The sequence below is a fragment of the Nelumbo lutea genome, chromosome 6 (genome assembly GCF_056320005.1).
Source record: "Nelumbo lutea isolate HS-2025 chromosome 6, American lotus-T2T, whole genome shotgun sequence".
NCBI lineage: Eukaryota > Viridiplantae > Streptophyta > Magnoliopsida > Proteales > Nelumbonaceae > Nelumbo > Nelumbo lutea.
In genome coordinates this window covers 16,226,924-16,354,784 of record NC_142689.1, presented here as the reverse complement: position 1 = coordinate 16,354,784, position 127,861 = coordinate 16,226,924, and the positions used below count along the sequence as shown (strand labels likewise).

At 35.9% G+C, this 127,861-nt stretch overlaps 5 protein-coding genes and 2 pseudogenes across 14 annotated transcripts; 2 read left to right on the top strand and 5 right to left on the bottom strand.

The window, feature by feature from the left end:
* Nucleotides 1–5,214: 5,214 nt before the first annotated feature.
* Nucleotides 5,215–9,514, top strand: LOC148847597 (receptor protein kinase TMK1-like). 3 transcript variants are annotated; one of them, XM_088948899.1, is made up of 3 exons: nt 5,215–5,404; nt 5,793–8,183; nt 8,695–9,514. In XM_088948899.1, exons 1-3 carry the CDS (start codon nt 5,377–5,379, stop codon nt 9,201–9,203), a joined length of 2,928 nt encoding a protein of 975 aa, XP_088805025.1. In that variant the 5' UTR covers nt 5,215–5,376; the 3' UTR covers nt 9,204–9,514. The 3 variants fall into 3 exon arrangements, with proteins under 3 accessions (XP_088805025.1, XP_088805023.1, XP_088805026.1); XM_088948897.1 differs by having other exon boundaries at nt 5,219–5,473; XM_088948900.1 differs by lacking the exon at nt 5,215–5,404 and adding an exon at nt 5,417–5,677.
* A 32,052-nt stretch (nt 9,515–41,566) lies between these two features.
* On the bottom strand, nt 41,567–46,883 carry LOC148847596 (cytidine deaminase 1 pseudogene; annotated as a pseudogene).
* Nucleotides 46,884–52,548: 5,665 nt separating this feature from the next.
* LOC148847595 (receptor protein kinase TMK1-like) lies at nt 52,549–57,410 on the top strand. Of its 5 annotated transcripts, none has more exons than XM_088948892.1 (3): nt 52,549–52,677; nt 52,927–55,276; nt 56,602–57,410. In XM_088948892.1, the coding sequence occupies exons 2-3, from the start codon at nt 52,978–52,980 to the stop codon at nt 57,108–57,110; spliced, it is 2,808 nt and encodes a 935-aa protein (XP_088805018.1). In that variant the 5' UTR covers nt 52,549–52,677; nt 52,927–52,977; the 3' UTR covers nt 57,111–57,410. The 5 variants fall into 5 exon arrangements, with proteins under 5 accessions (XP_088805018.1, XP_088805020.1, XP_088805019.1 ...); XM_088948894.1 differs by having other exon boundaries at nt 52,555–52,677; nt 52,930–55,276; XM_088948893.1 differs by having other exon boundaries at nt 52,556–52,749.
* Nucleotides 57,411–63,886: 6,476 nt separating this feature from the next.
* Nucleotides 63,887–88,713, bottom strand: LOC148847593 (vacuolar protein sorting-associated protein 60.2-like). 2 transcript variants are annotated; one of them, XM_088949448.1, is made up of 8 exons: nt 87,127–87,937; nt 74,576–74,727; nt 69,195–69,257; nt 68,763–68,856; nt 68,276–68,347; nt 68,068–68,179; nt 67,743–67,897; nt 63,887–64,205 (listed from the first exon to the last, which is right to left on the bottom strand). In XM_088949448.1, exons 1-8 carry the CDS (start codon nt 87,193–87,195, stop codon nt 64,152–64,154), a joined length of 771 nt encoding a protein of 256 aa, XP_088805574.1. In that variant the 5' UTR covers nt 87,196–87,937; the 3' UTR covers nt 63,887–64,151. The 2 variants fall into 2 exon arrangements, with proteins under 2 accessions (XP_088805574.1, XP_088805575.1); XM_088949449.1 differs by lacking the exon at nt 69,195–69,257 and having other exon boundaries at nt 87,127–88,713.
* Nucleotides 87,163–88,665, bottom strand: LOC148847594 (pentatricopeptide repeat-containing protein CRR2, chloroplastic pseudogene; annotated as a pseudogene). The gene has a single exon (XR_016100702.1). The product of XR_016100702.1 is annotated as a pentatricopeptide repeat-containing protein CRR2, chloroplastic pseudogene (transcript).
* A 485-nt stretch (nt 88,714–89,198) lies between the features above and the next one.
* On the bottom strand, nt 89,199–90,195 carry LOC148847592 (uncharacterized). Its single transcript, XM_088948406.1, has 3 exons — nt 89,803–90,195; nt 89,644–89,708; nt 89,199–89,544 (listed from the first exon to the last, which is right to left on the bottom strand). Exons 1-3 carry the CDS (start codon nt 90,071–90,073, stop codon nt 89,386–89,388), a joined length of 495 nt encoding a protein of 164 aa, XP_088804532.1. The 5' UTR covers nt 90,074–90,195; the 3' UTR covers nt 89,199–89,385.
* Nucleotides 90,196–96,734: 6,539 nt separating this feature from the next.
* On the bottom strand, nt 96,735–116,338 carry LOC148847591 (uncharacterized). 2 transcript variants are annotated; one of them, XM_088947967.1, is made up of 6 exons: nt 116,119–116,338; nt 101,654–101,736; nt 101,480–101,542; nt 99,862–100,313; nt 97,192–97,456; nt 96,735–97,027 (listed from the first exon to the last, which is right to left on the bottom strand). In XM_088947967.1, the coding sequence occupies exons 1-6, from the start codon at nt 116,244–116,246 to the stop codon at nt 96,990–96,992; spliced, it is 1,029 nt and encodes a 342-aa protein (XP_088804093.1). In that variant the 5' UTR covers nt 116,247–116,338; the 3' UTR covers nt 96,735–96,989. The 2 variants fall into 2 exon arrangements, with proteins under 2 accessions (XP_088804093.1, XP_088804092.1); XM_088947966.1 differs by having other exon boundaries at nt 101,480–101,736; nt 116,119–116,335.
* Nucleotides 116,339–127,861: the final 11,523 nt, after the last annotated feature.

Genomic DNA, 127,861 nt, shown 5'->3' with positions numbered 1-127,861 from the left:
TATCCAAATTCGAATTCAAATTTTATCCACCACTAAGGGTAGGGGTGGCAATTTTGACCCCAACCCATCTGACCCACCCATACCCACCCACTTTAGTAAATGGTCATTATGGGTCGAGTGACCCATTTGGGTCAAGAAAAAAGGGTCAGGGTGGGGTTGGGCTGAGGGTACACATGGGTCGAAGTTAACACTAATTATCTACCTAATTAGTTTTTAGGGTTTGATGAAAGTGTTAAAAAAGAAGCTAGAAAATTTTGAGGAACTTTCAGTAGCTGCAGCAACCGGTACCACCAATTTTGCCGTTGCCTGTATGCCCATCCCGATTTTGTTCTTCTTCCTCTTCTCATCACCGCCGCCGGCCAATACTACCGATCTAGATTTCAGGTCTGGCTCCTCTTCCCCTCTTCTTATTATTCTTATCACCACCGCGGGCCAATACTACTGATATAGATTATAGATCTACTTCCTCCTCTCCCCCTCTTCATCTTATTATTCTTATCACCGCCACCGGCCAATACTACTGATATAGATTTCAGATCTACTTCCTCCTCTTCCCCTCTTCTTATTATTCTTATTGCCGCCACCAATCTTAATTTCAGATCTACTTCCTCTTCCTCCCATCTTCTTCTTAGTCTTTTTATCACTGCCACTGGTACCACCAATTAAGTCTTCTAACTCTTCCTTCTCCCCTCTTCTTATTCTAGCATTGGGCCAGATATAGGATGGCATGGCCGCCAGTTTTAGGAACTAGAGGAGAGGCGATTTTTTTTTTTGCAATTTTTACTTTTTTTATTATATATATTAATATTGCATCATTTTCTGTATTTTTTGGCATTAGCTGAAGTTTATGATCGTTTTGATTTTTTATATTTTAATTATTTTTCTGTAATTTATGATTTTTTGTTGAAATATGTAAATTTTGAAAATTTTATGCAATTCTTATTTTTTTATCTTTTTTGTTTTTTTTATAATTTCTCAGTTGAAATAAATATATTTATTTTGAATTTTTATCAATTTTTGTATTTTATTCAATTTCTATTTTTTTGAAATATATGTTTTAAAATTTTCGTGTTTTCTGCAATTTTCTCTTTTTTTTCTGTATTTTTTAATATTTATAGATTTATTTGGTATAATATTTATATTTTCTTAATATTTGCATTGCATTAATGGGTCATATGAGTGGATCAGGGTCAAAGTGGGTTGTGATCCATTAATACCCAATAAATATGGGTGGCAATGGGTCAATGGGTCAATATGAGTGGGTTGGTACTCAACCCACACTCAACCCAACCCTACCCACCCCTTTGCCACCCCTAACTAAAGGTGATCCAATTTCCATATGCATATAATTAGATCAAATATGCATCCACCCCTATCTAATTTGATCCCACTTAAACATATTAAAGTTTATATTGTATTTGTTAGTGGGGCTGGACCGAATGTTGTGTTTTTTCTAAATTTTCATAAGTTCAAGTTTATACAAGTAATTTTCAATTCATTTTGTTTATGAAATATAATATCAAAGTTATTTTTTAGTTCATTTTATTAATAATACATAGTATTTTGAACATTTTTAGTTTAATTTATTTGTACTGTTGAATATCTGATTACAATAAAAGATTCAAATTTGAATTTATGTATATATGATTTAATTTGATCCGTTTACAGCCCTATCATGGACACAGAAAAGAAGCTTACCTATGCTAATATAACAAGTTGTCCTGTTCGGTGGAGGGAATATTTTGCTTTCAATGGGCCACCTTGTCTCAACCTCTACAAACAGCTTATAAATCCTGTAAAGTAGTAATTTTAAATCGATTAAATAGAATTAATTCTAGCAACATTAATGATAATTAAATAGAATTTATGGAGGGAATATTTTCTATTAATGGATGGAATTAATTATTTAATATAATGGTAAATGGAATTACTTGGAAATTGGAATTAATATGGTAAATGGAAAGTTGAATGTTAGTTACAGACTTGATTGAAGAAGTTAAGTCTTCTTTCTAGAAACAAGGTTCAAAGTGTCAAAAACTTCCTACTTTTCAAACAAAAGAAGAAGTTAATAAGGTAAGAAGAATTAATTGATGGAGTTAGGCCATGTTTAGGAGTGTTTATGTTAAAAATAAGTACTTACTCGAATTAGCACTTATTTGCATTTGACACCCAATTTTTTTAAGTGTTTATTTTTAAGCACTTATTTCATATTGGGTGTTTGATAGTCTTTTTCTCTAATAAGTACTTAAATAAGCATTTGTGACTATTTTGTCTTTCATTTTCTTTCAAATTTTCTGAAAGTATTTTTATGAAAGTAATTTTATAAAAGTATTTTTATGAAAGCACTTTTGCGAAAGTACTTTTGTAAAAGCACTTTTTTAAAAATTTTTATGAAAGCATTTTTATAAAAGTACTTTTACGAAACACTTTTACGAAAATACTTTTATGAAATTACTTTGATAAAAACACTTTTATGAAATTACCTTTATAAAAGTACAAAGTATTTTTTATAAAATTCGACTAGGGATAATTTTATAAGTGATATTTTAAAATTCAACTAGGGATAATTTTATAAGTGGCATTTTAAAATTCAATTAGGGATAATTTTGGAAGAAAAAATTCATCAAGTACTTATTGTATAAACACTTAAAAAAAACTGAAATTTTGAGCTAAAAAAATAAACACTTATTTCAGACTTATTAATATAATCTCGACTCCAATAAACACTTATTTCAAATAAATACTTATTTTTAAATACATCCAAACATGGCCTGATAAAATTATGGCTTCTAGATAGAAAAATTTTTGGGGTCTAATGCGCCACCGTTTCATGGCCTGGTAAAATTTATGGATGTGTTTTGTTCCATTGCCTTTCGTGAGAAACAGCTGACAGCGTCACATCGGAGCCACATCAACAATTCAACTTCAATAGTTGAATCTGATGTTTGGTTATGCAACATTTCAACTCAATTGAATATGCTGTTTGGTTATGTGAAACAAACACTGTTGCTTCCGAGAGAAAACAGCAATGCATATGAATGGCAACGGGGCGGGCGGGGTCGGGAAGCATCTCTTCATCCCCGTCCTGACGAAAATCCCCATTCCCCGTCATTTTTTATAATACTAATCATTTTATTTAAAAAAATAAAAATAAAATAATTAATATTTATAATCATATTAGAAAATATTTAAATATATTTAACTATATTTTAAAAAATATTAATATATAAATACATGTTTATATATTTATATATATAATGTATGCATATATATATATATATATTAGTGGGATCCCACGAAGTGGAGATCGAGGTCCCCATGGGCCGGGGAGTGCCCTCCTTGTCCTCGCCCTACCAAACAAACAGGTAATCGTCATCTTGATCAGCTACACTAGGCTACCTGTCAATGATCTGGACCGTTAAATCTGGAACCATATCATTAAGAAGAGATGGCTTCCAACGGAACAAATCTGTTCTCATACTGTTCTAATAGGCCTTTCGTAACTTTGCATTTAGAATATTTCTTTATGAAATAAAACGTATAAATAATGAGATATTTTTAATACAAGACGGTAAAAATTGCTCGAACGGGATTTGCCCTTATTGAAGCCGAACCCTATAAATAGACAAGCCATGATAAAATTCCAAATAGAAATTCAAAAAGAAGACTCGAAGGCTCCAACAGTCCTACCTAATAGTCAAAATTTGTTTGCTATATAGTAGAGTTTAGATACAGAGTTTTATAATTTTATTTTAGGGACATTTAGTTGGACACCCCATATAATTTCATGGATTCTAATTAAATATGTTTTATGTATTTTATTTTACTAAAATACTACTGTAGTTTTACAACTTATTTATTTAATTAAACTTTTGTTAAGACCTTGAACTTTTTGACCTATATCAGAAATGGTACGAGTATTGAATCGGTTGGTCTATTTAATAAACCAACATTATTTTAGACCAATCAATGCGAATAAACCAACAGTATTTAATTCTTTTACACTCAATCATAGCCGAGCATTATATTTTTTGACTTCGGAATTGGGGGAAGTGTTTGGGTAATTGTTGAGTTGGTCAAAGATGCCACATGGCAATCTTTGTGGTCGCCCCCTCTCCTAGGCCATATCGATGCCACACGTAATGGAAGAGCACGACTAAGGAGTATCTTACACAGACAAAGAAGTGGACTTTGTCGGGAAGAGGAAACCTTCCTAAGACCTCAATAGACACCCTCATCTCGACAATTTTGGAAGCCCAATTCATGTAGGACACGGACACTCAACTATAAATAGGTATTCCCCACTCGGACACTCAAACCAAAGATATTTCAATCTGCTTGTCTCAGCCACATCTTTCTTTACCCTATTGACTTGAGCGTCGGAGTACCTATCTAGAGAACAACTTCTCGAGCCTCTGACCTTTCTCCTAATTATAGAACTTAGTCTGTGGTTTCGTCCTTCCACCTCAGCTTCAGCCAGTTAGCAGGACTATTTGATTGTGTCCTCGATTCAAAATACCTCAGATCGGATAGCATCAATTTGTATTTGTATTCTTTTTTATTTCTACTTTGAGTCTAAATGAAAAGCATTCAACGAAAACAAATGATATTTTTCATTTTTTTTTATTTTCTTTTGATTAAGTTTATTCAAATAGATGTTTAGGTCAAAATTGTTATTTTCACCACTTTTTTCAAAACCGGACCTAACTAGAAAAACCGGGAACCGGTCACATGACCGGTTCCGTTTTCCTCCTAAACCGCTGATTTTGGTCAGTAAACCACTGAATCGGCTGGTTAACCATTCAATCCGTTCAAACTGTTCGGTCTATTTGAACGATTTTGATCGCTTTCCAATTTTTTAATTTTTTAATTTTTTATCAGAACGGGCCAATCATTTGGGTCGAGCGATCGAACCATTTGAACCGGAAACCGGACCCCTGGCCGGTTCGGTCACTGGTTCGTTTTTAAAAACCATGTTTTCCACTTTTATGAGCGTAGATTAAATAAATCATTGCAAACTATAGGGGGTTTTTAGTAAAATACGAACTACAAAGTAGGTTTTAGAAATGCATGAAGTATTTGACTGTTTTAGTAAATGACATATATTATATTTTAATTAGTTTATTAATTTTTGTTTTCCTATGATTTTTTTTTTTTTTGTTAATTTTCCAAGAGAATTTGATTAAGAGTTTATCAGGTTCCATGAAACAAGACCTGACACGGATTCCCAGATAGAACGATTAGACAGCAGACAGTGGGACCCAGATTTTGCATTTTCGTACTTTTTAGTATTTTACGGTAAAAAAAGAATACAAATGAACCGGGAGAGGGAAAGTAAGTAATGGTGGGCACGGACGGAAGGATTTGTTCTTGTTGATGGAGGATAAGAATAAGAACCCTAAAGGTACAAATTGGCGAATAGTACAGTGTTTGCTGTTCTCTTCTCAGTCTGCAACTCTGATTTTCCATTTGGGTACTAAACTTTTCTCCCGTTGATCCGATATTTTCTCCGCAAAACTTGTTTTCAGTATTGAAGAATATTTAAAGGAAAATTTGCCAAATTTTGTCAATAGCCGTCAGTACTTGGCTATGTTTGTTTTACTTTTTTTAGGATCTGGATTCTCTGCTTAGCGTCTGGGACAAGATTTTAGATGGGTTTTAGATTTAGTAGCCATAGGTAGTGATCACTTGATACTTCTCATTTGTGGTTCTCGGCGTTTCTACTTTCTAGTTTACGGTCGTCTTTTTGAATTTCAATTCAGGATTTTTAATTATTATTTGTTTGATTGCAGATGGGTTATCAAGATTCGATGAAGAAGTAGTGCGGGTTCTCCGAGGGAGAGCCATGGAAGAAGATCAGAGGAAGCTGGTTTTGGCTGTTTTTCTGTGCTTTATTCCAGTGGTTTCTTGTGCCACTGATCCCAACGACCTCAAAATTCTCAATGACTTCAGAGACGGCTTGGACAACCCAGAACTACTAAAATGGCCTTCTAACGGAGATGATCCATGTGGCCCTCCTTTATGGCCGCATGTGTTCTGTTCTGGAAACAGGGTTTCGCAGATTCAGGTTCAAGGCTTGGGCTTGAAGGGGCCTCTCCCTCAGAACTTCAACCAGCTCGAAATGCTCTCAAATTTGGGGCTTCAGAGGAACAGCTTCAGAGGGAAGCTACCGACGTTCAGTGGATTGTCTCAATTAGAGTATGCTTACTTGGGTAATAATGGATTTGACACGATTCCTTCCGACTTTGTCAATGGCCTTACTAGTTTGCGGGTCTTATCTTTGGATAACAATCCATTGAACGCGAGCACTGGATGGTCTATTCCTAGTGTGTTGCAGAGTTCAGCTCAGTTAACCAATCTGTCATTAATGGGGTGTAATTTGGTTGGTTCTGTGCCGGATTTCCTAGGTTCAATGCCGTCGCTGACAGTCCTAAAACTTTCATACAACAATCTCACCGGAGAAATTCCGGCGAGATTTAACCAGTCGCAGTTGCAGATTCTGTGGATAAATAATCAGGTTGGTGACAAGATGACTGGCCCAATTGATGTAATTGTGAACATTCCCTCGCTGACACAGCTATGGTTACATGGAAATAAATTCAGTGGAACAATTCCTGAGGGCATTGGACAATTGTCTTCTTTAACAGATCTCGACCTCAACAGTAACCAACTTGTGGGTCTAATTCCCAAGAGCATGGCAGGTATGCAACTTCAGAAATTAGATTTGAGTAATAACATGTTGATGGGTCCGATACCAGACTTCAAATTTGACAATTTCAGTTATGATGGAAATTCATTTTGTCAAAGTATTGGGCTTCCTTGTGCTCCCGAAGTTACAGCCCTTCTTGATTTTCTTGGTGGTGTGCAATTTCCATCAAACCTTGCTTCTGCTTGGAGGGGTAATGACCCATGTGTTGACCCATGGTTAGGACTTAGTTGCCAAAGTAACAAGGTTTCTGTTATTAATTTGCCTGGAAGAAACCTTGGTGGTATTCTGAGTTCTTCATTAGGGGAGCTAGATTCTCTGTCTGAAATCCGACTTGCAGAAAACCATCTAACAGGTCCAATCCCAACGAATTTGACTGTCTTGAAATCTTTGAAATTGTTGGATCTAAGTGGGAACAATATTGAACCTCCACTGCCAAAATTTAGTGAAAGTGTTAAGGTTGTTATAGATGGGAATCCTCTGTTTAATGGTAACCAGTCTGCTACACCTTCATCGTCACCAGGGACTTCGAATTCTCCATCCAGCTCTTCACCAACCAAGGGCTCAGAGTCTAACTCAGGTGCTCCAAGTGAAGGTAACTCGAAATCAAAAGGTTCAAAAGGATTGAAGCTAGTTTTTATTGTAGCCCCGCTTGCATGTTTTGCCTTCTTGGTTGTTCTGCTTGTTCCTCTATCCATATGCTACTGCAAGAAGAGGAAACATGCCTTCCAAGCACCAAGTTCCTTTGTCGTGCACCCCAGAGACCCATCTGATCCAGAAAACATGGTTAAGATTGTAGTCTCTAATAACACCAATGGAAGATTATCTAATCTAACAGAGAGTAGTTCTCAGAGTTTATATAGTGGAATGGGAGAATCTCATGTGATTGAAACTGGGAATTTGATCATATCAGTTCAGGTTCTACGTAATGTGACCAGGAATTTTGCTTCAGAAAATGAGCTAGGACGTGGTGGTTTTGGGGTAGTTTATAAGGGGGAACTGGATGATGGGACAAAAATAGCAGTCAAGAGAATGGAGGCTGGTGTGATTAGCAACAAGGCTTTGGATGAATTTCAAGCTGAAATTGGAGTTCTTTCAAAAGTCAGACACCGACATTTGGTATCTCTGTTAGGATATTCCATAGAAGGTATTGAGAGGCTTCTAGTTTATGAGTATATGTCTCAGGGAGCTTTAAGCAAGCATCTTTTCCATTGGAAGAGTCTGAATTTGGAGCCTCTATCTTGGAAAAGGAGGCTCAACATTGCCTTGGATGTTGCTAGGGGAGTGGAGTATCTGCATACTCTCGCTCACCAGAGCTTTATACATAGGGATCTTAAATCTTCAAACATACTCCTTGGTGATGATTTTCGAGCAAAGGTTTCGGATTTCGGTTTGGTAAAACTTGCTCCTGATGGTGAGAAATCCGTAGTGACCAGGCTTGCTGGGACTTTTGGGTATTTGGCACCAGAATATGCTGGTAAGTAGTCTCTTTTATAACTACTATCCACCTATTAGTTTCCATTTCTGGTACACTTAGAAGTGACTTGCTTAATATTTGAAGGATTATGAGATGCTGGATCATAAAAATTTTGAACAACTTCCACAAGTTGCACTGTTATCCAATTATCTTAAACAATCTGCTTCAGTTTTGATGAATTAGTCCTTGTACTATTCAGATGAATAAGACGATATATCATGGTACTTTGTCTTGTATTAAAGGTATAATAGGATATGTTATATTACTTAATGTTGTATTATGGTAAGATGTAACACAACAGAGCCTGATTAAAAACTTGGAAAATTTGATGTATTTGTTTTTATTTTTTAGGGGTAGCTTATGACCACATATAAATTTTGTGTTGTGCTGATTTCTGGGCTGAAGAGATTCCCAAGTTAATATTAGTGAGATGCATATTGCAGTATCATCACAGTTTGTGGTGTATCTAATTGGCTACTAATTTTTATTTCCATGGGTCAAATATGTTCAGTCACAGGGAAAATTACAACCAAAGCTGATGTCTTCAGCTTCGGAGTTGTGTTGATGGAGCTTTTGACTGGACTGATGGCACTTGATGAAGAGCGACCTGAGGAGAGCCGATATTTGGTTGCATGGTTCTGGCACATCAAGTCAAGTAAGGAGAAGCTAATGGCTGCAATTGATCCAGCTCTTGGTGTTAATGAAGAGACCTTTGACAGCATATCCATCATAGCTGAACTGGCTGGGCATTGCACGGCAAGGGAGCCCAGCCAACGGCCTGATATGGGCCATGCAGTGAATGTACTAGCACCACTGGTTGAAAAGTGGAAACCATATTATGATGAAACTGAGGAATACTCAGGCATCGATTACAGTCTGCCCCTCACTCAGATGGTGAAGGGCTGGCAGGAAGCTGAAGGTAAGGATTACAGCTGCACCAGCCTTGATGACAGCAAGGGAAGCATCCCGGCAAGGCCCATTGGATTTGCTGAATCGTTCACTTCTGCTGATGGTCGCTAAATCATCGTTTGGAATGCCATTCAGTAATTTATGATTTGCCAATCTTTTTGCATTTTATTTATTAAAATCTTCATCTAGTCAATCTAGTCGGTCCAGGTTTAGTGGGTTTGTTTATAATATGAAGGATACAACTATAGATTCTCATTTTTAGGATTTCAAATGTATTTTCATCTTTTCCCTTCCCTTGTTCTTTTGTTTTCTTTTTGAAAGTGAGATTTGTGTGGAAGTGATGCTGTTGATAGAAGAAAAGCATAAAAAGAGAGCTTTATTCAGTTCTCCCTTGATTTATATTAATTTGTTCCTTGTTTTCACAGGTGTGCTCGCTGAAAGATTTGTGTCAGTTTTGTATCGTTGTTAAAAATCCTTTTGAACTGATACTCCATTCTTTGCATTCTGTTCTCCAGTTCATTGTTCTAAGTGGGAACCTTTTTGGATGGGGCTTAGCTCCAGCAACCAGATTGACTGCACCACTTATACCCCTTATTCTTTTATCTTATTCTTTTAGTTTGAACTAGAAAGATCTATGCTTATTCATAAACTCTGCCATCCCTGGAAGCCATAGATGGATTGCACTAGGTTTATTCTATCCAACACAGAGCAATACTTGCAACCAGACACCATTAGTCTTTAGGCTGCATTTGGCATTCCTTATTTTAAGGTTTCCAATCTCCTTTTTGCTGTTAAAAAGTCGGTGTTCATAGGGGAATTTTAACCGAAAAAGGAGATAAATTCTTAAAATAAGAAATGCCAAATGCAGCCTTAACCCCTTTCAAATTATTATGCAATGGTGGAGATCCTCACTGCCTAATCTGAATCTTAACTACTCTCAGCTGTGTGCTGTAGAGATAAAACTCCATTCAAGTTTAACCATTCTAGAGTCGGTGAAGTTTAAATATACCAAAGAAATTGAAACCAACTCTATAGCACTTCAATAGCTAGATAATATATATGCTGAAAGAGACACCATGACAATTTAATACGACTTCTTAGTATTGTGTATGGGCTTTAGCTGTATTGCCAGCTATTTTTGATTGAAGAAAGCCAATTATGTATGTGTTTCAATTTTCAAAACAAAGTAGAAGATTGGATTCTTTTCAACCTCACTGCCATAAGTGGCTTGTGTAGTGTATAAGTACGTGAAGCACTCAGCCTCCTGTCCCTTGCCCTTTGTTTGATATATAAAAATCTATAAGAAAAATAAATATTAAAAAACGAATTATTTTTGTTCCAATCTCAAAATCTTTGTCTCAGTTGTTGACAAGGTTTGAAATAAGAAAATAAATGAGTTTACGTGGCATGGTCCTAACAGTTACTTACCCATATGGAGCTAATAGCTGTCTGATGTGGACTTCTTGAATCTTACATCTTGTTTGTATTTATTTTTATATTATTGAGACCATTTTGTAGGACCAGTTTTTTTTAAACATTCTCTCTCTAAAAGAATGAATTATATCTGTACATTGAACAACAGATTGGTCGACAATGGTCTTCATTGTCAGGGGGTCGGGTTTGGTATGTATTCACCTCAACAGCTCAACTCGAACCCGACCCGCTAAGTAAACAGGAGATACCAAATCCGATATGCCCCATATCCCATATACAGTACACCTGTACTCAACCAAGCTTACATTCATTTGTAACGTTATAAAAAATTAATTCAGAAATGGAACCGTTCTAGTCACCGGTTTTTAGGTTGACTGTCCAATCGTCTGGTTCGAATGGGCGATCAGTTTTTACCAATAAATTAATAAAAATAAAAAATAATTAAAAAATAGTCAAAAACCATTAAACAGGTCGATGGTTCGACCGTCTGAATCAACATGTTGTTGACTTTTTCAATGGTCTTTGACCACAAACCGGATTTGAATAAAATAAAATCGGTTGCTTATATGATTCCCGGGCCAAACGGTCCAACCATCTAGGTCAACCACGATTCGAAAACCTTGTTTACAAATGTTTCAATACTTCAATATCAATGGGGCGGGTTCAGTACAGACCCACTTCAAACTGAACATAGCCCACTCACATTTAGCAATTAGCATTTTCTTTTATTTCAGAGCCAACAAATGACAAATAACAGTGAGTTTAGCATAGAGAGCGTTTTCATCAAATGAAGGCCATTAGGGTGGAATAGGCTGATACACCTTTTATTAAGCTTCCTATTGAAGTGAAAAAAGTCTCTTCTGATTTCAAGAAAGCTAAAAGAATAAACGGGTTTAGTAATGTCACATGGCAAATATTGCTGATGTGGCAAATACGTTAACCACTTTTGGGTTGACTGTCAAAGCTTAGCTCGCCCATCAAAGATTAACACGCCACAAAGATCATTTTGCCCGAAAAGAAAATTATTTTTGCTGGATGCCTAGCTGATCGGTCGTATTTTTTATAATAAGAAGAAAATTCCCGATCATACTAACTTTAATTGGTTGGAATAACAATTTGGTCCCCGAAATTTTAAAATGCATGTAAAATGACATTCATCTAATTTTTATTATCAGTTATAAAATCAGAACCAACCATCAAAATTTTCATTCTCTCGCAAGCTAATGGTCATGGCTGTGCCTGCCACCGTTTTCTCCAAAGCCGAACGTGTGAACCGGGATCTCGAGGTGGGCAGATTACGTCGACGACATGTTCAAGGAGGTCGGGCACCGTCAAATGGCCGAGTTATTCGAAATTCGTTTGTCCTGGCCGTCCAATAGCAGCATTATGCTTGCCACGGGGTTCCTCTCCCGGTGTTCTTCAAGGACCTTGTGGCCTTCCTCAAGGCGTCGCTATCACTGGTGCCCGCAGACTAGCCGATCAATGATGCACCACGCGGAGCGCTGCCCGCTAGCCGTCATTCTCCTCAGCGGCATAAGCCTCTTGAGACTTGCGGAGAAAGTCAGAATGTTCAGCCGATCGGAGGAGGCCAGTGACGATAGATATAACTAGGCGCATGGCGTGTTTCAACATCTGCAACTTGGCACCGGTCATGCTTCCACTAACGTTGACCAAATCGATTGGCACACGGCGCCTAGGGTTCAGCAGCGGCGGCATCGTATTGCTAATGCACACCGAGGATGGAGGAGCCTTCATCTTTAGTGCCACCACGTAAGTCTCGTGGCTTCGGTCGATAGAGACCACGACAGCCTCTGGCAGCATTCGAACCTCGACAGAGTCGGATTCGCGAAGAATCCCTAAAACTCACCGATCTCATCATCCACCTCATTTTCTTCTCCGTCCTCGTTCTCGTCTGCTTCCCGTATCGGAACGAACCTCGCACCGGCCGTTGGAGAGAGCAGTGGCTTGTCATCGTCTAAACTCTTGAATCAGACGATTTGGATTGCTGATTATACTTGGTTTGCACGTCACGAGGAGTGGTGGATTGTTGCCTCTTCTCCTGCAGCTTATTCACTGCACCGGTCTTGTTTATTATCTTCCTGTGGACGGCCAACAAAGTAGTTCCAGTTGGCATTGCAGACGGCCAACAAAGTGTTCTGTGAGAACACTCCGCCGTAAAAAGTAAAAATTAAAAAAGGGTTTTGTTGTATTCATTCTGTAGCCATATAAGGCAAAAGTGTAAAATGGATCAAAAGTAGGGAGATAAGAAAAGATGAACGGTGTATTTTATTTTAAGAGTAATTTTGACATTTTCAACTGATGGTCCATTAACGATAGATATTAGATTGTTGGAGTAGTAGATTATTTTGTCACTCAACCCAAAATACAGGATATTATTATTTTTTTTCAAATTTATTACATAAAAGAGGTTTTGCCATAATCGATGATGTTGAGCTAGGCCAAATTTGGAAGAAATATAAATATAAATATATAGAGTATAAAACCTTAAATTTTGTATGTATTTGTATTATATATATTTACATTTATCTGAGACTTAAGAATTAGGGGTGTAAGTGGTTTAGAGCTTGAACAAATAAAGGTCATAAAAATATTTATGGGCACCAAAATTTCCCTGTAATGTAATTCTGTTGCAAAAAGGAGGATCTCTCGCATTAGCTTGGCATCTTATCACGTGGATAACTATCTAAAAGATGATGGTAATGTTTCTGGTCTCACCCTTTATCTACATGGGGATGTTTCTGGATAATGGTTTGTTGTCATCTGGCCAAAACCAGTCTTTTTTTATTGCTTATTTATTTATTTTGTTGTTTTGCCCAATTTGGACAACTAGAGAAAAGAAAAATGTATCCTTCAAATTATGCAATGAAACTTTGAATCTATAGAGAAGGAATTTAAAGGGAATTTTAGAAATTAATATGGTTATGTATTAAGGAATTATAAGCAAGTGTTTTTTTTTTTTTTTTTTAATAAGCTTACATGAATCAGGCAAATAATAAGTAAATAATGAAATAAAGAATATATAAAACTATCATCCTTAAAACCGATTTCACCCTCTTTGGGTTTGTGCTAAGGTCGCATTTGGGATGGCTAATGAAGCTTTGAGTGAGATGCTTTGATTGAGCTGATTTAGAGAAGCCACTAAAATCAGCGAAAAGCCGTAATATAGCTAATTTTCGACTCTCCCAGATTTTCACCATGATTATAGGTTGTTTATGTGTAGGGCCCATCTTATGTGAAAGCTCTCCAAACGGGTTCACAATTAATAGAACGAATTCCATATTTCCACCAAACACTTTTGACTGACATTAAAGTACACCTCCTCCAGCTATACCGGCCTTGAATTCAAGGATGATCTACTCTTGATTTTCAGAGAAAAGACAAAACCAAGAGTTAGTAGTTAGTCCACAGAAATGTGAACAAAATATCATTATCAGTGCTGAACGCACCGCGTGAACTAACTTGTACGCAGGGGAAAGTTCTTTCTTGTAGCAAATTGCAAAGATTAAAATTGCCTAACGAACTGGAACCAAATTAAAATTACTGTTGACAGCCTGTGGATTAATGGAATGTGCGGTCAGAAGCACAGTTTACACAGGCTTGGATAGGACGAAAAATCAGAATGTTGGGCCCGGTTTTTACTGGTTTAACCTGTGTTTAGGCCCCCATTTTGTTCGCGGGAATAGGGTTTTAAGTGATTTCAATTTCCATTTTCATTTTATTCCTTTCTAAACCAAACACATTATAAGAATAGGCCATTCTGATTTTAATTCCGACTGTGAACACTTTTCATTTGCATTTGGTTGTAGTTATTTATGGAGAGAGATGTTGCAGCATGTAGTTGTTGTTTTTTTTTTTAATTATTAAGGGTCTGTTTGGTTCATGATCAGAATTGAAATCGGAATCAGAATGGGAATCCCTTGGAATTGGAATTGGAATGGTCTATTTCCCCTATCTGTTTGGTTCAAACAGGAATAGGAATCGGATTCCGATTGATGCTGTTTGGTTCATCAAGAGGCTGGAATCGGAATCAGCCATGATTTCCAATTTTTCCCCTACTAAAAATAAAAAAGCAGAAAATGTAGAATTTATAATAATTTTGTAGCAAATTCAAAAAAATAAATGCATGAAAATTTTGTAGCAAATTTAGAAATTTTGCTTGTAGCTATCCAGCTATCCACCGCTTCTTCAAACGTCTCCTCCGTCTCATTGTTAATCCACCCACACTCGCTCATGAAAGGACTGACTAAGGTTTTTGGAGGGTAATTATCAATAAAATCCTTCCACACGTTATCACCCTCCAAATCCCTAACAACCTCAAGGCAGCTGTTGTACTTGAAACCTCCCCCGGAAGCTGATCATCATCACCTTGTCACCTCTTTTCAACCTCTTCTTGGCCTCCTTGCTGGCTCCAAGCCGTATTCCGTCAGTCCCAAACTCTTTTCCACACTGTTGATAACCGTCTTTTTGCCGATGTGAAGGCAAAAATGGTTGATCCCAACCTTGAAATTCACCCCTGCTTTGACACCGCTGCTCTTGCCGATGGACGCGCTGTTCTTCTTAGGCCAAGTAAGGAGGCATGTTATTATAACATATTGAAGCAGTACCCTTAGCGATAGCACCTTGGGTGCTAATACTCTAAGGTTCTGGACAAAAGCATGAGTGGTAGATTTGGGGAGGTTCTTGCCAAGGCGAAACTTTGGTCTATCCACGACATCTTCCTTCTGAATTGCACATCCAAAAAGAAAAAAAAAAAAGGAAACTAATAGCAGAATGGGAACCACATTTTGGGGGAGGGGGTCGGGAATGGCCATGTTCCACCTACTCATTCCCATTCCAATCAATCAAACATCCAGAGAGACAGAATAACCTATTCCGATTTCGATTCTAGGATTCTATTCCCTCAAACCAAACAGATCCTAAATTCCAAAAGAGAGCTTTAATTCGTTCATACCACGATTGGACCAAATTAAATAATTCGTTCATTATTTATATATAAACTTTAAATCCTGAATCCTAAAACTAAAAAAAAGTAATTTTTCAGATGCATGCCTCCAAGCAGATAGATCCAAATATCATTTTTTTTTCTCAGAAGAATATATCTTGCTGGGTTAGATTTTAGTGTGAAACTGCTATGAAATCTATTTAATTTTCTTACCAAATCACATGCTTCCACAGTATTTTGACAAGGAACATGTCTTTATTTTATAGACAGTAGTCGTAGAAATCACGTGCTTTGCACACGGGTGACATGAAGGAAGCTGAAAGATATATTTGATTGGGAGTGTTTTATATACTTCAAAGAAGTATTATCATTGATGTGAAGACTCATGACAAAAGCAACTCTTATTCATTAGCACTATGGAGTGAAGAATTTGATGGGTTATTATTAGGTATGTGTTTGGAATCGTAGACGTTTATTCACTAAATATTTATATTTAATTTGTTTGTAAAACCAATAAAAATAATAATAAATTTATTTATTGACACTTGGGTACCACTTAATATCATTAGGTACTACATCAACAAAACAGTGAATAAATGCCTACCTATTGGGGGAAGCATTAAAATGAAGCTTCCCCCAATAATAGGCTCACACATAAATGAATACTTGTTTTTGCAAGTCTCTATGCATATGGATTTGTATATATAATGAGGGAAATGATGAAATGGTGCTTATGTATCAGAGATTATTCAATAAATGCCTGCAATTCTAAATACCACTAGGAATATATATTTACTTTGGATGCAAATATTATTATTCTATTTTTATCTATACTGTACATAAATGGGAGTAATAAAAAAATTTAATCAAAATTCAGAAAAAAATTACTGAAGTACCCTCTACTTTAGGGGTAGCAGCAATTAAGGTCTCACCTTTGAAGTACCTTGTACTCCCTACATTTCCAAATTCCAATGCAGTAATTTCGTTTTTACTAAAAGGAATACTTTCACGAATCAACACATATTAGCACTGTTAGCTATTTCGAGCACTTTATGTTTACGCACATTTGCACGAAGGGGTGTTAATTGGACTGGATTTGGTTGAATCCGATCCGTCTAATCTGTTTAAAATCATTTTAATTTAGATTAGTTTCAACCCAAACCCGATTTATTGACACCTATATTCTTATCTTATATTAATGGATTCAATATCGGTTTAATCCAACCGAATCCCATATAAATTTATTACGAATAGACCAGGTCCACTCCAATTTAATAAATATTTTAGACTGGATTGGTCCAATCCAATATGTTCTGTTGGTCTGTCCAATCTGTCCAAATTGATTTTGGACTGGATGGGGGTGTAGTCCCAAATCAGTGTATTGACATCCTTATTTGTACGTGACAGTATATCTAAGCCAATTATTTATAATTTATGGGCAATTTCTAAATTATAAATGGACTGTTTCTAAACTGTTATAAATGAGCAATTTGTGAAATGAGTAAAGGACATGCATATCCTCTTTATGCCCACTGCAGTCTTAGACAAGAGGGTAAAAATGCCTAATAAAAATTATAAAAAAAGGCATACTTATTCTTTTATAAATAGTATAGATATAAATATAGACATGTATCTAAAAACATTTAAAAATACTATCCTTGACATATTTTATGAGACCATTTTTTCTTTGTTAAATTTCTAAAATCCTAATTACTATCCCTTTCTTCCCCAATTTCTTTGTACAAGTAATACCAAATTTAGCCAATTTATGTGCAGCCATGTTAGCTCTTCTAGGAATGTGATAAACCGAGTAGCTTGAGAAGCAATGCAGCAGTTGTTTGCAGTCAGCGACTAAGACACTAATACACCACGGTGGATCCAATGAATCCACCAACAAACATCTGATTAAAGTGAGGGCATCGCTTTCAATTAGAAAACGGGAAATACGGACCTCTAAAGCCAGTTTCAAACCCTCCACCAAAGCCAGGGTTTCAGCGACCAACGGACTTTCCTTTTGAAAGGGAGTTGCTCTAGCAAAAAGAAGTTCTCCAGCACTGTTGCGAAGAATTATACCGCCACCAAAAGAGATGGTACCTACAGCACCATCGTTGTTGAGTTTCACAGCTCCTATGGTGGTTTTGACCACCTAGTTGAGTTGACAATGAAAGGAGAGTGAGGCAAGTTGTGAGCATTGGATTCATTGAGTGTATTTTGGAATTTGGATAATCATATTTGCAAATATCTGAGCCCGATTGATGATTGAAGGTGGGTGGAAAGTTGAACCCTTGAAAACCAACTCATTGCATGCTGTCCAAATGAACCATAATAGGCTTGCGCTTCTCAGGAAAACATAATTTACGCGACTTTGTTCCTTGTCCATCTCCATCCATCGTTCTATCCAGTTAATGAGGTGGCCTGCATCATTGTTTATATGAATATTCAAATTGGAGCCAAACCAGATACAACAAACCATCTCAAAACCAAAGAATAAGTGCTGAACTGTTTATTGCATATGGGGCATGATTCATCTGATATGCGGTGGAGCCTGAAGAGATTAACTTTAGTGGGTAGGAGATTAGAAACACTCTTCCAAATGAAAAATAGGATATTTGGTAGTAGTTACTTGGTCCTCCAAAATGAATTCCAACTTATGTTTTGAGTCAACAAGTCACTGTTAGAAGATGAAGGAAGTTCATTTAGTAAGGATTTCATACCAGATGAGGTGGAGTTATTACCTTGGGGCGTAGGGAGCCAAACTAATTTATCACCAAAATGAGCTTCCGGAGCAGGCAATTGAATTGAGAGAATTGATTGGATTGTGTTATGGTCAAAGTGATGGTCCAATTTGTCGTGATCCCATGTTCCCCTGTCATGATTGATGAATTCAGATACTTTGATCTTGGAGAGGTTTTCACTTTGGTCCAATTAGCTTGGATGCCTGGGATCCAGTTATCCACAAAAGCATTTACAGCCCATCCTGATGATCAAAAAGTAGAATTTTTTGAAATAATGCGTCAAAGAAAATAAATCAAAGATATTGTGCGAATTTTGATTAATGGAAGACAAAAAGATAATACTATTAAGAATTTTAAATGTTGCAGTTGTATGTATGTGCATATATTTGTGTTTTGCCACTTCTATCTTAAGATAACCATCTAAAAACAGTTGGATTATGATTGACCTCAACCCGACCTGACCCGCTCAACATGCACCCCAGCTACTTCCCTCCATGTTTTTAATTTAAGAAGAGGGATGTTACATTGTTGTCTAAATGTGGTTAAAAGCAAGGTTTTTAAAAATATTTAAAAACAGTCTGATCGTTGGGTTTGAATGAATGGCCCATTTTAACAAAAAGATAAAAATTTTTAAAAATCAAATTAACGTATGGTTTTTGGCTAAACAATGATTTTGAGGTAAAACAGAACTGATAAGATGACCGATTCCTGATTTTTCTGGTCCGACCATCTGGTCAGGAAAATATTGATTAAAATGAATTGTTTTATGGGTTTTGGATCTTAATACATTCTCCCAGCTCTAATCCCCAAACGGGAAGCTAATACTGATATATTTGGTTGTTATCATGTGCACTAATAAAGTTCAAATCAATCCCCCACAACGTCCCACAGCACATCTCATATCCGGAATGATGATGTCATCATCGAAAGATATTCGCAATACACGGAGGGAATGTGCTGTGAAACATTGTGAGGGTGGGTGGGGGCAATAGGGTACCTGATCCACTGCTTGATACGAATTGAAAATTGAAACCTAAATTCAAATCATGTTAAGGATTGTCGCAGTTGGGTAGGGTCTACAGCTAGCGTCAGAGACAGCTAGGTCATGTCCAATGGAAACTTGAAACCAAGTCTAAGTAGACAATGAGGAGAGACGAAGGAATGGAGAGGAACATGCATATGAAATTTGATTGGATGGACATGCTTTGATGAATTAGCCCCCTCATAACGTTGTCACGTGGCGATATTTTTGAAGGACAGCTGGCCAGCCTCTGCAAAGCTCAGAAAGTTAAGTTGGCGGAGATGAAGCACAATAGTATAATTAATCATATATGCATGACAGACGGGAATTTGATTGTCCTTATTGTTAGCTTACAGGTGGGTTCCAGTGTATAACCTTTTATCTATATTGACCAGAGGCTTATCCGTAGAATGCCTGTAGATGGGGTTAATTAAGTGGTAAATCCGCATTGACTTGCCCAATCCAATTGGCTATAACCTATGAAAAAAAAAAAGCCAAATACGTAGGGTTCCCAAGGCTTGCTTAGTTGATTTTCCAAACCCAATTAATTGGCCCAATCCAATGGCTATGGACCTATTTTGCCAGTTGGCAAGAATCACCAATTAATACTGCCTTTGGCTTCACTTTAGTGCGTGGTAGGGAAGTGCCATTATGAGTTCCTGCATTCAGAGTGCCCCTAGATGGCTAGAACAACACAAGAGACAGGATGACAGGAGTCAAGGATAGGGGCAACGTCGGAAAAAAATAAATAAATACAAAGGAGATAGCTGGATCCACCAAGGCATGTCTAATGCATGGTGGGGTCTGTTGCCATTGTTTAAACAAAGAGATTCAACGCCTATTGAGACTTGAAAGGGAAGAGATGAGCCACCTTAATTATTTCCCAAACGTCGGGTGTGAATAATCTTAATTAGCATGTTCAAAATGATGGAGTGCCCTACTGCAATTGGCAATTATGATTCTAATTCGCCACGGAGGTGTTGAAGAAACCTGTAACCTGTAACGAATCTCCTTCAAGAATAATTAATCCTTTGTAATTAACTGAAATCGAGGTGGGCTAACTGAAGTCCAAGCTACCCAGAATGCCATCGATCGCCTCTGCTTCCAAAGCGGAGCTAACACTTACCTGGGAAGCCCCAGCAACCAGCCAACCACAAATTCTCCATTTGAATCTCTTGTGATCGATGATCCCGACACCACCCTTAATGATGTTAAATTAAAGCTCTGTGTCCACATTTACCTTAGAAAGTACTCCCAGTGGAGCCGGGGTCGTCTCCATGAAGATGATGATGGCCATTGGGTGTGAGGTCTCACCTCCTCATCAGTATTTCCATCATGCAAAGAGCCACTGCAATTGAGGCTTGCATCCAAACTCGCCTAGGATATCCAATTGGAGCGCATCTTGCCTTCCAAAAGCACCACAAAATAATTAACATTTCAGCTATCACACATAGTAAGGTTCTTATCAGCAACTGCTTGCCTAAACCACACGTACAGCGGGCAACTGGGATTCACTTTCTTGCATCTCTGGAACTGCATCCCCGATTAATATTATATATATATTATATAAGCATAATAATTATTAATTTATTTATAAAACAGTAAAAACTAAAAGTCTAAAACATAATTCAAAGAAATCAAGAAAACTTGAAAAGTTGGAAAACCCTTAACCCTCGACTAAACCAGTTACCAGTGTTCATTCTTTTGTCTTCAATAGAGAAGACTCAAGAGAGGCAACTGAACCACAAAACTAATAAACCCCAACTTCGTTTTCGTCGCCGATTCACCAACTGCCAACCACTGTCGCTGACTATTGCCACTGCCCACTTGCTCGTCAGACATCGAACAGAAGAGAGGCCAAAGAACTGAGGAAGAGACTTTGTCTTTGTCGCCGATTCGTAGACTGCCGACCCTCATCATCGTCGCTGTCACCCTTCAGACTCTCTCCCATCAATCATCATCGACATAAACGCTCCCAAGTCCCAATGGTCCTCTCTCTCTCTCTCTCTTAATTTCGGGGTTCGAGTCTCCAACGAGGTCAGGGATGGGGGGATTCCTTTCCCGTCAAGAATCGGGGACAGGGATGGGGGTGTTTTGGGGGTTGGGGTCGGGGATGGGAATGTACTCCCCGCCCTGAACCCGCCCCGTTGCTATTAGGCTAATAAGATAGCTTCAATAAGTAAACTTAAGTAAATTCGGAAAAGTAAAAAGAAGCCTAATTATTAGTTTATTACTGACAATAAGTAACTTATCTATCATCAACTTACTAATGATATACTAACCAATTCTGTATTTTTTTTTGGGGGGGTACTAAACCAATTCTGTATTTTTTTTTGGGGGGGTACTAAACCAATTCTGTTTGTGATACAACTTTCGCACCCGGTTCAGTTTTGCATATATTTAATTATAACTATAATTTGCATCTTTATCTAATGCAAAATTTGCCCCATCTTTCTCATACAGTTATACCTTAATTCTCTCTCATATAAAGTGGGGATAGCATCATTTTGCTTCTTACCACCCTTACATAATACAAATATCGCAATACCCCTCTCAACACCCCCCTCCCCCCCTCCAAAAAAGAAAGAAAAAAAAAAAAAAAAACTCATTTGCACTCATTGACAGTGCAAATTTTGTATCTGAATAAACTGATGCAAAATTTGCACCACTCTCCTATCTTTATTGTCTCTCATATAAGGTGGGGGCCATATCATTTTACTTCCTTCCTTATTGTTCCTAATGCTGTATTTGATTGCAATTCAAATAAATCTGTACTGATGTAAAATCATGGCAGTGCAAATTATTTAAGTGTAAATTCTGATATATTTTGTTTTAAATTTTAGCTTATTTTGTTTGATTGTAGTACACCAACTTATAGCGGCAGTCAATTCTTCCCTTTACTGGGTCTGAGACTACTGCTAAAGATAAAATTGTCACTTGGAAATTGGTCTTTAGTGGAAGCTTACGACTACCGCTAAATGCCCTAATTTTAGCGGCAGCCTTTTTTTTTTTTTTTTACCGACAATCAATCGCAAAAATTGATGTTAGAACTACTAGGGACGCCCGTTTTAACGGCATTTTGTTGACTACCAATAAAGCTTCTAGCGGCAGTTTTGGAGACCTTTTGCCGCAATCTTGACTGTGCTAAAAGTCATTTTTCCTGTAGCGCCCATGCAAGTGGCCTTTTGACAAGTTTTAAAGTATTGAACTACTTAGTTAATTAATGATAACATAATTAAGCCATTAATTACATAATTCTTCAATTAGTTAATTTCTAAAATAAATAAGTTTTAATTCAACTTATTGCATTGACTTACTAAAAGTCATTACGTTAATCGAATTAAATTAAATTAATTAACTAATATTAATTAATTTGTTAACTTTATATATGCCTAACATGCACAGGGTTATTTAATCAATTACTTTTATTTAGTTAACTTAGAAAATGATTATATAATTAAAAATATTAAGTAAATAATTTGATAATTATATAATTAATTAGCTAATTATAACTTAATTACTAAATCATATTTAATTAGTTAACTAATTAATTAACAACATAATAAATTAGTTAACTAATTAAGTTAATAATGTAATAAAAATTATAGATTAAAAATAATATGAATTAATAAAAAATATTTTAATAATTTGTTTATTAATGCAAGTTTTTGTTTAAAAATAATGTTACTACAAATTAATGCATGTTTATTAACAAAACCACAAAAAAGTAAGAAAATTTTAGTTTCAAAATTAAATCTTGTAATTTGATATCCATTTAAAATTCATTAAAAATAAAACAATACTAAAAATTTGTTGATAAAATTAAAGAGTTAACATTATTATTAGTTTTAAACTTAATTATTATAAATTTAAAATCCCCTAATAAAAATTAAAACAATTTATAAAAAATAAAAACTAATACAATTAAGAATGTTACAATGCTCCTTAGGGTCTTGGGTGGGTTGGGTCAGGTTAAAGGTTAACCCAAACCCAACCCTAAGTTTCAAACCTCAAGTTCAGGCTTGGCCCAACTCAAGGTTAACCCTAAATTTACCAACTTAGGCCTAACCTGAGCTTAATCCAACATCTCAGGCTAGGCTTTGGCTTGGGCGTGTTGACCTGTATAGCCCAATTTCTAGGTAGAATAGATTAATAACATGTAGATATGTATATCATAAAATGTTGGACAGGCTCAATCGAAACCCAACCTTTGTTTAAATTAGGATTATTTGTTTGGCCTAAACCCAACTTAAATTTCAAAAGCTCAAGTCCAACCTGTGTAAAAACTTTGGTTGACCTAGATTGTGATCGGGTTAGGCCCACCCAAGTATTTGGATACTTTTGCCTAGAGATGTAAAACGGGCCATCCTAGGCAGTGCCTCCTTCCCTTGGTATATTTTAGGGGGTCAGCCTAGCACGACCCATGGCCTAAGCCCACATGGGCCCGTGCCACAGGCCAAATTGGTTCGTGGGTCGAGCCTTGAGTTAGGCTTGGCCATGAATCGGGCCAAAGTTATGTATAGAATTATTTATATATACAATAATTAAATAAAATAATATATATAATAAAATTAAAAATAATAATTTATTTTATATATATCCCAAATTTCTGCATACTGACTGGCATTTGCTGAAATTCGAAAACCTTGCAACATTTTTTTTTTGACGGTCATGGCCAATCCCATCTCTCTTCCCCTCCAACACAGAATCCCTCGCAAGAACATTCTGCAGAGAGTCAAAGATGTCATCATCTTCTTCCCCTTGCTTTCCCTCCTCCTATATCGGTTTCTAACGCTCAGAAACCATGGAGTCCCTTGGCTTCTTGCTTTCCTCTGTGAGTCTTGGTTTACCTTCATCTGGGTCCTTATTATGAACATCAAATGGAATCAATTAGAATACAGAACTTATCCTGAGCGCCTCTTACAAAGGTACTAATTAATATTTCAATAATTTCATTTATATTTATCATTTCATCATTACTAAAGTGTGCAGGCAAGAGCAGGTTAGTACTTAGAACTTAGTAGTATGTTATGTTTTTGCTTTGGCTGATACCAGCTGAGAGCTAAAGATAAGCCACTCTTCTTGCTGCAACGAACTAATATCTATGTCATGCCTCAATAGGGGCGTTGAGCTTCTTCCTCCGGTAGATTTTTTGTTACAACAGCAGATCCTGTGCTTGAACCGCCTATCATCACTGTAAACACTGTACTCTCATTGTTGGCTCTCGATTACCCAGCTAACAAGCTTGCTTGCTATGTCTCGGATGATGGTGCGTCTCCTCTCACCTTCTTTGCTCTTGTTGAAGCATCTAAATTTGCCAAGCTCTGGGTTCCTTCCTGTAAGAAGTATGACATTCGAGTACGAGCCCCTTCTGTATATTTTTCCGGCAAGCCTGAGGCATCACCGGTTGATCTTTCATCTGATTTCGGGGTCAACTGAAAGAGGACCAAGGTATGTGTGTATCACCATTTCACACAGCAGCACCATGAATGTTTCGATTAAGTTTTTTTTTTGGATTCTGTTTTTATTTGATTTTTTGATTCTAAAGGATGATTATCATCCTTTTGAGTCGACTAAGGTTACGTGCTCTGCATGGATAGTGCTAAGTGCAAACAGTAATTGATGTAACGGTTTCTGGTTATCAATTTTTTGGCTAAGTCCCTCGTCATCTCGTCTGCTCCCAAGTGGCCTGTGACTCAGGGGCTGAAGTGAAGCTCCCTAGTGTAATGCAACCCAGCTGCTCCCTAAAGGAGATGATCTGCTCCTCTTTGTAGACAGGAGGAACTGAGGAACCCATCCTCCCTGCAGGAGATGATTTGCTCATCTTTATAGACGGCGGGAACTAAGGAACTCATCCTCCCTGCAGGAGATGATATGCTCATCTTTGTAGACGGCTGGAGCTGAAGGAACTGCGATAACTGAATCAGAAAACTCGGGGGTGTTTACCCAGCGAGGTCACTCCGATGGCTAAGTCAGCACTTAGTAGTATAGCTGAAAATGATATAATAGAATGAGAGAGCTAGAGAGCAGGGATTACCTCCTCTTTTGCTCCTAGGGGTGAGGCCTTTATATACTGGAGTCCTTGCGAGTTTGATGGAGTAGTTCCTAGATTCCTGCTATGATGGGACCTACTTTCGTGTTAGATGGGGATAAAGCCACCAACCAGTAACGTTGCCCATTTCTGCCTGACTCGGGGAGTGGGTGAGCTAATATAGCCGTTACAAGTTACAATCTTGTAAAATGCAGGGTACGGTAGTGAGCTTCTTGGGGTTGTCACATAGTGGCGAGCTGCCTAATGGCGAGCTACCTGTGGCGAGCTGCCTGTGCAGTGCCGAGTTGTCTAAGTTGCCAGGCTATATGAGGGTGAGCTGCCTGTGGTGAGATGCTTAGTGGCGAGCTGCCTGCGCAGTGCCGAGTTGTCTAAGTTGCCAGGCTATATGAGGGTGAGCTTCCTGTGGCAAGTTGTCTGTGGCAAGTTGCCTGTGGCGAGCTGCCTGTAAGTGGTGACCTCGAGCTGTCTAGTTGTCAAGAAGCTGCACTTAGTTGTCATGAGGTGCCAGGTGTCATAATGTCATTCGAGGGCCAAGTCCGCCTTCATCATTTGCCCCCCACTCCCGAGCTGAAAGTAACTCAGCGAAGAGAGTAGATTTCTCCTTTTGGCCCGTAATTCAATGAGCTCGTAAGCGCTGATTCAGTTTCTTAGGCTCTGGGAGCTGCTTGAAAGCGAGTTGCCCGTAAGGTGCGGAGGTCTCTGCCAGTTCAGTACTGTAGCCCTTAGGCTCTGGGGGCAACTTATAGTCCACTTTTGTTGATTTTGTCCATGCTGAAGAGGCAATTGTTTTAAGTGCCCATGCTAAGGAGGCGACTGGGACTAGCTCGCCCATGTCGAAGAGGTGACTGGGTCTTAAGTGTCCATGCCAATGAGGCGACTGGGATTTGCTTGCCCATGCCGAAGAGGCGACTGGGATTTGCTTGCCCATGCCGAAGAGGCGACTGGGCGTTAAGTGCCCATGCCAATGAGGCGACTGGGACTTGCTTGCCCATGCCAAAGAGGCAACTAGGTCTTAAGTGCCCATGCCAAGGAGGCGACTGGGACTTGCTTGCCCATGCCGAAGAGGCGACTAGGTCTTAAGTGTCCATGCCAAGGAGGTGATTGGGACTTGCTTGTCCATGCCGAAGAGGCGACTGTATCTTACGTGCCCATGCCAAGGAGGCGATTGGGACTTGCTTGCCCATGCCGAAGAGGCGCTGGATCTTAAGTGCGCATACCGAGGGGGCGACTGTGACTAGCTCGCCCATGCCGATGCGACTTGTATAAAATTCAACTAGGGATAATTTTATAAGTGGTATTTTAAAATTCAATTAGGGATAATTTTAAGTGTTTATTGTATAAGCACTTAAAAAAAGCTGAAAATTTGGGCTTAAAAATTAAACCCTTATTTTTAAAATAAACACTTATTTCCCAAATACCAAAAGTGCTATTGCCCAAATAAGCACTTAGTTTTAAACACTACCTGACATGGTTTTATACAAGTATCTTTTTTTCTAATTAATTATATACATCTATATGTGTATTTGTAAATGAAATTTGAGCATGTTTTCAATTAATTTTATACTTAAATTGGGCCATAAAGTCCAATAAAAGATAGCTATATAAAATTATATTCATAAATTCTTTAAAACCCAACGAACCCATCCAAGCCTGACTATGTCTTGCCTGACCCAACCTGAGTCCAAGCCCAGCCAAGTTGTATTGGGTTAAGCTCAAGTTAGGCCTGAATTGATAAACCTGACCCAACCTGACCCAACCTGACTAGGTCTGAAACTCTGGATTAACCTTCCACCCAACCCAACTGCCTGAGTTGCACATAGGGGTTCCAGAGCTGATTGAGGTATGCAACAGGAACTTGGTATTAGGCTTTAGGCAGCCTCTTTCACCCCCGAGGGGTTTTCTCCTCATCGTTTCACACTACATAGAACTCCCACCCACTATTAACAGTACATAGAACCAGAGAACTAGCCTTCGACAGACTAGAGAAGAATAAGGCGAGATCATTATTTTTGGTTCAAAAGTGTGAAGATCTCTCTTCATTGAAACTGTTCGTTCTTCAGAAAGCTCTGGGAATCTTGAAATAAAAATTAAAAGGGGAGTATATTTAGCATACAAAATCAGGGTCGACCAAATTAAAGAGAAACATTCTCATTTTTAGGGCACTTGTGCAAGTAAAGATAATGGGTAAAAACAAAAATCATGAAAAGACATTTCATGAGTTTGATTTTCTTTTACTCATATAATTTTTTAAATGTCTTAACATATTGATTGAATTTAAAGATTAAAACATTCGGACAATTTCTTTTTAGAAATATTAATCTTATATAATATGATACTAGTAAAATATTCTGATTTAATTCTTATATGGCCTACACAAAAACAAAATTTAAAATGCTTTACACCGTTGAAAATTATACCTATAATTCTGATTAATTTGAAATATTATATATATATATAATTTTCAAATTGGCCAGAATTATTAATTAGTCAATAATCCCTTGCATGTGTCCTCCTATGTGGGTTCCTGAATTTAACTCCAGAAATCTAGTACATAGCACTTGTCAAGGCTAGCAGAATACCAGAGGACAGCCAAAAGTCATCTGTCCAATATGGAAAGCAAATGGGCATGTTGGAGAGATTGATATCTGGTGTGGGCAATGCTTAGTTATTATTGTCGAATCTTGAATTCTTCATTCTTGACACATCCCACCCACCCACCCCTATTCATTTATTTTAATTTTTTTATTTATTTTTACTAATAAAAATACAAATTAAGCTCCATTCTTCATGGTTTGAGACACTGAGGTATCGTATGACTGTTTCTAGACATACACACATGGTATTATTGATAATATATTTAATCTAGCAGACAAAATGGGGCTCTTGCTACATCTATGGTCTGGTTCTGTTTTGTCTGGGTCATGTTGGTGAATATAGAGTCAACAACCTACTTATATCCATCCATTGGCCAAGATTCATGTGCATGCACTACTAATATGACAAAACATCATACCTAATCTCAATTATTATTGGCCCCAATTAATTAAGCCAATGATCTAACAGTTATGTGGCATCAGGAGTACTAAATAATTGGCTTTAAAGTTGGATTAATAATAGACATAATTATTGTGTCATATATGATTGATAGGGTTTGGAGCCACTAATTATTTATGCCATTTTTGCTTTTCAGTAAGTTATTTATCTGGGTAAATACAATTATTTGGGTAAATTTTTTTTTTGGAAACACTTATTCGGGTAAGTGTATTTATTTATGTTTGTTTATTTCTTATGTAAATAAGGCAATGACCATTTTAACTATAAAAATTCATTATCAAAAGGGGCATTTTTGTCCCATTCAAGTTTTGGCAACTTCCCCCTAGGTGGCAAAGTTATTTACCCACCTAGGGGATGAGTATCACTTACCCGATACCTAGGAAAAAAATTTCCCTGATCCCCACATAAATCTGAAAAAAGAATATGGGATTCTTGGTCAATGTGAACCAAAACCCCATTGATCAACATTCCCCCCTCTCAAAATCCAAAAAAAGAATGCCCCCTTAGTGTAACGTAAAGTATCAGGCTACAGTCGAGTGTAAAAACACAGGTTTGAATCTAAGTGTTATTTTGTGAAAAAAAAAGTACCAAAGTTTAGGTCTGTTTCTAGTATACCCCTCCCAAGACCCTAGAGAAATGGGATCAGTATTGGGTAATGGCATTTTACTGTACAACTTCCATGTTCATCAGAATGTAAGTATGGAGACATAGTATTGATGATGAAATAATCCAATAGAAAAAACTTTTACTAAAATGGTGATTTTGTATCGTTTCAATTTCTAAATATACAATATTGGAATAAGATGACATCTCTTTTGAAATCGCACAGATAATTAGAGTAGGCTAGAACTCATAATTTAGGCTATGTTTGGTTTGAAGGAAAAAGTAGGGAAAGGAATAAAAAGGTAAGGAAACCTTTACAAATCACCTTTTCCCTTCCTTACCTTTCCCTTCCTTTCCCTACCTTTTCCTTCAAACAAAACATAGCTTTAGTTTCCCTTTTCTCTTGTATTAATGTTGTGGATGTGGTTTGGCATCATGCTTCCCTTGAGCTTGGATCTGTTGATTGGTTGTTTACTTTGTGTATGTGTAAGGATGTTTCTTCCTCTGAGCTTGGATCTGTTGCTTGCACTGCTGTATATAATGGTTTATATAACCAATCACGAATGAGCATGCTAATGTTTTGAACACATGGATGTATATGTTCATGTGTATGGATCAGAACCAAACGGGGAATTTGGTTCCAATCCCCACCCTATAAAGTAGCAGATCCCAATTGTCTTCTGCCACCCCCACCTCACATCACAAAGGGGTAAATTTGACTGTTTGAAAATAAAAAGAAAAAAGAAACAGCTTGGGTTGTTTTGAAGTTTCATGTGCATGAAACATTAGAATGGGTATGGGGGTAAAAGAGTAATTGCAATCAATGTTCATTTTATTAAAAATACAAATAAACAACTAAAAGGGTAATATGTCATATGCAAGGATCTTCAAAACATCTCACTTGTCCCTAATAAGAGAGAGTAAGCCAAAATCCCTTCTATACTGGTGTTTTTTAAGGTGTTGTTTGGTAAGTTTTTTTTTAAGATCTTCTGGAAGATCTAACAATTAAAAGACGTAGTGGGCTTTTACATAAAGATTTTGGCAGTCCACAGACCGTTTGATTGGAGGTGCATCTTTCAACACAAACATGAGATGAAAAAAAGTGAGAAACTTAACTTCTACTTCCCAAAATAAGTTCAAATTGAGCTTCTCGTGTCTTTTTGGGGCATAGTCTTCCGATAGCTAAATCTTCCTCCAACCAAACAGGAAAAGATGAAGATATAGGCTACCGAGCTTCTAAACAGCCAACAACCCATACGGAAAGATGTGCTAAACATGGCCTAAATAAGCCCATGAGAAACACAAAGAAAGAGTACTAACAAGGAAAAAAAAAACACATGGTTTTGAAAATGGAGGGGGTCATATTTAATGTGGTTCCATCCCATTAAATATGGGTTACGTATGTACTTGATACATCATAAGTATACTAATCTTTTTCTAAGTATACACTTATCTCTTGAGTTTCACATGCCACATATGTTTCACTAAGTACAAGCTTTATAGTTCCTATCGTCCCACTCACTCCTTCCACATATAAATAAGGGTGCCAAAAAATGTTGATAGACTTTTCTCAAATTTCTTTGATTGTATATATTAACCCACATGAAATATCATTTCCTTGTCAGATTGGGTTATATGGTGGCCAATAGCCAAGACATGAATATATAATTTTCCAACTCTTACTTGTCATGAGCTGCCCTAGCTTCTTTAGAGTCTGCCACACTTCCACTTAAAAACCCTAGCTTCCCTCTTCCACCAACAAACAATTTAATCCATTTAGACCACTCCAAACAAGAGTAGAAAATTCCCACTTTTTAATGCCTGAGTGTAACACATTTTGACCTCTAGCCATACTAAACCTTGGATGAGTGAACTACCACACACAAACAAGAGACAACACCCACCTGTCAAGGATTGCACCTAATACCAACTGACAACCCAAAAAATACTAGCAAATAGAGCCTTTTTTTCAACTACGACCACCACCATGGAACAGTTCAAATAGTCCAAAACAATATCCTATGCAGCCTAGAGAAGAAATAAACACTATTCTTGCTTATGCTAAAGAGAGCAGAACTGTAGACAACTCCAAGCAGAGAAAGAATAAGCACAATCCGACTATTACCATAAATAATAGATTAACCAATGTTGATAAGCAGAAATGAAAACCCTCTAAAAACACTTCTAGTAGTAACTTATTTTCACTCCAAAAAAAAAAAAAAGCTCTTCATGTAGGCCTAAAAAAAGGAAAATTAAGTCTTTGTGTGTAAACGGTATTCGAGTATCCGTTTCAAATTAAGTCTTATTTTCACCCCACATCACAAAGGCCTAAAAAAAAGCACAATCCTAAAAAAAGCTCTAAAAACACTTCTAGCAAACCAAGCACCAACAAAACCAAAAATACAGGCTAAAACAAGGTCTTGGATATGAGTTTGGATCCCCTGACCATGACACATTGTTAGCCACATGCATCCAGTCATAGGTGTGTAAACGATATTCGAGTATCCGATGTAAACGAATCAAATTCGGGTTATTCAATTAATTTAATGGTCGAATTTGAATTAAATTTTAATACCAATTAATTTATCAAATCGAAATCGAATATAGGTTGATTCAATTCGATAAATATCCAAATCCAATTAAATATAAATATAATATAAAATATATATAAATATATTGTAATATAAGATTACATGTCTTATACTCTTAATACTCTTACACCTTTTTTTGAAAAAGTGTAAGAGTATTGTCGAGACAATTAAAGATACATAGTCCTCTTCAGAAAACTAACAAAAAAAAATTAATGACACATTAGTCAATTGATTATTATATTATTTCATCAAGACATAACCCTCTGTCTTCATTGAGACATTGGCCCTCTCCCCACTTCACTTTGACATGACTTTTCTTTTCCCCATCTCCTAACCCACAACTCTTTCACTTTGACGGGCTTTTCTTCTCCCCATCTCCCAACCTGCAACTCTCAGTGTTTCCAACCCAGTCGTCTTATGTCCATCTCATTTCCCTCTCCCTTGGTCGTGTTATCATTCTTCAATTTCACTGCTTTTAAACTTGCAATCAGAGGTAGGAGAAAAAAAAGGAGAGAGCACCGGGTTTTGTTGAAGACAAATGAGCTTCATGGCATTCTAATTTCTTTCATTCAAATCTTAGCTTTCTCTGCTACTTCTTTATATCTCTTTTTTATTTTTTAGATTTTTCATGTTTTTTTTGCTATTATTTTCTTCTTATTTTAGTCTTTTGAGATTTTTTCTTTTTTTCTTGCATGCCACAACAAAGGGGTTTCCTCTTGTGTAATTTGATTTCTAGATTTAGGATTTTTAATATTTATAGAATCATTTGAATTCGAATCGATTCGAATATTTGATATTTTAATCGAAATCAAATTCGGTTGGAATTTTTGAATATCTTACAGATTTTTAATCGAATTCGAATCACTTATTTTGTAATCAGAATCGAATTCGAACATGACCTGATTCGATTCGAATTTGCTCCATTTGCATGCCTATCCAACTATGCATTGGGAATACCGGTGTTTTAAAGTACAATCAATGTTCCTGATGTGCGGCAGGATGAACGTGGCTAGCAATGTGTCATGGTCAGCAGATCCGAACTCCTTGGATACACCAACCACCATTACTTTACTGTTTTTCAAAGATACTCTTGTGGAAGATCTAAAAAGACAAGGCACAACACTAAGCAAGTGATCTCAGAACATTAAGAAGGCAAGAGAAAAACTCCTTCAAACCCTTATCCCCCCCACCCACCCCATACGATGAACGGACATGTAAAAGAACAACCCTTTTAGTACTACAATGAAAAGAAAAGGAAGAAAAAAGAGAGATTTGCCTTCCTGATCAGCGCTAGCCAATATTTAATTTGTTCTAACCTTTTTCAAAGAAAACAAAAGAGGAGAAATAAGGTTGTGTTTGGTTTAAAGGAAAAAAGTAGGGAAAAGAAAGGAAAGATAGGGAAACCTTTACAAACCTTGTATGGGTTTCCCTACCTTTTCCTTCAAACCAAACATAGCCTAAAGGAGAGTCAAGAGCATCAGATCACTACCAATTCCTATTTTGTACTTAGTAGAAGAAAAATTATAAGTATACCCTTGGTTACACTAAGAGTACATTTAATAACTTAAAACCACTCTTATAAAAAAAAATATATTTATCTTACATAATTCCACTTTAACAATCCCACTCAACTGAAAAACAAATATTTATATCTTGCACCATTCAAATACTTTTTACCTAATTGGACCTAGGGGTGCATTAAAAACCAAAAAAAATGAATTGAGCTGATGAAATCAAACCAAAATTTTTAATTATTGAACCAATTAGTTTGGTTTTGGTTAACCAATATAAAAAATGGCAGTTAATGGAACTAACTGGTATAGTATTTTTTATTATATATTTATATATTTATTTATAATATATATTATAAATATCATTTTGGGGGCTCAAAAAACTATTATAAATATAAAAAAAACCGAAAAAACTGATCGAGAACTAAACTAATCAACCAATTAATCGATTGGCTTTTATTTTGTTTCAATTCATGGTTTTTCAAAAACTAGTGGTACCGGTTTGGTTTGGAAAATAGTTAATGGTTATCCAAACCGTGAGCACCCCTAATTAGACCCAAGGATTAAAGTATCGGTATCGAGTATCGTATCGGACAATTTGGATACGGATATAGATATGGATACGCTTTGAAAATACATGGATACGGACGAAAAATATGGATACGCTAGCAAAACACATAAAAATTTCATAATGCATTAATGATATTAAATTTAAGGTCAAATAACCATAAACAATGTCTAAATACATAAAAAGTGTATATTTTAATGGTGTATATGAAAAAAATATATTACAATTAATATTTTTACTTTTTTACATTAACAAAGAGGTTAACTAAATATTAAATTATCTATGTAAATTAAAATATCCATTAATAATTTATAAAATGTATATTCTTAACTTAAAATATATCAAATTTATTAAAAATTTTAAGATACATATCATATGCAAATCTATCCATGTCATATACCAAATCTATTCCATTATTATATTTTTATTCTTATAATTTTTTAATTAAAAATATTTTTTTGGTATAAATGTAGATTAATAGATTTTATATATTCAATTTAAGATTACATTCTTCAATATTTTGTAAACAATGTTTTTATTTTCTAAATAATAAATATGATTTTATGTAATGTAAATTAATATATATTTATCATGTGCAAATTTATAAATTTTAAGTACTAAAATAATTATTTTGTTATTAATATTATATTTTTATATTTTTCTTGAGATTCAAATAATATTTTGATATAAATGCGGATTTGATATATTATTTATTTATATTACTTTATAAAATACTGATTTTAAGTATTACTTTTTTATAAAATACTGATTTTAAGTATTACTTTTATAAAATAAAGAAATATGTTCTGTAATCATTTACTTATAAGCACAAAAGATGGAGTGGCATAATGACTTGTAGGTGTGGATGTTAAGCTCTCTTTTAGTTTTGGATGCGGGTTTAAGTCTTGCAATTTTTTTTTTTTAGTAGACAAGTATGTTCATACACATTCGCGTTTTGCAGGTTGCGTACCGATCTGTATCGATATATATCGGTTGATACAATGCGGACTGATACACACCTGTATCGATCTAATACGCATGACTGACAGGATACATCTCTAGTCATACTGTATTCCATACCAGACATTAACAATACCGGTACAATACGCCCTGATTAGACCTTTATATCAAGTCCAAAAAATTAAAAAATATCCTTTTTAACTCCTACCTTAAAACTTTACAAATTAACTATCCACCCCACATGATACCTTATTTATGTTCCAAGGGAATAGAACCATCAAAATTGAATGATGAGTTATTCATGCTTTTAGGATTAGATGAAACCCCTTCATTGTACTCAAATGATCAAGATTTTATTTTTATATGGAGCTTCACACTTGAACCCTAGTATTGAAGCATCAAATTAGACTTTGTTCTTTTGTAAGTTGTAAACCTTCTTGAAGCCTATATAATTCAATTTTCTTCTTATTGCTTATATTTCTCCTTTTCTTCTTTCACTTCTTCCTTCTCTTGCCTTTTGCTCATGATGAGCTTGGGTCTAATATCCAATGCTAAGGCAATAGCTTCTAGTCTCTTTTTGGGCCTAAAGTATTTCATCCTTATATAAGTGTAGACACTCCATTTTATCCCTATCTTTGTAGGCATTGTCCATCAAGGACTTTTCAACTAATTTCCCAGTAGAGCAAATACTTTCATGACTTGTTTCCAACATTTTGTAGGTGGGTAGGGGTGCGCATGTAATAGGTCATAGACGTGGACTAGGCGTAGGGGACCGTGGTTGGATTGGTGCGTGGACAGGAGTCCTACACAGGTGGACGTAACTACAACTAGGGGTGAGCATGGTTGGTTTAGTTCGGCTCCATGGAAAAACTTAGAACCTACCCTATAGGGGTCGGTTTCCAGGTTTTTTGAACCAGAACTTATCCTATGAAGGTTGGTTCTAGGGTCAATTATGGCCTTGGTAGTTCCAAGGCCGGTTCTAGGGTCTACTTGTGGAACTTATTCTTTCTTTACTCTCCCCCATAAAAAAATGAAACATATCCTTTAAAAACTTGATTTTCAATGATGATAATATATAGTTTAAAACTTATATTATCTTTATTGATTAAATTGAGTAATTTAATATATGTAGATTATCATAATATATTAATATAAGATTCAAAATTTGTCATTTATAATTTAAATTTTATAAATATTATCATTTTACATTATTTATTATATACATTTAAATATTAAAATGAAAACAAACAATTAAATCACCTAAGTAACTCAATGATCAAGTGAGACCATGGCTTTTGTAACCACGAGTACTTGGGTTCAAATATTCACATCCTTAAAAATATTTTGAGGTTTATTTTAAAGCAAGTTCGATTTTAGGGTTGGTTCCACCAAGGCCAATTCATTGGATTGGTTTGAATAAGGTAAACCCCTAAACCCTAAAATTGACCTAAGTGAGAGTCAGTTTCAAGAATTTGGAACTAGACCCTACCCTATAACAAATTGGATAGGGTCGGTTCAAGGCTAGTTCGAGATTGATCTCATTTGGTTCTAGGTAGAATCTATCTGTTTGCTCACCCTTAACTACAACAATAGGTGGGCGAGTGAATTATGGAGGACCATGGTTTGTAGCTGCAAATTATCGATTTATTAATAAATATATTTTTTCTCTTATATATATATTATTTATTTATTTACTTGGACACATAGGTTGCAAACATAATCGCTACAACTTTAAGAGTGTTTTGTTCTGTGGACAAGAAATTTATGTGGATTGGTCCAAACTACACCACTGTGGCAATGGTCAATCTACATCACACCACAATCCACAACTATTCTAAACTATAAACAGATTGTATGGATTGAATCAATCCACGCCCACAATTGTGTTTTGTATAAATCTTATATATATTTTGTGAAATAGATACACAATTGATTATAAATAAGTAATTATACCCAATAACCCAAATTAATTTGGAAATATCATTAATAAATTCATATTAACCAATAAAAATTATTTTAACAAAAAATAAGTGAGAAGTAATTAAAAATAATAAAATTATTTTTTATTATCAAAATTTTAAATAATTTAGTAAATAATTATTAAATTATTTAAAACTTCAATTAAATAGTATAACCTATGGTAAAAAATTAAAAGGAATATCATCAAATTATAATTTTCATTGGTCAGTAGTGGGTCTTTACTTTGTTAGCCACAAAAGGATGAGGAGAAATATGGCTTCAGGTGTGTAAATAGTAAAAAATACAACAAATACTACTATCACATGCCCTTTTTTGTTATCAGTGGATGGGGATCATCCACAAAAAATAAGCATTATCGAGAAGCTGATTTGGGATGGTTCTTAAGTTATTAGGGACAAAGACCATCCCAAATAAATCAAACACCACCTACTATCGTAAATAAGACAAAAATGAACATATTCACAATATAAAGACAATACCAAAAAACCCCTTAATCAAATCATCGTATCGAGCATTACATTTATTATAATAAAAAAGAGTTATTACCATTGATAATAGGGAAAGTTAGAAAATAATAGTTATGAAAATTATTAATCGCAAATTCCTAAATTCTACTATCACAAACATAAAAACTAGCAAATAACATTTAAATTGTTGAGACTTTAATCAATTCAACACTAAGCAACATTCATTGGGATTAACAAGTGCAAAGAAATAAAGCATATTTTAATATTTTTTTAGGAGACATTAAGTCAAACACCATAGTTTAACTTATTTTATATAAAAAAAGTTAAAATTATTATTAATTTTAAAAACTGTGATAAAGATTTAGTTATAGAAAATGGAGTATTGTTTAAAAGAAAATGAAGAGAAATCCAATTAAAAGTACTATTAGTCAAAATCACTTTGCTCTCAAGACTATTTTAAACATGTTTGAAACAGGCGCCAAGCCCTTTACTGAAGATCACAAATACTTGGATTATCTTCCAGAATGAACTCGATTAAAATGATAAGGGATGGAAAAAAAAATCTACGAATGAATAAATGAATCCTATTGCTAATACGATAATACCCTATTTTGTGTTTTCATTAAAAAAATTTAATTTACACGATATTAGACAGTATGAGTGAAAAATAATAATTCAACTTATGAGTTATACAAAATTAATATGAACACATTTTTAATGGAAGCCCAATTTAGAAACAAATACAACTTATAATATATAGATATTCATGTTATCCCCATTTTCCTTTATCAAATATAAGATATGCAAGTGACTGTTAACAATGAATTCACTAAGGTGTTACACAATGAAAAAAAAAAGAAAATTGATTAGATACAAATGTATGCCCAATAGGAATTGTGACACATAATTTATTTCAATGATAATACATAATATATTGTAATTGAAAAAGTAAAGTTAACAATTTCTATTCAAATGTTACAAAACACATATTTGTTTATTATATTATAGTGAATATGTATATTACACACATTTGCATTTTAAAGCAAAATATATATGATTTAAGAATTTTAAAGCTATAACTTTATATGTTCACAAAAAGACTATTAAGGCTATACATTTTTTTTATCTTGCCTTAAATGTTTTTTAATAACCATGATTATAATTTTATTATTTTTTACTTTATTATACTTTTTATCTCTAGAATAATATAATATATTGATAAAGTAAGATCTCATATTTTATATTTTTAACATTTTTAAAATCTTTAACGTAATTGAAAAGTACATCTTATGAAACAAGAACTAATAAAAAGGCAAATTAATTATGTAATTTCTTTAACATAATTAATTAATATCAAAATCTTTAGGTCACAAATATCAAATTCTTTAACATAATTAATTAATCTTCAATGTTATTGATATTTATACATTATGGAATATAACTAATAAAAAATAAATTAACTATGTGACATCTTTAATATGATTAATTGATATTAAAATTTAGCATGTCATTAATATTAATTTTTAACTATGTAACATCTTTAATATATAAATAACATCAATAAAAGTTAAAGATGAATAATGGTAACTATTAATATGCGTATATTAATGCATCAAAAGTAAATTTGCTTTAAATTATTCTTTCTCTCACTATCATATAATATATTGCAAAAAGAGTTTCAATAAAACAAAAAATATGAAGTAATACTAACGTGAAGCACCATAATTGACATTTTTAATGTTATTGAAGAATGTATTTGGTATCATTATTATTTTATTAAATAATGGGTAATGTCTTACAATTTGATAAAGTAATTCTGGGTTTTGTATATATTTTATATTGTTATTTGGTGTTAAATAAATACCATTAGATGCCACATATTCAAAAACAAGAAAACATCATATTCATTGTAAGAAATATCAAAATAATGTTTTTTTCAAAAGTTATTCTCATAAAATTTTAAGCATCCAATGTTACTTGAAAAAACTTAAAAATGTTCAGCTAAATAAGTAAAAGTGAGAAAAATTACAAAACACCTACATGACACTGAAATGGAAAAAATATTTAATAAAATAATTTTGGTACCAAATACTTTAAACTCTTTAATGTGATTGACAATTACACCTTATTAAATGTACAATAATTAAAAGATAAATAATACATATAATACGTTTAACGTGATTTGTTGATATCAAGATTTAACTTATCACAAATACTCATTTCTATATCATATTAGAACTCGATCATTTTAGCAAATATTATGTATAAAAACTATATAATACAAATATTATGTGAAACTGTAAAAGTGAAATGTTATAATTAATTGACAATACCTTTAATATTAATTAAAATTTTAATATAATTGACAAATTAATACATCTTATGAAATATGAAAGAATTATAAAATAAACACACCATTTAACATTTTTAATGTGGTTGATTGATATTAAGATTTAACTTATCACAATATTCATTTTGTATTATATTAAAACTTTAAGTATAAGATTATAAAGTGGAATTTATATTTTGATAATTTGAATAGAATGACAATAATGATGAGATCAGTGGTTATAAAGGAAATTTACTTATATACTTAAAGCATGTGGGGAGTGTACGGTCATCCTATGCTCGACACGTTTACTATTTAGGGGACCCCTATGCTTGACACGTGTACCCCTTGTTTATCCCCTGTACACCAATAGATCCAAAGGGTCGAATCTCTCTTCCAGTCTGAAGGATAATCTCGTATCTTTGTCCCCTCTGCTTCAATGGATAGAAATGGCTGAATCTCTTTCCCAGTCTAACTAATCTCACGTGTAACAGAGGATAATCTCTCTCCCAAATGAGAGAGCCTATCAGAGACTCTCTCCCAATCTGACAGTCATAGGTAGGGTCATTGACACATGAACCATTTTGAAGACCCTCTAGAGTTTTTCTTACAACAGACATAAGATGAGCATTTTCTTGAGCTCACATCCTCTGCATCTTAAATGTAGAAAAGCCACGTCATTTCCCTTATTACAGGAAGTCGGGAGTTAAAAAATTATTTTTTTTAATTATGCCTATATTCTCTCATTTCTACAACCACGAATGACAAAAAAGCCACGTCGTTCCCCTTATCTCATCATCAGAGTCACTATTATAAATGCTAGATAGGATTTATTGTTTCTTTTACCCATTGCCTTTCAATTCTTAACAATCAAGCATCTATTTTCTTTGCTCATGTAATTATCTTGTCAGGATTAAGTGGTTAACCATACATCTTTTATTGAGTTTATATTTTTCATCATTCTTGTCTTAAGACACAACAAGAGGGAAAATAAGAAAAATAAAATAAAATTTTATGTCTACCCATCTCCCTATTCTTTTTTTTTTTCATTCATAGTTTAGTTTGAAAAAGTAAGAGATTTTTTTTCTGTTTTTTTATTTGTTCTATCTTTTTTTTTTTTTTTTGTGTTTGCATATGACGAATTAAAATTTTGGCTTGATTTTTTTTTCTGTTGGTCCTAAATTTGAAGAGACTTTGCGTTGGAATAACCTTTATGTCTACCAAAATTTTATGAATTTTTTCTCCAGTTTAAAAAATAATCACAAAAAAACAACATATTTTAACATCAACAAAGCATTTTTTTTTTATTTTTTGTCCTCTTGGATAGGGGTGCTCATGATTCGGTTAACCAAACCGTGGGGCTTTTTCTTGGACTGAACCAGTACTACCAATTTTTGAAAAATTGGTAACAGAAACCAGCCAGTTGATCAGTTCCATTCGTCAGTTTTTTGGTTTTTTAATTTTTATAATATATTATAAAAAAATATATACTAAAAATTTATAACTATATATAAAATATTATATTTTAGTTAATAAATAATATATTATATATTATAAATATATATAATGCATTAATAAACTTTCGGTTTTTATTAACCAATTTTTCAATTCGGTTTTCATCGATTTTTTCAGTCAATTCAATTTTTTTGCTCACCCCTACTTTTGGCCAGTGGAGGATGTTTGTTTTTGTGAATGTTAGGGCGGTGACGGTGATAGGTGAAGGGGAATGGAGAAGGAAGGAGAGAGAGAACGATAAAGAAGGGGAAAGAGAATATTGAGAGAAACAATAGTGTTGTAATGATTCACGCGGTGATGACCATAATTGAAGGAGAATGGAGAAGGGGAAGAGAAATGAGCAAGGGAGAGAGAGAAACACCAGTGTTCTTAAAGCCAACGATGGTTCTGGTAGCAACGGATCTGGCTTGGGCGATGAGTGTTGGGTTGAAGACTTGAGGAGAAAGAGAAACAAGGAAAGAAAACAAGGTAGAGGGAATAAAGACGGGATTAAAAATTTAAAAGTTTTGGAGTTCTAGACTCCCGTAACAGTGGTAAACTCTGTTAACTTGTGATTAATAAGGGGAGCAACGTGGAATTTTGTCATTGGTGGTTGTAAAAAATTTTCTGCACCTAGGATGCAGAGGGTGTGAGCACCCTTTTCTTACCCATTTTCTCTAAGCTTACCGTGGAAGAGCTTACAGTGGAGAAGTCAAATGTTTGAGAACAATAGCCAAGCCCTGCCTTCTTCGCCCACCACCGCTTCTTCCTTCTCCACCAACGCCTCCGCCATGATCTTATCTTACCCGCCTCCGTTGCCGGCCGCCACGTACGCCACCAACACCGCCTGAACCGGCCCCAAGCTCGGATTATATGCGGCAGACTCTATGTACGAATCCTTATAAACCTTCCCTTCTATGTCTCCATGAGTTCAACGCTCGATGGGCATCCACTATAAGGCGCGTGCAACTTGTTGGTTGCTTCAAGTGCTACCCACTTTAACTTGTCGTCGTTGGAGTATACAACATCGGGGTTAAAGGATTGATTGCCATCACCATTGGCCTTGATAGTGTCATGGTGGGTGTCTTCATTGAAAGTCAAGCCATTATGATGAGACTCTAAAAGCAAAGCAAAGGTAGGTCCTTGTGGAGGAGTTCCTCCGAACCGAAACGCTAGGACAGGAATTCAAATAATGGTTAAAATGCAGTTTCTGAGTCTTAGTTGTCACTTGGGTTATCAGTGGATGTGATCAAAATCTTAACATCGGGGGCATTGCGCATCTCTTGCATGAGTTGGCGGCAATGGCCACAGGGCACAAAGGATCCGACCATGTAACAGAGTTGGGTCTTACTGTTGATGATCACGAATTGCTCGACATGGACGAAGTGGTGGAGGGGGAGGCCAAGGAACTCGAGGTTGATGCCAAGGAAGATTTGACCATTAGATCCTAATCCAATGACTCCAACAAAGTAATTCAAAATGGTAGTCTATGGAGAGAGAGAGGGAGGGATTGCTCTATAGTCCTTGTTGTGGTGTTCCAAGGATGGAGACAAGGAATAGTTTCATTGAAATTTGGGTTGGTGTGCAAAAATTTAAGAAAGGGTAATTTGGTCCCTAAAAAGAAACTTTTTGTTGTTACCACTGTTTTGTAATATATTTGTAAACGTATCTGATTTTTTTTTTGTGTTTTTTGTAAAAAAGCCCAATAAATTAAACATTTTTTAATGCAAATGTCCAAGTTGAAGATCAAAATCAGCCTTAATAGGAAAACAATATTCCTTGGACAATACAATAAACTTTTACTTATTTATTTATTTATTTATCAAAATCAGCCTTAAAATATTATCTAAACATTTATTTATTTAATAAAATTAAAATATATTATTTATTTTTATATTACTTTTATTGGGAGAATGGTGGTTCAGCCAAGGGTCAAAATTTTTAGGCCCAAAGTACAGTTGGGGTGGGTGCCAGCTCAGGAGGCGGGCATTGGTGCATAGAGTGGGGGTTTTTGACATTTTGAATATTTATAACTCTGCAGTGGAAATCATAAATCTACATTGGGCATGTCCGTACTTTTCTGCTTTTTTATTTTATTTTTAAATTATTTATTTAGTTAGCAAGGAATAATTTACTAACAAACTATAATTACTAGCAAAAAGGTAACTATATTAAGGTTATCAATGGGTTAGGTCTATCTAGACCTGTTCATGGGCCAAATAGCCCAACAGGCTGGCCCGATCCGACCTATTATTAAGTCGAACTTGTTCATAATTTTAGGCCCATAGGCTCGGGCTTGGGGCTAAAGCATCGGGCCCAACTTCTGGGAGATGGTTGTGTAATGCAATTTATAAGGGGGGATAGGCAAGAGGAGAGAGATGAGAAGAGAGGGGGACTAATGGAGGGAGAGAGGGAGGGAGAGGTGGAGAAAGGTATATGGAGATGACAAACAAAAATAAACAATTTTTAAATCTCCAAAAATTTCATAATTTGATCAATTTTTATATGACCACATTTTAAATAAACAACCACTCCTTTATTTCTCCTGCTCATATTCAACATGAATTTTGTACCATAAATTCAGCACCCAACATTTAGGCCAAGGTTGTGGTCTAATTAATTATGTTAGTTTTGGCCTATTTACTCGCCATGCATGTTTGGGTGAAGGTGGGTGGGGAAGGGATACTTATCAAGCCTTAGTTGAAATTAGCAGCATTTTAGGTTTACAATTTTTACTACTTTAGTATGTTGGGTGAAGGAATTTGGTACCATAACTTCAGCACCCAACATTTAGGCCAAGGTTGTGGCCTAATTAATTATGTTAGTTTTGGCCTATTTACTCGCCATGTTGGGTGGGGGTGGGGGAAGGGATATTCATTTTCATCATTCTTGTCATGTTTATCCTCCTCCAACTAAGTAATCATATTCTCCAAAACTCGAAAGACACTGTTTGATGTTGGTGGTGTACAGTGATTAAAGGAGTTTGGTGAGATCCTGAAATAGAAAAACTACTCGGTATATAGAATTTTGAGTATTTGCATATCTAAAAGACAAAAAAAAAAAAAAAATTGTGTTGTACTTTGGTGGATTAGCCATTCATGCAAACTAACAATAAGTGCAAATTATTACAATGCACATCTTGTAATCGAATGACATTGGATCATGGTGCACATTAATTTGTGCTTTTTAACTTATTTTTAGTCTTTGTTGTCTTGTGCTGAGCATCAAACTTTCACCTACATGAAAAAGGTAGTACCCTTGTTTTTTGTTTAATTTTCTATTTATTTTCTTTGCCCGTGCTTAGCACGGGCCTCTCTGCTAGTTAGATTAATAAAATAAAAAAAAATGAAAAAATATATTTAAAAGTATTAATAAATAAAAGTCTATAAATTTGGGTATTAAGCCTCTTTTTATAACAAATTCAAAAATTACTGTAGAATGTTAGAGTATTCTAGTCTTAAGATTTTAATTAAATATATGATCTAATAATGATTTGACCTGATTTAAGTTTATGTCAAATTAATATACTTATGTAATGTTATTATCTTATATTATATTTTAAAAATTATTAAGATGTAAAAACTGTACGATAAAATTAAAACTGTGAAATAGTGACTAAATATCACAATTGGTCTTTTGTATTACTAATATAAATATAAATTCTAATAAATTTTGAAATATAATGGGTTCAAAACTCTCTTAAGTTTATGTGGCTCTACTTCTTCAAATACATCTTATAAGATATGAATTAATGAAAAGACAAACAGATTTTTTTTCGTTGTCTTTAATGTGATTAATTGATGTTAAGATTTAATATTTTTTTATATATTCATTGCCACATTATAATAGAACTTTAATTTTGTCAAATAATACGACAAAAAAATGACATAATGAAATAAAATATATTAATCAATGTTAACATAAGATGTCAAAATTGATATGTTTAATATTGTTAATCTTTAATATGATTAATAATTACATCCTATAAAATGGAATTTTTGGGCTCTTCTCTGTTCATTTTCACATGTCCAACGCGTGTGGATATTTAAATGTAAAACCCAATGTTAAATGTAAAAACCAATGGGAGATGCATGTGTAAAATCCAATCTCACCTTATTGAACCACCATTTTTCTTTTAACTCTTCTGTAAAAACCAATGTGTGATATTCATAAGCATTTGCTAATTACAAAAGGGCCATTATTTTTTTCTTAATTTTTTATTAATTACAAAAGGGTCATTATTTATCTCCTTGAATTTTTTATTAATTACAAAAGTACCATTGATAGCAATGGTTGCCTCTTTTTTAGTTATACATATGGCATTAAACTTTCATGTAATTGCAAGAGTGTCATCAACATGTAATTACAATATTGCCACAAAGTTGTTATTACTCTCTTTATATTTTTCATTTATTACCTCTTTCTCTCTAGGGCTATCAATGGTTCGGGTTGGATCTAATGGACCCAAACCAATTGGGTCAATTTGGATTCAGTTCGTAATATATTGTCTCGATTCTTATCGGTTCAAAACTTGTTCTACCCAGTCACGAATTACAAATATATTATTTATATTACATTTTTGTAAATTTGTTATATTATTTATTTTTTATAAAAAGCATGTATATATGATGAAAATAGTTGAAAAGATACTTATAGTTTTATATTAATTTAAATTGTTATATTTTAATGATTTATTAATTTTTTAAAAATCAAATTTAAAATTTTGACTTCCTCATCGGATTCGAATTCAGATCCATGTTTTATCATATCCGATTGGATCTTCGAGTTTGATCTACAATTAATAGTGTCGGGTTGGACTCGGATTCGGATATACCTCTTATTTGAATCCAATCCAATCCATTTGCATCCCTAATCAATGGGTCGGGTTGAACCTAATGGGCCCAAACCAATTGGGCCAATTCAATTTTTAGTTCATGACCGGTTCCACCCAGTCATGAATTAATTTGGAGTTGGGTCTAAAATTATATACATTGGATTGAAAATTTGTGAGTCTAATATGAGCTTGGGCTAGGTTACGGTATTGGGCCAAAGGTTGGGCTAAAAATTTGTAGGGCCAAGCAGACCAAGTGTAAAGACAAAACTTAGGACCAAGCCTAGAATTTTTGTTCCAAGCTAGGCCTTTCCATTTACACCTCTTTAACATCTCAATTGAAATCCACAGAATGAAAGCAGACTAATATTTTAAAACATTTCCTCTTCTCTCAATCTCTCTCTCCAAGAATTCAACCACTTCCTCCCATCCCTCCCCCAATTTCCCCAGCTCCTATAATATATACTTGTTAAAATATCTTAGTTAAATGTATTTTTAAAGATTTTATTAATTATTTTAAAGTTACTATTTGTAATTGTAAAATTATTTGTTTTAAAAATTGAGTAATTAATGTAACTTAAGTGTTTAATTATATTAACTAAATTAATAATTAATTGATTTGTCATAGTTAATTAATTAAGTTAAATTAACTAAATTTACTAATTAAATAACACTAAATTAATAACTAATATTAAATCTACCTATATGAATAAAATTATTAAATGCGTTGTTGTATTCTTATCAGCCCCCGCTAGTAGTAATTAAAAAAATATGCACTAATTAAGTGCTAATAACATTCTAAAATAATAATTAAAAAGTGATCAGGTTTTATGGTATATAATGTTCATTCCAATCTTAATCTTGTATAAATCTAAAGGCATGTTTTCTCTAACCGTCAAATGGAATCCTATAGCTTCATGTACCCGGGCTCTCAAATGTGTGATAGATTTTAAACAGTTCAATCTCTCTCTCATTCTCTCTCTCTCTCTCTCTATTTATTTATTATGCTTCGAATTTGGTGCCCCTCTCTCCTTCCCTTCACTTGCTCGCTCTCTCTTTCTCTTTGTTCTCTGCCTCCTCTTTAATTTTCTTCGTCTCCTTCGATTTCGTATTTCGGAATCTAAGAGTAACCTCTTTGTACATTTGCTTCCAGACCTGAATGATTTACAATCATGTCACATTCTTCACGCCTCTCCATGTTGACATCGAGAATTCAAATCAAACGACACAAGAATTAAATAAATAATCGGCATGTGAAAATTAAATACACTATATTTCATCTCTGTCAAAGAAAAGATTGTCCACTAAGCCACTCCGCATCTCAAAGTTTCTCATGTTCTATCTCTTCTCCTGTCAACGACACTATATCACATCTCTTATTCACAATCTTCTTCATTGAAATTTTGTTCTTTAGACTCTCCTTATTCTGTTTAGCAAGCAAGTAAAACCTTATTTTTATTTTCAAGATTTTTTATTTGTTAGTTCTTTAGGGTTCAATTGAATGAGCTCAATTTATCTTATTTTTGTCATTTTTGTTTTATATTTTTTAAAGCACTTATTCTATTTTGCAGGTTATGTTCATTCTATATCTACTTGATTGTTGGTTTTGGTTGGTGTTTTGTTTTAGTTGTTTGTTTTTTAAAATACTCCAATTATTTATCATCTGATTAATATCTTCTCTCTAGCATTGAAGATGAGTGAATAGGTGAGTTCAAATTGAATTGCATGTTGTTGGTGGCAGTGTTTTTTATTATTTAAATGGATGTCATTAAAGGTTGCATTAAAGGGGCGGTCTTTTTTCGGATTTTGAGAGGGGAGAAAGTTGGTCGATGAGATTTTGGTTACTATTCATCAAGAATCTCATATTCTTTTTTTTCAGATTTATGTGAGGACGAGGGAAAGTTTATTTAACATACCCATCTCTTAAGTGGGTAAATAACTTTCCCACCTAGGGGAAAAGTTGCCAATACTTGAATGGGACAAAAATACCTTTTTTAATAATGGATTTTTATGGATAAAATGGTCATTGCCTTATTTATATGAGAAATAAAAAGAACATGGGTAAATACACTTACCCGGATAAGTGTATCCTAGGAAAAACTTACCCATGTAATTACATTTACCCGGATAAGTAACTTGCCGAAAAACAAACAGGGCCTAAGTGTTGTTTTCTTGGGTTATAGGTTGATCAGGTGTTGTTTCCAACCTTGAAAATGGGCTCTCCATCATTCGGTTATGACATAACCATTGCTACAATAGCCCCTATCAGCCCTGTGTTAGACCAATATTGTCTTGGGGACAATGCCTTGTGGGTATATCCAAATCCAATCCGATAATAAAAAAATTATATCCAATCTAATATAATCTAATGATCCAACAAATCTTACAACTATGAATTTGAATTCAAATTTTGTAAGGATATTAGATATTCAAATCTAATCTGATCCAATTTAATTATTACCCATAGGTTTGTAACATTTAACAGATTATTATTAGAAAAAAAAATAAGCATTTTTAACCATTTTGTCATGTATATATATATATATATATATATATATATATATATATATATATATATATTAACAAAATGGTGGTATATATGTCTTTATAAATCAACCTAAATAATATAAAAAATAAAATTACACAAATGCAATATAAATATATTTATGATATTGGAATAGATTCGTTTGGATTAGATAGGGACAATCCAAATTCAAATTGATTTTTAAACAAATCATATTTTTCAATATAATCCTATTTGAAAATTTGATAGAGGGATGTCTAAATTCGACAAATTAGGATTGGATTTGAATTTGAATCAAATCATGATCCAGTCCATTTGCACCACTACCCAACGGCCAACACGGAAGATAGTGTGCACATCTCTCTCTTAAAAATTTATGGCTTAAACCTAGGTCAGTTAGCACCTTATCTTAAATGTAGCTTTAAGCTATTAAACCACCATTAAGTGTAGCCAAACCGTGAGGCACACAGTTAACATCTGACCGTGCACCACATGGTTTATCTACATCGTGCAGCCGCAGTCCAACCCAAGCCGTGAACCACATGGTTTTCCCATAACGTTTGATGCGCGGTACAATAAAAATTACTGAAATAAATAAAAAAGTAATTAAAATTGCTTTTGACTGAAAATTATTATACTATTTATTTAATTATTTAATTTATTTTGACTGAAAATAATTAACGCACATTAATGAAAAATCACTGATATGCAAAAAATGCTGAAAATATTGAAAATTATTGCAAAATACGCTAAAAATGTGGAAATTTCTGAAACATCTAAAACTTAATTAAAATACTGAAAATAATTAAAAAAGAAAAATTAACAGTATTATATTGCAATTTTTTATACTTATTGAAAAAATGTTGAAAATTAACAGTATTTTTTATCAACTATGGCATTTAATTAATTCACATTATTTATTAATATAATGTATTTTAATAAATACAGTATTTTGAGTAATTATAGGATTATTAATTAATTAACAGTATTTACTAAAAAATAGTATTCTTTTAATTAACCATATTTTTAATAATTACTGTATTTTAATAATTATAGTATTATTAATTAATTAATAGTATTTATTAAAATAATGTATTTATTCATTACCAATATTTTATTAAGTAAAAATTTAACTGTATTTATTAATAAAATCAATAGTACTTTAATAATATTGACAATTAATTTTAATATAGAAGTATTTATTAATTAAATTAATTATAGTATTTGTTAATTAGTAGTATTATTCATTAATTAATAGATTTTACTAAAACAACAGTATTTTATTAATTAATAGTAGTTGTTAATTATAAAAATAAATAAGTTAAATTAATTACTGTATTTATTAATAAATAATAGTAATAATAATAATAATAATATTTAGGTTGTCATTTGACGTATATTGTTTGTGTTTTTAGTGTTTCCAGCTATACTATTAAATTAGAATAAATTAATTTTCACAAAAAACCTAACTAGAGAAAATTAGTTTTTAGGAAATTATATTGTAAATTTAGTGTACTTTTCAAAATTTATTATTTATTAGTGTACGTTTGGAAAATTACCAAAAAAATGTTGTAAAATATGTTAGCAACATGTTATTACACCACTTAAACCATATAGGGCCAAATCGTGTACTACATGGGCTTCTAAATATGCTACCAACCCATGTACTACATGAGTTGATTTTTGGGAGAAAGATGGTTCAGCCTAGGTCAGAATTTATAGGCACTACAAAGTACTGTTGGGCTAGGTGCCATCTCGAAATTGATACCAATTCATGGGCGTTGGTGCATAGATGTGTGTTGTGTGTTGTTGCCATTTTGAATGTTTATAGCTCTGTAGTGGAAATCAGAAATCTACATTGGGCATGTCCATATTTTTCCGTTGATTTTTATTCAATAATAATAATAATAATAATAATAATAATAATAACAATAATGATGATGATGATAGCAATAATGAAAATTTGTATATATTTCATTATAAAATTATTGAGCATCATAATTAAATTAGAGTAAATTAAATTTTGATTTCTTTGAATATGTTATTAAATTAGAATAAATTAATATTTAAAAATTAAACAAAATCCAACTTCAGAAAATTAATTTTTAGGAAATTAATTTATAAATTTAGTGTACTTTTCAAAATTTATTATTTATTAGTGACTTAGTGTACTTTTGGAAAATTTCCTCAAAATGTTGTAAATAATTGTTGATATTTATTTTTGTATTTTCAATAATTACTGAAAATTATTGCATTTTCAAAAGTTTTCTGATTTTTTTTTTCAATAAATTATTACATTTCTGAAATTTTTTAGAAAAGCATATTTTGGAAGATAAAATATAAATTGGTATACTTTTCAAAAATTTGGAAAATTTAATAAAATTTATTAGATTTGTGCAATTCTGAAAAATAAAATTTCATAGTAAATAATTATTGCCATTGTAAATTATTCGATATGGGTAATCCATAACCCAATATGAGCCTACTCAATAAAATAAAGCATTTGCATTCCATACAAAATTATAAAAATTAGTTAAAATAGTGGTTCAATTAGAAATGTCATAAAACTCCTACTTAGGGATGATCATTTTTAGGCTCAAGCAATTGCTATTTTCTAAGCAAGGTCTAACTTAGATCTGCACCAATTCCATACATAGCGGACTATAGGGTTGTAAATGAATCGGATTAGGTTGCATTTGCATCCATATTTGATTATGAAGTATCTAGATCTACATCTGCATCCAATTATTATGTCATGTCTTGGATTGGGTTTGCATTTAATCCGCGACCATCTTATTGTGTTTAAAAAATACCAAAAAATAAAAAAGTTTTGAAAAAGTTAATTATTTTTAAAGTATATATGTATAATAAATGTATATAATATAAAATATTAAAATAATATTTTTAATGGACTCAAATTTTAGATGGATCAAATGGGATTAAATTCGCATATAATCTGATTATTAATTAGTTGCAAGTTCTAATATCCAAATCCATGATAATCGAATTCAAAGTTGAATCGGGTATCAGACTTTCAAAGTCTATTGATAAACCTAGCAGGCAAGGCCCAAGTTAAGCATCCCTAAGCTCGGCTTGAAAGTTATATACATATATAAATTTGGAGAACAAATTTTTATTAATATATCAATAAAAATTATTATATATTTTTTATAATAGATTAAAATTAAATAAAAATTTTAACTTCTGAAAAAATCATAATTTTATAATTAACCAGGGTAAGCCTATCCCTGTCCATTCCATTACTTCCTAAACTGAAAGCTGGGCTCTCATACATTTGGTGGACAGGTTGCCACCAGATGGACAGTTTAGTTTTACACGTGAGAATCAGGTGTAATGGAGATCAGATTAGCGCCCCACAATTTAGATCAAATCTGCTCGCATGCCTTATACTAACCTTACAGCACATTTATTCATGGGAGATGGTATCAATGCACAGGTACAGCTAAGGCGTGATGTGAAGTCAGTGTGAGATGGACTCTCTAAGGAGAAGATTGAAACTCCCCACAGCACCTTCCATCCATATATTAGGAATATCTTCTCATAATAAGTATCAGAGATATTTCTAATGCACACTGAAATGTGTATGCGGAGGGAATTGGGATTTGTTCCTCACGGAATGCATCTCACACCGATTTCATAGCCCTCTCCCACTGTGTATTGAGAACATTTCCGATTAATAACAATACAAAATACGAGAAATGTTTCCCATTTGCGAGGAGGAATTGTGAGGTTAGTATGAGGACTGATCAAGAGTGATTTGTAAGGAGTTGATCTGGAGTCTGTGGGGCGTCAATGTGATTTTGGTGTGACATGGGGATAGAACATGAATTCGCCCCACAGCACCTCCCAGCCATGTATTGGGGACATCTCCCGATGATAATATCAGAATAGATGATATATCATAAAAATATTCTCAATACACGATAGGGATGTACTATTGGGCGGCCGCCTATGGGGCAGAGATGTAAACTCATAAAACATAGAAGTGGGTAGCAGATTCGAAGCCCAGTTATTGACCAATTGTTGGAACGTTTTGGGATGGCTTTTTTTATTGGGATGAAAACAAATACAGTTTGACAGAAAAAGTACAAATAGGACTAATACAGATTTCTAATTTTTAGTGAAAAGTTATAAACATTAAAATATCAACAATCCACACCCTATGCACTAATCCCCGCCACTAAATTGGCATCAATTTCGAACTGTCAACAATACGAATACGAACTGTAATTTGTGCCTACAACGCTGGGCTGAACCGTCATTCACCCATGATTCTGGTTTGTCTGAAAGTGGTTATCAGTCATCACTTATCACTTATCACTTTTGTGCCTTTACGGTATTATAGACAGAGTAAGTAAAGATAAGAATAAGAAAAGGGAGGGAAAGTAATGGTGGACGCTGGCACAATGCTTTGTTCATGGAAGATAAGAATCAAAACCCTAGAAAGGTACATTTTGGTAAAATGTACAGTGTTTTATTGTTCTGGTTTCCATATGGGTGTTGAACGTTTCTCCCGTAGGTCTGATCTTTTTCTCCTCAAAACTTGCTTCTCAAACATGAAGATTTTTTGAACGCATATTTGCTTACCTTTGTCAAAAACTGTCTGTTCTCATTTGTGGTTCTCTTCATTTCTAGTTTACACTCTTCTTTTTGAATATCAAATTCTGGGGTTTAATTATTTTTGGTTTGATTGCAGAAGGTTTATCAAGTCTTCGATGAAGTAATGTGGGTTCTCTGAGAGGGAGCCATGGAGGATCATTGGAAGCTAGTTTTCGCAGTTTTTCTGTGCTTTGTTTCAGTGGTTTCTTGTGCCACTGACCCTAACGACCTCAAAATTCTGAATGACCTCAGAGACGGCTTGGACAACCCAGAACTGCTAAATTGGCCTTCTAACGGGGATGATCCATGTGGCCCTCCTTCATGGCCGCATTTGTTCTGTTCTGGCAGCAGGGTTTCGCAGATTCAAGTTCAAGGCTTGGGATTGAAGGGATCTCTCCCTCAGAACTTCAATCAGCTCAAAATGCTCTCAAATTTGGGACTTCAGAGGAACAACTTCAGTGGGAAGCTACCGACGTTCAGGGGATTGTCTGAATTACACTACGCTTATTTGGGTAATAATCAATTTGACACGATCCCTTCCGATTTTTCCAATGGACTTACTAGTTTACAGGTACTGTCCTTGGATAACAATCCATTGAACGCGAGCACTGGTTGGTCTATTCCTAGCGAGTTGCAGAATTCGGCTCAGTTAACCAATCTGTCCTTAATGGGATGCAATTTGGTTGGTTCTGTACCGGATTTCCTAGGCTCAATGCCGTCGCTGACAGTCCTAAAACTTTCCTACAACAATCTCACCGGAGAAATTCCGGCGAGTTTTAACCAGTCGCAGTTGCAGATTCTGTGGTTGGATAATCAGAATGGTGTCAAGATGATTGGTCCAATAGATGTAATTGTGAACATTCCCTCGCTGACGCAGCTATGGTTACATGGAAATAAATTCAGTGGGACGATTCCTGAGGGCATTGGACAATTGTCTTCTTTGACAGATCTCAACCTCGATACTAACCAACTTGTGGGTCTCATTCCCAAGAGCCTAGCAGGTATGCAACTTCAGAAATTAGATTTGAGCAATAACATGTTGATGGGTCCTGTACCAGAATTCAAATTTCCGAATTTCAGTTATGATGGAAATTCATTTTGTCAAGGTATTGGGCTTCCTTGTACTCAGGAAGTTATAGCCCTCCTTGATTTTCTTGGTGGTGTGCAATTCCCATCAAATCTTGCTTCTGCTTGGAAGGGTAATGACCCATGTGCGGGCCCATGGTTAGGAGTGAGTTGTGAAAGTAATAAGGTTTCTGTTATTAATTTGCCTCGAAGAAACCTTAGTGGTATTCTGAGTTCTTCACTAGGGAAGCTAGAATCTCTGTCTGAAATCCGACTTGAAGAAAACCATCTAACAGGTTCAATCCCAATGAATTTGATTGGTTTGAAATCTTTGAAGTTGTTGGATCTAAGTGGGAATAATATTGAACCTCCACTGCCAAAATTTAGTGAAAGCGTGAAGGTTGTTATAGATGGGAATCCTCTATTCAACACTAATCAGTCTGCTACACCTTCCTCAGGAAATAATTCATCCTCATCAGGGACTTCAAGGTCTCCACCCAGCAACCCTTCTTCTCCACCCAAAGGCTTGAAACTTGTTGGTATTGTAGCCCCACTTGCATGTTTTGCCTCCTTGGTTCTTCTGGTTGTTCCTCTGTCTATATGGTACTGCAAGAAGAGAAAATGCACCTTCCAGGCACCAAGGTCAATTGTGGTTCACCCCAGAGACCCATATGATCCAGAAAACATGGTTAAGATTGCAGTTTCTAATAACGGTAATGGAAGCTTATCTAATCTAACAGAGAGTAGTTCTCAGAGTATACATAGTAGCAGAATGGGAGAATGTCATGCGGTTGAGGCTGGGAATTTGATTGTATCAGTTCAAGTTCTACGTAATGTGACCAAGAATTTTTCTCCAGAAAATGAACTAGGACGTGGTGGTTTTGGGACAGTTTATAAGGGGGAACTGGATGATGGTACAAAAATAGCAGTCAAGAGAATGGAGGCTGGTGTGATTAGCAATAAGGCTTTGGATGAATTTCAGGCTGAAATTGCAGTTCTTTCAAAGGTCAGACACCGGCATCTGGTATCTCTGTTGGGATACTCCATAGAAGGTAATGAGAGGCTTCTAGTGTATGAGTATGTGCCTCAGGGGGCTCTAAGCAAGCATCTTTTCCACTGGAGGAGTCTCAATTTGGAACCTCTATCTTGGAAAAGAAGGCTCAACATTGCCTTGGATGTTGCTCGGGGAATGGAGTATCTTCATTCTCTAGCTCATCAGATCTTTATACATAGAGATCTTAAATCTTCAAATATACTCCTTGGTGATGACTATCGAGCAAAGGTTTCAGATTTTGGGTTGGTAAAACTTGCCCCTAATGGAGAGAAATCTGTGGTGACCAGGCTTGCTGGGACTTTTGGATATTTAGCACCAGAATATGCTGGTAAGTAATCTCTTCTATAACTACTGTCCATCTATTAGTTTCCATTTCTGATACACATAGAAGTGAGCTTTCTTAATATTTGGAGAAATATGAAAAGTCATATCATAAAAAATTTGAAGAAGTTCCACAATTTGTGCAAAATCTGCTTCAGTTTTGAGCAACCAGTTCATATAAATTTAGATGAATAGGAGGATATATCATCTTACTTAGTGTTGTATTAAAGGAATAATAGCATACATTGTATTACATTAACTCTTGTATAATGATCAAGATGTAACACAAAAGAGCCTGATTTAATTCTTGACAACTCTGTTCTGGAGACAAAAAGATCAATGAGTTAGCTCCAACTAGAAGATCACCTAAGCGAAGTCGATTAGATCCTATGTTTTGAAATGTGGAAGCATGATGCAAGGTGTTCTACCATCCTAAGGCGTGAGGCACAAGCTAGAATACAAGAGGCATAAGCTTCCTGAGAATGGATTTTTTAATTAACAAATAATTAAAATATCCCATAGAAATAGGAAAATTTATTAGAAATTAGAAACTTCATATTTTCAATTTCTATCAATAATAAAACCATCATATTCAAATATAGAATTGAAGTATCCCCGCATTAAGGATCATTATCCATAATTATACAAGTATCATTAGCCATGAATGTGTCACTTAATCAAAATTTTAGAACTAACAATTCACATAAATTGCACAACATTAATACAAAGAGTGTATCATCTCTTATTTAATTGAATATAATGCATTAAAAGAAATCAAAGCTTTGGTGCTTCTATTTCTTTTTATAACATTTTATTGTAATATTACAATAAACAAATTTGGAGGATTTCCATCCTCTGGTTTGCATTGATATATAATCGGAAACATGATATAATGGTTCCCCAACTCTAATAACATATTTTTATTAACTAGCTTAAAAGGTAAAGAGCATATGAGGTGTATGACTCCTGTATAAAGGTGCAAGAATCATACCTTTACTGGAGGCACATGCCTTTATACCGGAGGTATATGCCTTTATACTGGAGGTATAGCACCTCACCTGGAGTCATGCCTTCAAGCACACCTCCAGCAGCTTTTAAAACACTGATGAGATCAGATGATTCAAAAATTCTAAACTGTTTTTCTTGTTTGATGTATTTATTTTCATTTTTAAGGGTAGCTTATATGCATAGAAATATTGTCCTGTGATGATTTCTCAGCTAAAGAGATATCCATGTAAATATTAGTGAGATACATACTGCAGTGTCATCACAGTTTGGTTTAATGTATGTAATTGCCTACTAATTTTTATTTCCATTGGTCAATATGTTCAGTCACAGGGAAAATCACGACCAAAGCTGATGTCTTCAGCTTTGGAGTCGTGTTAATAGAGCTTTTGACTGGACTGATGGCACTTGATGAGGAGAGGCCTGAGGAGAGCCGATATTTGGCTGCATGGTTCTGGAACATCAAATCAAGTAGGGAGAAGCTAATGGCTGCAATTGATCCAGCTCTTGGTATGAATGAAGAGACGTTTGAGAGTGTATACATCATAGCTGAACTGGCTGGACATTGCACGGCAAGAGAGCCCAACCAGCGTCCTGATATGGGCCATGCAGTGAATGTACTAGCGCCATTAGTCGAAAAGTGGAAACCATTGTTTGATGAAACTGAGGAATATTCAGGCATCGATTACAGTCTACCCCTCACTCAGATGGTGAAGGGCTGGCAGGAAGCTGAAGGTAAAGATTACAGTTATACCAGCCTTGATGACAGCAAGGGAAGCATCCCAGCAAGGCCCATTGGTTTTGCTGAATCCTTCACTTCTGCTGATGGTCGGTAAATCATAGTTTAAATGCCATTCAGCAATTGGTGATTTTCCACTCTTTGCATTTTAGATCTTTGTCTAGTCAGTCTAATCAGTGAAGGTTTAGTGGGTTTGACGGATAGAACCATAGATTATTGTTTTTAGGATTTCCCATGTATTTTCTTTTTTTCCTTTACTTTTTCGTTTGTTTTCCTTTTGAGAGTGAGATATGTGTGGAGTTGATGCTGTATATAGAAGTATAAAAGAGAACTTTGTTAAGTTCTCTCCTGATTTATATTCATATGTTCCTCGTTTTCAGTGGTGTGCTTGCTAAAAGATTTGTCATTCAGTTCTGTTTTGATGTTAAGAATCCTTCTGTACTATTCTGTTCTTTGCATTTTGTTCTCCAACTCATTGTTCTGAACCAATCAATAAGTGGGAACCTTTTGGTTTGGATGAGGCTTCGCCCCAGCAACAAGACCGATTGTACCACATATACCCATTTCTTTTATCTAATTCCATTTGTCTGGATTAATGAGAACCATGCTTATAAACAAACTCTGCAATCTCTGTGAACCATAGAATGGAGTTGTAGCACCAGGTCTATTCTATCCAGCACAGAGCTATACTTGGAACCAGAAACCAGTGGTCCTTCATCCCTTTAAAACTTATTATGCATGGGGGGACCCCCGGCCTTGGAAACTGTATCATCTGAATCATATCTTAATTACTCTCTGATGTTTGTTATAAAGATGAAGCCCCATTCAAGTTTGAACATTTTGGAGTTGGCAAAAAAAAAAAAACAGGTTTAAACGTACCAAAGAAGGGGAAACCAATTCTGCAGGGTCCCTAGTACCTAAACATAAAAAAAAATTAATACCTCTTCCTAATTCTAGTTTCTATATAAAAATAAAAGCACTTTATTACTCAAATAATATAGATGATGAAAGAGTTAATATGAAATTTAATAAAATTTTTTAGTGTTTTATACTGGGCATAGCTGCATTGGCAGCTGTTAGTTTTTCATTATTTTTTGACTAAGCTTTCAATTGAAGAAACCCAATTACCTACATCCACATGCATCAAAATAAGCACCTCACTAACAAATAGAAGGTTGACGTATAAAAATCTAAAAGAAAAATAAATCATAAAAAAAAAGAATTTCCTACTTAAAAATTGTCTCATTTGTTGACAGATTAAGAAGTTTGAAATAAGAAATTAAATGAGGTTGCATGGCATGCCTTTTGACAGTTGTTTACCAATAAGAAGCTAATAGCTGTCTGATGTGGACTTCTTGATTCTAACATCTTAATTTGTATTTTATTGAGGCCAGTTGAAAAGAAAACGAAAATAAGAAAAGAGTAGCTTTTGCAAGAATGACCCATGAAATAGTTAAGAGGAAGTGAAGTCTCTTTCATTGCGTGTCTGTTGGTTAGATATGGATAGCGCCTTATTGGAATGACTTGTGATCAAATGACAAAAGAGAATGCCGTCTTGTGACATTTATTATTTCATTGGCTTAAAAAAAAAAAAAAAGGATTTTTTTTTGGGTCATAGACTCAAAGCCAATGACAGAAACTGTGAGGCTAAAATGGTTCAGACTTCAGCTTAAAAATTTTGATTTCAAGAAAGCTAGAAAAATTAAGAGCTTTGTTTTGCCACATGGCAAGTGTTGCTGATGTGGCAAATATGATAACCCTTCTTGCCTTTTGGGGTTAATCACCAAAGCTTAGCTGGCCCGTCAAAGATCCCCACGTCACAAATAAACTGCGGTATCATATTAATTAATTATAAATTATTTAAAAAGGGGGGGGTTTTGATTCACTGAAGCATTCCCCACATGAGGGGCCACTTCTCTGTTGTCAAATTGGAAGTTGTTGAGACCCATACGCCATATTCGACCATCCCATGCATACCCCCCCCCCCCCCCCACCAATCTATCGGTAGATTGCATGTGAGGGTATCCTCATTAAGAAATAAATAAATAAATAATTGATTGACGATTGATATTAAAAAATGGCGTTTTGTACAAAGAATTAATAATTGAGATGGTCAGTTGGTATCCCTCCAAAACTCTAATATATTAAATTCATGTAACCACAAACAAAGTTAGTAAAGTTAGTAGGCATTTTATTTTATCCCCACCTCTGAAACCTGAATTACTAATTAGTCATATTATTGTGCTGTCTACCAAAAGAAAACAAGAAAAATTAAAAGAGAAAAATCACTCTTGTGCTAGAGTGTCTTAGGGCATCTTAGACGAGAGCCTCAGGAATTCCTGATGCTTTAGGATTGCAAATTGGCCCGGAATTCGAACAAATAAAGGCCATGTGAATATTTATGGACACCAAAACTTGCCTGTAACTCTGTTAAAAAGGAGGGAGCTCACATGGATAACGAATCTTATCTCTTTAAGCGGCTATCTGAAAGATAATGGATGTCTGTGGCCTCACCTTCTATCTACCTTTGGGGATGTTTGTGGATGATGGTTCGCTGCCATAATGCCAAAAGAAGTTCTTTTTCATGGATTAATGGTAATTTCTTTGCATTACAGAAAAACTTTGAACCTGGAGAGGAGTTCTATCTATGGGGCTTTTCAAAATTAATGTGTTTATGTAAATAACGAATTAAATAATATTCATATGGTAAATACAAAAATAGACTCATTCATAAAAAATAAAATAAGGGCAAATTAAAGATTAAAGATTACTACCCAGTACTTCATGGGTACTCGGTAGTGGCAATTACACCCTTAACTTTCATTTGTGACAAAGACATTCTTCTGAACTTTCAGATTTCAATAAAGACCCTCTCTCCATTAAGTTGAGTGATGGAAGAAGTTAATTGCAACAAAAAACTTAGAAACTTCTATGAAAATCTGGAATTGCAACAAAAACAACATTCAATTAATATCAATTCAACCAGTAATAAATGGAAATTCAAAAAAAAAAAAAAACACTAAAATGAACCCCACTATTCATTTTAGAAAATTTTTAGAATAAAGTGTAATTCAAGGATTTAAAATAGTTTAAATAATCACATGAGAATCTCTTCCAAAGTTAATTAACCGAATGCCAAGGAGGTCTTTGTCAGAACATGTAAGTTCAGGGGGTCTTTATCACAAATGAAGGTTCATGGAGTAATTACCACTACCAAAAAATACAGGCTAGTAATTTGTAATTTACCAAAAAAAAAAACAATGGAAAAGGCTACTATTTCTAATCTAATATAAATGATGTTGAGCAATAATGTTTATAAGAAATTTTATTGGGTTATTTCATGTAAAATAAATTTGGTGAGCAAATGATAATAAACAATGCACAAAAAAACTGTTTTGAGAAAGCGTATGTAAAGACTATGATCCCTATAGCCTATTTCACCCCTTCAGGTATTTTATAATCATGGATGGAACAAACTAGGCATAAACCTATCAATCGAGGGCTGGTTCGTTGGTGTATTAGCTGGATTGTCCCGCAATCAGCACTTAGAGAAATAAAAGGTGATAAAGGGGAAAAGGAGAAAATTGTTGCTGATTAACCCAAAAAAAAAAAACACTAGGCATGAGCCTCACAAACAGGGGTCCGCATGCACCCATGGGTGAACTGGATGCGTGAACCCATCAATCACGTTTGACCACGTCGTCTAGGGAAAAGAAGCGTAACGTTAACAGTGTTAACAAGGGTTCGGTGGTTCAACCAGACAGAAACCGGCCACCGAGCCCTACCCACACACGGCAACCATACCACAGCAAGTGATCCAAACCAGCGGCCATTGGCGGCGACAGCGAGAACTCTGGTGGTACGCTTTCTGGCCTCCTCTTCTTCTTCTTCGTCTTCTTCGTCTTCTTCCTCTTCTTCTTCGTGTTTTCTCACATGTCATCCATTTATTATTTTCAATCCCATCTATCTTCTACCTTCTATAAAAGCTCCACTCCTCTATCCTCCTAATTAATCCAAATCCAGTTCACCTCTCTGTCTTTACTCTCTTCCTCGCTCTCTTTCTGTATCCCCCTCTCTCTCAACTCTCAATCAAACAAACTACTACTTGTTCTTTTTCTCTGTTGATCAAACTTCAATTTTCGGGAATGGGTGCAAATGGGAGAAGTTGTAGCTCCGGAACTCAAAGTGAAGAAGAGATAAACCTGGGGAGGGGTCCATGGACTGTTGAAGAGGATCTCATACTCATTAATTACATTGCCAACCATGGCGAAGGTCACTGGAACTCCCTCGGCGATGAGCAGCTATATATTACAATCAATCAAACTCACTGTTTTACAGTTTCTTTCTTTTCCTTTTTAATTTGTCTGTGGTTTAAAACGGGGAGTGTTGTAGCCTGGAACTGGTTTGAAAATCAAGAGTTTCTAGCTAGATCCAAAGTCCATGAGCAAAATAACTAAATTAAAAAACGGGCAAGAGAGAAATGATTAAACATTCAGAATGGCGTAAAAAAATCGAGGGTCCAAATGCTGATTTCGGTACTCAAAGCAGTAGTTTGTTCTTCTTCGGGAAGAAGAGACCAGCCAACTTTAGTTCAGAGAATATGCATATAGATGATCAATCACGAACAATAGAGAGGAGGAAGAAGAAAAAGAAGAAAAAGATGTCAGAATATTTATCCTTAGAGCTCTCACCATCGCCGCCGATGGCCGCTGATTTGGTAGTCGGTTTGTCTGGTTGAACCGTCGAACCCATGGTAACACCGTTAATTTTATGCTTCTTTCTCCTAGACGTGGTCAAACGTGATTGGTGGTTCACGCGTCCAATGCACCCGTGGGTGCACAGAAGGCGGACTCCACAAACAGGTCACATAATTAAAGGAAAATACATTTTATTTAATTTGGAAATTACATGTAATTTAAATGAATAATGTTATATAGGAATGCTCATCCAAAAACTAAAAAATCATTAAAATATATTTATACACATCAATGAAATGGATGCAAATTGATTAATTATCTTTATCATCATTTAAGCCTTATTTCAACTATATGGGGTTGGTAAAATGAATCTGGTTTAGCCATTCCATTTTGTTTAATGCACATCAAATGGATTAATCCATATCAAAAATGATTTCTAATCATTTTGATAATTTATATGATATGTATCTTAAAAATTCCAATGGGTCTTATACAATTTTTTCAATTATATATTTCTATATATTATTAAGTAATATTTTAAATTCCAATAAACAACAATATATTTATTGTTTACACAAGTAAATAGATTATATTACAAAACATTTAAAAGTTTAAGATTTAAGGTGACTTATATTTTTGTTATTTAAAAAAAGTTAAATAGTGAAATAGAATAGATGATTTTTTTGAATAATCATACATTTTTGTATTTATTAACACTTTAAATAAATAATAGATTGCTCTATTTATGCATTATCAACAGAGTTGCGTGATACCCACATTCCATATGTATGCATAACCAACTCATCACAGATTCACAATACGTTTCAATTTACAATTTTACTTGATAAAATACAACAATATCCGTATTTTGAACCTTGTTTATAACCCTAGTTTAATAGGATTTTGCTTTTCTTAACAAAAGGCCCCAAAAAAAATTACTTTGACCCATCAAAATCTAGCCATCAAATTATCCTCATGACTGGCTGGCATCTAGGGGTGTAAACAGATCAAATTCGAATTCAATTAAATATTCGAATATTTGATTTGATTCAAATTCAACTAATTAATTATTTTAGATAATTAATAAATATATAAAATAAATATTTTATTTATATAAAATATATAAATTATTTATATAATTTAATTATTATATATAAAAATTATATAAAACATTTAAAAAAATTATATATTATATTTAAGAATTAAATAATCAGTCGAATTCAGATATTTATCGAATCGAATCAGGTCATATCTGAATTCGAATTCGATTAATTATTCGGTATGAATAGGATATCCAAATTCGACTGATTAGATATTCAAGTTATCCAAATTAGATTCAATTATGTTGAATCTCGAATTCAAAATCAGATTTTCGAATACTGTTGACACCCCTACTAGCATCACCATCACGTCTCCTTCTAAAGTGAAGGAGCTCAGATCTCTATCCACAAGGATCCTACCCATACCTACCCACAGGACACTGCAACCGCTACCATCCATGGGGAGATGTTCCCAATTAAGGGTGGTTTCGAGCCGAGCCAAGCCGAACTGAATAGCTAGCTATTTGAGCTCGATTCAACAAGGCAATATGAGGCTCGAGCTCGGGCTCGGTTTGAACCAACAACTTGTAAGCTCGAGATTGGCTCAAACTCGACTTGAGAAAAATGTTTTATAAAAATAAAAAACTATATATATAAATTATTTTTATTTTATATTTAAAAAATTAAAAATCATAATAATTAGTCATTATTATATATAAAAATAAAAATATTATGTATATATATATATAACAATTAACTATTCGAGCTCAGCTCGCAAGCAATTAAGCTTTATTAGACTCAAACTCGGCTCGATTAATAAACGTGCCTGTAAATTGAACTAAAATTCGGCTCAAAGCTCGGTTGAAACTAAGTCGAGCCTAGCTCGAATAACTTATGAAGAATTCGGCTTGTGGCCACCCTATTCCCAATGTACAGCTGTAGTATTATGTGGGTAGGCGTGGGAAGGATTCCGTGGATAGGAGATCCGGATTGTGCAAAGCGTGGTCACAATTGTCAAGATCATGGTGAAACGAATGGTTGTTTAACTGAATCAAAATATGAACCCTTGTGGTTTTAATTGGTCTATTCGAGCAACTGCAAAGACCCAGAGCGAAACCAAAACAGAACTAGCGAACTTCCTGAAACCACGTGTAATTGAAATTCAATAGCAGCTAATATGGCCATCCTCCTTACATTCAAAGTAGGTTGTTTTTCTCGTCTTTTTTTTTTTTCTGTTCCCCCTCCCATTATTCTACAATGGTACCTAATTTCACTTCACTAACCCACCCATACAACATATTTCTTCAATAAACAGCCAATTTTCAAAGTACAATCATAATGCTTTTGAATTAAAACATAAAATCTGCACACCATGGTTACATGAAATGTCAATGAAGCTCCCTAGCCACGAACCGATGCTCGAGGTACAGCAGGTAATCCTAGTTCATCTTCAGCCTGTAAAGCATCACAGTTTAAGAAAGGAACATGAAAGCATAAAAGCAGAGAATAAAATGGGAGTGAAAAGTCAATAGCCTTCGTGGAAGAACTGCCATTGCATTAAAATGGTCTTCTCCATTATAGAGAAACATAAACTTGCAACTATACAGTGTCTAGAAATTATGGAAAAAATAAGAGGAAACCATACAAGAAATCCAACGGGTCCTTACTATGCCAGGCTTTCAACCATAAATTTTGTTAGTGTCCTTGATAATTTACTTCTGGGTTGTAATTAGGTTACCAAAGAAAAGGTTGTAATTACAATATTTGCTATATTTGCACCTCTTGTTTTCAAATTTTATACAAAATAGCAATTTCACGTCAGTTTCACATAACATTTTTTTTTGGGTTTTGTGACGTCAAATCACCATTTTCTTTTGCTTTCATAATTCTGTAAAGACCAGGTTAAGCAGCTTGCTCCATAAACCAGTAGGAATAAAAAAGAAACTTTGATAACAAGGTTTATGATATAATAAGCTCTGTATCAGTGTTATCGAAGTGATGACTAGTCATAACGAGTAGGTTAATACTCATGAAGTGGTTGCCTAGAAGAACTAAAATCATTGATCAGGTCGACTAGTCAACCACAAAATCATTTATTTGAAATAATACTAGAATATGTTTACATTTTGTTATACTCGTGTTATTTCTTCAAATATTTGTGATGGAACATGATAGGATGATGGTAAAAGGGCAGCCATTCACGATGTTCCCACCAATGCAGGGTCTGGGGAGGGACAGATGTACGCAGTCTTACCCCTGGCACATACAGAGGCTGTTCGCAAGATTTGAACCCTGGTCACCCAGGTCACAATGGAGCAGTAGAGGAGTTCTTTCATTCAAATTAGTGGTGTTTTGGGATGGAATTGCCACAAACAAAAAGGCATATCAAATAGTCTAAGGTTGCACTTTTTCTTTGGACAACAAGGTCGGGATTCTTTTTCCTAGCCCATCCAGCCCAACTTTTCTTTGTCTGCAAAACAAAGACTTAAGTATGATCTCTAATATTAACTTATTTATTAAGGCATCAATATCATAAATATAGAACATATCTAGTCAATGCATAGGCACAAATTTGACTTCACATTGACTAGAGATGAAAAAAGAGTCATTGCTTCACTGACGTTGATAAACCCACATTTTTTTAGTGAAAAAGAAAGTAAAGAGTCCACAGGAAATAGATTCTCTTTGTGTGGGGTGGGGTGGGGGCTTGTTGTTGGAATGGAGAAAAGTAGAAGTCATGAGGGTTAGAAGGTTAATGGAGGGTGATTGTTGTTTATCTTCCATAACAAACAGTATGTGGAATGGGTTTTAAAGACAGAAAGTTCAAAGAAGAAAGATTTTGACCTGAGATTAGATTGGTGGTACCCAGCGGCAGAGGAAGTATCTGCAAATAGGAGAAGACACACGATTTGGATTGGGGTGGCAGGTATTCCATTGCATGCTTGAAGCATCTAACCTTCAAAGAAGTGGGAAATCACTGCAGCAGATTCTTTAAGTTTGACGTTAAAAACAGATCATGGGAGAAGTTGGACCTTGCAAGGATAATGATTGAGGTGGTAGGCACTTCAGCTATTCCACATAGCCTTGACCTTATTTTTGCAAGGGAAATGCATGTGTTGAGGATTCTGGTTGAGGGAGAAGATGGGACCTTTCTTAGAGTGGAGGGGAAGGGATCAAGTGGAGCAAGAGACAATGTTGGTGAAGGGGTGAGGAAGGAACCGGTGGGAAGGGCACTGTTGAAGATCATACTGGCTTCAGAGCTGAGGAGAGGTTGGAGAAAGAGAGGAAGAAGAAGATGAGGTGGCAGTTTCAGAGGGAGAGAGGATAACGTGGAGGGAGTGGAGTTGGGGGGTCGTTAAGTGGAAGGCAGGTGGTGGTGAGTCATGTAAGGTGGTGGAAGACCAACAGTCAGGCGAGATGTGGAGGAGAAGGGAGAAGGAATAGTCACTAATAAGTGGATAGGATGGATTTAAGGGGTGGTGCCAAATTTTTCCAAAGAAAGAGTAGGGACTTTAAAGGGGAGAACCAGAAAAATAAGTTCGGCTTATGAAGGGCACTTTTGGGAAAAACTGATTTATGTTGGGCTGGAGGATCCAAAATGGGAGAAATAATCATAGAGGGCTGGTGATTGGAAAGGATAAATTGGTGTGGGCTGTAACAAGGTTCGAAAAAGGTAAGAAAATCTCAACAACTGAAGGAAGGAAGATGTAGGCAACAGTGAATGATTCTCATCAGAAAGAAGAAAGCTCAACAAGAGGATCATCGGCTGAAGCCCAATTGCTGGAAAATAAAGTTGCAGTTGAGAACACTTATTTCTGGTGGCAATAATATCTCAATCAATGTCACTCCGGGAAGTTTGGAGTGTGAGGTGGAGTGCAGAAAGATCCCCTCCTGGATTGAAAACCCTTGAGATGGTTGAACAACTAAACACTACGTAAGTTCAGTTCCTCTTCCATCTTCGTCTGGGCTGATAGCCTCAAACATAGAAGATGATATTCGGAGAAGGAGAGTTGAAAGGGGTGGTTGGGAAAACAGTTTGAAGGAGGAAATCACATGGGGAGTGTGACAGACTTGAGCAACAGCATAGACTGTATAATTGAAAGAGAGGATTTTCATCACAGGGAAGTGGAGGGATTGGAGCTGCAAGGGAAGAAGTGGATGTTAGGGGGAAAAGGGAAGAGGAAGTAAAGGAGAGTGGTGAGGTGACAGAAGGCCTCAAAAGAGGGGAATTTTTTTGGCAAAGAGAAAACTGGTGAAGGGAGGGTGGAGATTGAACAATTGGTGGAAAGACAAGTGGAGGTAGGAAAATCACTTGGATTATTCTTTTTGGATGAGGAGAGGGAAGTCAAAAAGGCAACTGAACAGTTCGAAAGGAATAGGAGGGAAGAATACGATCAAAAGAAAGCAATTGAGGGAACAAGGAAGGTTAGGGGCAGCTATTGGTAAATCTGCGTCATTTTGGGTCCTATATTGCCAGAATTTGATTAGGTAAATAAGGACCTAGGGGACAGTTTTGGGGAAAGTCTTAGGGTTACAAATATGTAACTTGGATGATTTGTTCTGAATTGGTGTTTCTCATTTTGCTGTTATATTTGTAGGTGTTTCCTTAACACCTACCTGATTGTACTTTTTTTTTCTTTTAATGATTTTTTTATATTTACTTGTCAAAAAATATAAAAACAGATACCCAACAATCAAAAACAAGCTAACTAGCATCCATCTACATATAAACAGAAAAGATGAAACAAAATATCTGAATATTGTAGGAGCTATTGGATAGATACAATCATATAAAATTAAATAACAAAGAAAACAATGGTTTGCTTCTTTCTCAAGGATTAATTGTCTTCTAGGATGCCATGTGAAATAGAATCATTTCACTTCAGTATTGCATGGTACTTGATCCCACATTGTTATCACATGAAATAGATTTGAGGGAAGTTCGTTTTCAGAAATCCTTAAGTTCTTACTTTAATGTTTACATAGATGTACCTGGGCTCTATTAGGTGGTACTGCCGCATGTCCAGATGGTGCTGAAGGCAAGTTGAGTTCCTCTTCCACATTATGTTCCTTCTCAGGTTGAAGATAACTGGGTACCCCATCCGACTCTGTCTCCATTCCCATATCAACTTCCAAGGCATCAAGCTCTGAAAACGCCGTGACAAAATAAACAAGGAAAAAAAAAGAAGGTATCACTAGACATTAACAGAATTCCCTTGATTTTCCTGATAGAGAGAAACCTATGAATATCTCTTTTATGCTAGGAATTGAAAAAAAAATTTATCAAGATCATGTGAAATAAAAAATATTAGTTTACCACCCATGAGTTCCTCCTCATCAATGTCATCAGGTACATTATAGCTTCTACCAAGAGATTCTTGAATTTCAGTACTTGTATCCATCAGGTCCATCATTTCATCTTGCATGCTCTACACATCACCAGAACCAGATGTCTAGTTTCTGAAATTGGCTGGGTAGAGGATAATAGTTAAGATGGAAATTAAAGCAAGCCAGGAAATACATACTTCTATATCTTGAATCTTCACGGTCTTCATCATTCCTTTCAACTCCTTGTTTGCAGATTTCAAAGCTGACATCTAAGTAGCAGCACAAAATTAGCACGTCATGAGCCTCTACTTAACACTTAATACCATACCAAAACATCAATAAATGGGAGAATAAAAGGTGTTGATTTGGGTTCATCCCACTTTTACAAACTGTGCACATCTGCAGTCAGAATCCAAGAGATTGTCCCATTTATACTGATAACAATTAGTAAATAGAAATAATATTTGATAAATAATAGAGGGTGTCCTCAGTATATCAATTACAAATTGTAATCAAAACGCAACCCTTAAATATGCGTGCTGTATCCTGACATTTGTGAACAGAGTTTGTCATGTACATGGAAAACCTACTAACAGCCTCAATCTTACCCGCACCCAATAGCACATTAGAGAAAATTTAAGAGAATCATTTAAAAAAAAAAAAAAGAAGCATTTTAATACATACAGTTTGTTGAGCATCTTTGATTCCCTCAGCGGCAAATGCAACCTGATCAAGATTGAAAGTTTGGTTGTAGAGCATATCACGCTGTCCTTCATACCTGATTAGTAACTAGATTAAGCGAACAAATATTGCAGAAAGAAGAAACATAGATAGGAAACTATTGCAGTACATCCTATAGGTCTGTTCATTTGATCATAAGTGAAGTCAACATGGTGAAACCAGCATGTTTCTGCTCAGCTCAGCTTTGACTTTAACCATCCATCACAGAAAGGCTCAGTCCCAAGCATTAGCATTTCATAATAAGTGGAGATGGCATCTAGCCCATTTAATATGTTTTATAATCAGGAAAGCTAACATGATCAGGTCTCATCTGCAACCACTTCAAATGCTTCTGGTAAATAACTATATTAAAAGTTTCTAGGGCCTTTCCCCTACCTCCTGTGGCATAAATGGTTAAACTGCAGTTTGTTGGTATCCTCATTTGCAAGCCCAAGCCAGCTGCAAATATGTATAAACTTCCTTAATAGCATCGTTTAGGCCTTTAGTGACACCTTCAAGATGCAGATTCTACAATGGTCAAAGTGGTCACCTTTCTTAGAGGTGCACAAAGATCTAAGGGTCCATTTGGTTCAAACTCGGAACTGGAATTGGAATCGAAATCCTTCGGAATCAGAATCGGAATGTTCTATTCCCATAGTCTGTTTGGTTCATGCAGGAATTGAAATGGGAATTGAAATCGGCTGGAATGGGATTTCATTCCCAAGGGAGGGGGAGGGAATGCCATTCCACCAGGAATGGGAATGGGATTCCTATTCCTCCCAACCAAACAGTTGGAAACAGAATAGCCCATTCCGTTTCCAATTCCAGACCCCTATTCCCACAAACCAAACGGGACCTAAAAGTTGCATCACTCCCTTAACCATTGTCGGAGACATAGCTAATCTATACTACCTATAAAAGAGTGAATGCCCCTTCTTTCTGAAATTTTCATCGGACGTTTTCTACCTCTTATCTAAGCAGCATACAACGGGCATAAAGAGGGCATATATGTCCTTTACTCTCACTTTAAAAACTGCACACTTATAACTGTTCAAAAACTGCCCATGAATTGTAAATAGTTGTCTTAGAGATACTGTCATGTGCAAATGCATGTACGTGTTTACTAGTGTTATCCTAAGGAGCAAAATATTTTGGCATGGATCAATGAAACTTGCTCAGTATACTGCAATGAAACAATGGAAATTGTTTCATCCATCTCATTTCACATTAGATTGAGTCCAAGGGTCGAACTCAATCACTTGATAGCTTAGTCAGAAATCAACTGTTAATGGCCTGGAGGAATTGGGTGCAGAAAGTGGTTCTTTTCTGAATGGTGGCAGCTATATACCTGTGCAGGTTTGCAGATTGGAGATAGACATTTCTCAATCTTCTATATACAGTATGTATATCCCCCCATATACACTCATTCCATATACTATTTTTCTTATTTTGGGACAGGCAATGAAGAAACCAAAAGAGGAAAGGATATTTCATCTTATGACAATAGGTAATGTACAGAGTGCTAGTTGGAAAATGGTTGAGACATGGAATAGAAAGTGGTATTTGGACACGTCATAAATGGGAAATATAACTGAAATTAATATGGATGGAAAAAAATTGGATCACAGGGATTTGGGGGAGAGGGTAGGAATTGGAGTTCCAATTTTAGGCATTTAGATGTTTCCAACTGATGAATTAGAATATCTCAATATCCATGTATTTCCAATTCATGTAGCTTGTCAGTATTTGAACCTCCAGATCCAGAGGTGTTTGACGATTCAATTCCCATTCCGAATAGCTATGGGACTAATCCAACAAAGAAAAAGGCTTTACACTCTTGAAAGGTTGTTGTTACAGTGTAATGCCATAATATATAAATAGAAAAAAAGGAGAATTAAATAGAATAAGAGATACAACTTTACTAATTATACAATGTCATTGTATTTCATAATTTTACCAAATTTCTCCAAAAAAAAATTCTTTCTACTACTTTGGTTGGCATTAACAATGTCAATAAAGAGAGCATCATTTCAACTACATAAATCTCCATTCAAAGGATACCAATTAATTACATTGTCATTTCCAAAGGGCATGCATTTATTCTCTTTTTTTTTTTGTATTCTTGACCAATATTTCTCATTTATAACTCATTTTTACAGATAAATATATAATAGTAGGGATAATGCCCAATTTTTCTACATTTTTTTTTAACTCTGATAGTAGGCCCCTAGATAACAGCTTAAATAAGGAACCAGAAGAAAAATTGCCTGATGAACAAAGTATCCTGTATCCAAATACAAGAATCAAGATTTCTGTAATTAAAGGAAAATAAATCTTTACGTTAGGATTTTCCTAATTTAAGTCTCTCAGTATTCTGTTATATGACTTATACTGTTCTTTGCAATGGATTTTTTGGCATTAAATGTCAATTTTTACTGCTCTTTAATATATTTTTATTTTACTTATAAAAAATAAGGCTTATTAACTAATTTCATATTTTTATAAAATTTCCTTGATTACTTAGATTTTCCAAATGTCTTAGCAAAATCAGTGAAATATCTCCAAAATTTTGCCATCTCTATATGGTGAAACGCCCACCAATATCAAAATTGTGAACCATGTTTCATACTTGTATCAGCCTTTATGTAAATTTTTAAATTTGTCAAACATTTTATCCTTGAATTTCATTAAGTAAACCCAAATCTACCTGTACAACCATCATTAAAGTTAACAAACTAATAAATAATATGGAGTAGATAGAACCCCAATCACCAGGATAAACTAGCGTGGAAGTAATAAAACACTACTATTACTCAAAGGATATGAAACTCTACAATGTTTTGAAAATTGACACACATTAGTAGGGGCGCAACTTGGGCAGGCCCAACCCAAGCCCAGACCAACCCAGCCCGCAATTTTACATGGTCTAGGCTTAAATTTTGGGTACTCAGGCTGGGCTTGCACCTAAAACTTTTGGTTTTTTGGGCCGGGCCCAGGCCTATCACTTAGGTAGCCCAAACCCAGCCCAAGCCCAACCTGACTATGTGCTTACATATATACGTATATAGTTATATATTTGATATGAATATATAGGTATATATATTTGCACTAATACATGCATATATCCATACATGCATTCCATATACACATACATTTATATCAAAATTTTAGTGTGAGCTGATTGACCAACCCGAGCCCAGACGGCCAGACCGAGTGTGTCAAATTTCAGTGCAGGCTGGACCCAGGTTGGATAGTTTGGGCTTAACATCAGGCTTGGGCCTTACTCCAATTCTTAGGGTTGGGCCTAGGTTGAGCGTAAACCCAGCCCAGCCCAGACAACTTGCACCCCTATACTTTAGTTTCAAGGAACCAAATGAATGAGGGCAAAGTCTTAGCAAGTACAAAAAGGAAAAGAAAAGAAAAAAGAAACACGACCAAGTCTTTTGTACAAACTAATTACTTGGTATTTATTAGTTATTACCATTAATATTAAATAATACTATTTAATCCAGTAGACTGATTAGATACTAGTGATGTAGTTGCTAAACCTGGAGGTACAAGCTACTAGCTTCACAACCACTCCCAAATCCCAATCACCCTCTCTGTAACTCAAGTTCCAAAGAATACAACAATAAAAAATTAAAAAAAAAAAAAAGTGACACCAAAATTCAAACATTTTGCAATATTGGTGATCAAAAATAGATCAGTAGTTAATTTGAAATGCACAACATAGAGTAATATTCCAATAGATAGGAGTAATACCCTTTCCACCAATGGAAGAGACTTATCCATCAGGCAGAAAACATACCTATAATGTGGTCTAAAGCAACATTATCAAAAATCCATGACGGACTAGGAGTAGAACAAGTAGATAAATAAAAGGAAAATGTACATATTCCTTAGTAGGTAAAAGCTGAGGAAGTAGAGCTGTCCATTAGAAATGCCTTCCAATGAAAAATCTCTATTTTATCCTGTCTGGATCACCTGCTAACAGAATACATTCTAACAACATACCAACATGATCTGACACCATACATCTCATATATGGCGGGTCCCACTTTTATAGTGGATCTCGGTCTCATGGTGAGATGTGCGGTGTTAGATCAAGTTGGTAGGGGGTTGGGGAATGTGTTTTTTTGGCAGGAGATCCGAACTCCAATAATAGACACTAACCTCTTGGAACCCCCAATTGTAAAGCAACAAAAAGATGGGACTGCTAGCATAAGAGTTCTACCCTTTCTTATTAACCTGGGTGGCCAGCCATGTAATTTCCAACAGCAGTTCCTATCACGTCAATCTTTACCATAAAAGATACATATCTTGCCTCCTTTTCCCCAACTATCTTAGCAGGGCATTGTAGTAAGTGCAAACCTTTATAGAGGAGTTGCTTCATATTACTACATAGTCGTCCTCCTCTCCTCACTTTGAGGCTTGAGCCTTGCATATACTTAATTCAAGGTGGGAAGTTTTTCTCTACTTAAGATTTACACTCTAGCCATGTCAAATTTTGGGTTGAAGATTGGTTACTTTCTACCTTATCCTTTAAGGAAACTGCATGCTCCGTGCACAATGGTGCATATAAGTCACAGTTAATGCTTCACTTAAGAATAGGTCTTGGCTGTTGCGTCCCATATCTCCTTAGCAGCCTTAAGGAACAAGAATCCTTAGTATCTCACGTTGCACAGAATTCAGCAATAGGGGGCATGAACCTTAGATTCTTACCATGGGCTGGATCGTCCCCATCTGTTTCCTTGGTTTTTCATTAAGATAACTGATAACCAAGTTTTCCCATGCCTCAATAAACATCCATACAAACTGTGACCACTGCAAATAGTCGGTGTTATCTAATTTAACAGTGATAAGTAAAATCCCTTTATTCTCAAGTAAAGGAAACAGAGTTTATACTCTGTGGAATACCCTGGCTAGAAACCACTTCAGACATTTTACTAAAAGCCATACCACATCAATAAACACAAGTGCATACCAATTGTGCAAAATAGATATTCTCCAATCAACAAAAGTGTAGCCATACACAGACCTGGACCACTACTAGGAGAAATGCAGGACCTTGAGGAACCCAACAGGTCCAATAAGAACTCTCCTTGCCATTGCAGCCTATTGCAAACCAATAATAATCAAAGACTGATCAAACAGTCCAAAAAAGAGAGAATTCTGGTTAGGTGGTACATACGAACTAGAAAAAATTCCTAGAAAACTTAAAAGTGCCCCAAATAATGCAAGACCAGATTCACAGAACAGAGAAATATGGAGTGCATCAACTTTGCAAATCTAATTCAAAAACAGTCAACCAAATACTAATTGACCTCTAGAGTTTGAGAAAACAAGACAGGTTTTCTGCTATCCCTCAAAAAAAAATCATTCATCATCTGATTTTGAAGCTTACATGAAAACCCTACACAAACTGAGATCTATCTGCCGGTATGATATGGCTTCTTTTGTATGCATTTTACATGTCTGGTACAGCTTACAAAGGAAATGACAAAGCTAAACCTTACTTAAAATAAATTAAGAGGTAAATTCTTTTTCCTTGGAAGCATAAAGAACACCTGACTAGCTTAGGGTACCGGTTGGTTCCTATAAATAAAATACCCAGATAGAGAGCACCACTGAATGCTTGGCTCTTGCATGCACATAAAATATGTGTTTCTAAAGCTACAATCGCATTCCAATTATTCAATTAAACATGCAAGAATAACATATTACAGTTATCATGAGTATAGTTACCATCAGATGGAATAGCATCAAAATGCACTTACATTCGCTTTTGTTTAAGGACCCTCATTGCCCGAGCTTTTACAGCTTCTTGAGCAGGACCAGGCCGTGTTTTCTTGATCTGCTCCTTATATCTACTTAGTTCAGCATCAAGCTTTTTTATCTTGTCATCCACAGTTTCACCTCTTTTATTAATCTGAGAAACAATTTAGATATCAGTCTAGTGGGTGAATAGAAATCATATGTTTTGGGCAATGTTGTAAATACTTTATAAACATAGCATGAATATGCTCTCTATCTTGTATAATTTGATGTATCATGTATATTTTCTGTTTGTTTTAATGAAATTATTGTTCTTTGTTGCCGATCAAAAAACATACATGAATAATGTGAATTTAGAAAACAAAAGGCAGATTTGGATGCATTTTATCAAGAAAAAAAATGGAGAAAATCATATCCAATACGAGCAAAAGCAATTCAAATTCCTAAAGATAGTCAAACAAGCAGAACAAGAACCAAATTCAGCAAGTAAGAAGTGGAAGATTTTAGACACTACATGCATTACTTGATAGCTAAACCCTATTAGTCGACCTCTTAATAGTGATTAGGCTTCTAATTAAATGTACAAGGACTAAACTGCCCCTACTTAAGTATGGGACAGAGAACCTCTAATAAGACTGCCACATAAGCTCATAACTTAACCAAGGTGAGATGACTAATCTACCCTTATTCGGCTAACTCTAACACTCCCCCTCAAGCTGGAGAATATATATCATATAATCCCAGCTTGTTACATATATAGTTCACTCTCCCTGAGCTTAAGGCTTTTGTAAACAAATCTGCCCACTGATCACCTGAGCTTACATGTTCTGTGCTTATCTCTCTAGTAAGAACCTTCTCCCTCACAAAGTGGCAATCAATCTCTATGTGCTTTGTTCTCTCATGGAAAACAGGGTTGGATGAGATATGGAGCGCAGCTTGATTGTCACAGTACAACTTCATATGTTTATCCATGTGGAACCCGATTTCTTGTAGGAGATTCCTCAACCACACTAATTCACATGTAGTGTGTGCCATGGCTTTGTACTCAGCTTCAGCACTGCTTCTAGCCACAACCGTCTGCTTTTTACTCTTCCACGTCACAAGATTTCCTCCAAGAAATGTGCAGTAACCGGTAGTAGATCTTCTATCAGACACAGAGCCCGCCCAATCTGCATCCGTGTACCCAACTACTTCAAGTTTTCCTCCTGGTTTATACAATAACCCACGACCTGGAGCTTCCTTCAAATATCTTACAATTCTAAGAACTACATCCCAGTGAGATATACGAGGGTTCTGCATAAATTGGCTCACCACACTGACTGCAAAGGAGATGTATGGTCTCGTGATAGTCAAATAGTTCAGCTTCCCCACTAGTCGTCTATACCTTCCAGGATCATCAAATATTCCCCCTATATCACCGCTCAACTTAACATTTGGTTCCATAGGAGTCTCAGCCGGTTTTGCACCTAACAGTCATGTTTCATCCAATAGATCAAGAACATATTTTCTTTGGCACAAGTTTACACCTTGTCTTGATCTAGCAACTTCTATACCCAAGAAATACTTCAATGTCCCAAGGTCTTTTGTTTGAAAATGATTTTGCAGAAAGACCTTGAGTTTGTCGATCCCCGATTTGTCACTGCCAGTTATGACAATATCATCCACATAGACCACTAATAAAATCTTTCTAGCTTCTGAGTCATAGCTGAACACTGAGTGATCAACCTGGCATTGTTTCATTCCAAAATTCTTCACCACTTCACTAAACTTCCCGAACCAAGCACGAGGCGATTGTTTCAACCCATAAATTGTCTTTTTCAGTCTGCACACCTTACCAGCCTCCCCCTGAGCAACAAACCCAGGTGGTTGCTCCATATATACCTCCTCTATAAGGTCACCATGAAGGAAGGCATTTTTTATGTCAAGTTGAAATAAAGGCCAATCATACATAACTGCTAGGGAAATTAACACACGGACAGAGCTAATCTTAGCCACTGGAGAGAAGGTCTCCATATAGTCCACTTCATACAACTGTGAATACCCTTTAGCAACAAGTCTGGCTTTCAGACGCTCCACACTACCATCTGGCAAGTATTTAACAGTATACACCCATTTACAACCCACAACATGCTTACCAGGGGGAAGAGTAGTGAGCTCCCACGTGTGAGTATGTTGAAGAGTAGAGAGTTCCTCCTCCATTGCCTGCCTCCACCCAGGTGAACTAAGAGCCTCTTGGACATTGTTAGGTATGGAAATAGATGACAATAGTGAAACAAACTGGTGATGTGAGGCGGAAAGGTGAGATACTGAAACAAAATTGGAAATGGGATGGAGAGTAGAACTACGTTTACCTTTCCGTAAGGCAATGGGTAGGTCAAGTCCTGAAGGTTCAGCAACAGGAGCAACGACAGGATCCATGGACAAGGTAGAAGCTGGAGGAGGGGCCGGTGTCGTTCGACATGTGTACACTTGCCGAATTGGTAGTCGTTCAGTAGGGATCTGCACTGGATGAGATGACGAGTCAACTCCAACAGGAACACCTGGAACGGGATCACTGACCGGAAGAGGAAGAGGAAGTAAAGGTGGAGACGAAGATGCTTCAGTTCCTGAGAAGAAGGGAACAGACTCAAAAAATGTGACATCAGAACAAACATAGCACTTCCGAGTAATGGGATTGTAACACTTGTACCCTTTTTGAGTCCGAGAGTAGCCAAGAAAGACACACTTAATGGAGCGTGCATCCAATTTGTCCATTCCAGGACTCAGATTGTGAACAAAGCACACACAGCCAAAGATACGAGGTGTTAATGGAAAGGGAGACAAGGTGGGAAACAAGATAGAGAAGGGAGACCGACCATGAAGAATAAAGGAGAGCATCCGATTAATGAGGAAACACGCAATAAGTACAGCATCACTCCAAAACCGTTTAGGAACACTCATATGATGAAGAATAGACCGAGCTGTTTCAAGGAGATGACGGTTCTTCCGTTCAGCCACCCCATTTTGTTGAGGAGTGGATGCACAAGAAGTTTGATGAATGATGCCATGCTGTTCTAAATACTGTTGAAAGGAAGTTAGAAAATATTCACGACCATTATCTGAACGAAGAACTTTGATTGGAACACCAAATTGTGTACGTATTTCAGCATGGAATTTTTGAAAAATGGAAAATAATTCACTCATTTCTTTCATTAAATAAATCCATGTCATTCTTGAACAATCATCAATAAAAGTGACAAAATACTTGTAACCATTATAAGACTCTATTTTGATCGGGCCCCAAACATATGAATGAACCAAAGCAAAAGGACTCAACATACGACTTTCAACTCTAGGACTGAAGGAAACACGACAATGTTTCCCAAACTGACACGACTCACACTGTAACACTGACAAATGACTCAAAGACGGAACTAATATCTTGAGTGCCTTGAGAGAAGGATGTCCCAGTCGACAATGCCACTGTAGAGGAGTGAGTGAAGTCTGAAGTGCAACTGACGATCCACCACCGTCAAGGTAATACAATCCACCAGCTCCATGCCCCCCACCAATCTTCTTCCCCGTCCTGAGATCCTAAAAAACACAAGAGGATGGGAAAAAAAGTAACAGAGCAGTTAAGAGTCTTGGTTAATTTACCAACAGACATAAGATTGAATGGAAACCAAGGAACATATAGAACAGATGATAAAGAAAGAGAAGCCATGTCAACATTGCCAACACCACAGATGGGAGAGGAGGAACCATCGGCAAGGGTAACAGTTTGAGATGTGGAAGTTTTAGAGAGAGAAGAGAACACACCTGGAGTCCCGGTCATGTGATCAGAGGCTCCAGAGTCAATAATCCAAGGAAAGGTTTTAGATGACAGGCAAGCTATACCTGAGTGGGCAAGAGTAGCAGTACTGTGCTGTGAAGTGGACTGAAGGAACCGCTCATACTCATCACGCGGTACACTCACCATCTCCCTTCCGGAAATAGATGTAGATGTGGAAGGAGTTAGGTCTGCCTGTTGATTATCACTGACATCAACCCCACCAGCAATAGCATGATTGGCCCATTTAGAAGGAGGGCGGCCATGAAGATCATAACAGAAATTTACGGAATGTCCTTCCCTGCCATAGTGGGTACACTTCCTTGTAAAGCTGCCTTTTTCTTTGCCACGGCCTCCCCCTGAGTCACGACCACCACCACGGCCAAATATGAAACCACCACGACCTCCTCGGGAGGCATGTCCTCCCCCTTTCGTACCACGTCCACCTCCTCTGGCTGTTACAAAAGTTGATCTATCAGACTGTGTGGGATTCTCTATCTGTCCCAAAGAAATCCTGCGGAGCCGAGCAAACACTTCCTCAAGTGTAGGAAGGGTAGAGCCCCCCAATATTTGGGCTCTAACTGGTTCATACTTTGATTTCAACCCCACTAAGAACCTTGTGACATCTAGTTGTTCCCTCTGTTGTTGCTGAACTTTAATATCTGGAGTGAGAGGATGATAGACATTGAGTTCATTTCTGAGGTTCTTCATACTGGCATAGTACTCTTCTAGGGTTTTATTTCCTTGTTGCAGACCAAAGTACTCCTGATAGAGCTGATATACCCTTGTAGTATTATCTTGCCCAGAACATGTTCCCATATGTCCTTAGTTGTATCTAAGAACATGAAGTTGGCACTTATTTTGGGTTCCATACTGTTCCATAGCCATGTCATGATTTGAGAATCCTCCTGTTCCCAATCATCAAACTCTGGAGAGTCAGCCGGTGGTTTATCTTCTTTCACATGCTTCACTTTTCTCTTTGCCTTGAGAAAAACTTCCACCGACTTGGCCCATGGAACATAGTTCTCACCATTCAGTTTAATTGAGGTCATCTGTACACCTAGATAGTCAGAGGAAACCACCACACTAGGTTTCTGATCACTACAACCATCTCCCATTGCTGCCATGATACTCTTTCAATGCTGCCTCTAATCTGAATACCCAATCACCAACTAAGTGCTACTGTCAAGAGTTTGATGTTCCAGAACCTACAGCAGTCCCTAAACACAATGATAGATGCACACGCCTTTGTTCTTATCCACACCACTACTGATTTCACAAAAAAAAAAACACAGACTACACCGACATTAACTCAGCACTTACTAACCACATGCAAGCTCATTTACAACTACTCAACAAAAACTCAACTAGCTGTCACACCACTACTGCTGTCAAGAGTTTGTGCATTACAAGCACCACCACAACTACTTAGCAAAAACTCAACTAGCTGTCACACCACTACTACTGTCAAGAGTTCGTGCATTACAAGCACCACCACACAGCCATAGCTGTCACACACAATACAGACCTGCTTTAACGCTTTTAAGAGGGCACCACAAGACCAACAAAAAAAAAACTCAATTGGTACCATTGCATTACACCTTGCACCATTCGGCCACCTACAGTAGCAGCCCTTACACCATTTGGTCACTGTAAACACAACATGTTCTAGGAATTTTTTCCAAGAACCAGGGCAACAACCAACTTAGTTTTCTAGGTTCTAATCAGTCCTCTCAAGTTCTTGAAGATTTTCAACCCAGAAATACCAACAGCACACAAAGGAGAGATAACCAACCTTCATTTGAGAGCTTCAGCCAACCATTCACTGCTGAAGTTGTTTTCTTAGGAAAGAAGGTTCTGAGCACCAGAAAAAAACTGTGATGTTTCAGGCCTAGGACGAATCACTTTTCTCCATTGACAGCCTAGAGAAGAAAAGGAGAGAACTGAAGCACGAACTAAAGTTGTCACGAACTAAAACAGGTCACGAACTGAAGTTGTCACGCTCTAATACCATGTTTTCACTGTAGCTACTGTAGCTACTGTAACTACAATAGTCCGAACCAGTAAGGAGAAGAAGAAAGAGAAGAGAAGAAGAAGAAGATGAAAGAACTGCCAAACTTGATAGCTAAACCCTATCAGTCGACCTCTTAATAGTAGTGATTAGGCTTCTAATTAAATGTACAAGGACTAAACTGCCCCTACTTAAGTATGGGACAGAGAACCTCTAATAAGACTGCCACATAAGCTCATAACTAAACCAATGTGAGATGACTAATCTACCCTTATTCGGCTAACTCTAACAAGTAAAATTATGATCAATTGTGAAATATATATATACACACACACAAGGAGAAAGATGAGATATATAATACAAAAACATAAGCCTAGAGAAACAGAAAAGCATATTAAAATAAAAAACAAGTACATTCTGTTCAGGTGTCAAGATAACACCTCACAAATCAAAGCAAACAAACATCAAATTTCAGTTCAGACTGAACTGATTCATATTACAAGTTTGAATCTCTAATATGTTCCAGAAATTCTCAGCAAAATCTGAGGAACTGATTTCCTCAAATTCTTGAAGAGAAATGACCCAAGCTTGTGATGAGTTTGCCGACCAATGCCACCAACTTTTCAATGCTCCTCTCCTTTCCATCAAAGAGCCTCCTGTTCCTTTCCCCCCACAAAAACCAGCAGACTGAAAAGGGAGTGCAGCTCCAGGCAAGTTTAGCTTTCGAACTTCCTTTAAACTTTGGCCATGTAGAAAAGATCTCTGCTGATGTTGATGCTTGGAAGAGGGGCATCCCAAAGAGGAAAGAATAGAATCTCCAAATGAAATTTGCTAAGTGGCAGGAGAAGAACAAATGCAGTACAGTTTCCTCATCTGATTTGCACAAATTGCAGTAGTTAGCCAAGCGGAACCCTCTACTTTTTAGATGATCTGTTGTAAGGACACTATCCAATGCAGCCAGCCAAGCAAAAACTTCAAATCTTGGGGCACTGGATTTCCCCATATTCCCCTCAATTGCTCATTGCTTACATTATCCTTGATGAGAGCCAAGTAAAATGACTTCTCAGTGAATTTTCCATTTCTGCATTCCTTCCACCACAGGCCATCTTCTCTAGTTGTAGAAATTCTGGTTTGTTCCAAACTGTCCAGCAAGGTAACACATTCCTCCAACTCTTGGTCCCACAGAGATCTTCTAAACTTTGGGCTCCAAACCACCTTATCACCACTGACTTTAGAAAATTGGGCCACAGAGACCTGATGTTCAGTCAGCCTATACAATCTTGGGCACAGATCACACAATTTCCCAACCCCACTCCAAACATCCTCCCAAAGCCTCACTCTGGTGGATCCGGTTCCTACATTGAAACTAACCCAACCTCTGAAATCCTGGTTGAAACTCATTATGCGCTTCCACACACTCACCCCATACTTCCACACCACCACTCTTCTCCATAATAAATCCTTTTCCTTCTCTAACCCAAACCTCCATAGCCACTTTCCCATATGAGCTTTGTTGAGAACTTTTATTCTTCTGAAACCCAACCCCCTGAAGCTTTCAACCTGCAGATTTTCTCCCACTTTACCAAATGAAACTTCCTTGGACCCTTTGTCCCCTCCCAAAGGAAATCCCTCTAATTTTTTTCTATTTTTTTGGCCACGGAAGTTGGAATTTTCAGCAATGAGAGATAATAAGTAGGTAAGCTTTGAAGCACACTCCTTATGAGAGAAATTTTGCACCCCCCCAGTGTTTTAAAGCACAAGGCGCAAGGGTCAATTTGTGCCCAAGGCGCAAGGCGAGCCGCGCGCCTTTTTGAAGCAAGGCGCAGAAGTAAAAAAAAATGCTAAACAATCAAAAAAAAAGTCAGAAAAATCAAAAAATATTAAACATAATATTAATAAAAAAATATGAACTTTAAATTTTAAAATAAATGTTTTAAAAAATCTATTATCTTAAATTAAAATACATAAACATAACATGTAAAGCATATTCGAATGTGAATTTAAAAATAAAATCAAACATATAAAATATTTTCAAGCATGTAAAACCCACAATCTCTTTTCTTCCTCAATTACTTTACTTAAAGTAGCTAATGTGATGTAAAAATATTACATTCCTAATTCTACGAGCTGCCTTTGTGCCACACCGCTTGAGGAAAGCCCAAACAAGTCCATGTTAGGGTCCTAAATTCTTAGTCCTCACACAAAAATTAATGATTTTATAATTTTAATAGCTTTTTAAGAAGATGTCTTAGCAGGATGAATGAATGAACAACATTACCAAATAGAGGGTCCTCAAATCTCCCCATCCCCACACTATATCTCCTCTTTCTTCCCCCCAAACTTTGCCTTACCCCTCTTAGCTCCTCCCAGAACTCCACTCTTTACCCCTCCTCATTTGGCCCATACACATTCATCAACCCCCAAATGCACTCCCCATTTGTCTCCTACAATCATATTGATACTGAAAACCTCCCAGCCCACTCCCCAATCTTTCCAAACATTCTTGGATCCCACAGAATAAGTAACCCTCTCGCCAACCCATCGGCTTTCAGTTCCACCCACTCTCCCCCATCCTTCCCCCAAATCTCTTTCATCACATTTATATCTGCGAGTAGTGTGTGGTAAGGCGACGTACGGGGGTCTCCTTGAAGGGCGAGTGTTTGATTCCCACTAGATAAGGGAATCTTGGATTCGGTGTCAATTGTTAGGAAACACCACTAGGGTTTCACCACGTGTCTTATGAGATATCTCAAGGACGGGGTTTCCTTTCGTCTGAGGATTCTCATAATACACGTGTGTTACTTCCTTTTGCGAGTCTCTTAGACTGACGTAGCACGGACGACGTTAATACTTATCTCACATGTCTTTTCTAGTCCTACTGGAAGTTTTGTCACGCGCGTTATTAATGAAGCATGTGTTTCTTTACTCATTTCTAACCTGCGATGAACTTGAGCTCATCACGGGTTTGTGAGGGCTTTGGGTTCATTATAGCCTCGTGGCGGCCCATACTCATCGCATATGTGCAATTAATCTAGGCTCATCGCAGCCTTGAGATGGCTTTATGCTTATTGCAAGTTCGTTTTAGGCTCTGAGTTCATCGCAAGCTTGTGTAGACTCAAAGTTCATCGCAGGTTTATGCCGAGTCCTGAACTCGTCATAGGTACCTTTGTGATGTTGGTTCAACACCATTTGAGTTACTATGGTCGTGGTGATCAACATATACTTACAATGTCGAAATCCTCCAACTTTGTTTCTTACAAGAGGACGACATCAGGCCTCTATTTTCTAATTAAGTTGTGTACCAAAGCTCTCTTGTTCTCCTCCCTTAACCCCCTAACATTCCAACTTAGTAGCTTCATCCTTCCCCATCCCCCCTCCATTATTTGGGTCCCCTCGGTTTAGTCCTCACTCTTCGACTACAACTTGATCCTCCTCTGCCCTTTCTTCATTCTAGATTTTCTCTTATTCTCCTTCTTTCAAAATGTTCGAAGGCTATTTTGGCAAATCCCTCTCCTCCCCAAAGGAATAGTCTGAGAGATTTTCCTAATGTAACCCCTTTGTTGACTATCTTGTTCAATTCCAAATTCTTCTCTACAACAATCTCTCCATTTTCTCTCCATATCTCCCCTTCCGCCTTCGCCTCTCCCTTCCCAACTCTTTCCGCTACCTCTGAACTCCCTTCCCCTCCTAGTATCTCCTTTGCCCCCTATTTCTTTGCCAAAACCCAATAGCCTCCTTCTACTATACACCTTTTTTCGCTCTCTGAATTCCTCTACCTCCCTCTTTCTTTTTCTTTTTCCCTGACTTCCCCTGCTTTCACCAACCCCAAGTTCCCTCCTTTTCGCCTTCTTAAGTTCTTCTCACCTCACTGGGGATAGAGGAAGTGGAAGCAGCAAGACTTACCTCTTTTGATATATCTACCACTGTAAGATCGAAAGACCAAGTCTCTGTCTCTATTTGTTGTATTTGCTCTTCGCTTCTAAGAGTTATCAATGTTATTTCCTTCATGGGGAGGAAAGAGATTATAGGCAAAACAATAAATAGGATATATCATCTAAAATGCCTTCCTCTCCTGTTATTAGAGATGTAGCATCTGATTGAACCGTTTTTAGTTATTTCTTCACAACGGTGATTGTTGTTAACAACAATCTCTTCCATGCCCTGCCTCATTTGTGCATCATATCTTTTCTTTAAAAAATCAAAACCAAAAAATCTATAAATGATTTTGATAATGTCTTGCATAAGCATACCAACAACTACATATCTGTTGAAGGCATTTTTTTTAATCCAAATAATATTTAATAAATTAGAACTCAAATAAGTGGGTTGGCTAGTCTGCTAGCCAAATCATTAAAACTATAAAAGAGTATCCCGTATGGGAGTCCCCTCTCTTTAAGTGGGAGGGGCAAGTGTCCTTCACCTAGGAGGTGGAGGTAGTTACATAACTACCCCACTCCCTATTTAAACTCCTCAAGGGGAAGCTAGAGACACAGAGAGACTCTTCAGAGAAAATTGTCACAAGAGATTCTTAAGAAAAACAAAGATAAGGAGAGGAAAAAAGAGAGGTGCTCAAGGGAAGGCAGGGAAGGAAAAGAAGTCTCGCTAATACAGGTAGGAAAAGGAACGTCCTCTCAGAGAACACTTCCTATATAGGTCTTCTACTATGTATCCTTCTTTCTCTCTTTTATTTTCAGTTTTGAAAAAGGAGATAGAGGGAAATAAACCATCTACGACCAAGTACCTTTACTTGGTTGACTATAGTCCTTCTAACACAAAGCTTGGGATTAAACCATCTACAGTCTAATTCTCAAAGACTAATTATGGTTCCCTTCAAATGAGAATGAAAAGCGAGGGAATAAAATCGTCTACAATCAAATATGCAATTTGATTGCCTACGGTTCCCTTCTTGTCTACAAAAATCCAAAGGATTAAGGCTGTCTAGAATCATAATTTCATTTGATTGACTACAGCTTATTGTGAAGAAAGGAGTGAGAAGGAAATCTTCTTTGTATCAAAAAGAAAAGAGAGAAATTTATTGTTGTAGAGTTCTGTTTTCTTCTCATTCTTGTACACTTGATGTAAAAGAAAAGCAAATGAAAAGTTCTTTTAAAGTACTCTTTTGTTCTAAGCATTCATTTCTCCAAGTCAGAATCAAAAGGTGTTCTTTACTTTCTTGTGGAGATGTAATTAAGGGGGACAATCCGGATGATTCCCTGAATGGGCCTTACCCAAAATAATAAAAATTCAATCACTTGATTGAGTGAATTATGTTGCATGAGAATTTATTAAAATTTTCACTCCAACAGTATCTTCATCACATAAATGGGAAGAACCCCAAAATGAGATAAAGAATCATTAATTTATGAAGGTCTAGTCACACAAGGGAGATTTTCATTGTGTCTGTATTTGATCACTTTGATCACTGCCTAAAAGCTCATCTACAGAGTTTATGAAGGTCTATAAATATTTCTTTCCATTTTTGTACCACTTCCAACGATCTTTTGCAGTCAACCTTCAACCTAGCCACCTCCATTCCAGTTGCTGCAGAACTCTGTTGCTGAAGTTCATTGATTTTCTTCACCAACACATGAAAACTGAAATATGAGGCATCCATTACATCACTAGTAGCCTAGCAGCTCCCTGAGGTACAGTAATGATCCCTGAACCAACATTTTCATCTGTGTAACATAAATGGAAAATGGAACTACTTATGCCCTTTCTGGAGTTTCTTGAGTACCTCCCTTAATGTCATAAGTCTATCCAAAAACAGCATGCAATAGACCGTATTTTAAGGTGTAATGAAAAAATGCTAGACTGTTCAACAATGAAGAGCAAAAGCTGAGCACCACCACAGATCATATCTTGGCATTAGAGGCCCATTTGATTTCCCCAAGAGAGCTCCATGATTTTCTATCTATTTCAAGGTGAGAGAGGCTGAATTGTGCTCATTCTTCTTCTCACTTTGTTCATACACTTTATTTCCCAATCCTCCAAATTCTATTCATTGCTGATTATCCCAAGACTTCATCTCTTTTATTTAGTTTTTTAATCAATGAGTGGTCTAGTTTGTAATACACTATTAATCACCGAGCTAACAAATCAATAAGGCAATAGTTCAATCTAAGGATATAAGCTGATTTTCCTACTCACATCATAACTAAGAGGATCAGTTCTGGGGAACAATTCGTCCTAGGAGAAGGAATTCAAAGTTCAAACATCTGGTGAAATTAGCCTTCTCCTTCTGTCCATCATATGCTTATTTTACATTCTAGATGGTGCAACTCAAGTACCGTTATTGGTTTATTATGTCTCAATTGTTTGCATGACATTCTATTTCATAAATTAGTTGACTAAATACCATTACTAATACGTCTGTATAACTTCGTTTCACAGTAAATCAATATTCACTGCCAAAGAGAGCACAAAACGAAAATTCAACAAAAAGGACCGCAATTTAAAGAGAGTCTTGTACAATAAAAGCTAAACCAAATTCTATGAAAAGTGACACAATTCAAGCAAAAGAAGAACCTTTGAATTAACGAAATCCAATGATGTCTGTAAAACTTAACTTCTTAGTATCCTATAACACGACCATGGAGGAAATAAATAAATTACTAAAAAAAATAAAAGATCGTCAACCCTATTAAAGAAAACAAAATCAAACAAATAGAATTAATACGAACAGAAAAAAAAAATACAATAAGCAAGAGGTAATTTGATAACAAAAAACGTACCCTATCAGAGGAGTCCTGTATGGAAGGAGGGGGTTCTTTCTCTTTCTTCGCACCGAAAACTCTCCTCATCTTCTTTCCCTTTCTACCTTCTAAGTTCAATCAATCCAAACAGAAAAAAGAAAAAGATGCCAATCTGAAAAGAGACTATGGGAAGAGTTCTGAATTATCGTGAAATCCCTATAGATTTTTAGGACTAATTGTTCAGATTTCCTAGGGTTTCAAAGTTCTGGATGAACCAGGTCAGAATTTAGAAATTAATTTATCAAATAATTAATAATTATTTACGAAGCTTCCATTAAAAAAAGGAAGTAAACAATCCGAAGGAAAGGATTTTAAAACGAAAAGTCGATAAACCATCCGTTCAGAGCAGGACTGGTAGAGATTATATACGAGACAGAATGCTGACTCGCCCGCTGTTGTCGCTAACCTTGCTGGCCGTTGATAGTGGGTGATGATTGATGAATCCTTCACCGTAACGTGCGATCGTTTGTAGCCCGGCCAGGAAATTTCCCAATTTGGTCCCTCGGTTTTGTTCAGGCCCGGTCCTGGCCCCGACCCGATTTGACTGAGCTTCGGATTTATTAAGTCTCAAGTCGCCAATTGGCTCAATTCTTCACTTCTTCCATAGACTTTCTCTGCCACTCTCTCAGCTACCTCTATCTTCCCATGAATCTTACACGCCCCCAATAACGCACCCCACAATGCTTCGTCGGGCTCCGCCTTCATATCCAAAATCAAAGCCTCTGCTTCTTCCACATGTCCCGCCCTCCCAAACATATCCACCATACACGTGTAGTGCTGCAACCCCGGCCTCAACCCAAACCTCCCCTCCATCATCTCGAAATACTTGCGTCCCTCTTGCGTCAACCCGGCGTGACTGCAAGTCGCCAAAACCGCCGTAAAAGCAACGCCGTCTGGCAATACTCCGGCTGCCAACATTTCCTCAAACAACCGAAAAACCTCGTCAGCAACCCCGTGCATGCCATATCCAGATATCATCGCCGACCATGTGATCGAACTCTTCTCCATCATTTTGTCGAACACGCGGCGGGCGGTGGTCAAGTCACCGCACTTAGAATACATAGTAATCAACGCGTTACAAATAGCGACGTCGGAGGAGAACCCGTTGACCGAAACGGCGACATGGACCTGACGGCCAAGGTGGAGTGCCGAGAGGCCGGCGCAGGATTTGAGAACCGAGGTTAAAGTACGCCCATCGTACTGCTTTTCCTCATGGAGCATCTGACGGAAGACGGCGAGGGACTGACGGTAGAGGTTGAGAGAAGCGTAGCCTCTGATAAGAGAGTTGAAGAGGAAGGTGGACTGACGATTTGTACGGGAGAAGATGTAGGCAGCTTCGCGCATCTGTGCGCAGGTAGCGTAGGAAGAGACGAGCTTGGCTCGAATGAAGTCGTGGTGGGTTATTCCAACGGTCAGGATTCGAGCGTGGATTTCTCGAAGGCGTTTGAGATTCTTAGCGGACGAACAGGATTCGATCAGGGAGGCATAGAGGGGTATAATGCTGTGAAGGTTGCACATGATAAAGAGCACTGAAGCAGAGAGAGTGGTAAACTCCTGCGAAAAATTGCTTCGCTAATTAAACTCGGCATAGATATGGATGGATGAGGGTGGACTGGACCCACCACATAACGAGTCCGGCCCACTGGTGGCATATGACTCTAAATTTCTAAATGTGTCAATAATAAGATTCCAATCAAATGGATTTGCACAAGGTTGATTTCATGTCAAAGCACCTTGCCGACGATTTTGGAACTGTGTTACGTGATAAAATCATATTATATTATGTCAAAGTTTTCCCAACATGCACAAGATTACACGATATCAATCTTAGGCCCCGTTTGGTTCGTGGGAATAAGGATCTTGGTTCGTGGAAATAGGGGTCTGGAATCGGAATCCCATTCCCATTGGCATTTCCCATCGGCATCCGATTCCGACTGCGAACCAAACGGACCCTTAATGTGAGTCCATTATCCATAACGTGATTACCTTGGTCAAGTAGACATGTATGCAGTACAGAGCGGAAACATTACAAAAAATTGATGCACAAAATCGGAGCCTTTCGTTAAAGAATCTGAAACTGATTCCCTGATTTTTCTGGTTGAAAAGCTGCCGTTTATCACATAAAAGATCAAAACACCTACAACACATAAATTCCCTGATTTTTCTGGTTTTACAAAACATTGCTTTTCGCGGCAGGGATATTTTCAGAGAGAAAGAGAGAGAGAGAGAGAGAGAGACTCATGGAGTCTGGGGCTTCTTAGGGCTGCCACCGTTATGGTGCAGAGGATCAGGACCTGACGGAACCCTTCTTAGATCCCAACTAACCAAGTTCCCACCACGACGTCGAGAATCCAACGGCCTAAAACTCTTGAAAACCTCTTCCGAGCCATGCAAAAGCTGTTACATAAAACATAGAACAGAAGAATATATGTAAATGCTATGGAAAAGAAAGAACAGAGGCCCAGAAATAAATGCGACCGAGATATAGAAAGAAACCTTTCGGCTTTGGTTCTCCGTTGAAGCTAGCTTTACATGAAAACAACCATACCTACTGCCACAACCTGTGTCATCCACCAACAGTTTAGTAATTGGTAATTAAATAAAAACAAGAGATTACAGAGAAAACAATAAGGAAATTATCAGTCAATCACAGACCCCAAGCTTCCTCCATGACGGAAACCACAACCACCGTCAGAACAACATACGCCACCACCGCGCCCAACCGAACTGCCATCTTTAACAACACACACACAGCACAGAGGGGTTCGGGGAATATGGGAGAAGCCAATTTAAAGGTGGGAAGCAAATAGAGTGAATGATTGCATAAGCAGCCATTTCTGGGAATGATTAAAGACTGACGTCGCATCGTTGCTGGTCGCCGACGGCCACTGGAGATGGTCTGTTCCGCTTTCCCCCACCACATCATTCATCGATTCAATCTACGGCGCAGGCGCAGACCTTTCTCTGCCGGCCAGCCGTCACAGCCACGTCATTCAACACGTGCCTGGCGCTAGCACGTGCTTGTCATTCTCGTATCTGCATTCCGCAATTCTGTATCAGAGAGAGAGAGAGAGAGAGAGAGGGAGAGTGAGAAAGAATGACGCCAGCGAGCAACGACTCTGGTATTTTCCGTTGTGGTGTTTTGCTTTTTTATGGGAGAGCGCGACAGCGCGAGTCATGTCTGGCTCTCTGAGATTTTGCTTCTTTTGATTGGAGATATGCGCCAATGGTTCTGCGTTTAAATATAGAAGAGTCGACAGCAATGATTTGGTATCAATCTCATCAAGCGACTGACTTACACTGAGTCGACTAACGTCGTCTTTTTTCGTTGAATCGGTATCCCTATCAAAGAACCCTGATTGGTTGCCAAATGCCAACCGAATCCGAGATGAGAATCAGATGGACTTGGCTAGGTTAGGAAATCGGACCCTGGTCCCGGGGCCATGGAATGACGTGAGTGGGATTATAGTCGGACATAATGGGGCCAGATAATAATGAGAAAATGACTAAAAAAAAGTGGTTGACAAGAAAAAGATTTGTGGCTTAATGTTACTAGATTCGGGATATTATGGTGGTAACTACTGCAACTTTGCAGCTTTTTGAGAATTGCCTTTTGGGGCTGCCGGGCTGGGCATATAATTCGATCCAAATCCTACCCGACAGATCAACCCGATGAATGCTGTGGCGGGCCTGGCGTTACGCCGGTCGCCGGGTCATCATTTTAATTTAACCACATGACCCATATACCAGTATTATTTATACATCACTATATACATGTTATGGTATAGGTTTAAACTTGTGACCAATCAACCGATATTAGGGGTGTGGTATGCGGGTCGTGCTGGGTACGATATGATGGGTTGGGTTATGTTGGGCTTAGGTTTTCAGGCCCATGGGTTGGTACAGGCTTTTTATTATATTATTTGATTTTGTTATTATATATAAATAATTATATACATTAAATTTATATAAATAAAATTTTAAGTATTTAAATTTTTTGTCTATTTTGTTAATTATTTTATAATTTTCATTACTTTTTAATTTTTTTAATTTACCTCTCAGGGCTTGGCTTAGTCCATGACCTGACCTGACCCAAGACTCGACCTGGGGACCAGCCCACACAGCTGGATTTACACCTCTAACCAATATTGTAATGTGTTAAATATTATTAATCAATAATGGTATTTATGACCATGAGTGAGTTTTCATTGGAGCTTGGATCTGCTCCCCACAAAGCGCTTCTCAACAGTAGGATGTGGCTATGAGATCGGTGTGAGGAGCAGAAACCAATTCTTTTAATTGGTCAAAGTTATTATACCATGTCTTTTAGATATAATAAATTTTTCCTATCATATATTTCTAAATTCACCATGGTTTTTTAATTAACATACCTCTCAAACTCACTATTACTTTTCAAAACCTTCAAATAACCCATTTTGTTAGTTTTATTGTCCAAAACTCACATCCATTAAGATTTTCACTAAATCACGATTAGTGATCATTACAATAATAGAATTTGTCCAAATAATCATTTAAGTATTTTACATATTGTAATTTTTGTAGATTTGATCCGCACACCTCCTTTTTGAAGTGACGCCAAATAACTATCTCAATTGTTAGGTCATCTACGGCTAGGGCCGTAAATGGGTCAAATTTAATCCAATTTGAATTCTAACCCGATTGATTCATGTTGGATTCAAATATTTGTGGTCATAGATCATAATTAATTCAGATTGGATAGAAAACATGATCTGTTTATTAATCAGATCAAATTTGAATGTTGTTTGATTGGATCCGCTAAGATCCAATCCTGATGTATACCTACATATATAAAAAGTTGTTTTTAGTATTAATCAGATCATATTTTATAAGATTTGTTAATACGTTAATCAAATCAGAAATTCAAATATGTAAATGAATCATATTGGGGTCTATGTTTTACTTATATAAATTTTTCATTTATAGTATTTGTTTTTTTATATATTTAATTTTATAAATTTATGCAAATTTTATAAGATTTGTTAATACGTTAATCAAATCAGAAATTCAAATATGTAAATGAATAAAATTGGGGTCTATGTTTTGCTTATTTGTCAAATATCAGAATTGGTTATACTAGGACAAAAAAAGGGCTTAATAAGACCTTTGTGTATCAAGATGTTACTTTTTTTAATACCCTTTTCTCTGAGTTTAAGCCCTATCTAGATGTTACTTTGGACCTTTGATCCTTACTTCCTTTACCTATACGGCCACTCAAGTAGAGAGAAGTAGGAGATAATGATTTGTTTATAGACTCCATCATCTTCTTTGTCCCTAGGTATGGTCCCTTCCTCATCTCCTCAGTAGACCTGTTCACGGGCCTGACTTACACTGTGTGGGGTTTGGGCTTTGGGCCAAGCCTTATTCAAATTTTGGCAAAAGCCAAGCCCAAGCCCGGCCCATATGCTTGAGACCTCATTCTTTTCCTACCTAGTAAGCAAATTGTTGATTAAGTGTGCATAATTAAGCATCAATAAGACAGGAGTATAAATGCATGAAAATAAATTATTAGAGTATAGATAAATTAAGGCTGTTTGAAAACAATGCAAATGGAGTGTAAATCCTGATTCAGGGTAAATTTGCACTCTGATCAACTTTTGTCTGTGTTTGGCAGCATTACAATTATGCATTGACAAACGATAGGAAACACATTTTCGAATGCATATTTACATTGATAATAAGATGTAAAATTACATCAATAAAAAAGAAGTAAATTTGCATTCAAATGGGCTTATGATAAAAAAAAAAAAAAAGGCATATGCTTTACTGGAATTCGTATTTGCATCTATTACAGCTAAAAATTTGTTTGATAAGAAGGTAAATTTGTCAGTGCAAAACTAACCCAACTTTGTAATTTATATGGACCATTTTACACTCTACATATTTACATTCACACTTATTTGCAACGTTTCCCAACGCAGATTAAAGGACAATTTGGTTGTCAAAATGTGCACTCAAACTTATGACATGCATTATTAAAGACATTCTCATTAATGGCCAAGTTTGGCTTAATATGTTTTGTCATTTCGCTAACTATGTATATTAATTGACTTTTATTTTAGTTGGACACCAAAATTGCCTTTTCCCCATGACAATTATCTTCAGGAGGTATATATAGAGCAACATCCTAGCTTTGTTGCTTAGCTGTGCAGTTTTTTTTTTTTTTTTCTTTGCACTTGGATGTGCAGGTTAAGGCTGGCTATTTATGGGCTAAAATAGTCACTACCTGTTTGGTTTAGTTATGCAGCATTAGGAAAGTCTTAGTGTGGTCTTTTGGGCTTCACCAACCTGGAAAGATTGAAAAGCAAAATTTTTCTGTTTGGGAATGAAAAGCTGTAAGACCAGAAAATGCATGCATGAAAAGACTCAAAAAGATCAAAAACACAACATTTTGAGAAGCTTCAAATGAAGCTTTCTAGGCTTTCCACATGATAAATGACTCTAAACACATTTTTAAAAGCCCAGCAGATCGAGATACTTATCAAACGGTCTTTATCTTTAAATACAAGATCCCAAAAGCATAATACATCTTTTTGTCATCTGGACTACTGGAAGATCTTTCTAAAAAAACTTGACAAAAGACACATTTAATTTAGTAGTATTCTGCAAACGCTTAATCTATACCAATGTATTGTTGATCATTCTATTTTCAGTTATAATGCTTCAATTAGGTAGATTTTTTTAGTTGTTTATATTAAAGAAATTTCTGTGACTGCATTTCCCAATAAAATACTTGAAATAATTAAATTAGATACTTCATGGGTATTCAAATAACAAGATCAAAATATAGAATCAATTTGTCATAGAGGAATTATATTGACTTGTTAGAGGAGATGGGGGATTGTTGAGAGCAAAGCCAAATAGATGCTAATAGATTTTAATGGAAAGATGACTAGTGATAAGGAGGAGCTGTTAAATGATATTTAGACAAATATCAAAGATTGGTTAGTAAGTTGTACTAACCTAACCACACCAAACGTGGCATTTCCTTTAGTGTGAGAGTGTTGAGTTATGCAAAACTCTAGGACTTCTCATTGGGAAGCAATTGTCAAAGTTTTGTGCCAATTAAAAGGTGCTTCAGGATGTTGTTTACTACTTATAACTGGAAGGATATATAAATGTTGATTGAGCTACATCGTATTCTTAGAAAGAATATTACGTATTCTTAGAAAGAAACCCTCGTTTGGAAAATTAAAATAAGAAACAACGTGTGGTAGAGTAATGCAAAAATAATGTGTAGAGCCATGACACATACTACAAACTATTCCCAATATCACATTACTGATTAATCTATTTTGTGGTAATCAAACTATTCCCAGTATCACATCCAACTCTGCATTTAATAAAAGAATGAAGTATACCGTCCATAAAAAATAAATAAATAAATAAAGTATAGTAGTATACTGAAGTGGATTATCATTTTATGAGAGAAAGTTATAAATAGTGATACATCCACACCTTTTGAAGTCTGAGGACTAGCTATCCTACCTATTCACTAAGAGCTTGAGTCACCTTAAAATGAAATTTTTTTTCCTAAAAGTCATATGTATGGCTATTTCCATTGCATCAACAAATGATCACAATTCACTCTTTATGGTAACTAAGACCTACCTGGAGTTGGAATGAATTACATATATAACAAACTAGTTATATGATATTTATTTAAGGAAGGGTATTCTGGACATATCACATGTAAGATAGTCCTAGTGTCAGCTCGATGTGTTGCTCTATTTTAGCAATTTATGGTAGTTGTAATTATTTGGAAAGAGGAAACCTTCGGGATTTGTTAGATAATTTTGCTTCTACATATGATCTCCCTTGGATTCTTGGGGATTTCAATGTGGTGGCAAACCTGAATGAGAGATTAGTTTGTTTGACATTCCTATAGTTCCCTCTCAACATGTCATTGATGGAGTGTAGGGTGTGATGGAATCTTGCAGTGATAAACTACTAATCCCACCATCTTATTAAACTCCTTCCTCCATTATCACTTGGGTTATTTGGAAGGAAAGATAGCAGCCGTGTGTATGAAGGCAAGGACTCCCCAACAACCACTCTGATTAAAAAGAGAATGGCTTGTGGAGATTAATTCCGATCACTGTCACCCAACTCCTACATTTAGTAGCCATTTTGTGCTTCATACTCTTAGTATCCTTATAAAACCCATAAGGCTGTGTTTGGTTTGAAGGAAAAGGTAGGGAAAAGGAATTCCCTTTTATAAGTTGAATGTTGATAGAGCTTGTAGGGGTAATTCGGGTAAAAGTGGTGGAGATGGAGTGAGAGAAATAGTATTGGTGCCTTCTGCTTTGCTTTTCAAAACCTCTATGGCATTAATCTTTGCTATACCCAAGGAATAAGAGATGTGGAAATTGAGAGTGATAACAAATGCCTTGCTCACATTTTTGCTTGGTTAGCTTGCTTGTCCTTAGCAGCTCACCTACATTTTGTGAGAAATCAAGAAGAGTACAAATATGAAGCTTTCTTTTCATCATATTCTAAGGCTGTGTTCAGTTTCAAGGAAAAAGTAGGGAAATGAAAGGAAAGGTAGGAAAACCCTTACAAAGCTTGTATGGGTTTCCCTCGCTTTCCTTTCTTTCCCCCACTTTTTCCATCAAACCAAACTTAGCCTAAGAGAAGGAAATGGGTATTCAGACTTCATGGCTAATAAGAGCATAGATGAGGAGAGTTTTTAGACTTTTGACTCCATGAATAGTGTTCCTTGTGGTCTACAGCAACCGTTTTGTGAAGATGATAGACTTTCTGTTTTATACTTGGTCTGTGTTTGGTCTGTATAGAATTCCCTAATACCTTCCCCTTCTTTCCCTTACTTATTTTTCAAACCAAACACAGCCTTAGGTTAATGGTATTTACCTTTTCTATATCATTGGTTTGGTTGGTTATTTTTAAGCCTGGTATGGGGTTGGATTGAGATGGTGAGGAAGAGACGAAGAGTGCTTCCATGTATGCGTCTGGGGTAAAGTAGATTACGTCCTCCCTGTTCTATGGTATCTTCTTTTGATAATAGTTAATAAAATTTAAGGTAACCATCCCTCTACCTAATTAAAGTTAGGGTTTAATATATCAACATCTATTAGCAGAGCCCCATTGTCGGTGGATGCATGTTGAATCACCTTAATACTTTGAGCAATGGAACTGATAGCTTTTAGCCATTAAACATAGTTCCAGACCAGGAGGATTGATCAATAGTAATGTCCCTCTCTAAATTGCCCATAGCCATATATTGTGGCACCTGAACCATCTCGTATGCATAGGTTTCTTACATCTTTTGCGATCAGACAATAGTATGGTAGTATTTCTAAGAAAGATAGGAAAATAGAATAATTATGATCAAGGAAGTGATTAAATTTGGTCTTACCTCCCTAGTCTGCAAAGAAAGATGCTAAGTGAAAAAGGAATCAACACTGAATATGATTTCTGTTTAGAAAAAGCTAATTATGGAGATGAAACTCACCGGTTAGACTGTTGTGTAGTTCAGTTCCAAAGTTTTTCTGTTTTTTTTTTTTAATTTGAAAGTAGTTCCATAGTGATTTTTTTAAGCCCCGAAAATTTACTCTCAGTGGAGGAGTGGCCCATAGATTTTATTAATATTGAGCAAAAGAAACCTAAGAGGGGGGGACGTAAAAACCTTACCCCTCAGAAGATCTATACAAAGGACCATCGGCTCATATCATAACAAAGGCTGTCCGGCGGAACCTAAAAACTAACAAACTCTAAGAAAAGGAAGACCGCAACCATCTGCTCTAATAAGATCTTGAGCGTGTGAAGGTATACTATCCAAGCTATCATTTGCAAAATCCTTTGTACCAGGTTGTCTGTGCAACTGTGCAAAAACAAAATAGTATCATTTGCAAATATCATATAACAAGGTCTAGTAAGAATAACTAAAAAAGAAAACGAGTGAAGGAAAATGGGAGAAAAAAGAATATTATTATACAACATGCACTAATTTCTTTTTGTTCATAATCCTATACATCCACTAATTACTTTGAGGATTAGGTTCAAGACCCAGTTGCTTCCTTGTCTTCCCTACAAATAAATCCCTTGACTTAATCAAGCCAGGCATTCGCCCTATCGCTGTTATGAAGGGGAGTTGTGCAACAGCATCTCTCCTCCCCAGTGAAACAATTGCAATTGATGAACCTGGTTTATAAGTTGCCATCTTGCTTTCATCGCCTTCAGTCATCAACATCTTCAAGTTCCTGGCAGCAAGTAAAGCATGCCTCTGAGCCAAGTACCCCTGTTTGATTTCCTGTATTTTTTATCTATCAGTAATGATATGGATTTATTAATATTAGAATTACCAAGAAATATGAGAAATGAAATATTCTAGAATATTTCCATCTTAGACTACAGAAGGTAATTGTCATTTATGTTTCTAATAAATGCAAAGACTTGATGTGCAGGCAACTTTTTACCTGTAATAAAGTTCATAGCTTTTCTAACGACTTGTAATACTTGTGGGTTAGCCTTATAATTGGATTTATTCATATAACACTGTAATTTCTATTTTTTTTGTTCATCTCTTCATTATATTATTTCAAATGTTAGAAATAAAGAAATAGCAGGCAGCAGCTTAGTTTTGTAATATTTACTTGAGTCACTTAAAGGGCACTCTAGTAAATTTATTTGTAATTAGATTTTTTTAATAAATAGAAGTCAGCTGCAAGTAGGAGATGTGATTTTTCTCCCTATTGACTCTCTCCTCTCATCTCTGTTCTAATGTTTCTTATTTCTTCTGCTGTTTCAATTATTGTTCTTATATTTTATTCATTGATATCAGAGCAATAGTTTAGGCAATCATTTTTTCACTTAGTTCTCCTTTTCTCTTATTAGACCTGCAATCTCACAAATCTGAATCCACTCTTCAACATAAACCTTCAGGTCTGTGAATTTGTGCCTGTTAGTCTACTTATGGCTATCAGCTATGACTACTTAAGTTTTTGTGGTTGTGTGTTGTGTGGTTGTAGTGTAATTCCCTCTAATTGGCAGTTCAAAGAGGGACATGGTGGCTGGTTGTAGCAGAAGATTTGAAGGTTTGTGAAGGTTTTCTGGTGCATACAACTAATTGATTGGAGTTATGGTGAATAGTACCACACAGTTAGAAGAATGATGACTGGAACTGTTGAAGTGGAATGCTAGTGCTGGTTGATGGTTGTAACCAGACATGGAACGCTATTAGGTTAAGGATAGCATGATATAAAAAACAAGAAGTTTCAGTTGGAAGAAGAGAAGAAGAGTGAAGAAAACAAGGGTTTTCAACAGGGAGAGATTCAATTGTATCTACCTAGCTGTAGACCCATATTTTATATAACTTCTTAACTGAAGAGAAAATTACATTTATGCCCCAGCTTAAGTAACACTTACAAGGATTAAGGATAATAATAAATGTAAAAGACTGTTCTACCCTTACAAAAAATACTTTGACACTCCCCCTCAAGTTGGAACATATATATCATAGAGTTCCAGTTTGTTACAAATATAATCCATCCTAGTGTGCCTTAAGCCTTCGGTGAACAGATCAACTACATGGTTTGAAATGTCCCCAAATTTTCTAATATTTCCATGACATATTTCCATTTCAATGGGTAGTGATGAAATTTTACTGGAATTGACATATTCCCCAGTGAACAATACTAGCACTATGTGGAAGTTTTGTGAACTTACAATTCGAGTAGAGGCAGTCTAAAATTTATTTCTAATTAGTTTCTTATATATAAAGAAGTTGGCTGCAGGTGGGAGAAGTGTCTTTTCTCTCAACCAATTCTCTCTTCTCATGTTGTTCCTTCTTCTAATACTTCGTCATTTCTTTTGTTGTGCTCAGTTATTGGTCTGATATTTTATTACAGCATGCATATCCCTGCTAATAAAAAAATGCTTCATGTACTTCTTTTGGCCTACAAATTATCAATTGAGCTTTTGTTAAGTGCCACTCCATGAACCTTACAATAAAAAAAACAAAATTGATGATATTGACTACCTATATTCGGAAAGTATATGACTCCTTTTCAAAGGTACAGACACAAACAGTATAATAATACTTTATTCAACTCAACAGAGCCTTGTCCCCAATTATATGGCTTTAGCTACATGACTCCTGTAATAATAAAAATATAAGTATAGCAGAGGACATAAGTATTGATGTCCCCTTGCATAATTCTTTGCCATTATTTACATCCAAACAATTCCTTAATTACATAAAGTGAAAAGTGAAAAAAAATTCTGGACATTGCTTTGGCATGGATAGAAGTAGGATTATGTGTAGATGGATGGAATATGCATGTTAGACATTTCAGACGGGTGAGTATTTGGCCCTATATGGTGCATAACATAAATATGTAAGTATTGGTTACCTTTCAAGAAAGAAAAAGATAAACCAAACACTAAGACTTGGGATGTATTCAGTTAAAATGGCTTTTCTACTAGAGTTACTAATCAACAGGACAATAGTTCACTGTTCATCTCAAAGAAATCTAAAGGGTGTGATATTTTAATCCTACAAAACGTGCATTTTCTTGTTAATTTGGATACAAATATTCATACCAAGTATGTTAAAAATGACGTGGACAATATTTATCTCAATTACAGTTACAGGTTTACACCCTATCAAGTCATCTTTGGAAACCAAGTAAAATGGACAATACAAATTTCACTCACCAAAATGCCAGTAATATCTCCAATCGCAAAGATGTTCTTCCGGCCTTTCACTCTTAAGTATTCATCAACCATCAATTTTCCAATAGTATTCAAGCTACCATTCAGAATGGTTTTCTTCAGCCAAGATGAACTTGTGGATCTACCAATACACAGGAAGTGGGAATCAGCATCAATGGTTTTTCCATTGGACAATTGATATACCTGTTTTCCATCTGATTCGGTGTTGAAGGTAACTGACTCCTCCAATATCACTTCAACATTCTTTGAAGTCAACCATTTTAGTGTCTTGGTAGAAGCTCTTGGTCCAATGAATTGTAACAACCTTGAACCACTGTGGACCAGAGTCACCTTCTTACCAGGGAAATCTGTAGCAATCTCTCCAGCAAGTTCAACTCCAGTAGGGCCCCCTCCAATAATTAAAATGGAATTGGCAGCTTGTATTTTTTTATTCTCTGCAATTCAAAGAGACTGGAGTAATATAAAATATTGAATAACTCCTTTAGGAAAAGCATCATTTTTTAAACTAAATAAGTAAAGAGTTGGTGTTCTCACATGGGGCCAAGAAACTACAAACTCAGAATTGACCAGTCCAACCTCAAAAGAATGATACTGCCTAATGTTCAAGTCATGGTTTTTATTATATGTTTAATATATATCCAAGGTATCTAAGTTAGCACTATTCATTTTAATTGGAGATGAGAGGGAGATGGTTTTATTGGTATTTTGCAGACTATGGAGAACTCAATGAAGATCAACAATGTACATTCAAATCCTCAAACAGTTGGTTATTCCCTCATAGATCTAGACAACCAAAAGTAATGCAGAAAGCCACCATATATTGATTTCAAGGAGAAGAAAATAATTATTATTCCAAACAAACAGGAATCTAGTTTGTGGTTCTTTGTTACCAATATATGGGTGACATGTAATAGTAGGTCTTGTTTGATGATCGAGAGGATATAAACAAAGCCAGATTCAATAAAAAATGCAACAATCACTAAAAATAAAAATAGATGATATAGGCCACATGGATAAAATAGGCTTACTAAATGACATAAGCACCCCTAGATTCTGAATCCATAAGGAAGCACTCATTTCAATTTCAAATATGAAATTATGTGCATCTACAAAATTAAAGGTTCATTTGTGAATAACCAACCATGCTGTACCACTGAGACTTGGGATCCAAATATTCCTCAACCCAGTTTCTTAAATAAACTATGAACATGGTGTACTCAAAAAAGTGTTCTCATTTGCCATGCCTGACCAAATCATCCAACCAAACCATATCTGAAAATTGCCTTAAAGCAGTGACTTGGGTGAGTCAAAGTCAAGTTATCTAATCATGGATTTTAGTAATTAATACTGCCTCAGATTAGATAAATAGGGCAAATATTGCACCAGTTTGGTAATAATAGCATTGGATATTCAACAGAACAAATTGTTTCCCATAAGCCAGCCAAATAATACAAATAAACAGATGGTAACTACCATCTAAATTAGTCTACTTACCTCAAGCAGATTTGTCAATTTTATAGCTATTATGTTTATTAGCAACAAAGAGTTGAAAGTGTAATTTTTAATTTTCAATTTTGAACCCACTGATATGCGTACATACCTGAATTATGCTCTTCGAGCCTCTCCATTTTGGTTTTGGGAACAAGGTCGTCATGTCCAGTAGCTATAACAAGATAATCATATGTAATTGAGCTACCCTCCTCAGTCAATACTTCAGTTTCTGTGATGTTAATAGCACGAGATATAATGACACGTCCATTTGTAAGGTACTCACTGTGGTTGATCACTGATCTCTCTGCAGTCAACGGCTCCACCATTGCTCTCAAGTTTGTCCATGGGATCTCAAAATACTCCTTCCTATGTTGTTTTTCATTTTTGATTAAGCACCCAAAAACAGCATAAAATATAAGTTTTTTATTTGAAGGATAAAAGGAAATTTCATTAACCAATTATAAAGATGGTGCATACAACATTAAAGGCATTATATTAAGGCAATTCTAAACTGAAGTGGCAACCAATAAAGGTGGGGGAAAGGGGAATCTAACCATTTACATCCTAGTTCTAGACCATCCACAAAAACAAACTTCAATTAGATGGAGACTGTATTTTACATGTGTCAGGATGGAAAAAGAAATTAACAGAATGACCCTAACCTTCTAATTGCTGTGACTTATTACTGTATGCTATTATTTTTCTCCATCCTCTAAATAAGAGTAATCAGTGTGATATTTCAGCTTCACCAAATAAGTATGAAATCCGGTTAAAGGTCCATCTAAGAAATGCCCTAGGTATCAGGTAGTCTGGGCTAATATGAATTTCCACCAACTAGAGTGACTGGTCGAGCAGTCAGTCAAAAGATCTCAGTTAAGACCAAAAAATAAAATAGAAAAGAAAATAGGAAAAGAATGATAGAATAAAAGTAGGGATGCAAACGGATTGGATCGGATTCGAATCAGGGTATATCCAAATCCGATCTGGTGAACTGTCACCGATTCTCGCAAATATTTATTCGGATTCGAATCCGATAAGGGTGTAGGATATCCGACTATTATCCAATCCGATTTAATTTTTTAAAAATTAATATATTATTAAAAGAAAAAGGAAATATACCAATTTAAATCAAGAAAAACAAAAAATAAAACATTTTTTCAACTATTTTCATCATATATATACACATGTTTTTATAAAAAAATAAATAATATAAACAATTTACAAAAAAGCAATATAGATAACATATTTATAAATAAATAAATGACTATATTATATTATCAAAACGGATAGAGGTGATCTGAATCCGATCTGATCCAAAAATCCGATATGAGGATATCTGAATCCAATAAAATAGGATCGGACTTTGGATCAGATCATGATCCAATCCATTTGCACCCCTAAATAAAAGTAAAGAAGAGAGGAGAAATGGGAGAAAAGGGAGCAGAAAAGAATAGGACTACCGCCCCAAACAATTGTATTTATATGAGGATCTTATAAAAGATGTACAATGACCAAAATACCGTACCACCCTAATAAAATAATAAATTATAAAAACAGCAACATAAAAACAATATAAAACAGAATATATGGACAGAATAAATGATAATAAATTGCATCTCTACACTCCCCCCCCCCTCAAGTTGGGAATAGATATTTGTCATTGCCAACTTGCATAAATCTGTCTCTACCTTGACTTTAGCTGCTTTGATAAAAATGTCAGCCAACTACATGCCAAATGCAACATATGAAAAACAAACCTCCTGATATGCAACCCTCTCCCTGATAAAGTGCCACTCCGCCTTAATGTGTTTTGTTCTATCATTCTGAGTTGAATTGTGTGCAATGTTAATGGCAGCCCGATTATCACAATACAATATTAATGACATATCATAACTAATCCTCAAGCAAATATCTCAACCATAGCACTTCTAACAACCCATGAGCTAGAGTTATAAAGTGGGTCATGCTGCCCGCAAGCTAGTACAGTTTGGCATGGCTCGAGCCGTGTTGGGCCTGGGGTTTTGAGGCCTACGAATTGGCATGGCACACCTCTAAAATAGGACCATGCTAGCATGGTCCATGGCTCAACATCACGAAGCTAAAACACATGCCAGCCCACAAAAATAATATAGTTGTTTGGACCCCCTTGCCATCCCACCAAAATATTATAGCCATTGGGACACCCCCCCAAATGACTATATTCTACTTTTTGGGTGTTTTTTACAGAAATACCCCCAACAGCTATTAACAGCTAGTTTGGGGGGTATTTATGTATTTTGCCTTGGGCAAAAAATGACAAATGCCCCCCAACAGCTACTTTAGGGGGCATCTTAATAAAGTGATAATTAACTTTATGAAATACCAAAATACCCCTCCCAATAACTATAAAACGATTGGTTTTATGGGTATTTTAGTTAAATTAAATTATTTCCACTCCTATAAATACCCTTACCCTCCCTCATTCTCATGATACCAATTCTCATACTCTCATATACTCACATACTCTCTCATACACTCTCATACTCTCTTAGTCTCTTCCTCCCTAGTCCCTAATTATCAACTTTGTTCAAGTTTCAACAAGGATAGAGCTTACTCAAGTGTCTCAAGTATCAATTTGGGAGGCTCAAAAGCTTCATTAATTGAAATTAAGTTGGGATACCGGACCAGAAGACTCGGTAAGTGGTAATTAACTGCATTTTTAGGGCTTTAATATTTTAAATTTTTTAAAATTTAAAATATGGATGATATTTTAACTTCATTCTCAAAATTACCACTCGGTAAGTGGTAATTACTTCATTCTCAAAATTATCACTTGGTAAGTGGTAACTAACTTCATTCTCAAAATCCCTTTCACTACAACATGGCTGATATCCAGTCACAGTACGATAGCACACCGATGTATGTGTCAGTGGTAATACTATTGAACAAGCCACTCCTACTACTACTACTAGGGGTGGCAAGAAAAGGATAAGTGATGTTTGGGATATGTTTAATATAGAAGAGGTTGAGGGAAAGGGAAAAAGACCAGTTTACATGAAATGTAGAAGTGATTTTAGTCATAGTAGTACCAGCCATTTGGCCAAACACATGGCCAATCATTTAAGAAAAAATAATAATGAAAACCAAACACAAATTGAGAATGGGTTTTTTGGTAACTTTCAATATTCACAGGAAAAATGAGGCAAGAACTAGAAAAAAATTCTACGACCATCAATGATTCCACAATTTAAAAAAGTTTCTAGAAATACTATAAGAGCATATGCTTTGAAGATATTTATTTTCATATAAACAATATTTAATTTCTACTTTATCAACTCTTTTTTTTTATAATTGAAAGAAATTTATTAATCAGCAATTATAGATAGTACAATGTCCCCAAGGAGAGGCACGAGATACAACCTCTCCAAGCTAGTTAAGTACAACTTTCCAATATATTATAACAAGTTACAATGTAGCACAAAAAAGATCCTCCCTGAAAACCCCCCTGTTTGGCCAAAGAATCAGCCATAGTATTATTAGATGGCATGCTTACCCATTTTACCTCAACTCTCATATTACTAGTTAACCACTTTACTTTTTTGATGAGGTCTTTGTAGCCCCAAACGGTAGCATCCGGGTTTAGAAGCCACCTTGTTACCACTTGAAAGTCCCCTTCAACTAGGCGATGTTCCACCCCAAGCTGGTTAGTGATCTGAATTCCTTGTACTGCAGCTAGTATTTCTGCCCTTGTAGAGTCCCCCACTCCCACTTGCCCTAAGAATAAGGAGACGATGTTACTATCCTTATTCCTCAGGACACCCCCTATACCTGAAGGCCCATGGTTACCTTGGATGTTTCCATCAAAATTTAACTTGATGACACCTTCTGGAGGCGGATCCCATTCTAACAAACTTCTATTCTTCTTTGTAAAAGTATTAGCTATTACTAACCAATTCTTCCACAAGTCATCAAAAGAGAAATCAGCAAATATATCCAAGATTTTTAGCCAATGTATTGCTCTTGTTACAGTCCTTCACTTCATCTAAGCTTCTTTCCTTCTCTAAGAAGACTCTTGCATTCCTTTCCTCCCAGAAAGTCCATAAGGTGGCTGCCTTGATACATTTCCACATGAACTTGCCTCTTCTAGTGTGGTATACAAAAAAAGATGGGTTAAATAACAAACTCAAATCGGATGGCGGAGACCACCTACCTCCAAATAAACTAAAGCTCCAACTCCATAAGGGTGTAGCAAAGGAACAGGAGATCAGCAAATGGAAACAATCCTCATTCTGGGCCTTACACAAGGAACACCAGTTCGAGGAGAGACAAAGAAAGGGTCACTTTTTCTGCAAATTTTCCAAAGTATTGGTTTTCCCATAGTAGACTTCCCAACAGAATACAGCAATTTTTGGAGGAATAGGTCACGCCCAAACTTCTTTGAAGGGGAACCCTTGGGAAATGGGGTTGGAACTGAGGGATTTTAGAAAAAAAGAACAAGTAAAGGTACCTTTTGGAAGAGGAGTCCAAACTCTTTGATTAGAAGATGTGGGATCCAAACAAACTGACTCAAGTGAAGTAGCTCAGTGACACAAATCAACTCACCATCCCTTAATCCCCTACGAAATCCAAAATCCCAATTTAAAGACATGGGAGTAAACGGGTTCGGGAGAAAATTTGCAATTGGCTCATTTTGTGAAGGGAGAGAGAGTAAAGCGAGGGGAATCGATCTTTAAGGGGTTGAATACCCACCCAAACATCCTCCCATAACCAAATAGAATCACCAGAACAAGCATCATACCTAATAAACTTGAGGAAGCAAGGGAGAATACCATCTATAGCCTTCCAAGGTGTTGTAAGGGTAGCTCGACGAAATATGGATCAAAGGAAGACTCGGTCTAAAAATAAGAGAACAGAAGATGGCCACAATTCTTGTGGAAGGCTCAAAGATGATTGACTGGGTGAAAGAGTTTGTCTTTGATCTAGCAACTAAAGGGAAACAGATAAAATGGAAAGAAAACGTCTCAAAGACAGGTAGGAGCTATGTGATGGAGAACAAGAGGAATGCAAAAGGTGCATTCATATCTCTTACTGAATATTTCTCTAAAGGAAGGAAGCAAATGGTTTGTTTCCCTCGAGAAGAATGGTCAAGGATGGATAGGGGTAGCTGGTATACTAACAAACTTCCTAAATAGAACTATAGAAGGGAGTTGGAGAAAAAATAGTTGTTGGAAATTGATGAATGTGGACAAAGACCAGAAGTTAGCATCCAGATCCTGTGTAAGGAAGAGGAACCAAAAAAGAACTTTTTGGCCATGGCAAACAATAGGAGGGATTCTTCCTTGTAGCAGATGAGACAACAGGAAAATGGGAAAGAATGCTAGTGGTTGATGCTGGAGGGTTGGTGAGTGGTGACAGATTGGTGGGAAGTTGCAGAACTATTGAAGTTCAAACTAGAGCTAAGGAGCACCTTTATTTTAATTCCATTCAATCTTGCTGAGGCAGTTCTAAACCCTCTTGAAAACCAGGTAAATGTTAAAGCTTTATGTATCCAAGATGCTCTAGGGACTTTCTCAGTCTTTAAATGGTCTTCATCTTCAAATTCAAAAGTATTCTCAGTGGAAGATAATATTAGTGTTCGAGTGATTGGGCTGCCATTCCATCTCTGGAATCAAGAGATAGAAAACTCAATTGCTTTGCTGTGTGGAGCAGCTAGAGCTCGCCTTGATGGTGTATTTTGGGGAGACCTGCAAAGTGCAGCCATTCTACTGGGTAGAGTAAAACCAGAAGATATACCGAGGAAGGTGACTGTAGCTGTGGATGAATTGTTTTTACCAGTTTGATTAGTGTCCTCCATTGAAGCTACCCTTTGGAGAGAGGCCAGAAAAGAGGAAGATGAAAAGGTGGAGGAAATGAAGTTACGTGGCAAATTGGAGTTGGTTAAAAAGAAGAAACAGGGAAATTTCACCAAAATGGAAACACAACCTTTTTGCAGCCCAAAAGATTTGGTCGGGAGATTAATAGGAGACGTGTGATACAAGGTAAGGGTAATGACAACTAGCAGGACCTTTGCTCAGGTAGTTGCTTGTGGCACCAAGCAAAATATCTTGAATGGCTTAAGTGAGGGGAAGGGCTCGGTGACAATACAGATTGAACCACAAATTGGGGGAGGTAAACCATCAGGTCAGGCTGGGGTCTTGTTAGAATCAAGAAACTTTATGGTGGCTGACCCAGCAGGTCCAAATTCAAATTCAACTTCTAACCCTGGGCCCAGTAGGCCCAAATCTAAGTCAAGTGGGCCAAAATCAATTGACCCAGGAATTAAGTTGGCGTGTGAGGACTTAAAGGAACACGTGACAGGGGGAGAACCTCAGGTAGACAGCAAACAAGGTCTACCATCATCTTCCTCGAGCTCATCCTTTCGCTCAAATAGTTCTGTAAAGGTGTCCAGCTCCTTATAATGGATCCCATTGAAGAAGCTGGTTCGATCTGCATAGGATCGCCATAATCCGAGGTGTGTGAAGTGCAGTGAGTTACATGACTTAGTTTTGGACAGGCTGACAGATGGCGAAGAGTTTTCTGAGTAGGATTCAAAATCTGGAGAAACCATCAGTCTGGGAAGTATTGACCTCCAAAAACCAAAAAAGATCTTGTAGGAGGGAAGCATAAACACTGAACATTTATTTCCAGAGGAGGAAATGGATCCGCAAGATTTTGGCAATGAAAAAAAACAGAGAAATCTGAGTCTCAACAGCGGCGAACAAACATCTTCCAATCCAGGATTTCCGTACAAAAAACACAGATGGTGTTGGAAACACTTGAAGAGGTTCAACAGATTACATTTCCGCCAATAAACAAGTCTACTCCATTTGCACAGCCTATTCAAGACATCGGGCCAGAGAGACAAAAATAAGATCTCGCGCCTTACCTAAGGATTCACGTAGAGGGAAAGACTAGTGAGGCATCTTTGACTATAGGGGGTGAAAAAGTCTTGGTTGAACCTAGTTCACCTACACAGCTGAGTCAAGAACAAGGAATGGTTCTGGTCTTGCCTTCAAGAGTTGATACCCAACATCTGGTCCCATTGCAATCACCTCTGCTACCTTCAGGTAAGCCTGTCCATTTGTTTTTAGATACTAATCTGGGTTTTGTGCCTGTAACAGATATCCTGGAATCTCAACCAGACCAGACCAACCAAGTGGCAGCAAGGGAGTGATGAATGTTAGTGTTGGAAGTCGAACTAAAAAGAGGGATTGTTTAGTAGAAAGGAAACAGGAGGAACTGGAACAAATTTGGGAGCAGATTTGTACACTATTGGAGGAATATAAACAGAAAGAGGAAATGATAGAGGAGACCCCAAAAAAACCTAAATCAGATACAAGCCCCAACAGATTGGGAAAGGAAACAAGAAATAAAGGGCTGTCTAGGAAGTTAATGGGTAATAAAGATAGAAAAAAGAAGAAGAAATTTGAAGTAGAGAGACTAATTTTGGACATTGAAGGGAATATCAAATTCATTGGAAGAGGGGAAAGGAAAAAGGCTTCTATAGAGAAGATGGGCCGAATGGCCCATAGGCTGTTATTCTATGCTATATTTATATTCTTGTCTGTAATGGGCCTTATTCTGGGCCCATCATCTTCTATACTGTGTTTTTGTAATTTCTTGCCCAACCAAGGGCCTCTCTTGTAATTACTCAAGAATTAACTTAATAAAATTGTATTAGAGTGTTAGAGGGAGAGTTCAGCTTTGAACCTCTCAACCTCTAACTCTCCTTGCCGCCAGCTCTCTCTCTTCATCTTCACCAACCTTCCCATCTGTTTGCCTTTTTCTGGTTTTCATCTAATCTTACACAGTCCCATACTTCGAAGGGCTGTTTTTCAACTTGGTATCAGAGCAGGCCTAAGCTTTGCGTGGCTCTCATGTGGGTATAGTCCAGCCGACTGCATGAGGGTGTTCTAGGGCTGGAAGTTTAGACTCATTCGCCTGATTCTTGGAGGTCATTGGAGGGTGCCCAAGACTCTAATCGCTTGGAGAATAGTTCGGTGACCAGGAAGAATCAGAGAAGACTGTTCGGCCTGATTTGAAGCTCAAATCAGAGATTGATAAAACTGTAAGTTGCTTCAGTTATTATTGGGTTATATTTCTGATTTGGGGGGGGGGGGGCTGTTAAAGAGTTCGAAACCCTCTAAATCTGTTCAGCTGTTTGGCTGTTGGTGACCTGATTTAACTCAGAGATTTCCGGGTTGGTTTCTCATCTTGTTGGACTGTCAAGTGGCCGAAGCTTGTTTGGACTCAGTGGTACGAGTCTCTACTTCAGTTCAGTTGCTTCTTGGACCTATACGGACTGCTCCTGAAGTGGTTCTTACTAGGTGACAGTGGGGTGTTTACTGCTGCATACATAGTGTTCGTAAAAAGGCCTCTTAAGTACTGTGGACTGTGTTCTTGCTCTCTTTAGGGCACTTATTGTTGGGAACCTAGAATCCCTAACTAGAAAGGTACTCCAATCGGGTACACAGTGTTTGGAGGTCTGTTGGTTATCTCTTGAAGGCTAAATCAAGCCTTCTTCTTCTTGGAAGAGTTGCCACCGAGCTTGGTTCTCACGACTGTCAGGTCTGAACTGGCCTTGTGAGTTGATGTGTTTGTTGCCGATTTAACTCAATCTAAGTTCATCAACAATCAGTACACTAGTGGAAGTTGACCGAAACCCTAATTGAAGCTTTTACATGATGGACTCCTCAGATATTGAGAGTAAGGGTGTTGCTGAATATGGACATGCTTTGGGAACCCCAGCTGATTCATTGTTGATTGTTACCACAGTTAAACTGGATGGAACCAACTATCTGGAATGGTCACAATCTGTGAAAATTTATATTTGTAGTAGAGGAAAGTGGGGGTTTATCTCCGAGAGTAAGAAGGCTCCCCCAAAGGATGATCCCTCTTATGAGAAATGGATGCAAGAGAATTACACCATTATTGGGTGGCTCGTGAATTCAATGCAGCCACAGATTAGTCAGCATTATCTATGGATGAACTCAGCTAAGGAAATATGGGATAGTGTCGCAGAAACCTACTCCCAGAAACTAAATGTAGCCAGAGCCTATAAACTGAGGAGTGATGTGAAGAATTTAAGACATGGGGAGAAATCCCTTGTGGTATACTTCTCAACCTTGAAATCTCTGTGGCAAGAAATTGATCTGATAGAGGCTATGACTTGGGATACTTCCAATGATGCAGAAACCTACAGGAAATTAGTTGAAAGAAACAGGGTTTTTGAGCTCCTAACTAGACTAAACCCTGAGTATGACATCACAAAACAAAATATTTTATCTAAGGAAAGTGTCTCATTGTCACAAGCATATGCTTTGGTCAGCAATGAACAAAGTAGAAGACAGGTACAGGTTCAAGGGGTTGGCACTAATGGTCACTTTGCAAATATGGGGGTTAAACCCAAAGGAGTTGTAAGAGCTCTTAATGGCTCTGGAAAGAAGGAGGTTGTATGTGAATATTGCAAAAAGCCAAAGCACACCAAAACAAGTGCTGGAAATTACATCTCGGTCTTGTTCCTGTTCGATTCCAGAAGAAACATGATGGTAGAAAGACATGGGGTGCAAATGCAACCACCGGTACAGATGCTGAAGTTGAGTTTGCCTGTGCACAGTTGGCGGCCATGAAAGTTGAGTATGAAAAGTTTGGGAAGATGATCAGTCATCTCGAAGGTGTATCTTTATCTTCCAACCCTTCAGGAAGTCCAACCACCTCTGCATTTGCTCACTCAGGTATAAGCTTCTGCTGCTAATCATGCAACCACCTCAGGCAATCTTAAGACCCCTTGGATCATAGACTCAGGTGCTTCTGATCACATGACCAACATTTCCACTTTGTTTGTTTCATATGATTTGTTTCCCGGTCGTGATAAAATCACCTCAGCCGATGGCTCTCCTGCTTCTATTTCTGGCAAGGGAACTATCAAGGCTACAAACTCCTTACTCCTATATTCCACTCTTCATGTACCTAGATTAAATACAAAATTGTTATCTGTAAGTAGCTTAACCAAGTCATTAAATTGTTGTATAACCTTCATGTACCTAGATTAAATACAAATTTGTTATCTGTAAGTAGCTTAACCAAGTCATTAAATTGTTGTGTAAATTTTTTTCCTTCCCACTGTGTTTTTCAGGATCTGGAGTCTCAGAAGGTGATTGGGAGTGGCCATGAAGCGAATGGAATATACTTGTTCGACACTCCTGGACAATGCCTTGATCAGTGCTTTTGGTTCTACCTCTTCAGAGTCTGCCAGTCGAATTATGTTGAGTCGTTGTTGTTTGGGTCATTTGCCTTTTTCTGCTTTAAGTCATCTATTCCCTGAATTGTTCAAGGGAATCAGTGTGTTCAGTCTTAATTGTGAATCGTGTCAGTTATCAAAGCATTGTAGAAACAGTTACCCTTTGAGCAATAAAAGATCTTCTTTTCCTTTTAATATTGTGCACTCTGATGTGTGGGGGCCTTACCACTTATCCTCTATGAGGGGCTATAGATACTTCATCCTGTTTATTGATGATTTTTCTCGATTCACTTGGATATTCCTAATGAAATCTCGTGATGAAGTTTCGAGACTTGTGAGGCAATTGTATGAATTTGTTTTAACCCAGTTTGATACCAGGATTAAAATTTTCAGATTTGACAATGCAAAAAAATATTTTGAGAAGAACTTATCCTCGTATCTCTTTGACATGGGGGTTATTCATCAAAGTTCCTGTGTTAGAACCCCTTAACAGAATGGAGTTGCTGAAAGGAAAAATAGGCATATTGTTGAAATTGCAAGGAGCCTTTTGTTTGCCTCACATGTTCCTACAAGATTTTGGGGTGATGTTGTTCTCACTGTTACCTACCTCATAAATGGTATGCCATCCAGGGTTTTAGGGTTTAAATCCCCCTTCAGTCTTCTTCATCCAGACAAGGACATCTTCCCTATTCTTCTTCGTGTGTTTGGCTGCACCTGTTATGTACACATTCCAAGTGCCCAGAGACATAAGTTTGAACCAAATGCCCGCAAGTGTATCTTCCTTGGTTATTCCCCCACACAGAAGGGTTACTGTTGTTTTGATCCAAAGACTGGCACTCGATATGTATCAATAGATGTTACCTTTGATGAACTTTCTCCTTTTTATGGTTCCTCTCAGGAAGGACATTGTCCACGGGGGGAGAGTTTGTCACAAGTGTTTTCTCTTCCTCTCCCTGTCCCAGTTGAGTCTCTTGATGAGCCTGTGTCCTCTCCAAATGAATCAAGGGAGGATCAGTCACTCCATTCTCCTTGTCCTAGTGCTCCTATCTCTTTACCTCCTCGTCCTACCCACAATCCCAAGGTGTATCAAAGACAAAAATCCAGGAATGAGCAGGTTATTTCCCTTACAACAAGTGAGCCTCATGCACTTCCAATCACAGATGAGACAATAGGTGTTGTTTCAACCCCTTTGGAACCATCTTTCCCGGATCTTGATGTTCCCATTGCTGTTAGGAAAGGAAAACGGAAGTGCACTGCACATTGCATTTCCAAACACCTTTCTTATGGTCTGCTTTCTCCTTCATACTTTGTTTATCTCTCTTCAGTTGCTTCTAATCCTATTCCCAGGTCTATGTCAGAAGCTCTTGAGATTCCAAAATGGAGAGATGCCATGAAATCTGAAATGGATGCCCTACACAAGAATGATACTTGGGAAGTGGTGGATTTGCCTAAAGGGAAGGATCTGGTTGGTTGCAAGTGGGTCTTTATCATTAAATACCAGGCTAATGGGACTATTGAGAGGTACAAGGCCAGACTAATTGCAAAAGGCTACACACAGACGTATGGGATTGATTATCTGGAGACCTTTGCACCTGTTGCTAAGATGACATCTGTGAGGGTTCTCTTATCTCTGGCAGCTCACTTTGACTGGCCCCTTTATCAGTTGGATGTAAAGAATGCGTTTCTGAATGGTGACGTACATGAGAAGGTTTATATGTCTCCCTCCAAGAATGTATGGAAGTGATATGCAAGGAAATGTATGCAAATTGAAGAAATCCCTTTATGGACTCAAACAGTCTCCTAGTTTGAGAGATTTAGAGCAGCACTTGTTGAATTCGGTTATGTTCAGACACAGTCTGAACCCTTTTTGTGAAGAGAAGTGGATCTTTGGTAGTATATCTCATTGTGTACGTTGATGATATTGTTGTGATTGGTAATGATGCCTCAGGAATTCGTGCTCTTAAGTCTTTCCTTCGTACAGAATTTGAGATTAAAGACCTAGGAGAGTTGAGATACTTCCTTAGCATTGAAGTTGCTAGATCCAAGGATGGGATTCTTATCTCCCAAAGGAAGTATGTCCTTGACTTGCTTTCTGAAACTGGGAAGATGGGTGTTAGACCAGCTGCAACTCCTATTGATATGAGTAACAAACTTTCTGTTTCAGATGGAACATTGTTGGAAGACAAAGGGGTCTTTCAGAGACTTCTTGGGAAACTCTTGTACATGTGCATGACTCGGCCAGATACTGCATATGCTATCAGTTGTATTAGCCAGTTCATGCATGCTCCCCGAGATACTCATATGGCAACCGCAAAACGAATTCTATGTTATTTGAAAGGCTCTCCAGGAAAAGGAATTTTGTTTACCAAGCATGGTCATCTGAAACTTGAAGCTTATACCGATGCTGTTGTACTGTGATAATCAGGCCACCATCAACATTGCCCACAACCCAGTACAACATGATAGAACTAAGCATATTGAGGTTGATAGACATTTTATTCGAGAAAGAGTCTCTTCGGGTGAAGTGTGTCTTCCCTTCATCACTTCTGAAGGACAATTGGCAGATTTTCTCACCAAGGGCATTCCCAATGCAAGGCTTCAGCATGACACTGGCAAGCTGGACATGATTAACATCTATGCTCAACTTGAGGGGGAGTGTAGAGAAGATGGGCCAAATGGCCCATAGGCTGTTATTCTATGTTATATTTATATTCTTGTCTGTAATGAGCCTTATTCTGGGCCCATCCTCTTCTATACTGTGTTTTTGCAATTTCTTGCCCAACCAATGGCCTCTCTTATAATTATTCAAGAATTAACTTAAAAAAATTGTATTAGAGTGTTAGAGGGAGAGTTCAGTTTTGAACCTCTCATCCTCTAACTCTCCTTGTCGCCAGCTCTCTCTCTTCATCTTCACCAACATTCTCATCTGTTTGCCCTTTCTGGTTTTCATCTAATCTTACACAGTCCCATACTTCAAAGGGTTGTTTTTCAACTACTTCTAAATGAGGGGAAGATAGTGTTTGGAGGGCTTAAATCATGAAGGCTAGTGAGGATAATCAGTTGGAATGTGAGGAGTTTGGGCAATGCTAGAAAAATGAGACTGAAACTGAATAAAGAGTTGCTTAGGAGAGAAAGACCCGATATTGTAATGCTACAAGAGACCAAAAATAGCTGAACTAGATAGGAGGTGGGTCAGAGAGATTTGGAAAGTAAGAGGGGTGAAATGGTGTTCAGCTCCCTCATGGGGAGCTTCAAGGGGAATATTAACTTTGTGGAGAGAGAATTTCGTAGAACCAATAGAGGAGCTGATAGGAAACTTCACTGTATCCCTAAAATTCAAGATGGTGGAAGATGGCTTTATATGGGTGCTAACAAATGTGTATGGGCCAAATAATTACAAAGAGGAATGATTTATAGCAGGAGCTTCATGGCATTCAAGGTTTATAGGAAGGCCCTTGGTGTTTGGGATTCACAACTGAGTCAAAAGTCAAATAATCTCAGACAGGCCATCATGACTAGCATGAGAAAGTTCAATGACTTCATTAACTTTTATGAATTATGAGAGCTTCCTTTACTACAAGTTATCTTCACTTGGTCCAACTTCCAAGAAAACCCAACTTGTTCGAAACTTGATAGATTTCTTTTTAATGAGGGTTGGGAGAGCCATTGGAGAGGATTTGTGGCTAAGGCCTTACCTAGGATTACCTCTGATCATTGCCCCATATAAATAGGACAAGAACCTCTTGGAAATGGACCTAGACCATTCAGGTTTGAGAATATGTGGTTAGGATTTCTTGTGATGAGGGGAGTGAAATGGAATGGGGATAGATTCCACAAAAAATTAAAAAGGTTGCAAAATCTTACCGTTTTTTAAAGAAAATCATTAAGTCATATACAAGGATACTAGTTCATTGTTTGGTTTATGGACACGCAGAAATGAACAAGTATTCTGCCATAAGAAGCAAACCCTTTGGTCCCTTTCCTTGTTATTAACAAGGTGAGTTCGGGAAGTCATGAATCCAATGAAAAATTAAGAACTGAAAGAGGATATATTGCATAAACCAGTCCCATAAATGTTTCCCCTAAGACAGAAAGATTAAAATAAATCTTCATGCTGCGGCTAAAAAACACAGGTGACCCTGCTATAGCCTTTGCAAGGAACTTCACTTGAAAACCGTTGGTGGGCAGACAGTTAATAGTAAAGCAACCATCCTGGTCCCAGAGACATGGGCAATGAGAGAAAGTATCCTTCTAACCAATAAAATACAAAGTGAAGCAATGGTGATTGAAGGGGACTCTAATGTAGTCATTGATCCCATTACCAAGCACATTGAAGCATGGTGGCAGATTAATTTCCAATCAGGCATTCGCTAATAGCCTAATAAATGGTTTCTACTTTCTAGATTCAAAAAAATGAAATAAAAACTTATTATTTTGGGTCCTATTTACTTTCACAGATAAAGTGGGACGGAGGGAGAGAAAGAACTCACGGGTCGACGAGAGTTACATCGGCATCGAATTGTATGGTCTTAGCGAGGAGGGCCCCAGCAACGCCCCCCCCAATGATCACCACCCTCTTTCGATCGGAGACTTCAGAGTCGGAGGTTGATTGTTCCATGACGGAAATGGAAGACAATGAACCACGGCTGATCCGTTTCTGTTCAAAATCCCAAAATAATGGTAGGATCTAAAGAACCAGGAGCGTCAACAATGAAGTGAAGGTCTGGCACTAGGGGTTGATCATGAACCGGGCCGGGCTTAGCATATCGAATCGGATATGGCATGTCCGAATTTGATTTATTAACATTCGAGTCCGAATCGGATGATATCTACGAGCCGATTCGAATCGAATTCGGATTATAATGGGATATAAGATTAGCTAAAAATGACTTTAATAATATCTTTTATGAATAAAAATGAATTGAAAGTTACTTGTATAAAACTTGAACATATGACAATTTAGTGAAAAATATTAAGACCAACCACAATAATAGATATAATATATTTTTTAAGTATATATATATATATATATATATTATTCAAATAGAATCGAATCAGATTATATCGAATCGACTAGAATATATCAATATATTTGATCCAATTCTAAATAAATCGAATTTGCATTAGGCTTAATAAGATAAAATTCGGATTTCAAATTAGATAATCAGATGCCGCTGCAGCCCTACTTATTAGGGTTGTTCATAACAAGGCCCAACCTGAATCGATCCAATTCGAGTCAGGCGGGTTTTTATCAACATCGGTCGGTTTTGGGTTGTACAAATTCATAAACCGATGGTTCGGATCGGTTTTCGGTTTTCTTGTGTGAAAACCAACCCGAATTGAACCGACTTAGTTCCTACTTAACTAAAAGTTGAAATATCTGAAAATATATATTCCAATATCTATACTAAAAAATATATATTATGAAATATGTCAGATATATATTTCCAAAAAATATATATTCTAATATATTTGTATGTATATTTTTGTTTATATATATATATATATATATATATATATATATATATATATATATATATATATATATATTTCTAAAATACATATTTCAGTTTTAAATATATTTCCATAAAACTAGGTGGCCATGGGGGGCATGGATGAACTTAGAGTTGAAACCGACCCAACCCGACTCAAATCGACCAAGTCAATTTTGCTTAACACTGGGTCGGTTTCGGTTTCCATCTCAGGTAACCCAACCAGGTCGGGTTGGTTGGAAAAACCTCAGTAAAGCGACCCAACCCGACCCGTGAACAGCCCTACTACTTATCATGCCTCAAATATTAGAGTCTGTTTGGTTTTGTGTTGGAAGTGATATAAATTGATTGGTTTGATTCAGCCGTGGTGGTTGAGCACCTGTGTGTGGCGTACTAAATACAGCTTTTAACAAATTGGAATTAATTAAACGTGATGGAACGGGCTGTAGAATCAATAATGAGTTTCAACACCAGCCTGCTGAATAGCCATCACGTTCAGCTAAACCTTGATCAGCTTCTAGCATTTTTGTATGGACCCAACTCGCCCATCCCTAAAACCCTCCCAAATGGACATGGTCCAACTTTGGCTGAGACTGGACTGGCCACACCATGCTTAAGACCTATAAAAACATTATATATACTAGCAAATGTATATATGCTTGGATTAGGGTTGTTCACGGGTCGGGTTGGGTCGGTTTACTGCGGTTTTTCCAACCGACCCGACTTGGTCGGGTTACCTGATATAGAAACCGAAACTGACCCAGTGTTAAGCAAAACTGACCTGATCGGTTTGAGTCGGGTTGGGTCATTTCGGTTCTAAGTTCACCCCTGTGATAAAATCTTGCTAATTTAAAAAACAGTCATAAATTAAACATCATTTCAGCCATCTCCTATGATAAAATTTAAATGAAAATTTAATCACAAAAGTTGTTCATTAATCAATATTCACTAATCCAAAGTTTCCTGCAACCATTCAAAAACTAGGTGGCCTAATGGGCTTTGAAACTTCATGTTTGAACTAGGAACTAAGTCGGTTCAGTTCGGGTTGGTTTCGGCTTTCTTGTGTGAAAACTGAAACCGACCCAAATCATCGGTTTAGGAATTTGCACAACCCGAAACCCACCCATACCAATGAAAACCCAACCGACTTGAGTTGGGTCGGTCCGGGTTGGTCGGTTTGGTCAGGTTGGGCCTTCTTATAAACAACCCTAGCTTGGATATGGTAATTTTAAATAATAATAATAATAATAATTTATATATATTAAAATTGGTCCTACCATGTCAGCATGTCTCTCATTTGAGAGAAATTATTTATTTATTTATTATTTTTAATTTTTTTAATTTCGTGTCATTTTTGAAACAACCAATGAGAAGCACTTTCTCATTAACCTAATTAATCTCCTCTCCTAAAATTACTTCTGAACTACCTACCCCACTTTCTCAAAAATTATCTCTAATTCCTATTTATCTCCAAAACTATCTTTGATTTAGTAGAGAGTTTCTCTACTAAATTATCTCTAATTCCAATTTATCCTCTCCCCTACTTTTTATCTATATCAATCTAAAGAAATTTTGGATTAAAAAAATTAAGAATTCTTTAAATACTCTAACAAAATTATAAAATAACTTTAAAATATTTATCAAAAACACAAAAAATAATTTTATATTTTCACAAAATATATCAAGAAATTATGTAATAGCAATTTAAATTATGTTTTTTTCTAAATTATCAATTTATATGTTTTTTAAATAATTAATAATATGTATAGCATTAAATAAATAAAATTCAAATAACAAAAAAAAAATTAAATATTGATTATTTAAATATTTATAATAACTAGATTTTAAATAGTTAAAATAACGAAATTATGTAATAAATTTAAAAAATTTCTTCAAAGTAGAAAAGTAATTATAACATAATAGTTAAATTAATAATAATTTAATATATTACAAATTTAATAATGAAATTATGTAATCATAGTATAAATTATGATTTTATGGATAATTAAATTCAATAAACAATTAATATTTTACATATTATTTAAATATTTATCATAACTAGATTTTAAATAGTTAAAATAACGGAATTATGTAATAAAATTTTAAAAAATTCTTCAAAGTACAAAAGTAATTATAACATAGTAGTTAAATTAATAATAATTTAACAAATTACAAATTTAATAATGAAATTATGTAATCATAGTATAAATTATGATTTTATGGATAATTAAATTCAATAAATAATTAATATTTTAAAACTTAAATATTTTACATATTATTTAAGTATTTAAATAACTAAATATTTTAAATAACAAAATATTTAACATAACTAGATTTTAAATAGTTAAAATAAATAAATTTTAAAAATCTAAAAAGTAGAAAAATAATTATAACATAATATTGAAATTAATAATAATTTAATATTTTTACATAATATTTGTAAATAATTAATTTCACTTATATCAAGTAATAATTCGAGAAAATAACTTTCAAAAAAATAATATTTATTAATAATAATTTTAAACTCCTAATCTGTATCTATTATATAATTATATAGACTAAAATTATTATTTATTGTCTTTTGTGATAAATGTATTTTCAATAAGTATGTATAAATATATTTTGTTTAGTTATTTAATAGAAATTTTTCAATAATTATTGGAGATTAAATTACTATTGTTGAAATTTTTAATTTTAATTTATTGTACTTATTGTATTTATTGTGTTTATGTTATAAGTTATTGATTAATATTTAGTAGAGATTATACTATTTATTGACTAAGTTAATATATTTTTAGTAATTATTGTATTTTTGTAATTTTTGTAATTATTGTAGTTTTCATTATATATTTTTTCAATAATTGTGTATTTTTCCTATAAATTTTCAATAATTATTGGAGATTAAACTATTGTTATTTATTAGAGATAAGACTATTAATTTAGCTGACATTATGAGTGTTCATGAGTTGGTTTAGTGTGATTGTAGGCTATTTGGTCAACCAAATTGACATGGTCAGGTTAGGGAGGTTAGCTGAAACCGACTAACCTTTTGTGGAAATTGACCCACTCAAGTTGTATTGGTTTGGTCAGTTTGTTCAAAAGATTTAAGCTTGAAAATTTAATTTAATTTTAAAAATTATAGTGCAATTATTAAATAATAAATTTAAAAATTAGATTTATGATATAAAACATTTTAGACTAAGAAATATGGGAAATTTTCCATTTTTTATATTAAAATTTATATTTAAAATATAAAATATTAATATATATCCATGGTTAGGTCATTCGATTTTGATCGGTTTACAAATGGCTAAAGTGGAACCGATCCAACTTAGTTGAATTGGGAAATTTTTGAACCAAAGCCAACCTAAAATACTAGAAAATCGACCAACTCGGGTCAAGTTAATTGGGTTGGTTGGTTTCATCAGTTTGATAAATAAACCTAACTAAAATTAATTATTATTATTTTTGTATTATTAAACATTTATTAAAAGTAGTATATAAAATATGAATAATTATCAATTATTTAAAAAGTTGAAAATATAAAACAATTGTATACTCTTATGCGTTTCTATTAGGGTCATTTATCAGAACACACTTTTAGGGATGACAATTTCCCCATCCCTGATGGGGACCTGACTTCCCCGACCCAATGGGGCTGGGGATGGGGATTGTTTTGGCGGGGTGGGCGTGGGGACAAGGATTAATAGGAATCCTAGATCGAGGTCGGGGTCGGGAATGGGGATTGAGGTCCAATTGAATGGAAATTTATTAAATCTTTCAATCAACAACAATAGAAATTTACCATGTAGTTGATACTCAATATATCATTTTGATCATTTCTATCATCAAATTGAATATTGAGTTGACGGTGACAGTTTTTTCAAAACTAGATCAAACCAGATGGTTAGACCAAAAAAATTGGGAACCGAACACCGTTTCACCTCAAAACCGCTTTTTGTCCAAAAACTGTTTATTTGGTTAGTGAACTATTGACCGATGTAGTCAAACCATCAACCCGGACAATAGTTTATGTCTTTTTTTTTTGTTTTTCTATTTTTTTTTTGTCAAAGCAGGTCATATGTTTGAACCGAACAATCGGACCGTTTGACCCCATAATGGTTCCCTATCCGGTCCAATTTTAAAAACCTTGGACGGGGAGCGGGTGCCTTGCCTTGAGCTTGGCATGGTGTGCAGCATGACTTGGCTAGACCTGTTCATGGGTCAGGTCGGGCTTTCACTTTGTATTAACAGATTTTTCTAAGGCCCGAGCCCGAGCCCGAGCCCGATTTGACCATCGGGCCTACAACTTGGGCCCGAGCCCAGCCCTCATAAAAAGCCCGAAGCCCGGGCTTGGGCCCAAGCTCGAAATTTAGCCCATACTGTTACTACTGCTGAAGCGGCTAAATAGATAGATAGAGAGAGATAAATTATAAAGAAAAGAATAAAAAATGTATATATTAAATTATAAATATATTTCAGTAAATACTATATTATTTATATATTTTATATAATATATAAAATACATATTATATATTTTATAAAATATATAATGTTGAGTCGGGTCGGGTCGGGCTTTTTTGACAAATCCCGAGCCCGACCCGAAACACAGTCGGGCTTACTATGTTAGGCCCGAGATCAGGCCCGCGGGCCTAATTACATGACCAAGCCCGACCGGGGTGCGAGCTGGGCTGGGTCGGGCCATCGGGTTACCTGGCCCATGAACAGGTCTACACCTGGCACAAGGCCCAACCCACGGCATGGCACGAGCCATGAGCCATGCCAAACTGACCACCCAAATTATATTAGAGGAGGGAGGCATGTCCAAGAACGCCTCATGGGCCAGCATGGTACAACTCGCACTTTGTGCGGGCCACATGCAAGTTATGTCGTGCCGACCCAACACAACCCAATTTACACCTCAACCTGAACCCACTCAATAATGGGGATGAGGCAAGGAAATTCGAGGGTTCTCCATCCTTGATGAGGAGTGGGGTGCCTTGCCCCTAAATTCACCCGACATTGAGGAGTGGTTACCATGCCTTGAACCCACGTGACACTGGGGACGGGGCAGGGATGAGGTAAAGTGTCTTGACTATGGTGCAGGGAAAGGGATGGGGTGCCTTGCCCTAAACCCACCCCGTTGTCATTCCTATATAATTGTTAATTATTAGTGGAATTAATAAAAATATTAGATTTTATAATTATTTTTATTTATTTAAAGTTAATCAAAATTTCATTTAAAAATAATAAAAAGAATAAAAATTATTAAAATTACTACAAATTATTAATAAAACTAAATTTATCAAAAAATATTTGTTTATATTAAATTAACAATAATTATTTTTATAAATCAACATTAAATGAAAAATAAAATTATTAAATCTTTCAGATTTTCCTGTGCATCGCACGGGTCCTACTACTACTACTAATAATAATAATAATAATAATAAAAGGGTTTGACTATAATGCTATAAAGACAAATAATAAACGGGTTACACTATGCTTCCTTGATTATAAGTATTACATACACTAGTAAAAGTTTACATGCTTGCATATAGTAATTTCAAATAATAATATTAAAATAAGATTTTGACTATCATGCCAAAAGGACACAATATAAGCAAATTTTATAACCAATCAAAAGTGGTAGCCAATCACTAGGGGTTTGGTTGGTCAAATGCTTTCGGAATAATGTCTTTTGGCATCATGGGTTATAATAATAATAATAATAATAATAATAATAATAATAATAATAATAATAATTCATGTTTTATATCTTTTGAAATTTTTGTTATTTAATTATGATGTCATGATCCATTTAACTTAAAAGGGTTGAATCATTAACCTATTTACCCACGAGAGCATAGCTAGGGGAAAAGGGGAGTCATGCCTAAGGGTGTCAACAGACTGGTCCAATCCAAAATCAAATTGGATGGACCAACAAGACATATTGGGTTGAATCAATCCAGTCCAAAATATTTATTAGATTGGATTGGACTTGGTCTATTCGTAACAAATATATATTGGATTGTGTTGGATTAAGTCAATATCTAGTCCATTGATATAAGATAAGAATATATATGTCAATGGACCAGATTTGGGTTGAAACCAATCTAAATCAAAATGAATTTGTACAAATTGGATGGTCCAAACATTGAATTGGACCGATCCAAATTGGTCCAAAGCATTCATTGGATTGGACTTAGACTTGGTCCATTTATACTGGACTGACATTGGACTGGACCGGATTGGACCAAATCCAAACCAATTGACATCCCTAACCATGCCGTCCTATGCGTTAAAAACCCCCATAATCCCCATATATATTCCACTTGTATTTGGCCCTCCATCCATGTTTATTAACCTTTCCCCCACCAATCCATGTTTATTAGTTTTTGGCCCCTCTTATGAAAAAAAATCCTAAATACTACTTAAATATACCATGTTATATTAAGATTGATGAAATTAATTAAAGGACAAAAATGTCTTATGACCCTTGGCATCATAGATATTGTCATCTCTAGTTCACATTCCCACTCCCATTCTTAAAAGCGCTCTCAAGCAAGAAAGTCTAAGATATTAGAGGGATAAAAAAAGTGCAATTTGTCCAGCCCTAAAAATGATTCAATCTACATTTTCTAGTACCCAACAAATTTAGAACTAAGCACTAAAAGGCAAAGATGAAGGGAGCTATGGACTTCTACGAGAGGAATCAATTTGGCAACTTAGATTGTATAGTTTAACAGATTATCCCAATAAAATAGTTTTTTTTTTTTAACACAAGGATATGCTTTTGTAGGTATGAAATCTATATCTATACTATATATAAGAGTGTGAATGTAGCCTGAAACTTTTTTTTGACTAAAACTATCATCTATTTCTCTATTTTCGAAAGGGTATAAAAGTTATTTTATTATAGCTTTAATGTCTATTAAAATGGCCATATTTGTGTATTTAATCCATGTTTAATTGTAAAGGTTGGAAATTCAACTTCAATTATTACTTTCCACCTCATTTAATCCCCTCTCATTAAGTCTTATACTTAAGTTATTAAATCTCATTTTCTCTTATTAAATCCTATATTTTTAAGTTATTTTTCACTAATAAATGCTACTAATTAGATATATGTCAATATTTTTAACAATATAAATCCATATATTTTAAAGCTGACTCAAAAACAAAACCATTCTTTATCTAAGTGGTGGCTAAACAAATCAACCATCCGGATCAAATTGATCAACCTATGAAATTATAATTAGGTAATAAAATTTTTAAAATTTAAATAAATATAGAAAATCACAAAAAATGTAGAAAAAAAGTAGATACATATATGATATTTTTTAATCAAATTAAAAAAATAAGTGTAATAAACAATAATTATTTGTATTGATAGTGAAAATGAAAACATAATTTAAAACTAACCAAAAATGAAATATAAAAATTAAAAATAAATAGTTCAACTTTTGGGTTAAATGTGTTAACCTTTAATTTCATAAATAAATAATAAAATTCAATAAAATATAAATATGAAAAATGAAAAAATACATAAATTTTGTAAAAAAAAAAAAACATTTAGGCACATGTATAATATCATATATTTATCATACTAAACAAAAAGTAGTTCTAACATATTAGAATTATTTTTACACACAAAATTGCAAAAAAAGTTATAGAAAAAAAAATTGAATGCATATATAATTGTATATTTTAACTACTATTAAAAATATAAATAAGATTGTGGAATGCTTTGACTTCTAGTTTTCTGATCAGTGGTTTAACTGTCCAATTTGAGTGGGTCAAACCAACAAGATGTAAAATATAATGTAACTTTTTTATTTTGACTATTAGATTAGGATTAGGTTAAAGTCCACCACATGGTTTTGAAAACCGGACCAGATTGGAAAAACCATAAATCGATTAGGTAAGCGGTTTTACAGCCTATAACTACTTTTGGCCAAAAACCTTTGATTTGGTCGACAACCCACTGACCTAAGTAGTCATTGTCGACAACCCATTGGCCTTTTTTTTATTTTTTTGTTTTTTAAGTCATAATGGGTTATCCATTCGAACCGGATGGTCAAACTGTTTGACTCAGGAATTAGTCCCTAAAAAGGTTCTCTGTTTGGTCCAGTTTTAAAAACCTTGGTCCATCGTATATATACATTATTATGAAAGAGGAGTGTGAAACTTTGAGAATGAGGTGGATGATTAAAGCTGATAATGAGAAAGAAGAAGAAGAATAAGAAAGAGCCACCACTAGTGGCTATCTCCATGTTCATCACCACTACCGCTACAACACCATTTACCCTCTTACATCTCTCTCATCTCTTTAAATATCTCTCAAATCCTAGACCATTTGCTTCATTTGTATCTTAGATTTCTAATATAAGATTGGTGTTTAATCTCTCATCTTTTGCATTGATTTTTCGATTTCTTCATTGGAGTTGTATTTTTTTGTTGTTACAACTTAAAAAGAAGGGCCCTAAAAAGAATCACCTAAATGAGAAAACTCAAAATCAAAATGAAAAAACTAAAAACCATTACTAATTTTGGCCATTTGGAACAACCGAACAAAATTATGAGATGTGAATGTTTATTTGTTCAATTTTTTATTTTCTAATTTCTATTTTAAAATAAATAAAAGTTTTGGAATTAGTTTGAAAGCAACCTGAGAACCGTTAACAAGGTCAAACATTTTAATGGTTAAATTGCTCGAGTCAATGATTCTTTGACAATTTCAATGGTTTTTTTGTAAAATAACGGTTCAGGGCCAAAATGAAACCGGTGACCTGACCAATTCCTAGGCCAAACTATCCAATCATCTGGTCTGGTTCAGTTTTTAAAACATTGAGTAAAATACTCATTTTTTTAATTTATTCCCTATTTATTTATGTAAGATTTAAATTATAAATTGAACTATTACTGTTTTTCACCTCATTCAATTCTCTCTATTTAAATGTTACATTTTTTTCCTTATAAATAGACAAAAGAAAAAATATGCACAAAAAAGATAAAACACTACAAAAGAAGAGTCTACCCAAACATGTAGCTTTGTCAATAATACTTGAAAACTTTACAATTCAATCTCATTATCACATATTTGGATGAGGTGTTTATGTAATCAGATTTGGATTTCAGAATCTGCTTCTGATTGATAATAAAAAGCAAAATAATATATATATAAACAAAAAAAAAGTACATAAAGTTTATAAAAAAATTGGATATATTATTACTCTAATTATCATCACATATAATTGTCACATGCACACTTACTAGTAAATATAAAAAAATTTCAAATAATCAAATAAACCATCTAGGTCTTAGGTTTATAGTGAAATCGATTGCTTTTGTTTCCTCCCGTTTCACTTTTACCAAGTGGAAGTTGAGAAGACTCTACCATGTTTGATCCCCTCTACCCCAAGATAACCCAAAGTGAATTGTGATGCCTGCTCTGAAGTGTCCACCCATATGGCAAGTTTGGGTTTGTCCCTCGATATAGCGTTGGAACTTGTCCCTTAACTACTGGAGCCTCCATGAAAGTGTGATTAAGTTAAAATGGCAAAGTTGATGACTATGATGCCAAGGATTGTAGCTATGTGCAATTAGAGTATGACCATGGTGGAAATTGAAATTGACTCGGTAAAATGTATTCACAACATATCTGGTTCAAGGGAAGATTTTGGTGGGATGGGAAAGGATGGTACAAAAAATGGAAAATGGGTGGAAAATTTTCATGTTCCATTGTTTGGTTGAAAAGAGGGAAATAGTGCGAAAATCAAACCCAAGAACAATTATTAATTAATTAGGTAGCTAATTAGAAATATTTCTATTATTTTGTATTGTATTGTTAATTTATTATTAATATTTTATTAATTAATTTTATAATTAAGTATTCATTAAGAAATGAATACATGTCTTAATTAATAATTTTAACATAAATGATTTTTAATTGATTAGTATTTTTATGAATCGTATATTTTAATTTTTTATTAATTAATTTTAAACCAATTATTTTGTTAATATGCTATCAAACAATTAATACTTTATTAATGGATCATGGGTCTAATATTAACTCTTGATTAGTGTTTTTTATGTTTAACAAGTTCCCCCTTCCTCTTCCACTTGTTTCCCACCAAAATGGTGAGATTCCACATCTCGAAAATACCTGTAATTTTATTACCTTTTTCCTGTCATATCATCACATTTCACAAACCAAACATTGGAAATGAAATAATATTCGAAAACGTTTCTTTTTTTTTTTTTTTTATTGTACAATACAGGGATCAAATAATATTGGAAAACATTTTACAAATCAAACATTTCATTTTTTTACCCTTCTCATACCACAAACCAAACGGGGCCTTAGGACACCTGAGAGGCCTCAAACTACTTCAATCGGGCCGCTTAAACTTCCTAAGGAAATCAGCCCATTCCCTGGCCTATACAGTTGCCTAGAATACCTCTCATTACTCTTGATCTGAATCCAAAACACCCTTGGATTTGTTCTCATTTGTATGAATCTACGTTCTCATCATTCTGAAATCAGCTGATTTGGCAGGAGGAGAAAGTAAAATCGGAGAATTGATTCCTCCCACCAAACACCACTAGACGTCTTTGTTTTATCAAAATGGCACCTCTTCAAACCAATTTTCAAACGGAAAGATACAACAATTTCAAAGAATGGAAGCCACCCAAAATCAATTTTCAAAGAGATAATAATAAATAAAAAAAGGGGAAA

Coding starts and splice junctions, on each gene's coding strand:
- LOC148847591 (XM_088947966.1), bottom strand. CDS start 116,246: ATGGAACAATCAACCTCCGACTCTGAAGTCTCCGATCGAAAGAGGGTG. Junction 101,737..116,118: donor GATGTAACTCTCGTCGACCC/GTGAGTTCTTTC, acceptor AAAACAACATAG/GAAGGAGTATTTTGAGATCC. Junction 100,314..101,479: donor GCTCGAAGAGCATAATTCAG/GTATGTACGCAT, acceptor TTTGAATTGCAG/AGAATAAAAAAATACAAGCT.
- LOC148847595 (XM_088948892.1), top strand. CDS start 52,978: ATGGAGGATCATTGGAAGCTAGTTTTCGCAGTTTTTCTGTGCTTTGTT. Junction 55,277..56,601: donor TTTAGCACCAGAATATGCTG/GTAAGTAATCTC, acceptor CAATATGTTCAG/TCACAGGGAAAATCACGACC.
- LOC148847592 (XM_088948406.1), bottom strand. CDS start 90,073: ATGATGTGGTGGGGGAAAGCGGAACAGACCATCTCCAGTGGCCGTCGG. Junction 89,709..89,802: donor CGTCATGGAGGAAGCTTGGG/GTCTGTGATTGA, acceptor TGGATGACACAG/GTTGTGGCAGTAGGTATGGT. Junction 89,545..89,643: donor CGGAGAACCAAAGCCGAAAG/GTTTCTTTCTAT, acceptor TTTATGTAACAG/CTTTTGCATGGCTCGGAAGA.
- LOC148847597 (XM_088948897.1), top strand. CDS start 5,377: ATGGAGGATAAGAATAAGAACCCTAAAGGTACAAATTGGCGAATAGTA. Junction 5,474..5,792: donor AACTCTGATTTTCCATTTGG/GTACTAAACTTT, acceptor GTTTGATTGCAG/ATGGGTTATCAAGATTCGAT. Junction 8,184..8,694: donor TTTGGCACCAGAATATGCTG/GTAAGTAGTCTC, acceptor AAATATGTTCAG/TCACAGGGAAAATTACAACC.
- LOC148847593 (XM_088949448.1), bottom strand. CDS start 87,195: ATGAGGAGAGTTTTCGGTGCGAAGAAAGAGAAAGAACCCCCTCCTTCC. Junction 68,348..68,762: donor TCAAAGATGCTCAACAAACT/GTATGTATTAAA, acceptor GCTGCTACTTAG/ATGTCAGCTTTGAAATCTGC. Junction 64,206..67,742: donor TACCACCTAATAGAGCCCAG/GTACATCTATGT, acceptor GATGCTTTACAG/GCTGAAGATGAACTAGGATT.